This window comes from Marmota monax, unplaced genomic scaffold (genome assembly GCF_021218885.2).
Source record: "Marmota monax isolate L192 unplaced genomic scaffold, Marmota_monax_Labrador192_F-V1.1 WCK01_AAM20220418_F8-fsc00217, whole genome shotgun sequence".
In the NCBI taxonomy this organism is placed as follows: Eukaryota; Metazoa; Chordata; class Mammalia; order Rodentia; family Sciuridae; genus Marmota; species Marmota monax.
The window spans coordinates 2,144,583-2,273,031 of record NW_026692031.1 but is presented as its reverse complement, the minus strand read 5'-3'; the positions used below and the strand labels follow the sequence as shown (position 1 = coordinate 2,273,031).

Sequence of the window (128,449 nt, the reverse complement as noted above, 5' to 3'; positions counted from 1 at the left end):
GAGACCCTGGCGCCCTTGCTCATCTCCCCCGCCCACACCATCCCACCTTCCCTCTCCAGTTACCCACTTGTCAGTTTGGCACATTTTGAATTTTCTCTATTATGATCCATTTGGGTTGATTTGAGAAACAGAATGACCCAAAGGAAGAGCACACGATTAGAATTCCACCAATATTGTTCCCAAGTGAGGGGACGGAACAGTCCTAGGGAGGGAAATGGCCTTCCAAGTCACCGATCCAAGCCCACATGCTAACGGGTTGGTCCTCAGGGTTGTGGATGGGGAGGTAGCGGAACCTTTAGAAGGAGGAGCCCAACGGGAGGTCTTCAGGTCCTCCAGGGGGATTGTTGGGCCCTGGTTCCTTCCACTCTTCCTCTTTTCTTCCTGGGTAATCCATTTGATCATGGACTGAAATCTCCGAAACTGTGAGTCAAGATAGACCTTTTTTCTTTATAAGTGGATCATCTCAGGTATTTTGTTATAGTGATGTAAAGCTGATTGACACATCATTTATCAGTTTCTCAAAATCATGCCACTGCTAAGGTGAACAACAGCTTTGCTGATGTCGGATGCTGGTCATGACTTATACCCTGTCTCTTCTGGTAGAGCTGCTTGCCTTCCTGCTCCCCTGGCCATGGAGACTGGATGCTGGCCCTGCTGTCCTTTCCTTGTCCAGTCTGCCTGACCTGGGTTGGAGCCCTGCCCCATGGCCCCAGGTCGATTTCCTCAGTGGACACCCTCATTGTGATGGAGCGCCTCCTTCAGTGGCCCTGCCAAGAGATGCTCCAGTAGAATTCCAGCTTGGCTACTTCGAAGACCTTGCTTCTCTTGCAGGACCTAGTGTCACTGTTGAGAAGCTCAGGGCCATTCTGACTCTCGGAACTTTGCTGATGACCACTTTTTGCTCTTTGTCCTTGGTGTTCTGAGGCTCCGTGATATGTCTTGGTGTGAGTGCCTGTTCACCGTTATCCCCTCACTGTAGGAAACCCTGGCGGATCGCTTACCTAATGCCATCGGCCCTCTAAATTCAGTGGCTCCACGTCTGCTGATTCCACCAGCTGCAGATCATGTGCTCTGTGCGGAGGCCTTACAGTGGTTAAACCTGAAAGCGTGCAGACGGTTTCCCACATTATTCCTTAAAAATGCAGCTTGATGACCATTTGCCTAGCATTTACACCATATTAGCTATCAGAAGTCATCCAGAGATGATTGAAAGTCTAGGGAGGATTGCGTAGGTTATATGCAAATACCACACCATTTAATATAAGGATTTGGTATCTAAGGGGGTCTTGGAGTCAATTTCCACTAGGTATCAAGGTATTTTCTTTTCTCTTCTTTCTTTCTTTAACTCCTGGTACTCAGAATTTGATCTCTGTGACTTGACCCTTTGATTTTTTTTTTTTTTTTTAGTCCTCTAGGGCTGTCTACTTTCTCTGTTTCTTCTCCTGGGTGGGTTGGTCTGTCTCTTTCAGTCCCAAGGCTTCCTTCACTGTGATCCTGGGTTGCTTCACTAAAACTGTAGCAGGTGCGCACAGAATCCCTGGTTGATCCCTGGTAACTTCACTGTACAGAGCTTAGGCATGGAGCCGAGACCTCTCTGGGATCCTGACTTTGCTGGGTCAATCTTTTCTCTTCAGCTGTGCATGTCCCTGGGGAGGGGTCTTCTTCATTTACCTGGACGTTGCTGCCCTGTTCTCAGGCTGAGTCGGGAAGGGACTGGAAGTGGTCCGCCATATTGATTTTTACCTCCAGGACCCTCCATCTCCTGTCCCTGGCATCTCTGAGGACAGAACATTAGACCTCGCACGAGGCTCCAAAGAACAGAGAGTCTCTTGATTGCTTAGATTTCCCACCCAGTTTCCCCACTTTTAGTGTCTGTCTCACCTCCACTTCCAGAGACCTGCCGTTCCAGAGACTCCCCTGGGTGCTGTGGGAGACTGTCTGGATTTGACTCCCACCCTCCAGGTGCTCTGCCGCCTCTGATCTGCTAAGTTGGAACCCAGCATCCGACTGCTTTTTTAGCTTCCAAATTTTTGTTGACGTCTTTCAACGACTGTCGCCTCTTGCTCCCTTATTTACTTACTTTTGGGGGCACCAGGGAGTGAACTCAGGGGCACTCGACCACTGAGCCCCAGACCCAGCCCCATTTGGTATTTGATTTAGAGACAGGGTCTCACTGCGCTGCTTAGTGCCTCTCACTCCTCCAACATTTTACTATGGAGATTTCCAAACAGAAAAGTTGGGAGACTCGGATGGTGAAGCCATGGCTGCCCACCACCAGTTCCACGCCCAGCGTGCTGTCACCCCTCTGCCCGTCGGGAGATCCCTGCATCCGGATGTCCGTCTCATTCTAAAGAAATGCATTCTGAGTTGCAGACGACAGTCCACTTTCCTTAATTATTTAATTTAAAAAAATAGAAGTCGGTTCTTACCGTCTCTTTTGCAGTGTCTGAGGAAACGAGTTAAAACTTACATAAGGTTCTCTTCTGTTCCTGGAACTGTGGGGGTTTTTCCCATGGTCAGCTGTTCTTCCTGTTCACCTCATTCTTCTCTCTTATTGCAAGTTTTCCCAGGTGTCCAGTAAATCCTTTTATTGGATCTTATTTATTTACTTTTGGGGGCGCCAGGGATTGAACTCAGGGGCACCCGACCACTGAGCCACATCCCCAGCCCCATTTTGGTATTTTATTTAGAGACAGGGTCTCACTGAGTTGCTTAGCACCTCGCTTTTGCTGTGGTTGGCTTTGAACTCATGATCCTCCTGCCTCAGCCTCCCGAGCTGCTGGGATGGCAGGTGTGTGCCACTGTACCTCGTGCTGTCCAATAATTCTTGGTCGACTCTTTGTAAGATTGAAGACCTGAGTCGACTAAACAGGTAGCTGGCTTGATCGGGTCCATGGCCTGAAATGTCCCTCTAAATTTGTGTGTTGACAATGGAATAGTACTCAGCAATAAAAGAGAATAAAACCCTGGCATTTGCAGGTAAATGGTGGCGTTGGAGAAGATAATGCTAAGCGAAGTTAGCCAATCCCCAAAAAACAAGTGCTGAATGTTTTCTCTGATATAAGGAGGCTGACTCATAGTGGGGTGGGGAGGGAGAGTACGGGAGGATTAGATGAACTCTAGATAGGGCAGAGGGGTGGGAGGGGAAGAGAGGAGGCAGGGGATTAGCAAGGATGGTGGAATGGGATGGACATCATTATCCAAAGTGCATGTATGAAGACACGAATTGGGTGTCAACATACTTTATATACAACCAGAGATATGAAAAATTGTGGTATATATGTGTATTAAGAATTGTAATGCATTCTACTTGTTGTGTATTTTTTAAAAAATCAATTAAAAAAATTTTAAAAAATAGGGCTGGGGATGTGGCTCGAGGGGTAATGCCCTCGCCTGGCATGCACGGGGCGCATAAAAATAAAATCAGCACCACATAAAAATAAAATAAAGATGATGTGTCCACTGAAAACTAAAAAATAAATATCAGAAAATTCTCTCTCTCTCTCTCTCTCTTTAAAAAAATTTTTAAAAATAAATTTTGTGTTGACACTACCAATGTGACGGATGGTATTAAGAGGACCTTAGGAGGTGATTGTATCGTGAGGGTGCGATGAGGAGTTGAGGGAGTGGGGTTCACTGCCTTCCACCTCTTCTGCCATGAGAAGTCACCACCTGGGACACAGCCGACGACCTTCACCCGACGCTGGCCTGGATACCTGCTGCCAAAGCAGAGAGAGAACTGTGGCTTATCAGTCACCTCGTCCCGGGCATTTTGTGACTTCAGCACAGACCCGCGAGGGCGATCCACCTCTGCCTTTGAGCCGAGGGTCTGTCTTCCCGTAGGGAGTGACTCCTCAGCTCACGGGAGCACAGAGCAGTTAAGGGCTGCGGTTGGGGTGGGTTGGGGGTCGGGGAAGGAGGCCGGAGCTGGCCTTCAGAGTGGACAGAAGAAATCACGGAGCAGCAGGGTGTGGTGGCTGCTCTGCGGTCACCTGAGCTCAGCTTCCCCACGTTGGGCAGGGGTGGCAGGAGTGCTCTTTTGTGCTTGAGAGGCAGAGCGGGATCCCTGAATTCTGCTGCAGCTCACACACCTTGTCCAGTCTGCTCTTTAGCCTGGTGGACGCAGGACAGTGGCCAGGCCTAGAGACACTGCAGCCCTGGCCAGGTCCACCCTCGGCTTCTCTGCCCTTGGGAAAGGTGCCTGAGGATCTCGGAGAGGAGCTGCCTCCTCCCAGCGGTCACCCGGGTCGTCGAGATTGGCTGCCTGGAGGTGAGGGGTTCGCAGAGTGGGTCAGCCTGTCCCTGGGGCCCAAGCTGATCCACACTGCCACCCAGCCCCTGCCCCGGGCTTCAGGGACGGCAGCCTCCCACAGGCTACGCGTCCCGGTGGTTCTGTGTCTGATGGAGCCTAGGGCGCTCTTGAGAAGTGACGAAGCTCTTTTAACAGGGATCCTTCTGCTTGATTCTTGTTTTCTCTGTGTTCTTCCTGAGACATGATATGGATGGTCTTAGTCCTGCTGTGTTGATAATTAAATTAATCAAGTGCTACTTAATGACTCAAGGCGTTTTCCTGCCAGGTGAAACTGGAGCTCTGTTTGGTTTATTTGTGAGCCTCTGTCATGTTTCAGAAAGTCGAGTCTTGGCTCCAATTGCATATAAGTCAAGAGAGGCAGCCTCCCTGTGTCCACGTTCCTCTTGGGCCTCAGTCACGGCTCAGGCTGGGCCCAGCTCAGCTCCTTCCTCCTCCTGGCTCCGCTAGTCAGATTTCCGCCACTGTAATAAAATGCCGGAGATAATCCACTCCTAGAGAGGAAAGGTTTATTTTGGCCTATGGCTGTGAGGTTCTCTTGCTATGGGCCTGTGGGGGCAGAACACATCATGGCAGGAGTGTGAGGTGGAAGAGGGCTGTTCTGGTGGTAACTGGGAGGCAAAGAGAGAGGGAGGGACCACGGTCCTAATACCCCTTTCCAAGACCCACCCCAGTGACCTAACTTCCTTTCACTAGGCCCCACCCCCTGAAGGCTCCATCATGTCCCAGTAGCACCCAGGACTGGGAGAGACCCAGCCTCCAACATGGGGGCCTTTGGAACATTCCAGATACAAACCGGTGCAGAAGGCTCTGTGCCTCCATTCATTCCCCGGTCATGATGCCCACACCCATGATGGCCACAGACACTTTTGATTCCAGATAGGCCATGCCCTGGGTTAAACACTGTCTTTAAATATTTGAATTTCACTCTGCCACATTTAAAGGGTACCCCCAAAATATTGAAGGAAACACAGCAAGCACCGTCTGAAGGACCAGCCGATGGCCAGCACAGCTGCCCCCAGCCCCTCCTCTCCACTCCCCGTGACATGAGGACATCACACAGGCAGCATTTCTGGGACTCCCCCCCGTGGCTACGTCCTTGTAACCAGCCATGTACGTGCGCCCCCTTATTTCCCAGGTTTTAAACTTCACAGAATGGGCTAATACGCCCAGCTCAGGGTGGCTAGTCGCACCGTCTCCTGAGAAGACAGCACAGTCTTTAAAACAGGCGTCTGTTCTATTTCTGAATCCGTTTCCATGCCCTCCTGCGGGAAGGTGGCCGCCCGCCTCTGCCATTCAGATTTACATCCTTCTGACCTGCAGCCGCGCCGGCTCTGGGGATGCTGTCGTCTCGGGCTGTTTATGGCATCTTCTAATTATCGTTCATGGAATCTATTTCTCAGCGTTCTGTCAAAATCAGATGGTGATTCTTTCTCCCATCTGCTGCCCCAATCTGTGCCATCCATCACATTCAGCGAGCTCGCGGGAAATCGTCTCGCCCAGAGACAAGAATGAATGTGTTTCCTCCAGACTTCACGGGACAGGGTTTGGGTCTGCGATACCGGGTTTTTTGGAAATCTTAGATAATGTCGAGTTCAGAGCAATGGCTGTGTTTCTCCAGTGCCCCGTGGATAACAGGAAAGCCACAGATTCCGCAACCCTTCGCACGTCCTTTCCCCATGGCATCCTGATATTTAATAAGGGACCTCCCCGTCCCCAGCCCTGTCTTTATCGACCACAGATACTCTCAGCTCCGACGGAAATCCGAGGGCTGTATTCATATCACTTTGCAAAGGCTGTAATTGGCACACACCTGAGTGTGGAAGGCAAGGCCCTGTACTGGGAGACGCGTAGGTGGGCAGGGTGGGCTCAGGGCCCGCCGAGCCCCTCCCATTAGGCCCAGAACTGCAGCTCCACTTTCATTAAGTAAAGTGGTCTGCAAAGCCCCGTGGTCCCGGGTTCATGGCATCAGGGCTAAGGGGCCACCAGCCAGGCAGCTCTTTAGCACAAGGCCAGGACGTTAACGTGGACCCAGGAGAAGAAACGGGTATATATTGTTTTTAAATCCAATCCCTATCTTAATTTTGTTTTTGTTTATTTGATCGACACATACTGATTATTCCTATTTCTGGGGCACCATGTGATGTTTTGAGTCAGGCCCGCATTATGTAATGATTAAATGGGGGTAATTAGCACCTCCATCCCTTAAACATTTCATTTCTTTGTGTTGGGAGCATTCAAAAATCCTCTCCTCTAACTCAATAGAAATGTAGGACGTGAACTGTTGATAATATGCCCCACTGTCTAACAGGACGCTGGAACTTATCCCTCCTACCCAAGTGGTATTTTTTTATCGTGCATCTCTGTTCCCGATAGCAGGTCCAGGAAGGAGCTGCTTGGGATCAAAGCCAGGTCAGAGGACAGAAGCCCTGGCTCTCAATGTGTTTTCCAGGAGAGACGAAGGATGGTCTCCTTTGTGGGAGGAATGGCTCACGGGTCCCTCCTGGGATGCCTTTTCCACTTGTCCTCTGGCTTCAGACCTGGAGGCCAGGGATAGAGGCCAGCAGACCTCGATGCCACGACGTGGGGTATTGTTTCTCCCTTGTGAATGCCACTCGAGGAAGCTGTGCTTTCACTTTCACAGTGGGAAACAGATTCGTCCGTGGACATGTGACACCACCCTCCTCTCCACGGTGAATGACCCGCTCTGGCTTTTATTTAATTATGGGAAACTGCGTCCAGCCCATAGTAGGACCATGGCCCTCTTTCCTCTCTGCCCCTTCCTGCCACACGTCCCAGGGCTTGTGCTGCTCACATACAGCTGAAGGAATGAGGGCTCTGTTAGGGTTTGGATCTGGGGTGTCTCCGAGTCCTGTGAACGGTTATGAAGTCTCATGAGAGCTTGGCTGCCAGTCGGAGGCCCTTCTGGGAGGTGGAGCCTCATGAGAGAAAGTTAGATTCCTGGGGGTGTGCTCTTGAAGGGGATATTGGGATCTTCGTCCCTCCTCCTGGCTTTCCAGCCACCATGAGCTCCTGCCATGATGTACTTTTCCTGCCATAGGCCCAAATAAAACCTCTGAAACCGTGAGACCAAACAAACCTTTCCTCCTTTTATGTTCTTTCTCTCTAGTGTTTTGTCATAGCAACAGAAAGCTGACCAGCACAGGCCCAGGCTCAAGGGAGGTTTGTTGCTGCTGCTTATGACTTACACTTGCTTGTATGATGATACAAAAATCTCCTGTTTGGAAGAAGATTTTTCTCTTAATCCCCTCCTTCCCTCGGCACCGAGTTGGGCTGAGACACATTGGCAGGAGGCTGCCAGGGGCTGTTCCACCCAGACAGCCCAGCATCCCCTGGGCCCATGAAGTAGCCATTGGTTTCAGTGGTGGGGCAGCGAATCTTGGGGTTCCAGGAAGGTCCCCGCCCTGCCCTGATGCCTGATATTCCACTGTGAGAAGCTCAGTTCCCAAGTGCACTAAGTGTATACTTAGTCTCACTACAAGCTGAATATCCCTTATCTAAAATAAAGAGCTTCCGATTTCGGATTTTTTTTTTTTTAATTGCAAATATAAATGAGACATATTAGGACTGGATCCCAAGTCTAAACACAAAGTCCATTCATTCGTAATTCATACATACCTTAGATTCATAGCCTGAAGGCAATTTTAGATCCCATTTTAAATGATCTTGCACATGAAACAAAGATTCGTGGCATGGAATTTCCCATTTGTGATATCATGATGCACTCCAAAAGTTTTCGGTTCTGGAGTTTTGGATTAGGGATGATCGACCTGTGCTTTCTTTCTCTCTTTGAACAGGAGTGGTGGCAGAATATGAGAAGGAGGATGATGGAGGTTGTTTTATTCAGTTTTCCGTTGCTGTAACAACATACCTGAGAAAATCTATTTAAATAGAGGAGAGGTAGGTTTTGGTTCATAGGTCTGGAGGTTTTATCCCACAGCCAGTTGGCCCCACTATTTTGGGAACCCTGGCAAGGCAGCCCAGTAGGACCAGAGCTAGTTGTCTGGTTGTGTTTTCAAGCCTTTCCCAGCGCAGCCGTCCCCCGCCCTAAGCAAGAACACACGTGCATGCCAACCTCAGACCGAGCAAGGGCAGGCCATCTCCAGGAGCTGAGGGCCGGGGCCTGCAGCCTGCCTTTGTCCCTGCACCTCTCAGGACTGCTCTTGGTGGCCTCTGAGCACCTGTCACCCATAAGTGACTGTGGATGCATTGCCATAGTAACAGATAGTCCTCGAGATGCTGAAGGTTTGCGGAGGGCCACTAGGGGCCATCAGCCCTACGGCCTGTGGCAGGTCCCTGGGCCGGGAAGGGCCGGGCAGGACATGCAGAATATTGCCCCGCCACAGGCTTGGAGAATGGGAGGAGGGGTGTACCTTCTAAACCTGAGATGTCACCCTCTGGAGCTGAGATGAGGTTTGTCATCCGAGGATTCATGTGTTGGAGGTTTGGTTCCCAGTGGTCATGTGAGAAGTGGAGGGGCCAGCCGGTGGGCCTGGCGGGAAGTGATTAGGTCATTGGAGGGCTGCCCTTGGGAAGGATTAATGTTGACCTCTTGAGGTCCTTGCTAGTTCCCTTGAGAACAAGTATCTGACCCCCAAATGCCTCTGGTTTCCTGTTTCACCGTAGGACCTCTCCCTCCAAGACGTCATTCACCGTGATGTGATGTAGTGAGAAAGCCCTCACCAGAGCCCAAGCAGATGGAGCTGCCTGATCTTGGACTTTCAAAATCAGGTGGTAAGTAAACCTCATTTCTTTATACATTACCTAGCCTCAGGAATTTTGTTGCAGCATCAGAAAATAGGCTCATCCGTGCATTGACGCCTGACGATTGTCTAACCATAGGCTGGGCTTTTTGCCCTCAGTGGCAAGCAATGCTGCCTGTTTCTGACCAGAAGGGGATTGATCTTTGCATGCATGCTGTGATAAAATGCTAGACCCTCAGAAAGTGATGGTGAAGCTCAAATTAAAGAGGCTGAGAGAAGGGAAGTTGATCAGCCAGGGGTGGGTGACAGGAGAGGTCCTGGCCCAAGTGAAACCTTCCTGGGGTCCAGTTTAGGAAGTAATTGGCCTCCACGGGGACTGGGGCCTCAGGGAGCAGGGAAACGGGGCTGGGACGGGCACTTGGGTGGGAAATGGGCGTGTTCCCTTCACCAGTCCTGGGAAGGCAAGGCCAAGTGGCCCCGTGTGGCCGTGTTCAATGGGTGGAACCTTTAACAGGTGGGGCCTCCTGGGAGTGACTAGGTCGTTGGTGGTGCCGCTCTCGGAAGGCACGAAGGTACTTCTCCTGGGGCCCTGTTGGCTTTCTCTCTTGAGAGGTGCGTATAAAGAGCTAGCCCTGAATCCCTTCCTGTCTGGCTGTGTGATCTCCTCCTTTCACACATGTCCCCACCATGAAGCCATCCACCACTTCCTGTGACGGAGCCAGAGGCCACCCCCAGAACTGAGCAGGTGCCAGTGCCGTTTTCTTGGTCCTCCAGAACTGTGAGTTGAACAAACAGTTTTTTTTTTTTAATATAAAGTATTGAGCCTCAGGTATTTTGTTAAAGCAACAGAAAACAGGTCAAGGCACACAGAGACCACCCTCAGAATCCTATCTGTGGGCCAGGGGACCCTCAGAGAGGGCAAATAAGTCATCCAAGGACTGTTATTTAGGCTTGGCTTCAGAAAGACCTCCGTGAATCACCATGGGTACACAGGAAGTCACACCACAACACAGTTTCTGGAAACATAGGCATTTGGGCCTCCTGTATGCATTAATTGAGCACCACCTGTGTTCCTGACTGGGGGTATCAGGCGAAACCTTTGTGCTAGCCTCTGGAAAAAAATACTTAAAGGGAAGAGAATTCTAAGAAAACAAATGACACAAAGAAGGGAGTCCGGGTCCCCATTCTGGGATAAGCCAGGCTTGTGACTACTAGCAGTCCTGTCCAAAGTCAGGGCCAGGTCCCAGAAGCCAACAGCTCCCTCTGGGCTTGCTGCGGAAGCCCCAGCCTTGGCTTCCAAGTTGTCAAGCACGAAGCCTGCAATCTGAGGCCACTGTGCTGTGGAACGCCCCAGCTGCGTGGGGTGGGGACACTCCGCAGTCCACCCAGCTTCTGGATGGCAGCCAGCATGAATGGACAGCCGGGTGGGCTCACTTGGCTGGCCAGCTCAGCTGAGCCTTCCGATGACCCCAGCTGACATCTGTCACCGCCTGAGAGACTCATGCAGGGACTCCCCCAGTGGAGTCCTGTCCAAGGTCCCCGTCTGTAAAACTGCGAAGCGTAATGAGATACAACGGTGGCGTTTTAAGCCAGCAGCTCGGGGCAAGTTATCGTGCATCCATAAGACCGAGCACAGGCTCAGGGAAGAGTTAAGAAGGCCCTGGGCTGTCACCTCTGGCCAACCTTCCTGGGTCAGCAGGAAGTGAAGGCTAAGGCAGAGCTGACCCTGCCAGGCGGACCGCGTGAGAAGGCCCAAAGGTGCCCGCAGACAGGAAGGCCATTGGCCTCAGGCTGCATCAAGATTCTCCAGAAAACAGAATCAATAGCCAAATAGAAATACAGAGAGGGATCTGTCATTGAGGGAGGCTGCAAAGTGACGTGACGTGCCACCTATAAGCTGGGAAACCCACTTGTGCTATAATCCAGTCCAAATCCAAAGCCTGAGAACCAGGGGAACCAAGGGTGTGGTCCAAGCCCAAGTCCAAATCCCCAGGAATGGGGGGTGCTGGTGTTCAGGGCCGGAGAAGAGAGACTTCTCAGTTCAAGTGCTAAGTGGATCCACCCTCCTCCATTTTTTTGTCCGATTTGGGTCCTAAACAGATTGGAGGATGCCCACCTGAGCTGGCGTGGGCAGATCTTTCCTCAGTCGACCAATCCCAAAGCTCATCTCTTCTGGAAACACCCTCACAGACACACCCCAGATCATGTTTCCCCAGTCCTCTGGGCACCTCTTAGCCCAGGCAAGTGGACACATAAAAAAATTAGCCATCGCCCCCGTGTTCAAGGAAATCTCTGAGCGACTGGTAAGCGACTGAGTTCCTGACGGCTGTGTTCACAGAGCAGAGATTTCAGTGGCCACAGCCATCAAAGAGTAATTAATTAGTTGATCATTAATTCTGCAGGATGGGGACACTCCACCGTCCACTGAGCTTCTGGTTGGCAGCCAACATTAATGGCCAGCCAGGTGGGGTCACTTGGTCCTCCAAGGTCACCGAATTAATTCAGAAAAGTCTCCAAACAAATAACTACAACAAACCCTTGGGGAGAATCTGTTCTCTGGAGCTGTCGTGTGATGTTATTCACATGCCAGTTTTCAACAACAAAACAAAACAAAACATAAGAAATACACAAGATAACAAGAAAGGATGACCCATAACCAGGGGAAACTGTCCCCGAGGAAGGCTGACATACACAGGCTGTATGTCAGTTATTTAAAATGCTTCAAAACAAATAGAGAATATCTCACCAAACAGAGAATATCCATAAAAAGATAGAAATCATTTAAAAAAAAAATAGGAATTTCAGACATGATGCTAACATGTCAAAAAATTTTAGCAGGATGATGTCCCCAGATTGTGACTGCTGGGGGTGAGAAGAGCAAAGCAAGATCTGGGCCACCACATTTTCAGAGAGTGAGCTCTAAGCCCATGCTGCTGGGACCCGGGAGGGCAAGAGAGGTCGCAGGTGACAGGCAGACCTTTGTCATCTCCGTCTGCGTCCTGTGCTGTGCGGAATCAGTGTCTCATACACATGGAGCACTCGGTAGTCTGCTAAGGGACCATATCCTGGGGTCAAAGAGGTCAGAGAGAGGGGGGAGCAGCCAGAATCATGACATTTTTTTTCTTTAGTGACTTAAACAAGGAACAGTTATTATTTTTTAGTTTTAGTGTGTAGAGAACTTAAGTGGCTTAGTTGGGGGCTTCTGGCTCAAGATTAGGATCAGGACGTCCCCTGCAGCTTCAGAGTCTCCTGTGGTCCAAGGTGGTGCCTCCACACAGAAGTGTGACCCTAACAGGACAAGGGCGGGAGCGTTACCCAGACAGGACTGTGGTGCCCAGCGCACGGCGTGCTGTCACCAAAACGAGTTTTATAAAAGAACAAGAGTTTACTCACCAGGTGGGCAAGCACGGGGGTGGGAGACCCAAGGCTCAGGTCTGCCCCCGTGAGGACAGGGTTTGGGGATGTTTACGGGGGACAGCAGCAGGGTGACTTAAGATGCTGGTGAAGGGGACTGGAGTTGAAGCTATCAGTGGCCTAGGCACATGATAAACGCTATTTGGAAAATGATGGCTTTAGCATGACTCAGGCTGTAGTTTCTGGTCCTCTGTGTAGGCCTAGGGAAGCCAGTGGTTTCAGTGAAAGTGGCCTTTGAGTCCCCGAGAGGTAACCTAGGCAACAGCTATCATCATAACCACAGGTCGGAGGTGTCTCTGCAGCCGAGCCAGCGGGGGACCCACCAGTGGTGGCTCAGAGTGAGTGATTTTTAAAGTCAGCTACAAGCAAGCCAGGCTGGGCGTGGGCTCAGGTTTTCCGAAACAGACTCGCCTGCAGGTGACCTCACGCCCTGGTGGGTGGCAGGGCCTTGGGTGGCAGGAAGTGGTTTGACTTTGCTTCGGCAGAGTCACTTCCTCTTTGGAGCAGACAGACACCTGTGAGAACCCTGCGTCTTGCCCCTGGGGAAAAACTGTGGAGGCTTCAGGCGGGTGCCTGGCTCGGCTGCAGAGAGAGGCCACGTGCCCAGCTTGTGCTGGTGCGGCCAGGTGCTGCGCTGTGCAGGCCCTTCCTAGCCGATCCGTGTCCCGTGGGGCAGCCTCGAGGGACACCCTGCAGGGCTGCGCAAGAAGCTCACAAAATGCGAGCGGAGGCCAGCACGGCTTCAGGGTGGTCACCCAGGGACGAGGACAGATCTCGGAGTTCAGGTGTGCTGTGACGTTCTCCTCAAGGTGCAAAGAGAGTCAATGCTTCTGAAACTCATGAACTCAGCAAATGACCACGCTGATCAGCTCCAGAGCCCTTGAAGCAACAAAACTCAGTTGCAACTTTGCATTCAAGTTGCAAGCCCAGAACCCTTGATCTCAGAGAACGCAGGGTCCCCATAGTCCATTTGGTTTGCCGTGGCAATCCCCTTTCCTATGCCAATAATTGTTCTAGGGGATGGCATGGAACACTGCTCTGCCCAAAAAGAGGGGGAAAAAAAAGTCAGATCCTTAGGTTCCCTGCTGCTGCTTCCTTCCAGCTTGGGATGCTGGTGTGATGCCTGGAGCTCGGATAGTATTTTGTAACTAGGAGGTGACAAGCATGAAGATGAAAAGACATTGTGCTAAAAGTGTGATTGACGGGTGGGACAGGCCTAGCTTGATGGCATTGAGCTATGGCACAGCTCTGACACTCCGTGTCCAGATCACTTTTTCGATACCACTGATTTTTATTATTGTTAAACCCTTCTAGATGAGGTTTCTCATATTTGCCACCCAAGCCAGTCTTTTGGAAATATTTTTACAAAATTTCAGCCCGAGGAAATGTTACTTTATACAGATACATTTATTCCTTTTTGATCGACCTAAATCCATGTGGTTCTCATTTCTTTTCCTGAAGAGCTTGTCTGTTAACAGGCAGAGGAGGCTGGCTGGAGATTGCCTCTGCAGGAGGCCGGGTCCCCCAGCCAGCCAGACCCCCTACCTCCGCCGGGCTCTGCAGGGTGCAGGCGGGGTGTGGGGTAGGGAGGATGGGGTGCAGCAGCTTGCTCTCCTCTGTTGGGTTGCACTGTGTCCAGGCCTGAGGCTCCCACCTGGTGCCAGTCAAGACCAGGGGGATTCTGGGGACATTCAACTTTAGGGGTTCTTGAGAGGATGCCTCCTTTTGGAAACCCCATAACTCCCTGGGACAGCTAGGAGGGTGGGCAGCGGTGTGGTCTTGAAATACCCAGCACCCCCTTCAAAAATAAATAAATAGATAGAACAAAGTTAAGGGGCCGGGCTGTGGCTCAGGGTGGAGCGCTTGCCTAGCACCCTCGAGGCCCTGGGTTGCGTCCTCAGCACCACGTCAAAGTAAATAAACAAAAAACAAAGGTAATGTGTCCACCGACAACTCAAAAAATAAATGAATACAAATAAATAAAGTCGATGTATCTTCAAGTTCTTTGACCGTCCTCTGTGCCCTCTTCCCCTGAACCCGGGTGCCACACGGCGGGGCCTGCTCCTCTGTCACACTCGCCGGGGAGGTCCCCGCAGGAAGTGTGGCTGCTGAGAGGACCCGAGGGAGGGAGGGCAGGAGAGAGACAGAGAGCAGAGACGGAGGTGGGCAGAAAGAGAAAGAAAGGGAGAGAGGAAGCAGACACACAGGACTGGCCGGGTCACCAAGTGTCCCCGCCCTCTGGGCAGGTCCAGGCCTCCTCCTGGGCGGGGCCTGTGAGTGGAGCCCTCGTGGCCTGGCCCTGGCCCTCGCCCGGCCTTGAGGTCAGCCGCAGCCTCCTGAGCGCCCACCAGCCTCACCGGCAGGACTCGCGCAGGGCCGGGCTCTCCCAGGGGAAGGCGAGGGGGCCTCCTCTGGACTGCAGGCCATTGGGGTTCACTGAGGTCTGCGGGGCGCCAGGAGCGACTGGAAGGAGCAGAACGGGACATCGGGCAGGATCCAGCCTCTGGCCTCAGCCCGTGGGAACGTGCGCTGGGGATGCAGGGGCCTCACGGGTGGGCCTCCTCCAGGGCCCTCGATGGCTGATGGCTCCGCGGGGCTACTGTGGGCCTAACATAAGGACGAAATGACGAGTCGAGCTGTTTGTTTCCCATCAGCAAAAAGCCCGAAGCCCAGCCAGGAGCAGCGGCCCCGCCTGTCATCCCAGCGGCTCTGGAGGCTGAGGCAGGAGGATGGCGAGGTCAAAGCCAGCCTCAGCGACTGAGCCAGGCAGAGGACGGGAGAGCAGAGAGATGTGCAGAGACCGGAGCCGGGGTGTTGGGAACGAGCCGGGAAGCACAGGGTGGTCGCTTGGGGGGCTCAGGTGAAGCCACCTCTGAGGTCCCCGGCGGCTGGGTGTTGGAGAGCCTCAGATCTCGCAGCTCCCTGGTCTTGTGGGGTGGTGACCTCAGAGCCGAGGCGTGAGCATGGGCCCTGGAAGACTTAGCTGTGTGGGCTAGTTTGGGAGGCTCCAGCCCCGGCCTGAGACTCTGTGATTCTTCCCGTGACTCAGGCTCCCGCCTGTCTATGGACCCACAGACTCTCCTTAATGGTTCATTGTCTGTCATTTCCAAGGAGACGGCAGGACAAGAGTGGAAGTGGCCGCATGTCATCCAGCCTCAGCTGGATGTGACTTCCTATTGGTGGGAGAGAGGAGGGAGGGCGTGGGGGGGGGGTCTGTGGCAGCTCCTGAGCCGTGGAGCTGGCCGGCAGCGCAGGGCTGGCAGACACTGGACCTCTTCCCCAAGTCTGCCCTGGTGCGGGATCCCGCTTCCTGCTCTACTGGTTTGGCTTGTGTTTGGATGTCTCTGGGGACCGGCTGACTTCACTCTAGTAACATCTGGAAGGTTTAACCGAGAAGAGAAAGGGGAGTGGTCCTCTTCCAAAGCCCTCCCCACCATTCCTTGAATTTATCTGTATGGAGGTACTACTTCAATTTCCAATAAACTTTGACCTGATGATTTTGTTTTCTTCCACTCAGATCATCCCTCCAGAGAGAACATAAAAAGGAAACAAATCAGAAGGCAGTTGAGGGCTTTTATACTCCCTGCAAATTCTAGGGATATGGATTGGAGCCTCCTGGGAGCCTGGGGGAAAACCGCAACTCTCAACTTTGGAGAGAAATCTTGGAGGAAATCTTCCACCAATCCCTTATTTTCCAGAACCTCCACCTGTATTTAAGGGCTCTTGACTCAAGGTGCACCATGGTAGGAGGACATGTGCTTGTAGAGGCCATTAGGACCCCTGCCCCTCCCTGTCTTTCTTTGCTTCCTGGTGCCACGAGGGGAACAGACCTTCTCTGCCTCATGCTCCCGCCATGATGTACTGGGCTGCCCCAGGCCCAAAGCCACAGGGCCAAGCAACCCAGGATTGAAGCCTCTGAAACTGCGAACCAAAATCAACCTTTTGTCTTTTAAGCCGGTTCATCCCAGGCATTTATTACAGTCACGGAAAGCTGACTAATTCAAACTCACAATGGTTCAACTTACAGTTCTTTGACTTTACAATGGGGTGAAACCCATATGCATTCAGTAGGAATCATATACCGGTTTTGCATTCGGGTCTTTTTCCAGGCTGGTGAAAACACGACCCGTCTCGTGATGCTGGCAGCAGTGGCAAGCCGCAGCTCCCAGTCAGCCAAGGGACCACGGGGTGAACACCTCACGCTCTGCAGGCTGCTGGGCTGCCAAGCTGCCATGTTTGGTGCATCTGATGCCATTTTAACTAACAATGCTCCTAAGTCGAGGAGCACCTGTACCAGTCATCTGTTGCCACCAGCAGTGTTACTGCAGATCTAGCAGCTTGAAAGAGCCCACAGTGTCTGTGGGCCGGGGGTCTGAATGCAGTGTGTCAGGGCCCTTCACTGACGAGGTGTTGGTGGGCTGCAGGCTCATCCGAGGCTCGACAGGAGGAACCTGCCTCCTCCCTCAGGAGCTTGTTGGCCACGCCCAGATCCCCGTGAGCTGGCAGACTGAGGTCCTGGGTCTCATGCCCGCAGTGGCAGAGGGGACCCTCCAGTATGGACACCTGGACCTTCTCCACATGGCCTAAAAAGGCAAAGACAGGCGGCTGAGCACCAGGGCTTCTACAGGATGGAGTTACTGCAGGGAATTGGCTCCCGCCAGGACCGTCCTCCTCAGCACCCACATCCTTCCAGCTAAGAAGAGCCACGTGACTAGATCTCCTGCTGGGATGTGAGTGGATGGATGAGTGTCACTTCCGGTCCAGAGGGTTGAGATGTGGGTGTGATGTCCTCACGGCCTCTTCTGCCATCGCCCGTTGGGTTGGAGGGACTCAGCGTCCATGTGGGGCCTCCAGGTGGGAGGAGCATGGGGGGCGATGAACCAGCTCAGAGGAGGGTCCCCTTCAATGGTCCATATGGGTCTGTACAATCCAGTGACAACAACGTACGTGTGTGTGTAGGTCTGTGTGTGGTAGCCATCCTCTTGGTAGCCAGAATTCCTCAGCTGTTAGTGCAAAATAAACGACTCTAATAATTAGAATCATAAACAATAAGCTTTTCGGCCTCTCACCGTCGTTGTGGGCCAGGGATTTGGGAGCTTTTGGTTGGGTGGTTGGGGCTGTGGTCTTGTCTGAAGGCCCAGCTGGGGCTGGAGGGTCCATGTCTGAAGCTGTTCTTCACACGCCGGGTGGTTCAGTGCTGGGTGTCAGCAGGAGATGTCTTCCTCTCCCCGGGGACCTCCCCACAGGGCTGCCGGAGCCTCCTCGTGGCCAGACAGCTGGACTTCCCCAAAGGCAGAGGAAGAAATCCTAGAGAGAGCAGGTGGAAGACTCCATGTCCTTTATGGGCTAGTCCTGGAAGTCACACATGGTCACACATGGTCACGATGGTGGTGTCCTGTTGGAGACGCAGGTCAGCCCTACTCCGTGAGAGTGGGCCTCACGGAGCGTGAAGAACTGGCTGGGTCAGTCATCCTGTCGAGACTGTGACAAAATGCCTGAGAGAATCCACTACGGGAAGAAAGGTGGAGTTAGGCCCATGGCTTCAGAAGTCTCAGCCCCAGGCTGTGGGGTCCTGTTTTTTTTTTTTTGAGCCTGGCACATCTTGGTGAGGAGGGTGTGGTGGACGAGGCCTGTCCACCTCATAGGCAGGAGGCAAGGACAGAAGGGCCAGGGTCCCGATGGCTCCTTTGAGGGCACGCCCCATGTCCTAACTTCCTCCTGTGAGGCCGCACCTCCTAAAACTTCACCCCCTCCCTCACAGCCACAGGCTGGGGACCAGCCTCCAACGCACAGGCCTCTGGGGGACATTCCAGACCCCGCGTGCAGCACTGGATTCCCTGAGGAGGGCAGGGTGGCCCAGAAGCTGACGAGGACGAGTGAGCAGGCACAGGGAGAGGCTGAGCGGCTCCCTGGAGAGCGGTGACGCAGACTCCTGTCCACTGAGGGGAGTCTTGTGGGCCAGCGGTCACAGCAGGCTGCTCTGTAGAGGGACAGGCAGTGGAGGGGGTGACAGCTCTGTGACTGTTCAGTGAGGACCAGAGCTGGCTTTTCAGAGGTGACCCAGAAACCAGGCCCAGAGACCACGGAGCCATGGGGGACAATCGTCATGATGTGCTGCTCACCCAGGCTCCAAGGGGCCCATTGATCATGGACCGAACCTCTAAACATGTGAGTGAAGTAACCTTTTTCTCTGTAAGTTAACTAGCTCAGGTATTTTGTTACAGCACCGGGCAGCTGACTAGTCGTGACAGGGTGGAAAGATCCCATGATCCAGTCAGAAAACCGTGGCCTTGTGGGTGTGCCAGTCAAACCTGGAGTCCCTCCTGTGTGTGAAGTGGGGATGGCAGTGACACTGCCCATCTTCAGGCTGTGGCCATTAGAGGCTGAAGTGATCACTGTGTGTGGGAAGTCATCCATGAATGCGGTCTGAATTTTAATAAAAGATCTTCACAGCCTGGGGTGAGAGGAAACTGAGAAATGGCCTCAGAGTGCGGAGCGGGGCTTGGAAATGATTCAGTCCAGTGAGTCTCACCAGCCATCATGGGCTTGCCTGTGCTTTCCAGCCTTGGAGGCATTTACAGGAAACACTTTCTCCCAGCTAACTGAGTCCCTCCCTCCCTCCCTCCCTCCCTCTCTTTTGAGACAGGGTCTCACTACGTTGCCCAGGCTGGTCTTGAACTCTGAGCTCAAGCGATCCTCCTGCCTCAGCCTCCCGAGTAACTGGGGTTCTGAGCCTCCTTCGACTGAGGCGACGGCTGTATTTGCTTGACGTTCTGTTCTTCAGTGGTTTCTAACATTCACTTTCCCTTTCTTGCCTGACTTTCATCAGGCGAAATGGGCGTGGGGTTTAAAAGCCAAATTCACCCATTAGAAAAGAAGACACTTGTGAGTGAATGATCACAGTCACTCCCCATGTCCTTCTGGTTGCCAGATGTCAGAGTCTAGAGGTCACCTGCTCCACCCGTGGGTGGGTGACAAAAGTGTCTCTTCTGCTCATGTGGGGACGGGGTCCACAGTCCCTGAAGGTGTGGGGTGGGGGCAGGGGGTGCACTCTGGTGAGCATTGGACATTGGGTTTGACGGGGGGCTCTGTTAGACCCGGTGACGATCTGGGTTGATGGAGTGGCCTGGTGCAGAGTCTGAGGGGAGGGTTCCCGGAAGCGCAGGTGTGAATTGTGGCTCATACCTACGAGGAGCTGATGGATCTTCCTGGAAGTTCCTGTCGTGAATAATTAAGAGGCTCCTGGAATAAAGGATGCTAATGGTAACCAAAGCCCTGCTGAGATGCAAGGTAAGTGGTCGCCCTGGTGTGCGTGTGTGTGTGTGTGTGTGTGTGTGTGTGCGTGCGTGCGTGTAGTGCTGTGTCAGTAGCTGCGTTTGGATTGTGCGTCTGTGTGAGTTTAAGGCTGTGTGTGTATTTGTGTGCACCACCCTGTGGCTATCTGAGTTTATGGAGTTGTGGGTAAAAATAAGTGCAGCCTATTTAATTGAGATAGTGAAAAATTTTAAATTTTTTTGCATGAAAAATTACAAATGGGAATGTGATAAATGTCCTAATTTCTGTTGAATGTGTTGTGTGGTTGACAGTTGCTACCCCTCCCGGCTGACACGGGGTTGTTCCTGAAGAATTGCCTCCGCCACCTCCTGCTTTGCCCCAGGTGAGGCTTGAGGGCAGGAGAGCTGTCCCCTTGAGGTTCCCTGGCAGGAGGAGCCCATGCCTGGGCTGTAGCTGGGGTCCCCGGGGGTCCGCTGTTCTCACAGTCCTACAGGAACCCACACCCACCCACCCCTTGCCAAGCAGTCAGCAAATGACCAGCTCAGGAGACACACCAATTGTCCCTCAGCCCATGAGAGAGGAAATGGTCCTTAAAGGGGCTGCCATCCCCTGGGCTGAGGATATCATAAAGCTGTTCACGTCAAAGAGCTGGTGGACAAATGGGGGCTTCTAGACAAACGGAGGCCTCTGTCCTCAGGGTCCCCCAAGGTGGGCCTCGCATGAGCGTGAGATATGGAAGAGGGTCTCAGGCGACTGAGGAATCCCTACGCCATTCTGCAAAACACCATTATTTATCTAAATGTCATGTTCCAATCCCAGAAGAGTCAAAAACAGAGAAAAATCAAGAGCAAAACAAAAGCAGCCTTCCAGGGGTCTTGGTCAAGTTGTGGGGGTACCGGGAATATCATGATGGAGGCCCAGGGTGGGGGTGGGGGCAGCAGGCAGGGCACTGGATTCCAGAGCTGGGGCTTAACTAGTAAATCACCGAGCAGCCACATGGATCGGGAGTCACAAAGGCATTTAAAACCACATTGGAGAATGAGATGTGATGGCCTCGAAAGATACCCAGGCCGGGGATTATGTGACATTCTAGGAGGTGAAACCCCCCTCACCCACACAGGCAGGAAGTGGGTGAAATCGTTAGAAACCGTTAGATGTGGGAGGTGGCAGTGCAAGTAGTTTTCTTTCTCTTGTTCCTCCTTTTAAACGTTTTGCTTATCTGCATTTACCTTTTTTTTTTGCAATGAACATATATATATATGTAACACTCACATACCTATGTCCATGTGCACAGGCATGTGTTTTAAATAAGGAAAACATTTTAAGACAAGACGTTTGGGCCACGTCCACTGTGTGCTGCTGACTGGCTCCAGCAAAGTTGTGAGGTCCCAGGGTGGGGGAGGAAGGGAGGAGACTGCTCCCACCTCCGGCATAGTGGGAACTATGCTTATCAGGGGACAGCATGAGGCTCAGAGGGTCCTGCTCTCCCAAGGCGGCTGTCCTGATGTACCTGCCGGGGTCTCACTGTCCCCTCCCCGAGGAAGGCAGCCTCTGCTCACTTCATGGAGAGTTCACCTCGGTCTTCTAGTCATTTCCCAGTTCTGGTCTCCATGGTTACCTGCATAATCTGGAAACTCAAGTCCCTGCGGGCTGCACCTCCCCAGTGGCCCTCAGGAAGGCTCATGGGGGATCTGCAGAGAAAATCAGCAGGTCCACGCAGGCTGCCGAGGGGGAGGGTGCTGGAGGCACACGGTGCAGACCTGTGGCCTTCCACACCACAAGGGCTGCTGGGCCTTCCCTGGGCTCCGTGTGTTAGCTGGACCACGCTCCAGGGACTGTTATCAGGGTTGTCCCCAACCAGGAACAAGCTGCTTAGAGACACTGCATTGCCGAGGGCAACACCGGCTCTGCAGAGTGCTGGACTGTGATCCACACTCCTTTGGCTTCCCGTCTTCACAGCAAAAGAGAGGCGCAGCAGCTTCTGTTTGAACACACGACGTTTGTGATCAGGACGACAAAGACGTCGGCTGCCACGTGATCCAGGCTTTTCTTGATTACGGCGTTCATCATGTTGAAGGGGAAAATGATCCAATTCCTGCTCTTTCGAAAAGCACACAAGTAGGTTTCTAGGCCTGAGGTCAGTTATGAACTACAGGAGACGAGAGAATGTAGGCAGACGTTCCTACCTGGAACCCAGGACACCAGCAGGCCCTGCCCAAGATGACAATGGGCCGCCAACCCGCGTGCATAGAGCAGTCCCGTGGATGCCTATATTTGCCCTTGAACCATCAACTTCATGGTTAATGGCAATGACGGCCCTCTGGAGAGTGGTCACTAAAAGGATTGGGGCCATTTGGAATGGAGTGGGCCTCTCTTGGTCAGTGCAGCCTGTGCAAGCACCCAGACCCACAGGGCCCTGTGCCAACAGCTGTGGGGCCTGAGTAGGAGCAGCCTCTCCCCTGTGGCAGGTTGTGACCAGGGAGGGGAGACTCCTCAGGTGACCGTGGGCCATTGGTCACAGACGCCCACTGTGCTCTGATGCCTCAGGACCCTGCCCTCTTCTCCAGGACTTGAAGGTCTTCAGAAGCCGGGAGCTCAGGGTTTCCTGTCTCCCTTCCTGGGGAGAATGCAGTACCCCAACACCTGCTTTGTTCCAGGGAAGATTTAAAGCCGTTCACGGAATTTGTCATGAGGCAACATGGAAGACACTCTGGATTTGTTTTTGTGTCCTTCTTCCAAATTATGGCTGCATATGGCTGTCACTTCCCCAGCATCTGTCAAGGTAGATAGTGTGACTGTGAAGGCAGGTTGTGTGACTGCAGAAAGAAACAACAAAGCCACCCAAAGTCTCTCTCTGCGCATAAGACGAGGTTGAAGAATGGATTGGCCCCCTCTGGTGCATGCGCTCCAGTCTGACGGTGGAGAGAGAAGAGGGCACATGTCCATCCAGAAGGAAAAGATTAATTCTATTGCTGGTGTGAGACTGGAGGGCCCCCCACTGCAAAACAGAGCCTAACCAAGCTCCCCGATCTGTATGACAGCCACCAAGCCAGGTGGCAGGCTGGACACGCTGCCCAGACCGGAACCTTCCCCGGCCACCTGCCATAGCCATTACCTGTAGAAACGGCTTGACCGAGAACCTGAAGGACCCATGATCATTCTATGTGATTTGAAAATGTTTTCCATTAAGGGAAAGTAGCTTCTGACTCTGATGTGACTGACGGTGGGGGACGGTCCTACAGAGAAGAACTAGAAAAGCTGACAAAATATAAGATGTTGTCCTCACGGGTATCAGAGAGCTGGCAGGTTGGTGAAGAATAACCTGGTCAAGGTTACAGGAGGCTCAGGCAGCACTGGGACGGTTTGTCTTCTGTGGGTCTGGTGATTCTGAGTCAGCAGGTCACAGGTGGGTGGTGTATGGCAAAGGACCCCAATGGGTTCACCTTGAGAAATAAAGTGACCCACCCTCCCCCATGCCCACGGCCAGATCCTACTTCCCGCGGGAAACTGCAGAGAGACCGCGCCTGCCTAACCTCAGCTGGGTGCTTTGTATGGTGTAGACCAGACAGTGTCCGTGAATTAACAGAATACCATGTTCCATAAAATATAAGAAACTAACACAGTGCAATTTTATTTCCCATTCCCTTGCGGTCTCTCGGGTTACTGTAATGACATATTTTATTCCTACAGATTTCTATAGAGAATTGATTTTCTTTTTTTACATTTTCTTTCTTCTGTTTTGTTTTTACTTATTTTTTTGCTACCAGGGATTGAACTCAGGGGCACTCGACCACTGAGCCACATCCCCAGCCGTAAATTGTATTTTATTTAGAGACAGGGTCTCACTGAGATGCTTAGTGCCTCGCTGTTGCTGAGGCTGGCTTTGAACTCGCGATCCTCCTGCCTCAGCCTCCTGAGCCGCTGTGATTACAGGCATGTACCACTGCTCTGGGCTTCTTTTGTTTTATTTTAGTTTTAAACATCCCTTTCCTTCCTTCATCATCCTTTTCTTCCTCTCCCTTTCTCCTTCCTTTTCTTCATGGTGCTGGGGATGAATGCAGGGCCTTTTGCAGGCCCGGCAAGTGCTCTACCTCTGGGCTCCACCCACTTGCATGGATTACAGCTTTCAGAAGATTTATCCCCACAGGGATGGCGGCTTATCTGTCTCAACTCTTCTCTAGTTGATTGCCTATCTGATTTGTACATCTGATTTCAGGATTCCTGAATATGATTTTGCAATCTGTATTTACATGGCAACTTGTCCTCGAATATCCTTTCAGTTAGAGTCAATAGACACTTTCCTCCCTAGAACGTAGATTTTAAATAGCCACTCTACCCTTTAATTAGCTTCTCATAATTCATATTTCTTCTCTCGCTCGGATCTGACGAGCGCACTGTGAGATGGGTGTTATCTTCATTTTATGGATGAGAACATTCGGGTTGTACCTATAAGGAGATGATGCTCAGGGTCCCCTGCTGCTCCATGGTAGAGGGGAGTGGGGAGCGGGTCTTTGGCTCCTGTGTTTGTCTCTGGGTCTTTATGGTTGCAGAAGAAGAAAAGTTCAGGTTTCAGGGAATCAAACTGATTCTAAGCTTTAACTGTATTGGACCCACCTAGAACGAGGCCAGTGCCCAACCCGAGTAAGCATTTGTTTAAAAAAAAAAAGGCTTGACGTTTGTCTGTGCTTTGCAAAGACTCTCAGGACATGGGGTTTTTGAAGCAGATTTTTAAAAAATGAAGTAGATTTCTGTTTTGTTCTTTTGTGAATATTGGATCAGTGTTGTACGAGTAATTATTTAATCGTTGCCTAGGTCGGGGGGACTGATTTGTGGAGCATTTTTATTTCCGTGGTGAAAATTCTCCCACTGTGACTGATTTCAAGCTGTGTAATGTAACTCCAAGCTTTTTTGAAGTTGCCAGAAGATGTAAAATAGCTCACCATGAAAAAGTATTCTACAACAGAATAGGCATAGATATTGTCAAGGGTATAGATATTAGTAAAATAAACAAGAAGCAATGACTTTTGAGCATTTGTTATCTTTTAAACTGACTTATTTAAATGTGTTTATTTAATTTAATTTTTAATAATGGCTGTATTTAGTTATCAGTGTGTTGGATTCTGAAATATGCAACAGTTGGCTTTTTCTTTTCTTTTCTTTTTTTTTTTTTTGGTACCAGGGATTGAACTCTGGAGTACTGGAACAATGAGCCACATCCCCAGCCCTATTTTGTATTTTATTTAGACACAGGGTCTCACTGAGTTGCTTAGCGCCTTGCTTTTACTGAGGCTGGCTTTGAGCTCATGATCCTCCTGCCTCAGCCTCCTGAGCCAATGGGTTTACAGGCCTACACCACTGCATCCTGCAACAATTAGCTCTTATAATTCAGTATGTGTGGGCTCCAGAATACTGCAGAATGGGAGAGTCTCACAATAAAAATATGCAAGAGAAAAGACCAGGTCACAAAAGTCTACACCTATGTAACTGGTCAGGTTTACAGTTTGGATAGATTCAGCTGTAACACATTAAGTTCAGCTATAAAAAGCACGTCTCCAGGGGGGCATTGCCGGGAAAAGGCACAGCCCAGGGGTCTTTCCTGCGCTCCAGACTACAAGTGTAACTTCTGCTTGTTTCAGTCTCTGAAACCCTAACTCTCTAGTTAGGAGAGTGAAATTGTACTTCTGGACGGGAAGAGATTAGATTTGGAATGGGGATCCTGGAAAAACCAATGAAGATCCCCTGTATTGCAACTTCTGTAAATATTTACTTTACAAGTACGAATGCTTGTCATCATCATAATGCTGCAGGAAGAGTTTTACCTGCTGTTGAAAGTGTTTAAAACATTCAAAACCATCTGATATGTGAGTCTTGAAATTTTAATGAGATGCTTAAAAGAGATTTCGGTTTGCAATCAATGTTTCAAAGTTGAGGGCATCTGACTGGATGCAGAAGGTCTCTGACTGGCCAGCTTCTCTGTCCCAGCTACAGTGGCCCCACCTGGGGACTCGGAGAAATGCATTCTCTTAGGCTTTTGGACCAGAGTGAGAGTCACAGCGGTGGCAGGGCGTCAAGGAGTTCCAAGGAAGCTGAGGTTGGAGCATCACTGGTCCCTAGAGGAATGTCAGCCACTAAAAGCCAGTAAATTGGATTTTGGATAAAGTTCCTGATATGGGCATATTTTTAGTGCACAAAATCGTTTGGACCGCAAGGAACTGACCAACCAACACTTTTCCACCAAAAGCTTTGTCCTCGACCCTTGCAACCTTTTGCTTTAAAGTTCAGATTGTAGCGAGCAAGCCCTGCAGCTGCTCCCTCTCCAGGTCCCGAGGTGGCTCCGCGCTCCCCGGTGGGGGCGGAGCCAGGGGGCGGGGCGTGTGGCTGGAGAATTTTCCTGGGTTCCCTCTGAGTGTCCCAGGCCTGGCTCCCCGGGAGACTCCGGGTCCTCAAACTTCTTATCACCTTCTGCAAAGGAGGACAGGTACTGCCGAGCCCAAGGCTTACCTTGCATCTGTGTGCACACGGGGAAGGGGATTTTGTGTGTGCACGGTGTGTGCATGATGCACAGGTATGTGTGTGTGGTGTGTGCATAGCTGGTGTGAGGTGGCCTGGGGTCATATGCAGTATGTGACATGTGGTGTTATGATGTGTGTGATCGGTGTTTGGTATGTGGTGCATGCTGTGTGTGTGTGTGTGGTTTGGAGTGTGCAGCATTCTGGGTGGTGAGCATGTATGGCATGTGTACATAGTTTGGTGTTTGTGGTGTTGGTGTTTCAATGTGTGACACTGAAGTAGGACAGAAGAGGAATGTTCAGGAAGCCGGTTTATTGGCTGCAGGGTTCAGAGATGGCTCTCACCTAAGAATTCTTCCTCTGAACAAAGATTTTGGGGATTCTTTGAACTCTATATCCAGTGGGGGGCTAGGGGCTTGGAGGTTTTACATGGCAAGTGCTCTCCTTCCATCCCCTGGGCCAGACACAGGTTGTACAAGTTTTTACCAAGAAAGCCAAGATAATATCTTTATGCACAACAAGCTTGCAGACGAACTCTGTCGCACCTTTTGTGCAAACCTGGCAATTACAAGAAAGAGGGAACTACCAACCACACAACTTCTGGAGACATGCTGTGATGTGACCAGAGGAGAGCCTTAATTATGGCAAGGGTCTTCTGGGGCGGGGCTACCTGGTCTGCTTCAATATGTGTGGTGTATGTGTGATATGAACATAAGGTGTGTAGTGTGTGTGGTGTAAGTGTGTGGTGTGTATTTGTGGGAAGTATAGTGTGTGTGATACATACCTTGTGTGTGTGTGTGCAGTATTAGGTGGTGTGTGAGCTGTGTATGTGTGGTGCATGTAGTACATGTGGCATGTGGTGCGTATGGTGTATGTGCATGGTATGCATGTATGTGCTGTCTGTGATGTAGTTTGTGCAAGTGGTGTGTGTGTGCAGTGTGATCATGTGTGGTGTGTATGATGGGGGCATGTGAATAATACATGTGGTGTGTGTCTGGTAAGTTGTGTATGTAGCATGTTGTATGTGGTATGTAGGGTGCATTAGTGTATGGTAGGTACATTGTGTCTAGTGTGTGGTTGTGTGTGCTATGTGGGACTCCTGTGCACATACGTGGTTTGCGTGTGGTCTGAGGGGTATGTGTGTGGTGTATACTGTGTGGTGTACCTATGGTACGTGTTCTGTTGGGTGGTATATGTGTAGTGTGTGTCGTGAATATGGTGCATGTAGTATGTGTGTATTATGTGTGTTGTGGGTAGTATGCATTGTTAATGGTGCATGAACTGTGTGGGATGTATGTGTCATGTGTTATGTGCAATGTGTGTTGTGCATGTGAGTTGTAGTATATGTTGTGTGTGTTATTTATGGAGTGTGTTGCATTTTTGTGTCACATGTATTATGTGTGGTATGTGGTGTGTATTTAGTATTTGTGTTGTGTGAGTGGTGCATGTATGTGGCATGTGTATTGTGTATGGCATTGATGTGTGTATGTGGGATGTGTATCTTTGTGTGTGTGGCATGTGATGCACATGTTTGGTGTATGGTGCAGTATGTGGTGTGTCTTGTGTGTGGTGTGTGAGATGTGTGTTGCATTGTTTCATGTGTGTGTTTTGCATGCGTGTTGTATGTGAGGTGTTGTTGTATGGGTATGCATTTGTGGTATGAGTGCTACATAGGGTCATGTGTGTGAGTGTGATGGTTGTGTGTAGTTCATGTGGTGTTGCATGTTTTGTGGTATGTTTATTGTGCATGAGTGTGATACTATGGTATGTAGAATGTGTTGTGTCTAGTGTGTTTGTGAGGTGTGTGTTGTGTGTTGGATGCATATTGTGGTGTGTAGTGTACTTGGGTGTGATGTGTGTGGACAGTGAAGTGTGTGTGGGATGTTTATGTGGTGTGTGTTTGTGATGTGTGTGGCGTGTTTTGTGTGTGTGATGTTTATATGTGATGCATGGACATTGTATGTGCCGTGTGTGGTGCATGCCTATGGTGTGTGTAGTGTGCATGGTGTGTGGTTTGGTTTGTATAGTATGTGTGGAATGTGGTGTGTGTGGTGTTTATGGGGTGTGTGGTGCATGCGTTATGTATGGTGTGTATATGATGTGTGTGTGGTGTGCATACAGCATGTGTTGTATGTGATGGATGTTGTGTACTGTGTGTATGTGGTACATGCTGTGTGCGATTTGTGTTGTGTACACGGTGCCCTGTGTGGGGTATTTGTAAGTTGTGTGTGGTAGGCAAACCTGATATGTGGTGTTTGTGGTATGTGTGTGGTGTGTGTGTGGTGTGTGATGTGTGGAGTGTATGTGTTGTGTGTATGTGTTGTGTTGTTCATGGTAAGTGTATATGTGGTGTGGTAAGTGAAATGTGGGGTGCTTGTGTGTGACATGTTATTTTGTTGTGTGGTGTACTGAGTATCGTGTGTAGTGTATGATGTATGTGCTGTGATGTGTCTGCTGTGTTGTGTTCATGGTGCATGTGTGTGTTGTGAGTTGTGTGTACTGCATGGGTTATGTGTGTTTGAGTGGTGTGTGGTGTGAGTGTGGCATGGTGTGTTTAGACCATGTGAGGTGTCTGTGATGTGTGGAGTGTGTTGTTGTGTAGCATGTAATGCGTGTGAGATTCGTTTATATGTATATGGTCTCTATGTGGTGTGCACGGTAAGTGGAGTGTGTGGTGTATAGGTGTGTGTGTGGTGTGGGTGTTGTTTGTGTTGCTTGTAGTGTGTGTCCTAGGTGTTGTATGTGTCATTTGTAGTGGTGGTTGTGTGTCTTGTGTGTGGTATGTGGGGTAATGTGTGGTGGTGTATGTGTGGTGCATGTGTGGTGTGTATGGTGTTTGCAGTGTGTATTTTTGTTGTGTTGAGTGTGATGCATGTGGTGTGAGTGTAGTATGCGTGGTGTGTGGCGTATGTATGTTATGTGTGTGGTGTGTGGTGAGTGTCTCATGCATGTGTGTGGCATGCACATTGTGTGTGGGGTCAGGTGTGTAGTTGTGTGTGTGTGGTGTGGTTGTGGCATGTGTGGTTCCTGTGATGTGTGGTCTCCTTGTAGTGCCATGTGTGTCACATGCGGTGTGCGTGGATTGTGTGTCATCGTGTGTGCTGTGTGTGTGGTGTGCATTTGTGATGCGCTGTGGGTGCTGACAGCTGGGGTCCCAGGCGCGGAGGGGTGGCTGGGTGGTGGGTGGTGCGGAGTGTGACAGGTCTTGAGTGGCTGGTGGGGGGCTGCGAGGGGAACTGGCAGGGTTCTGGGGAAGGGGACCGTGCCAGGGGAGCGGCTGAGACCGTCACGCAGGCTGCACGGCAGGACAGGGACAGTGACTTCCTGATGGCAGTGGAATGACAGCCTGGACAGACTGCAGGGACCTGGAGGGACTGAGCTGCAGGGCTTAGCGGCTGGCCTGTGCGCATGTGCGCATGCGCAGGCTCCAGCCCTCGGCCCCCCCCCCCCCCCCTGCCCCAGCCACGTAGGTCACCCCGGGCCAGCGCCCGCCCTCCACGGCCCCTTCGTTCCCTCTCCTGCGTTTGGACAGAAAGACGATGTCAAGATCAAGCCCAAGAGAAGGCTGGCAATTGCCCCAAACCCTCCTGCAGGGAAGTGGCTCTGTCCCCGAGGTGGCCCTGCTCCCAGGGCGGAGGGGGCTTGGGACACCAGGGTGCAGCCCGCCCACGGGTCCCCACGGTCCGAGCCTTCACCGTTGTCACCTCGCACTCCGGGGGTGGGCGGAGCCTAAGGACCCCCAGCCCCGTGGTCTCACGAGGCTTTGAACAAATGTGTGGCAGGAGTGTTTGTGTCCAAACCCAGGGAGGCCCCGAAAGAGAGAGGGCTGTCCCCCCGGTGTGGTCGTATTGATTTCTGTATTTAAACATTAAAGGGAATGAGCCCCATCCTATTTGCTAACTGAATTTGATATATATTTGAAATATAAACAGATGTCATTTTTGTATAGATAAGGTTTTTCCACAAATGTCACCGTATCTGTTCCTTCATTGCTTTTGCATTTAACTGTTTTCCACATTGAAATCAGTCACCTATTACCCTCTTTTTCCCCCCCTCATTTAATAGTCCAATAGTCCAATTTTGGAGTGTGGACCATATAATTCCGGTTTTAAGTTGATTTCTCTCCCCTAAACTCTTAGACAATTTCCCCAGCACTATTTATTGAATAATTCATTCATACTTCTTTGTTATGCTTCACTTATTTTTCCTAAAAGACAGCTTTGCTGAGTTACCCTTGATATACCATACACTCATCCGTTTTAGTAGCATTTGGTAAATTTTGGTAAACATAGGCTTGTGCAACCATCACCATAACCCAGTTTTCGAACATTTTCATCTTCCCCACATCTATCCAGTGTCTATTTGCCATGAACTTTGTATGCCAGGCTGCCCCCCACATGGGCCCCAGGAGATCATTGATCCTTTATCTGTCTCTATGGATCAGCTCTTTCTGGACATTCATATCAATGCAATCATATCATATGTAATATTTTGCACCTGGTTTCTTTTATTTAGCATATTGTTTTTGAAGTTTATCCACCTCATGGCAATTTTCAGTAACTGCTGAATAATATTCCACAGCAGGGTATACCAGATTTATTTATCTATTCATCAGTTGATGGAGGTTTGAATTGTTTCCATTTTTTCCTTATTTATAAATAATGCATATAATGCTGCTATGAACATTCACATACAAATCTTTGTGTGGATGAATATGTTCCTCCAGAGTCGATTCCTAGGAGTGAGATTTTCGGGGGTCATAAGTAAATTTATACTTGGTGTTTGGAAAAAACCTGTCAAACTGTTTCCCATATCATTTCCATCCCCACTGACAATGGAGGAAAGTTCCAGATACTGTACATCTTTACCAACACTTGTTAGTGTATGTCTTTTTTTTTTTAAACCAGGTATTTAATCCAAGGGCCTCTAACCACTGAGCCACATTCTCTAGCCCTTGTTATTATTTATTTTGAGACAGAGTCTTGATAAGTTGCTTAGGGCCTTGCCAAATTTCAACAGCTGGCTTTGAACTTATGATCCTCCTGTCTCAGCCTCCCAAGCTGCTGGGATAACAGGTGTGCACCACCGTGCCTGGCATATTGTATATCTTTTTTAAAAATGGCACTTTAAAAAAAATATTTTGATAGTTATATGTACCAGTCCTTTTCAGAGTTATAATTTAAGAGTAACTGTGACTTAAATATTTTCTTTAGCAAGGGAAATTCAAACAGCTGTTTCCCTACTTCGTAGATTCTTATCTCAGGACCTACTTCACGAAAGCTGATTTTCACCTACCATATAAAGGAAAATGAAATGTTTATTTTCCATTCCTTGCCCAATACCTGAAAAACAATTTGAACTCAGAACCAAGTACATTTTGGCTTTGCCCTTTGACCCTCATGGTAATCATCTCTTCGGGCCTTGGAGGAGATGACGATGTTGAGGAGCAGTCTGTGAGGTTCTTGTGACCCCCGACTTGGAAGGCCCACAAAGTCCTCTTGGACACAGGCTGAGCAAGGGTTGTCTCCGTGTTAATCATCCCGGGGTTCTTCTTCTGATACTTTGCTCTATGGCCTTTACCCCAGATTTGGAGCTACTTCTGCTGTCCCTCGTGAACACTGGACCAGGAGCCAGAGGCTGGCCTCCATGCAGAGAAGCCGGAGTGTGAGCGCTACAGGGCCCTCTCGCGGCTCTTTTCCTTCTGCTCGCACCCCTGGGCTTGCTTGGTCCCAGTGTCCTTGAAAACACTGGGTTTTTCCACTGTGCGGAATGGAATTTTTCATTCTTTGTTATTCCTCCTCCACAGACTATTTGGCCACCTGACTGCAAGGATCAGACATGAGGGGAAGGACTCCCCAGGTCAGGTGACTGTGTCTGGCCACTGTTTCTGGCTCAGCCATCTCTCCAGGACATTCAGGCATCTCACTGAATTCTGCCGAGCGCAGGGGGAAGAGTTCCCAGAGGCCATTACTATCATAAAATACGGAGCTTCACAAGCTGATGTGCCTGTCTGCAAAGTCCCTGTGGAGACCAGGCGGACACACATAAATGGGCAAATGGTTTTTAACCATAGGTGCTGACACTGAGTTTCCTGAGAGCGGTAGACACTCAGCTCCTACTTGGGGATTTGTAGGAAGAATTTCACGGAGCGTGCACCACATTTTCTTTAAAAACAAAAACGAAAATAAGAATCAAAACAGTGACAACAACAGCAAACCCAAACTATTTCATTATTTCCAGATGTGTTCCTCAGTTTTCCATTGCTGTGATATACAGCTGAGAAAAATCAACTTTAAAAGAAGTAAGGTTTATGTTGGCTCCCAGATGTGGGGTTTCCATGCATGGTGTGTATGGACCATTACTCCTGGACCTGGAGTGGGGCAGCACCTCATGGCAGGAGTGCATGTTGGAGGAAGCAGCTCACCTCATGGTGACCACAAAGGAAGACAGGAAGAGGGTGGGCCAGAGGCCCAATAGCCCCTTTAAGGACACGCCCCCAGTGTCCTAACTTCCTCCCATGAGGCCCCACCCCCAAAAGCTTCCATCATTTCCCAACAGCACCACAGACTGGTGACTAAACCTTTAACACGTGGCCTTTATGATTCAAACTTTAGCCCTAAATGGCCTTTTTATTTATAGTGACATTACATATACATACCTATAGGAGGTGCGTGGAATGTGTTCCCTGGGGCTTTTGATAGAACCTTTATCTCTATAACTCTTTTTTTTTTTACAACTGAAAAGAGTTTCATAAAGGTAAATTGGAGGTTTTCCTTTTGATGATAATTTCCATTATCACTTGAAGTGAAGAAATTCTCAGAACATAGTTTAGAATCATGCCTAAGGTACACATTTCAGTACAATCTTATTCTACAATGAGGCTAAACTGTGCTTCTTATTTGTCTAGTATTGCCACCTGTATTGGCTAGTATTTTTCATGTCCGGTGTTTGCTGACCCCAAGGTCTTGAAGATATCCTATATTATCTAAGATCCCTCTTTTTTGCCTCTTGGCCAATAATAGGTCCTCCAGATACCTGGAATTGTGCATAACTATAATGAAATATGGGAGGTAGACTATTTTATAGAGGAAAAAAAGATTTATTTAGCTCACAGTTTTGGAGGCCAAAAGTCCAAATGGCATGGTGCAGGTTCTAGTGAGGGTCTTCTTTGGCTGAGTAATGTCATGGAGGGAGCATGTGTGTATCTCTGTCCCTCTGGTCTCTCTTCCTCTCCTTATAAAGCCACCAAAATCCAGTCTCATTACCTGTCTAACCTAATCATATTCCAAAGAAACACCACAGTCAGAATAAATTTCTACCCTTTTCCTATCTCCCAGTGGGGATTAAATGTCACTATTAGTTTTGGGAGGATAAAGCATGCTTAACCCATAGCACACTTCTTTAAAAACCAAACAAATCCACTCAGTCTGTCCTGGAGGAATTTTAAGTTAAGTATTTATTTATATTTAAACTTCCTCCTATTGTGAAATATGATATGCATTCAGAAAAGTTCAGAAAGCTTCTGAACTAGCTTTGATTAATGATTGTAAATCAAACCTGCATGTAAACACCTCCACCCCCTCCTTCAAGAAATGGCCTGGGGCCAGCCTCCGAGCCTGCTCCGGGGCTCTCTGCCAACCCCATTCTCCCTGTGCTCTCTCAGGGTAGTAAAGATGTCCCATATATTTTCTTTGACGGCTAGTATTTTTCATGTCCAGTGTTTGCTGACCCCAAGGTCTTGAAGATATCCTGAATTACCTTCTAAGATCCCTCTCATTTTGCCTTTTAGCCAATAGGTCCTCCGGATACCTGGAATTGTGCGAGGCCACGGCCAAGAGGTCTGATGGCCTGGTCACCAGAGATCTCTCTGGAAAGAGCTCTCTGCCTTCCTTGGAAGCCGAGGGTCAACAGACCAGAAATGTCATGTTGTGGGATGACATTTGAGCTTCCTGGTCTGTTCTGCTGATCGATTTTCCTTTTTCCTTGCGCTTTCACATTGGGCTCATTTCAGAACCTTCGTTATCAATCTCGGTGTCTTCCAGAACACTCCAGAGTGTCACAGCTTTTCCATTTGCATGAATTTTAATCAGCCTGTCAAGTTTCACGCACACCCATATGTCAGACATTTGACTGAAATCACACTGATTTATAGATCGACGTTTAGAGAATTGACATTGATACTGAGTTTCTCAATCCACAAACATGGTGTAGATCTCCATTTATTTGGGTCTTTAAATTTCCGGAAGTCACTTTATATTTTGCTCTGTAGAGTGTTGCATGTCATTGGTTAAATGCATCCCCAGGTATTTAGTATTCCTGGTGTCATTATAAATTATATACTTAAGGGTGATTTTCCATTTCTTGCTTGTATGCAGACATATGACTGGTCTTTTGAATTTTTATCTTCATCCAGCAAACCTGTTACAATGTTTCAATTTGAATAATTTTTCTGTAGCCCCCTTTTGGATTTTCATAATAAAATATCACATTATTCATAAGAGCGATGGTCTCTTTTTTTCCTTTTCCAATTCTTTTATCTTTATTTCTTTTCTTGTTCTTCTCTGTCTCTGACTTCCTGTACAATGTGGATCAGTCGTGTTGGAGTGGTGTCTCTGTCCCTGAGGGACACTTAGATCTTTGTACCACAAGATGGAATGTGTGGGTCACCCTGTTCCAGATAAAAACTCCTAGTTTTCTGGTTTCTAAAAACTCATGAATAAATAAGATTTTATCAAATACTCTTCTGCATTTAATGAGATGATTTTATATCAGCTAGGACCACCTCTTTATTTGTTAATGTGACAAGATATCCGGTTTTTTGATCGCTATTCAACTAACTTTGCATACTTGGAATAAGTTCAATGTGGTCGGAATGTGTTCTTGTTTTATTCGCTGCTGTGTTTGGGTAGCTAATAAGAGGTTGTTTTGAATTTTTGTTTTTGTTCGTAAGAGATCAACCTGTAATTCTCCTACTGTCCTCTTGGGTTTGGGGAATGGGATGATCCAGGTTTTATGAACTGAGCTGGGAACAGTTTGCTTTTTGGCCATGTTCTAGACAACTTCTGTCCTAAATTTGGAGAATTCTCCAGAGCAGCTACCGGGGCAGGGAGTTTTCTTTGGGGGGAAGGTTTTGGATTATAGATCCCCTGTTTTTGAGAGATTTAGTCCTGGGCTGGGGTTGTAGCTCAGTGTTAGAGCACTTGCCTAGCATGCGTGAGTGAGGCCCTGGGTGTGATCCCCAGAACTCGGCGGGGGGGGGGGGGGGGGGGATAAAAGAATGAAGCGATTGATAAGATCCTCCATTAACTCTTCTCTTCTCAGTGGTTGTCGGGCTGAACTCTGCCAGGTAGCCTCACCTGTAGACCATTTATAACCTGGCTGATTCTTCAGAGCCCCCCAGGACAACCTTCCGATTGCGTGTGAGTAAGAGAGTCGTACCTATTGTTCTCTAGTCCTGGAGGGACATCTGAGGACTTAAAAAATAAAACGAAAAGAGCCCAAATCCATCTCTAAGCCTTATGGATTTTTCTGATGGGAACAAGTTTTCACACAGGCATTGTTCTGGGAACTGACTCTGCCGGAGGGAACCATTTCCCAGAATCTAACAATACCCTGCACCACTTGAGAACTGCTAGCTTGGCCACTTTGCCTCGACCTGGACATTCCAGTGGATTTGGAGACAGGTCTACTCTCACTCGCACTGGTTTCCAGTTGCTGAACTTAACCTTGATTCTGCTTATCTCAGACTGGTGATACAGCTCCGTGGTGCAGCATTGGTTTGGCATGTGCGAGGCCCCAGGTTCAATCCTCAGAACTGCAAAAAAATAAATTATAAAAATGAAAAGAGGGAAGCCAGGAGCAATGGTGCATGCCTATAATCCCAGCGATTTGGGAGGCTGAGGCAGGAGGCTTGCAAGTTTGAAGCCAGCCTGTAAGCAACTTCGGGAGAACCTGTCTCAAAATAGGAAAAATAAAATACAATTTAAAAAAGGGCTGGGATGTAGCTCAGTGGTCAAGCACCTTAGGGTTCAATTCCTGGCACACACACACACACACACACAAATATTGATGCTTATTCCACCTTCACCCCCCAATTCTCCTTTTTGCGGCAGATGCTTCAGCAGAACATTCACTTGCCTAGTTTCTAATCTAGGCCTGTGTTTCCCTTGACCTAAGACTGTCCGTGCCTTTATTTAAGATTGCACGGCTGTCACCTTGCTATACTTTACCAGTTCCTGTCATGCTCAAAGGGAAAGGGGATGCCACAGTGTGGGGATCACTGGGGTCACAGGAATTTAGGGACAAACTTTCAAGGACCCTGCCCTCTGAGGACTTTAGTTTCCTGCAATGGGATGTTTGAATCCTGTGCAATCTCTTCTCGAAGGTACTGTGGCCATGTCCCCACGGGGACTCTTCAAGGTGCACTAGTGCCCTGACCAGCGCGCAGGTGTTGGGGGCTGGGGTGCTCTGTGGGGGTCTGGAGATGGGTGGAGAGCGAGGCAGGCCGGGAGTGGGCGGGGCCAGTCCCTGTTTTCTGACTGACGTCCCTCTTGCATTGCCACAGCGGGGCTGGCCGTGTCCCTTCTCCCTCCCCAGTTCCTGTGACTGTGTGCCCGTGGGAGCTGGGGTCCTGATGGCAGTTGACAGGGTGTGGGCCGGCTCTCCCAGGGCCTGCTCCTGGACGTGCAAGTGTTGGTGAAGTCAGCAGCCATGACCCTAAGCCCCATCGGCAGCAGCCTGCAGCGCAGTTTCCCTGATTCTATTCTGAGGGCTTTGGGACACACCCAAGACCGCACCTCATCCTGAGGACGTCCTCAGGGGCCAACAGAGCTTCCTCTGTTCATCTCTACAGATGTACAAAAGAGACACCTCTTCCACAGCCCTCTATCCCATCTTCTTCCCCTCTGGGGAGCCCCACATGGACACAGCCCCTTTCCTGCTTCTCTGATGAATGTCTTTTCTGGAGCCCCCACCCCTATTCCCTGGTACATCCTATGCCTGGGACCACCTTCTTCCTCCTCCTCCTCCTCCTCCTCTTCCTCTTCGGTACAGGGGATTGACCCCAGGGGCGCTTAACCACTGAGCCACACCCCCAGCCCTTTTTATGTTTTATTTAGAGACAGGGCCTGGCTGAGCTGCTGAGGGCCTGGCTAAGTTGCTGAGGCTGGCTTTGAACTCTCGACCCTCCAGCCTCAGCCTCCGGAGCTGCTGGGACTTCGGGCGTGCACCAGCTCGCCTGGCCGGGACCCACTTCTTCAGAAGGTCCTTGCACTGCAACCTTCACACACCTCTGTCCTCCAGCCCCTCCCTCTTCCTAGGAACCTTGGGCTCGGGAGATCCTACCAATGCAGGGAGCTCCGTTTCTGTTCTGGGAGGAGCAGGCAGTGATGGACGAGAGCCGGGGACCCTTACTTTTTGGGTCATCTGAGCATCTTGTCTTGAAGGCACCCGAGAACTGCAGCCACAGAAAGTGGGTCTATAATTGGCCCAGCATAGCTGCACCATGACCGTAGCCGGGGCACAGTGGCTGCCTGGAGCCCAGACGGCCCTGACACTGATTCCAGAACTTGCACTCTAGGTGTCCCCATCCCTAAGCAGGTCCCCAGACAGCCACAGGTCAGTAGGCACACTGCGGACCTTGGGGAACTCGAGGGGACTTCACCTTGGAAGGTCCTGATTGCCTTGCTGCCTCTCAGATTCCCCGTCCCTGCCTTTTCTCAGGGGAACCACAGCCATCAGCAGCAGCTGTACAGGTATTGAGCATTTATCAGGTGCCAGAAACCCTTCTGAACCTTCGACACCTGGTCCCCGTAACGTCTCTGTAGAGCAGACACGATGCTCCCTGGTGGAGAGACTCACGCCCAGGGAGGGTGAGTCATTCACCCACATCCGATGGCCCTGGAGCCAGGACCCCCAAACCTTGCCATCTCTGCACCCTGTTCCTTTTCTAGACTTTGTGTGAGTGCACATCTTCCCCCACTGACCTTGGTGACACTGTTGGATAAAATGTCCTGTTGCGACCCCACTTGGCCAGGTGGACCTCCGGGGAACTTCCTTAGGGATGTCCTGCACCGGGGAGGACATCCTCTGTGGGTTGCTGTGGGACCCCCCATGCCAGCCCCCCGCTGTCCCAGGCCCTGATCTTCACTCCTCCAGCTCTGGGAGACCCCATTATGTCTTCTGGATTTGGGTCAGGATCCCAGTCGGTCCATGCAGCCAGATGCTGACGGGGCAGCTTTCACAGAGGGGAGGAGGGGGCCAGGGAGCAGAAGACACATCTGGAAGGTAAAGGGAGCAGGGAGGACAGGAGGACCCCTCTGCCAATCTTCCTGCTCACCCTCATTCTCTGGTGAGTGGGGCCGACGCTCCTGGGCAGAGGGCACCAGGTGGCACAGAATTTCGACCCCAGGGTGAGGTCATACCTTCCCCCGCTGACCTTGGTGACACAGTGGATCAAAATGCCCTTGATTTCTCTCTCCCATCCATCAATTTGTCTGTTCCTCTAAATGGAAATAAGTTCTGAATCGATCTGCCCTTCCCCCCTCCTGCATCTCTCCCTGGACACTGTAGGAGACCCCCTGGCTCTCAAGTCCTCTCCCACATCACGTTCCCAACCCGCTCCAAAGAAGTCAAGAGATCTTCTAAGAAGCTGTGTCAAGTCACGCCATGCTCCTCTTGAGATCCCAAGAAGGCCTCCACGCTGTGGAAGCAAAGCCCCAGGTCATCCGTGTACCCAGCTGCCGCTGCTCTGGCCTCCCCTGGACAGTCCCAGGTCACCTCCAGGGAACCTTGTACCAGTTGTTGCTTCCTGCTCATCAGATTTTAAACTCCAGTCAGGGGGCCCCCTGGGGCTGCCTGTCCAAAGGCGCGAGTCTCCGGATAATACCACTCCATTTTAGTGATCTGCATTTCAACGATCACCTTCCTGGTATTTTATTTGTCTGGATTTGTCGGCCGGCCGTTCCTCTGTCCGTGGGTACGCTGCACAAATGGGACCTCATCTGTGTTTACCTCTGTTCCCCAGCACTAGAGCAGCCCCTGACTCACCGAGGGCCCCAGAAAACACTGTGACTTGTGCAAGACCCCACCGCAGACACACTCGCACGGCCTTGACACCTGTGCAAAGGTTTGTTCCTTGACCTTCAGGGCTGGAAATCACACTTTTCTTTTCTTTCTCCTTCTCCTTCTCCTTCTTCTTTTTTAAATAAAAATTCAGCAGCCTTCCACCCTCCGGGGGTGCACAGGTCCTATTTGGGGTTTTGCAAAATCACCGGGGGCTCATGGTTGGGGAAGGTCTCTGGTCCCTGCTCCTCCAGCTGCTGTGGCTGGGGCCCCCGTGAGCGCGTTGTTGATGTACCCGCAAAGCCCTCCCCGGTGACGAGCATCCGCGCTGGGCTGAGGCCCCTGTCCAGTTACGGGCAGCACCCCCCACCCCCTGCCCTCCTCTCTCTGTGACTTGGTTTTGGATCTTGGCTAAACAGCCTGGTGACGAGGGGCGAATGGTGCTTTCCTGTCTCAGTTGTCTCATCCATAAGATAAGGATCCTAATGTCACGTCCCAGGTCCTGGGAGGGGGACATAGAAGATACACTCAGGGTGTTCATGTTAGAGACTTAGAGAGAACCAAGGCTCAGGTCACGTTAGTTCAAGGAAACCTCAACGGAGGGGCGAACCCCGTGGGAGGGAGCAGACGTGCTGACCAAGGGGCAGGCAGAGGTGGCCTGGGGCCAGCAGGAGGGGTCCCGGAAATATAGTGGGACGTGCCTAATGGACGAAGGGGAGAGAGCTGCAGGGTCAGGGTTTCAGTGCAGCATCCTGTCCCCAGGGGAAGGCCATCAGGGAGGCAGGTGGAGATGGGGTGCTGTTGGAATGTGGAAAGGGCCGGGGCGCCTGGGCCTGGGCGTTCTGACTCTGCCACTCCTCCAGTGCAGAGAGGAATCCAGAGCTGGCCTGGCCGAGAGAGGCCACAGCCTCGTGGCCTGCTCCCCAGGTCACCTTGTCCTCTAGGCAGCATCTTCAACCACCCTTGTGACGATGGCTCCAGAACAGCAGTGGGTATTTCAACCACGGAACCGGGATGCACGTTTATAGAGTGGAGTTTGAAGGCTGCAGAGCTGGTGTTCGTTTTCCCGAGAGGCCCCAGCATGGCCTCTCTGGCCTCTCTGCCTCCCCAGGGACACAGGTGGGCTCTTCCTAGAGGCAAGTGGCACCCTGAGCTCTCACGACCCAGTGACCCCAAGGAACCGGCTCCTTTGCAGATACTGGTCCTAATGGGCTTCCATGCCTGTGCCAGCCCCCGACGACCCCTTTCCCTGGTTTCCCTCCAGGGCGAAATGGAATACTCTGGTCCTCTTGCATCTGGAAGGGTGCAGCTGGGTGTCCATGGCATTTGCCCTGTGGATATGGTTGAGAAGTCACCTCTCTGGGGTCAGTCCTTTAGTGCTGGGACAGCTGCATTAGGGATCACCTGGTGTAGCTTTGATTCAGAGATGAAAAGATCTCCACTGGCATGAAATGGCACAGACCCTGGTGCCCAAGTTGGTGACAAAACCTTCAGAAGGGACTCAAGTGGTGAGACAGGCGGCTTCCCCCAGAGGCGGCTGCACAAGGGACAGCGCAGAAGCACTAAATAATTTAGGGACAACCTTCCAAGGGTGACTGGGGGCCTGGGGCGATCATTCGGGTGACACATATTTACTGGGCACTTGGTACGCCAGACAAGCTCCCGAAGGCTGGCACGCTGCTGTGAGCCAGTGTGGCAGATGGCCGCCCCAGAGTCCTGCCTTTTTGCAGAGTTGGGGACAAAATAAAATGTAAACGAAGATGTTAAATAATGAGCTAGAAGACGGCTCAGCCAAGAAGAAAATAGCAAAGGAACGGAGAGCAGGAGGGGACGGGTTCCCACTTTAAGAGCCCTTGAGAAGGGACCAGATATGGGGAATACGCACACCTGAGAAAAACAGATTAAAAATATATTTTTCTTGAAGAAGCTTGGCTGGGAGCATCCCTGGTGGAAGACGTGTAGGTTTTCTGCACAACGGGGTCGTGTGCCAGGAAGCCGACTTTCCTGGTTGAAACCCAGTCTGTCAACCTGATGCCCACATCCTGGGGCTGAGGTGACAGGAGGCTGGAGAAGCAACTTCATTTTTTTTTTTTTTAAATAATGGGGACTGAACCCAGAGGCACTTAACCACCAAGCCACATCCCTGGGCCCTTTTAATTTTTTTGGTTTTGAGACAGGGTCTTGCTAAGTTGCTCGGGGCCTTGCTGAGTTGCTGAAGCTGGCTTCATACTGGAGATCCTCCTGCCTCAGCCTCCTGAGTCACTGCAGTTACAGGCATGGGCCACTGCAGAGGGCACAACTTCTTTTTGAAATGTCCCAGGTTCAGATTTGATCTTCAGAGTGACCTTAGAGTGTCAGACAGCTTCTTAGGTCCATGGGGTCTGGGCGGCACCGGACCCCAACAGGCTCAGGGCTCAGGGAACGGCCCTTCTCGCTAGTCCGTTCTCCATTCTCAGGACACCCCCCGGGTGGCTGTGGCAGATTGTCCTCGCCTGCCAGTGGGTTGCCTTAGGAGGTATGAGATGTTGAAAGTGGCCCAGGAGTGGAGGCCAGGCCCAGGGCGCACCAGGCCCTCCACCCTCCTTACCTGGAGGAACCCGAGGTTCTGTGTCCCCAGGGCAGTGACTGCTATCAGTAACTTCCAAGAAGGTCATTGTTAAAGATTTGAGAAGAGTCCTTTCTAGGGACAGGGACACAGAAGACTCCCCCAATTTTTTAAAAATATTTTTTTAGTTTTCAACGGACCTTTATTTTTTATTTATTGATTCGTGGAGCTGAGGATGGAACCCAGTGCCTTACCCACGCTAGGCAAGCACTCTGCCACTGAGCCACAACCCCAGCCCCCTCCCAAAATTTTAAGCCTCCAAATTTGTAAATATGTTACTATGGAGAATTTTAAACATATTCAAAGCTGTGTTTTAACTCTGATCAATACGTAATATTTAACTCTGATCAATACATGACCCTCTTCACCTCGCCTGTATGCGCACCACTTCTCCTGTCCCATAGATATAGGAGCAAATTATATAATATGATCTGTTCTATAAGTTATATAACACAAATTTATAATATATTATAGAAATTGTGGTTTTAATATTCTGTAGCACATGTAATATGTGCTATTCATTTATATGTGAATAAAAATCACATTCAAGGAGATTTACACATCTCAAGTGTGCCATCTGGGGAATTTGGCAGAGACACACCTGGTGTAACCCAAACTCCCATGTAGGTGGGGAGTGTCACCGTCACCCAGTGCCCTTCCCAGTAGAGCCCTGCTCCCAGCCCCTCAGAAGGCACATTGGTACCATTATTTTTTTCTGATTGCACATTAGTTTTGCCTGTTCTCCAGTTTTATGCAGGTTGAATCCCATGCCATCCTCTTTTGTGATGGGAATTCTTAGCACTCAGGATAAGGATTCTGCTGTTCCTTTGTGTTTCTTTTTTAGTTTTGCTGAGTAGCATTTCACTGGGGGGGTTCTACAGGGAGTTTACCCCCTCACCTGCTCATGAACACCAGTGATGTTTGCAATTTTGGACTGTTCTGAATAAAGCCGTGAACTTTGTTTTGTATAAATCTCTGTGTGTGTGTGTGTGTGTGTGTGTGTGTGTGTGAATGCTTCCATTTCTCTTGGGTGAATATGCAGAGGAAGGGTAATGTTTGGTTGGATAAGAACTTTCTGGAAGCTTATCTGAGAGGAATGACCTACTGACAGGGAGTGAGCATCCCACTTGGGTTCTCTGACATCCCGGGAGCTGAGTGCTGCCGGTCACTTACCCTCTGGCCACCCTCAGGGCCCGCCATGTGGGGATAGCTCAGTATGGTTTAAATTTGTGCTTTCCCGATCACTCATCACACCACGCGCTTTGTCACATGCTTCCTGGACATGTGTGCGTATTCTTTTTTAAAGTTCAAAACTTTCTTCCATTTAAAAAAAAAACATTTGGTTGTTTGTTGTTTTAGTACCAAGTGGTGGACGTTCCCTCTGTGTTCTTGACCCCAGTCCTTGGCTCTACGCAGCTGGTTGTACACTCATGGATTCTGTCCTTTCTGAATTGGTCTAACTCCACAAAATCCGATGGTGATCTCTACCTCTGTGCTCTTGGCACTGTGTGATCTCTTGAGGACACACGCAGAGTGGTGAAGAATTCAAGTCACCTGACGTGCACAGGTCCCCAGCCAGGGGCCATTCCAGCGGAGGTCCCCAAGGCCACACTCTGCTCCACTACTCCCGTGCTCCGCCTTCTTTCAGCTCACGTGGAAAGCAAGGGTCCTTTTCAAGGTCACATTTTTTTGCATTCTTGCGCTTTCTGTTGGGGATTTCACAGCTTGTAACAAACAGCCCAGGGAGGGCACCAAAGTGCCCTCTGGTTCAGAGGCTGCGCCGTACCTTCTGGAGGAAAAGCGTGTGCCGTGTGCCGGAGAAGCTTCGGTCAGACGTGAGTCACGCAGTGAGTTCAAAGAAGGAGCCCACGCCCACGTGCAGCCAGGTGGACTTAGATAGGCAGCCTGAGCAGACGTTGAGCTTTGATTAGTGTCAGGCCAGGGCTCGCAGGCACCTATTTTTCTGGAGAACGATGGTTCAGGGCTCACCCATGTGGGGCCTGCATCACCTTCCAACATAACTGCTGCAGATCCCGGGAAGCAACCCTGTGTGCTGCACATTTTTCTCTCAGAGATGGCCTGCCTGTTTTTTGAGGGGTGGTTCTGGGAACCACGGAGGTGGTGCTTAACCACGGAGCCACATCCCCAGCCCTTTTGTATATTTTATTTAGAGACGGGGGTTTCTTTGCTAAATTGCTTAGCTCCTCGCTAAGTGGCTGAGGCTAGCTTTGAACTCGCGATCCTCCTGCCTCAGCCTCCCTAGTCGCTGGGATTGCAGGTGTGTGTCACCGCGCCTGGACTGTTCATTTTCTTAATGGTGCATTTTGGTGGACAGTAGTTTAGATTTTGATGAAAGCTAACTTACCTTTATTTCATTTATTTATTTTTATGTGGTGCTGAGGATGGAACCCAGGGTCTTGCACATACAAGGCCAGCGCTCTGTCGCTGAGCCACAACCCCAGCCCCTTTAACTTTTATTTTGGGTCCACAATCCCTCCCCCATTCTTCTCCACATGGAGGTGAGGCGGGGGTCAAAGTTCTTTTTTTCCTACTGATAAACCCACATTGAAACGATTCTATCATTTCACCTGAGCGTAGCCCAGTGTGTATCTGCCTTGGTTTCAGCTGCCATAACAAAATGTCACAGACTGGGTGTTTTAAACAACAGAAATTTATTTATCACAGTTCTTGAGCCTAGAAGTCCAACATCAAGGTGTCTGGTGTGGACCGGTTTCCTGGTTTACAGATGGTGCCTCTTGCTGTGTCCTCACTTGGCAAAGGGTAGAGAACTAGTGAGATCACTCTCCCTCTCTCTCTCTCTCTCTCCCTCTCTCTCTCTTAATAAAGGGTGTTAATCTCACTAATAAGGGCTCCACCTGTGTGACCTGGTCACCTCACAATGTGTCCACCTCCTAATACCATAGGGTTTTGACACCTGATCGTCATTGCACTTCAGTGCACTAACATGCATAACATGACACTCTGCAGATGCAGCACCTATTCAAAGCCTTCTGTGACCACGGCCTCCCCTCAGCAGAGCCTCGCTCGGGCCTCTCCTATGAACCAACTTCATAGACCACCAAGGCTTAGGGGGAAAGAGTCAGGCTGGACACATCCTTCAAACCACAGGCAGCTGCCCGGCAGGTTTTCTCTGCGTTGGCTCTTCTGACCCTTCACTGGCTTTTGGAGTAAATTCCATGAGAAGTAAGTGTCAGTCAAAGCGTTATTTAACTCACAGCATCAGCTATTCAGAGTTTAGAGTCAGGAGGCAGCCCTTTTTCTAGATATTTACACTTTTCTAAGATTCATGTTGTTGGAATCATCTTGTGAACACATCCACCGATTGTTGTTTATCTCCTGCTGCGTGCCAGGGACCAATTCTGGTGCTTAAACGGGTGAGGCACCTGTCATCCTAGCTCCTATTCTTGTTGGGCTGAGACACACTAAGCAATTTATTATTTCATTATTCAAGTGACAGTGATGCTATCATCCAAAAAGAGCTTCGAAAGGGAGGTCCAGGGAGCCATCAGGTTGTTCTGCAAGGGGACTTGACCTTATTTGAAAGGCAGGGAAATTTCTGTGCCTTTAAATTCTGAATTCCAAAGGGAGAGAGGGATTATCTAGATGAGGTGTACATTGGGTTAAGAGGCACAGAGGGGACTCCAGGTGGAGCGAGTGGTATGTGCAAAGGCCCTGAGGTGGAAGGAACTCTGGAACACTGGGATTGGAGCTATGGAAGGATGAGGGATGGGGGAAGACCTCATGGGTAGGTGAGGCTGGAAGGCAGCTAGGCATGAAGGTTAGTCACAGTCTTGCTTTGCCTTTAAATGCAGCAGGATCTAACAGAACATTCTGCATTGGGACAAAATTCTCTGTCTTTAGTGTTTATCAAGGTGGCAGCAGCCCCACATAGTACGGAGCCCACCGTCTGTGGCTCCTGTGATGGAGGAACTGAAGTTTAAATTTCAGCAAAGTAAAATTTAAATAGCACCTAGAACTTGTGGCCACCAAATTGAACAGTCTAACTAGAGCAATGACCAACCATCGAGAGCTCAGAGCAGGGAGATGGTGCCGTCAGAACCGCACTGGGCTTCCCTATTTGCTGCCCACTCTGGCTCCAGTGTGGACCTTGCAGGGACCAGTGGACACATCTCCAGGGTTAGTTGAGGAATCCATGAGGGCTTACTGACCTCAGGTGCACGGTGCAGTGAGAAGTCATGGGCTGGTTTAGCAGGTGTTTGGCAGTTAGAGTAGCTGTGGTCTCTGATGGTGCACAGGAGGGGGGACAGGCTAGGAGAGTCCCTGTCCCCTTTCAGAGAGGACGCTCAGGTCCCCAGCAGAGTAGACTTCCCAAGTGCACAGCTTCTGGGCTCCAAGGAAAGGACTGAGCTGCTGGAATTTCTAAGAAAGTCAAGAGGAAGCTCAGTTACATGAGGTATCAATAGAAAAATGCACGCAGACATTTTTTTTTAAAAAGTTCCCAGTAAAACCCTGACTTTCTTTCTCTCCCCTGATTCCTGTTCAGCACTGGCAATCTGCTCACGTAGCTGGAATAACATGAATGGTCTTACTTGATACTCTTAAACATCAGCCCCAAACCCTCGGCTTGCTGATGGACGTGTTTCCGTATATTGAATGGTGCTCAGAAGTGTGACCTCAGGACTTTCCGGTTCCTGGGTGTGACGCTCTCCGTGTGTCTGCCCACCTCTCTGCTGTGACTCCAAGCTTCACATTCTCACGCCCAGCCAGGCCACAGTCCAGAGTCAGCTCGCAGACCTGGGACCTAGAACCATGGAAACCACAGCTTTCCACGGAGGGATGTGGGGCCTGGGGAGTTCAACCAAAGAAATAACTGAAAGAAGAAAAACAGGCGCAGGAAAATACTTATTGTGGCATTATCAGGAACAGGGGAAGCCAGGTCACATGGCTGGCGTGTCCCACAATGGGGGAGAGCAGGCAAAGGGGTCATGTTGAAGGCCACGCAGTCACATAGCAAAACGCCCTGATATTTCAAATGAATTTCACACTCAGATGAAATACACACATTTTTTTCATGCTTATAATCACCGCGTGCAATCTGCATGTGTCTGCATGTGTGTGTGTGTGTGGGTATGTGTGTGAGCGTGTACCAAAACATAAAGTGAATGCATACCACTAATGGGAATATAAGCAGGATATATTTTCTCTGAAAAACATCATTTGACTGATATCTGGTTGGCTCTCACCATACACAGAATTCAGGAAAAGGATAGTTAAGAGCATTATGCAAATTGCTTAATTTGGGGGACAGTTAATTCTCGGGGATACATTCACTTGACTCCAGCTTTCTAATAAAAGTTAGTTTGAGTTGTTTTCTGTTCAGTTTTGCGTGTGCGATTGCATTTGTCTTGCAAATGTGTTAAAATGCATTAAAATCGTAGCTTTTTTGAAAAGGATAGAGTTAAATGAGAAAAAATATTTAGCAAAAAAAAAAAAAAGTGGCTATGGCATTGTGTCATTTCCTACGAGATACGCAGCCGACACAGGCTTTGCTGACTTAAAACCAGGCAGAGTTCTATTCTGGCCACCTCACAGGCGGGAGCTCAGGTGCAGAGGGGGATTATCCGTCCTGATAATCAGGAAGTGGGGAGGGCAGCAGGCGGGCCTCACTGGGGACTGGCACTCAGGGCTGGCACCTGTCCCCCAACAATGTGACTGCTTCCTTGTCTCCTGGCTGCTCAGTTCCCTCCTTATTGCGTTGGGGAGGCTTCTCTGGGCTTCTGGAACACTGCCTGCAGCTGCTCTGGACTCCCGGTGACCCCCTTCCAGGGGACACCCTTCCCTTCCCAAATGGTGTCCCAGTGGAAAGGTCAGGATAGAAGAGCTGTCCTGCATGGGGTGCCATCTGGCCAGGTGGCAAGGGGGACAGGTGCTCACCAGAGGAAGGGGAGATGCTAGCTGCATAGCCTAGCAGCAACCCCTCGGTTGTGGAATAGGTCCTGTCTTTTATTTAGGAGTGGACCACAGAGGGCATGGGTGGACAAGTGAGTCCCCGGGGACCCTCTGAGAGACTGTGGACACTAGCTCCCAGCTGCTGTTGGGTAAGGATGCTCTGGGAGCTACTGTTGGCTGCCCCCGGGGGAAGGATCCCCAGGCCAGAGACAGCCCCTGGGAGCCAGGAGCTGCAGGCCAGGCCTGGGCTGTGCACCTGACACCCAGAGCCTGGACCAGGACAGTCTTTAGAAAGGCGACCTGGCTACTCGGAGTGCGCCGCTTTGCTTGGTTGTTCATTCATTCACTTTAATAACCAGGCACTGTTTACTTTTATTATATTAATAAATTGATAATTAATTATGGTATAATATTAATACAGTAAGTGGCACATCCAGGTTAAATATCCCTTAACTGAAATGCTTAAGACCTGCAGTGTTTTGAAGCTCTGATTTTTTTTTTTTTGATTTTGGAATATTTGCATGCACATGACAGGGGATCTTGGTGGGGGTGGATCCAAGTCTAAGCATGGACTCATTCATGTTTCATGCACACCTTATACGTATAGTCTGAAGGTAATCCAATACAGCATTTTTAATAGTTTTGTGCACAAAGCCAAGTTTCATGGTTTGGACTTTCCCACTCATAGAGTCAGATCAGTGCTCACAAAAGTTGTGGATTTTGGAGCTGTTATGGTTAGGATCTGGAATATTTCCCCAGAAGCTCATGTGTTGAAAGCATGACTCCCAATGCAGGTTCACAGGTGAGCTGTTAGGCAGTAATTAAGGCTCTGACCTCATCAGTGGATTAATCCATCTAGTGGATTAATCCATTGATAGCTGGACTACTAGGTGGTAACTGTATGCAGGTAGGGCATGGTCAGAGGAAACAGGTGACTGGGGATGTGGTCTTGTGCTATATCTGTGTCTGGCTGCTTACCCTCCCCTCCTCTCCTCCTTTTCTTCTTTCTCTCCCTCTCTGTCTCCTTCTCGGCTGCCATAAGCCGAGCAGGTTTCCTCTGCCACACTCTTCTGCCCTGATGCTTTTGCCTCGAAGCCAGCCAACCAGGGTCTGAACCTCTGAACCCATGAGCCCAAATACACCTTTTCTTCTTCAAGTTGTTCTTTTCAGGTATTTTGGTGACAGCAACGATGAGTTGACTAACACAGGTGCATTTTGAATTTCAGATTAAGGATGCTCAATCTGTATTTAATGTATTCAGTTTGATGGTTTCTGAAAGATGAATAACCACCCGCACGGTTCAGATACAGAATAATCCCCTGAACTCACAGTTTCCTTGTATCCCCCTAGAGTTCCCCCACCGTCCCTGACAACCGCTGATCTGTGAACACCATTGACTTTCCCTATTTTTCATGCATGGAATAAGACAGCGCATACTCCTCGGTACCTGGCTCTTTTGCTTGGTGTAATATTTCTGAAATCCGCATCCTGTGTGCGGGTGTTGGTCACCTGTTCATTTTTATTGCTGAGTGGCCTTTTCTTGTAGGGATGTACCACAATCTCTTATTCACTTATGGTGCATGGCCATATTGTAAACTGAGCTGCTATAAACATCGATGTGGCTGCATCTTTGTAGTATGCTGATTTTAAGTTCTTTGGGTACAAACCAAGGAGTGGAATGGCTGGGTCAAATGGTGGTTCTATTCCAAGTTTCCTGAGGAATCTCCATACTGCTTTGCTTTCCAGAATGGTTACACCAATTTGCAATCCTACAAGCAATGTATGTGTGTACCTGTCCTCCCACATCCTCCCTAACATTTATTGCTACTTGTATTCTTTATAATTGCCATTCCACTGGAGTGAGATGGAATCTCAGTATAGTTTTAATTTGCATTTCTCTAATTGCTAGAGAAGTTAAAGATTTTTTCATATATTTGTTGACTGATCATCCTATTTCTTCTGTGAAGTGCCTGTTCAGTTCCTTTGCCCATTCATCGATTGGGTTATTTATTTATTTTTTTCTGGTATTAACACGTCATCTGAGGGGCAAGTGGCAAAGATTTTTCTCCCATTCTGTAGGCTCCCTGTTTATGTTCTTGATTGTTTTCTTTGCTGTGAAGAAGCTTTTTAGTTTGATTCTTGATTTTACTTCTTTTACTTTAGGAGTCTTGTTCAGGAATTCAGTTCCTAAATTGACATGATGGAGAGTTGGGCCTACATTTTCCTCTAGGGTCTCTGGTCTAATGCCAAGGTCCTTGATCCACTTTGAGTGGAGTTTTGTGCAGGATGAGAGATAGAGGTTTAATTTTATTTTGTTGCTTATGGATTTCCAGTTTTCCCAGCTCCATTTGTTAAAGACTCTCTCTTATCTCCAATGAATGCTTTTGGCACCTTTGTCTAGTATGAGATAACTGTACTTAGTGGGTTTGTCTCTGTGTCTTCTATTCTGTTCCATTGGTCCTCATGTCTGTTTTGGTGCCAATACCATGCTGTTTTTGTAACTATAGCTCTGCAGTGTAGTTTAAGGTCTGGTATTGTGATGCCTCCTGTTTTGCTTTCCTCACTAAGGATTGCTTTGTCTATTTTGGGCTTCTTATTTAACCAAATGAATTTCATGACTGCCTTTTCTATTTCAATGAAGAGCATCATTAGAATTTCAATAGGAATTGCATTAAATCTGTATAGCACTTTTGGTAGCATGGCCATTTTGACAATATTAATTCTGCCTATCCAGGAACATGAGAGATCTTTCCCTGGAAATGTTTTGAGTGATCACTTTTTTTAACCAATATTTCTCAGTGCTGTTGTTCGTGGTGGCCCACGATGCCAGGAATAGGCAGGGTTCTGAAAGCCTCATCCTGGAATGTTCTAGTCTTGAGCCATAAAAGTGTGCTCATCTTTCACCGCAGAATCAAGCTGCATTATTCTCTGAGGGTTTATTGGGTCCTGCACTGTCTGACCAGGGGACACACAGCTGGATTCAGGGAGCCCATCTCCAATGTGGGGACCTGGTTGGCCTGGTTCAGAGTAGTGCCTTCTCCTCCCAGGGTGCCCGCCACGCCCTGGGCATAAGGAAGTCCACTCCATTAACCCGCTCCCTGGAGCCCTCTCTGCCTCAGCTCTCTGGCCGTCTCCCTTCCTGATGAGATTGTGTGTTTCCAAGGTCCCTAGGTTGGTCATCTCAAATGCTGACACCCAGTAATACCTCCTGTCCCTTACAACCTTATGGGGCTCTGGGGAACTAACGGGGCGTTTGTGGAGGGCCTAGATTTAGGTTTGGAAAAAGACGGGGATGACTTGGGATTCGGAATTACTGAATTCCTTAAGGCCACAATGAGCAGTTCATAAATTGTCTTCGCCACTTCACTAAATTCTGGTTTGTCCCCTGGAAAGGAGGCCAGGCTAAGGACAACCCCACTGTGGTCTGTCTACAATATTTAAATTCCAGATGTTCTTACTCACATTTTCAGGGCCTCTTCTGGGACAATTCTTTTCCTCTGTAGCTGCTTGCTTAGAAGTCGTACACTGAACTTTTAAGAAAACGTTAAAATATTGATCACAACACTAAATGGAACAGTCAGGGAACCTGCCACTTTTTCAAGAAATCACATCCTCTATTACTTACTGTTTTACGTTATTCTTTGACCTTATTGCCTTTCTTCTAATATTTGTAATTAGGTTATTTCTCTAAATAGTGAATATTGCTGTTAAATTATCAGAAATGTTATATATTGCTATCTAACTTTTTTTCTGACATTGTACAGTAGTGATTTAATGTCAGTCACATCTTTTTAACTCAGAAAATCCAGAGTCAATTTTTTCTCTCCTATACGAAAACGAGGGAGGAAAAAGGAAAATAAATATGGGGGGATCTCTTGAATATCAGAGGGAGCACGGAAAGGAAAGGAGAAATATTGGGGAATGATATTGGCCAAATTATTATTATATCATGTGCATATACAAATATGTAGCATCAAACCTCAACATTGTATGTAATTATAATGCACCAATCACAAATATGAGAAAAAAGAAAGAAAGAAATCATAGTTTATCAATGTAATAAAATACTACACATCTGAAAAAAAAAAGAGATCTGTCCAAGTCCTATTCCCTGGTACCTGTGAAAGTGATCTTCTTTGTAAATCGGGTCTTTGCAGATGTAATTCAGGTAAGGCTCTAAGATGAGGTCATACGGATTTGGGTGGGCTGGTAGTCCAATTATTAGAGAAAGGCAATAAAAATGTGTTATAAATTTGGATGAATATTTTAAACCCAGATGTAAAGTTTTGTTGGAAATTAATTTCTTTTGAGGTGGATGAGGTTTGCTTGGTTCCATGAATCCAGATGTCTACAGTCGAATAGGACTTACTGCTGGAGGGTGGCACGGTTCTCCATGTTCCCCGCCTCGTTTCTCTCTCTCTCTCTCTCTCTCTCTCTCTCTCTCTCTCTCTCTCTCTCTCTCTCTCTCTCTTTCTCCATCTCTAACCCTTTCTAGGTCTCTATCTCTATATTTCTTGGAGAAACTTGTTCACATCCATAAGTGCATGTGGATAAGATAGGGCCATTAGAACTCAAGCTTCCCCATGGTGGTGAGATCAGCATCCCTTTACCTTTCCTTGGACAAGAGAAGGAGTCTGTCTCCAGTCCAGGGTCAGAGTACACCCTGATGATGAGAGAGTATGGGCTCCCAGGTAGCCAGTCAGATTCTGCCTCAAACTTTTCAATTTTCAGCCAAGATATGCAAAACTGGAGAGGGTCAGAGCTGAGCTATGCAAAAGAAAGTTCCAAAGTGCTGGTTTAGGTCACCCTTCTTCTGAGGATCCCTAAGGTTTTTTTTTTTTTTTTTTTGTACCAGGGATTGAACCCAAGGGTACTTAACCTCTGAGCCTCATCCCAGCCCTTTTAAATACTTTATTTAGAAGCAGGGTCTTTCTGAGTTGCTTTAGGGCCTTGCTAAGTTGCTGAGGCCGGCTTTGAACTTGTGATCCTCCTGCCTCAGCCTCCCAAGCCGCTGGGATTACAGGCATGTGCCACTGTGCCCAGAGGATCCCAAGCTTCTTAATGCCCAGCTGGCCGGCTTTTCCATCACTATGATCTACCAGATAGTCTTTCCATATTTTTTGTCTGTTGGAAGTACACCAGATTCAGGGTCTCTAGCTTGCAACCAAAGACCCTTGCTGATGTGCTCTTCCTAGACGACAGCACTTTCTCCTGGAGGAGTAAGAAGGAGGCGGTGATGCTCGAGGTGGGTTTTGGAGGATGCCGTAATTGGATATTATTATGCTTTGGATCTTTAATGCCTCCCCAATTGCTCATGTGTTAGGCAATGCAGAATTTTTCAGGGATGAAGATGATTAGATTATGAGAGCGGTGACCTCATTAGTCGGTTAATCCATTTGCTGGACTAGTCACTTCAATGACTACTAGGTGGTAACTGTAGGCAAGTGGGCATGGCGGGAGGAGGTGGGTCACTGGGACCGTGCTGGACTGCATCTGTCCAAGCTTCCTTTCTCTCTCTTTTCTTCCTGACCACCATAAACTGAGTGGATTTCCTCTGTCTGGGTCAAGAGCAATGGAGTCGGCCAACCATGGAGTGAACCTCACAAACCAGGAACCCACATTAACTTCCCCTCCTTTAGATGGCTCTTGTTGGGTGCTTTGGTGAAGGCAATGAAAAGCTGACTCCAGCAGACCAGGGTTGTCTGAGTCAGCTTCCTGTGCTGAAGCTTGGTCCCCCTTACCAGTGTTGGAAGGTGTGGAAACTTTAGCAGTGGGGCTGGGGCGGGGTCATGGGGCTCCAGCCTCGTGAATGGGTGAACGTTGTCACGTGGGAGTGGGTGAAGTGTTGGGTGAGTGCGTTGGTTCTCACCAGAGCAGGTAGTTGGCACCTTCTGTGCAGGGTCAGCTCCCTTTCACTTCTCTGCCCCTCTCTAGGGCTCTAGCACTGTGCTGGTATAATGTATAAAACAGACATCTATTGGACTTCCTGTTCTGGTGGTTGGCCAGACTTATAAGTAAATCTCTATTTTATATTTTACCCAGTCTCAGGTATTTTGTTATAGCAACATAAAATGGAATAAGACAGGAAACAGTTAGGTACATGGGAGTGGAGTTGGGAATTCTTGTTTTTTTTTTTTTTTATTGTAAAGATCTTTAATATTTTTCTTAACGCTTTATTATTAAAAGTTTTCTCGGAACCTTAACGTTCAGAGTTAAAGTTGTCATATGTAAATTAAAAAATAGTTTCCTGAGTGAGGTGACATGGAGTAGAGATAATCTAGTGGCTCGTTTGAATAAATATTGGTTTTGGTTGGTGGCATGTGCCACTGTGGCTGTATGACCTAAAAAGTGAGAGGTTTAGTTTATAATGTATTAAAAGAACTGAGTTGTACAGAAGTTTTGGGAGACAATGCCATATTTAATCTATCCTATAATCTAAGAAGTATAATTGTGCTTATAAAGTAGAATAAAAGAGGTCTCTAAAGTCAAAGTATAGCTAATAAAATAAACTGTGGGAAGGGTAAATGTCATTTTAAACATGTTTCGGGCTTTACTTTTTCATGGGATGTTCAAGACTATGCAGGTAGCCTCGTATGGGGCTATTTTTCTAAAATTTTGGAGGTCAATCAAGTTTCTTCAGGGGTTACTCTTAGGGAGTTCGTGGGAAATGCTTGGCTTCCTCCCTCTTTTTTCGTTACCAGACTTGCCAAGAGCCAGGACAGGTGAGTGTCCTGTTGACCTTCCCTGAAAGCACTGAGAATCTTTCTCTTTTCAATGACTCCTTTCAAGAGAATATGCCTGTAGACTTCTAGTCTCTTGAGTTTTTATAACATCCCTGATTTGGAGACTTTATGTCTTTCCAGAGTTGCACAGGCTTTAATTCTATAAGTTAAAATGTTAAAATTTAACAATTTTAATAATTCAAGGGCTGGGGATGTGGCTCAAGTGGTAGTGCACTTGCCTGGCATGCGCAGGGCACTGGGTTCCATCCTCAGCACCACATAAAAATAAAATAAAGATGTTGTGTCCACCAAAAACTAAAAAATAAATATTAAAAAATTCTCTCTCTCCCTCTCTCATTAAAAAAAATTATAATTCAAGATGTGAAAATCTGGGGCTTATTTTCCTACCTCTATGTCCTTCTTATAACTCTTTTAATTTCACCATAAATACAAACAGAACAAAAAATTATAATGATCTGATTTATGCAAATTATATTCCACATTAAGTTTGATTAAAATGTGTAAAAGTATTCAGAGATGCTAGAGTATTATTTACTCAGTAGTATGTTTTACTGTTACATAGAACATTTAGTTGAGTGGAATACTGTAATGTCTGTCATTTAATGACAGGATTCAATACATGAGTGTTAACATATAAGCAAATATTCAATTATAAGGACATATTGCATACATAAGGTAATATAGGTAAAAAAAATGCACTGTAAACTGGGCATGATGGTCCATGCTTGTAATCCAAGCAAATTGGGAAGCTGAGAAGTTTCAGAAGTTTAGATTCAGCCTCAGCAAAGTAATGTGGTTTCAAGCAACTTAGCAAGACCAGTCTCAAAATTTGAAAAAGGGGGAAGAGGTCTTAGGAATGTGGCTCAGTGTTTAAAAATCCCTAAATTTAACTGCAGTACCAAAAAAAAAAAAGTTTAAAACATTAAAATTCAGTGTAAAACATGAAAAAATAGATTTCTTATAATTTCACTTTTGAAAGTGAAAATAGTAATCTTTGATTTAAAAAAATTACATGCTTTCAAAGATGATGTTTCTGCACCATGCACATATGATATTTATGATTGATATTTCTACCAAATAACTGGATAATGTTTAATGAATTTAAGCAAAAGTTAAAGACAACTACTCATTTTCTATATGTAAATGAGTTCTGTCTTTTACTGATCCTCATATACATGGAGGTGTAATGTATAGGCAGTGACTTTACTATACACTCACATTTGTCAAGGTGTTTATTGTAAATGTTTTGTTGTTATATAAGGCATACATTCTGGACAAAATCTGTTCAATATTCACTATTTGTATGAGTTTTCAGATGTTCAATGAATTTAAAATTTGAATAAGTTTGGGAAATATTATCTAACTTTTTAGGGTTTCTGAGCACAATGAATTCTCCAGGAATCAGTAGCGTTTAAGAAACATGTGGCTTTGAAACATTTCTTTTTCCCTTTGTCTTCTCTCTAACCAGTATGTACCCTCAGGTGCTGAGTATTGGTGAATAAATTTTGGAGGCATTGTCACATTGTCAGCTTTCACATTTCAAGAATCTCTCTGGGCTGTGATGATTGTGGTAAGGATTAGATGTTGACCCATCCTTAAAGGAATGGTACCAAGGTCTCATTTTGTTTTCTCGGAGTCTAGTAATGTATGATATATAATTAAAAATGTTTCTACATTCTCTACATTCGTAGGTCTTCTTTCCAGAATAAAGAGCCTAGGGGTGAAAAAGGTCTGATTTCTTATTAAAAGCATTGCTACATTTTTTTTCCATTTGTAGGGGTTCTTTTCTGAATAAAATTTGGTTGCTAATAAGCTTTGATTTTTCTTTAAAAGTATTATTATCACTTTCTTCACCTTTTGAGGGTTTCTCACCAGGGTGACTTCTGCTGTGTTGAGTAAAGTTTTATTTTTGATTAAAAGCTTCGCCACATTCTTCACATTTGTAGGGCTTCTCTCCAGTGTGAGTTCTGCTTTGCTTAATAAAGATTGATTTTCCTTTAAAAACTTCATCACATTCTGCCCATCGGTAGGGCATCTCTCCAGTGTGGGTTCTTCTGTGGTAAATAAGACCTTTTTTTTTTTTTTTGACTAAAATCTTTGCCACATTGTTTATATTTGTAGGGCTTCTCTCCAGTATAAATTCTCTGGTGGTGAACAGGGACTGATTTTTGATATGATTTCTGGTGTTCACTCTCACTTGTAGTTTTCCGTATTTTCTTTTGTTGTAAATAGTCAAGATCACAATTTCTATATTTCCCACTTATCACTTTGTGAAATATATGTTTTATGCCCTTTTCTGGTGAATATTCTTGGGTATGATGAGGAGTCCTGGCCTGGAAGGCCAAGTTCCTATAGTTCTCTAACATCACATCTCTATATAAGTTTTTTTCTGAGCAGGCTGAAGGCATTCCCAGTCCTCTTCAGTGAGATCAAGGCCACACCCTGAATGTTAACAGGTCCATTGCCTGGTGCTCAGGAGTCCGGCCTGCTTGGGATCTTCAGCTCCTGCCCAGCAGAGCAACCTGCGACTCTGAAGCATGAGACCAAATGTCCAGCCAAATGGAGTTGGGAATTCTGGACAGCAAGAAAAGCAGCTGTATCAGCCAGAACTGGTGTTGCACGCCTGTCATGTCAGCGGCTTGGGAGGCTGAGGCAGGAGGATGGCAAGTTCAAAACCGGCCTCAACAATTCAGCAAGGCGCTCAGCAACTCAGTGAGACCCTGTCTCTAAATAAAACACAAAATAGGATTGGGGATCTGGCTCAGTGGCTGAGTGCTCCCCCTGCCTCCCCAAAGAGCACGGGTATCTTCAGGGGATCTCAAATATTCTACAAAGCTCTCATGTAACTAGGAGAGTGGTTTGTTTAGGCCGGGGTTCAGCCAGGGGTGTAAAACCCTAGGATGGTTGCAGAGGGGACCCTACAAATCTGCTGCCTCTGTTTGGCTCCTGCTGGGCAAGTTTGCCCCCAAGTATCTGATGTCAGCAGAGGACAGAGAAGGGCAGCTGGAAGCTTCTGGAATCTCTTCAACTGTGTGTCATGTTATCTGATCACAAAGACCTTCAGGGGGTCCTGGCCTCACGGGTCTCACCCTTCTGCTGGAGAAAGCCAACCTTGCCCCCTCGGGGAAGGGAGCGGTGGCACTCTGGTCTGGAAGTGTCCCTGAACTTAATCTCTAAGGCTCCGGGGCAGGAAGGTGGGAGCCTGGAGGTGATGAGGCCTGGGGGCTCCGCCCTGGGAGTGGATGGAAGTCACTATGGTGGGAGTGGGGTCCAGGCAGGAGGGCGAGTGTGGGCCCTCCCCCCGTCCCCTCTTGTGTGTCTCCCTGGGGGATGCCTTCTGACGGGTTAGGAGGCAGAAGGAGCCCGTGCTGGCCGTGGCTCCTTGATCTTGGACTTCCCAGCCTCCAGAACTGTGAGCCACATACCTGTCTGTTCATTGTAAGTCACCCCGGGGTCTGTGACCCTCTTACAGCAGCACAAACACTGAGACAGCTGGGGAATGCCACTTCCAGACCCACCTCGTTGACAGGGGACAATCGGGCACTCACCTTGTCCAGACAGATGTGCAGGTTTTGAGGGTGACTTAGGCCACAGAATGGATACTGCGGTGAGCAGTTGGGCACAGAGCACCAGGGGACTCTGCCTCGTCTGAGTGACAGGAAGGACAGCTGAGAGCAGGAGTCAGAAATCTGTACAGGGCTTGGAAACCCACCAAGTCGGGTAGGTGAGGAAGACAGAGCCCGTAGAAGGATTCCCAACTCTCAGGTGTGGAACGGAGGCTTTGGAGAAGGCAGCCTCCCTGTGCTCTGAGGACAAGAGCAGGCTTGGAGGGGCCTTGGTACCACCTCCGTATTCCCAATGGGATGAAGCTTGCTCAGGCTGTGGTGGAGGGGAAGGGAAGAGGCCCTTGAACGGGCACCTGGAGGTCAGTGGGAATTGGCAGCGCCGTGAGGAGTGGCTAAGGAGCGCTGGGGAGGGCAGGTGGCACACCAGGGCTGTATAGTGCGTTAGCTGGCCAGACCCCAGCGCAAGAGGGCTGTTCACAGGTCTGCCAACCCCCATGGCAAGGCAAGTGGATGGGTGGATCACCCTGCACGCTCAAGATTAAAAACTGACTTTCTTTTATTTTCGCAATAGACTCAACTCTCTATTAAAAATCGCATTTGGGCCGGGGAGGTAGCTCAGTGGTAGAACGCTTGCCTAGCATGTGTGAGATCCTGGATTCTACCCCCAGCACCCCAAAATAAAACAAAATAAAGTTGTATGTCAAAGGGTGAAATCAGTCGCACAGACACGGAGCCAAACATTCTAAGAACATTCGAGTCATCTGCTGAAGATTTGATTTTACGGATACAATCCTTGGTTTGGTCCAGGTCCTCAATGGGGCCCATTTCTGAGTCTTGACTGGACGTAGGAGGCTGCACGAAACACCTCTTGACCTCCATCTTAGCTGATGGACCTCCACCTTAACTGAGTGGGCCTCTCACAGAGACCTAGCCTCCATTGCTTTCCTCCTGGAAGGAACCTGGCTCAGCCTGTGCTGAACCAACCTGGTGAATTCACCCAGCTGTGGCTCCCTATGACACCGTTCCCAGATGGCCAAGATCACTGAACATGGTTTATTGAATGAGTGAAAGTTTTGCTTGGTGGTCTTCATCTGATGCCTTCTTGCTCACCTTCTATCCACAGATGGCTATGTGGTCAACTTTTATGATTCAGTAGTTGGAAAGAAAACTTTGAGTTCTCTGTGTTTCCCAGTCTTGTTACCACACAGCACATGCGTGGTTTGCAAAGCACATTCAGAGAACCGAACGGGTTTTCTCCTGGACTAGATATTTGATTTTGCTTGCTTCATTTGCAGTCTCACGTCTTTCAGGACTTGATAGATTCTGCTGTATTTCCATGCATATATTTATTCTGATTTATATGTTTAATTGCGTTTACTGTTCCTCAGCTTAATCTGTTAGCTCTAACAATGGAGACTTTTTTTTAAGTCAAGCTAAGTCCTTAAAATAGTTTTCAAATTTTCCAATGTTTATTTTCTCCCACGTCACAATCTTTCCTAGGGTGAATCTGCATGGTCCTATAATGCCTTGCAGCATTACCCTGTGAGTCAAATAGTTTTCCAGTTTTCATTATTTTAATTCCCTTTCTCTACATGAATTATTTAATCTTCTCTGAGGCTTACTTGATAGGTGGTTGAAAAAATAAAGCTTATTGTGAAGAGGTATAAAGGAAGTTAGCTGACTTATAGTTTTTACTGTACTTTTCAGAGATAAATAAATCCAGCTTTGTGGCTAGTAATAAATTAAACCAACTTAATTTTTTCCCTACCATCCAGCTGGACTGAAATGTTACATTGTGCCATCAAGACAACACCAAATAAGACATCTTGTGAATCAGCTTTCTGTTGCTGTAACAAATTCCTGAGATAAATCAACTTATAAGGAAGGGAGGTATATTTTGGCTCATGGTGTCAGAGATTTCAGCCCATAGCTGCTGGGCCCTGTTGCTTTGGACCTCTGGTGAAACAGAGCATCATGGCAGTGGCACGTGGCATGGTACCTGGGAAAGTGAGAGGAGAGGAAGGGCCAGAGCCCTAACTTCCCCTTTAAGAGCACCCTCTTTATGACCTAACTTCCTCCCACTAGGCCCCGCCCCCTAAAGCTTCCACCACCTCCCAGTAGCATCACAAGCTGGCCCCAAAGCCTTCAGCCAGGGGCCTTAGGGGACTCTCTGGGGCCAAACTACAGCAGGTGTGTGTTTAACTATTTCTCACTGGAACCATGTTTTATGAACACTGACAGTAAAGTGAGATATATAGTTTTTTAAAAAATTTATTTGAGATATAGAGTTTTAACATCTCAAACCCAGGAAGTTAGCTTTAAAATATTAGATTTTACAATTTAAGTAAATTATAAAATTTTTTTTAGCCAAAGATTGGAAACTTCCCAAGTTAGGATTGAAAATTTACTGTCTTTTTTTTTTTTTTAAAAGTGATTTTTTTTTTTTTTTTAGAGAGAGGAGAGAGAGAGAGAGAGAATTTTTTAATATTTATTTCTTTTAGTTCTCGGCGGACACAACATCTTTGTTGGTATGTGGTGCTGAGGATCGAACCCGGGCCGCACGCATGCCAGGCGAGCGTGCTACCGCTTGAGCCATATCCCCAGCCCGAAAATTTACTGTCTTAATGTAATAGCTTCCCCATTGTTTCCTTATTTCAGTCAAATATATATTTTGTAACAAACTTTGCAAAAATTGAGACTGCAGTGATACTGCCCACAATTCAAAATTATTGTTTTTAAAATTTGAATAAATGTGTTATGCCCAAAATGACCAAGTTATTTTTTAACTACACCATAAACTTTTAAGTTGTGATGATACCTTCCAAATGTTAATTTGATACTATTATTTGATAAGTTTATTTCCAAAGGATTTCTCATATGTTACTGATTCATGTTGCTACAGATCTTCTCATTGATGATTACAGGTTTTCTATATTTGGACCATCAACTTTGCCACTGCCTATTCTGACAGAATAAGTGTTTATCATTTTCAATCCTTAATGATCCAACTTTTAATTTATTTTGTGCTGGGGATTGAACTCAGGGTTGCTTTACCACTCAGCTACATTCCCTATCTTTTTATTTTTATTTTGAGATAGGATATCTCTAAGTTGCTTAGGGCTTTGTTAAATTGCCGAGGCTGGCCTCAAACTTGTGATCCTCCTGCCTCAGCCTCCTCAACTGCTGGGAGTACAGGCCTATGTCACTATACCTAGGATGGCTCAATTTTCAAGTAACAATTGTCTCCAATATTCAACTAAGAACACAAGTAAGCCCACCACTTTTTTTGAAATTAATAATATATATATCTGTTCATTTTAGGAAAGTCAAATGATCTCAATGCAAGGTATTATGAGCTATCCAAATTATGAAAACAAAGGACTGGACTAACTTTGACTTTGATCTTCTTCCCAAAGTTACTGAAGATGGAGAAAGCCTGAAAAGAAGGCACAGATCCACAAGGGCAGAGAGAAGGGCAGAGGTCACTGCATCTTGGGTGCTGGAGATGAGACAGACAAGGGTAAAGGATTCAGTGTCACAGAGAGAGCAGGACCTTTCTCCTGCACTGGGCAGGCTCTGGGATAGCCTGGTGCAGCGGAAGATGCCAGGAAGGCCCAGGACCTCCAGCACCTGTATCCTGGAAGTCAGGGATGCTGCACTCGGGACTGTTAGGGAGCTCCTATGGGAAGCCTGCAAACCCGAGTCCCAGGGCCTTGCAGCACACCGTGCTGCCCTTGACCTGCACAAGCCTGCCTGTCCACTCCCTGCTGAGGGCAGCTGAGTCGATGGAGCAGCAGGGCCCTGGGGTCTGCCTAGGAGCTGACCTGTGCTGCTCATCTTCCCCAGGAACATCGGCATCCATGCACACACCTCCAGGTCAGGGACCCAACGGTCTCCAGAGAAATTCCAGCCCAAGACAAAAGAAAATCCTGGGTGAAATGGCCCAGGTGACTCGTAGCTACCTTCTGGAACCCCCAGGCACCTGCCTGTCCCCCGCCCACCCCCGGTGTTCCTATCAGCTCTTCAGTACATTCTTTTAAGAACATGCAGCCAACAATCAGAGACTTGAAGAAAGAGAGCTCCTGACAAGAGGAGAAGAGATCAAGTTCAAGTGCAAAACAGAGGGGGGAAAAAAAAGGGAGAAAAGAGGAAAACTATGTAAAGATGAAAATTAAAATTCCCCAAACCTGCTTTTATCCTCAAAAAATAAAGGGAAATATTATCCCTAAGAAATTAAAAAAAAAAAGGAAAAACAAAAAGAGATATTCTTGGAATGAAAACAGGTCTTAAATCCTAAAAAATATGAACATAGAAATAAAAATCTTAGTGGAGGTGATGGAAGAAGAATAGAACCATCTCCCAGGTAACAAATAGAAAATGAAGGGAAGTGGGACAGAAAAGCAGAGAGCATGAGAGGATTACCCCAGGGTGTCAGGCACCTGAACAGAGGAATCCATCCCGTGGGGATCAGGGAAACCAAGAAGTACATTGCCAAACCTGAGTTTCCAGTCGGAGGGAACTTGCTGAGTTCCCTGCAGAGTGAAAAAAGACCCTCCCCAAAGCACAGATCCTAAAATGTCAAAATGCACAGATGGAGGAAGATCCCAAAATCTTACAGTGAGGAAAAAGGATCTCAAGCTAAGAGCCAAGAACCTTAGACACTCCACATGAAATAAGAGGTGTTTTGAGTCCCAAGACTGGGAATCCGTGTCTCACTTAGACCCTGGCTAGTCCCAGGAGGCTGAGCACTCAAGGGAAGGGTGAACAGATTGTGTTTTCAGTCATGCAAGTTCCTGAGGAGCTCACTTTACAAATACCTTTTCTCAGAAAGTTACTGTGGAATGTACTCCAGCAAAACAAAGGAATATATCAAGAGGATACTGGATCAAGGTCAAAAGGATGTCCCTAAACACATGGTATCTTGAGACTACAGGGGACAGTAGCCTTGGGAACAGAAAAGGGAATAACTGGCAAAGGGTTCCAGAAGGCTATATTTCAAGGGGGAAAAATGAAACTGAAAGAATATTTGGTGCTTTTTAAAAGTATTAACGAAAGGTTTATATTTCTGGTGAAGGGTTTTGGAATGAATTTGTAAAATGTACCAAAAAAAAAAAATCTGAAAACTGCAATAACTTACAATGAAGCAGATAATGTCTATTTCTAGAATGAAATAACTTTGTCTTCAGAAAAAAATTAGTGTATTTTTGTTGTTAATTATGTAAACGTTGAATGCAAATCTTACTTCAAAGTCATTAAAAGGTGAAAGTACTGAACATTTTTTATCAGAATGGGCAACTATATCCTGGTAAATTCATAATTCAAATATAAAAAAATTATAATCATCAATGGGAAATCATAAGACAGAATTATGAATCAGTTACATATGATAAAAAATTTGTCATTTACTCTTGGGGAAAAACTTATTAAAAAAGGATTTTTTTTGAAGATGAAAGTGTATGTCTTTATTTATTTCTACAATCTATAAGAAAACAACTACAGTAAATCTCAGAAAGTTATTGACACTCTGGAAGATAGCTTAACTAGAAGAAGGAATTAGTTTTTGTTTTTTTTTTTCCCCCAAAGAAGGGAAAACATTCTCTATGAAGTTGTGGTGACTTTTGTTAAAACTAGATGATACTATATTAATTACTTTTAAATATAAAACTTGTAATCTTATATAGCCAATGATAGCACCCACAGTAAAGTCATAATAAAGATTATCCAAGTAATATAAGAGATTTAAATTAGAATTTTACAATGTTTTGTAATTATTATTATTTTTTAATGCACAAGTAGAGGATATTGGTAATACCAACGGACAAAAGTAGAAAGTACTGCAACATTTCTTACTGTAAAACTATAAAAAGTTGAATGTATCAAGGCCTGGAATATTAACATAATTTTAAAAATAATATTAATGCAGGAATGTCACTCCAATTCAGATTGATGAACTCAACTTTCTGTGAAATAAATGACAATTGAAATAAAAAAACTATTTGGGGAAAAATTTATGAACTAAGGCAACAAATTTTTTGCCATTACCATCAAAATATATAGTTTCCTAGTTGAGGTGTATTGTATTAGTCTGCTCACACTGCCATAACAAAATATCATCCAGATGTGGCGGTGCACGTCCGTAATCCCAGCAGCTTGGGAGGCTGAGGCAGGAGGATCATGAGTTCAAAGCCAGCCTCAGTAAAACAGAGGCGCTAAGAGACTTAGTGAGACCCTGTCTCTAAATCAAATACAAAATTGGGCTGCAGATGTGCCTCAGTGGTCTAGTGCCTCTGGGTTCAATCCCTGCTAGCCCCCTCAATGAAAACCAAAAGATTATAGTTTGGGTGGCTCAAATAACTGAAATTAATATTCTCAGTTCTGGAGGCTAGAAGTCTGAGATCAAGATGGCAGCAGGGTTGGTTTCTGGCCAGGGCTCTCTTCTTGGATTTCAGATGGCCATTGTCTCACCATGAATGTGGGGGGGGGGAGGGGGAGGGGAACTGTTCTGGTATTTTTACATCTTCATCTCCTTATAAGGCCACTAATATCATTATTGGGGCCCCACCTTTGTGACCTCATCTAACCCTATAACATCTCAAAGGCCTTACCTGTAAAGATCATCCCATTGGAGATTAGAGCTTCAACATATTGATTTGGTGGCAGTAGGTCACAATTCAGTCCGTAGCATTAATCAGCTTTCAACAGGAGGTAATTTCATGGCTATTGGTTGAGTGGGTGGGGTGTCACTGCCTAGCTGCTCCTGGTGTGTGAGGCAGAATGTGCACATGCCCCTGACCTAGCAAACCTGCTCCCAGTTGTATGCACCTATGCACTAGGACAGAAGAGAGGAGTGTTTTAAGGAATCATAAAACAGAAAACATCTCAATGCACAGGAGTACAAGTAAACCAGGTATGTGCCTGCAACGGAGTACTGCCTTCTATCACAGGAACACATTTCCAAAGGGGGATTCTGTCGGCAAGCAGGCAATTTGCAAAAATATGCATTCAACAGAATGCCCCAAAATACAGAGTGCAAAAGAAAATAAAAAACACTTCCACACCATGAGTGCTATTATGGGTGCCCACACATACACACAGTATTCAGATCAACTTCAATTACATTAGCAAGCCCTAAGAGCAATGCTGTAATGATTTTGCCTTGAGTTCCACAAAACATGTAAGATACATTGAAGAGGAGACCCCTGAACTTCCCCCCGTTTTTCCATTAAGAAATAATGTATGTCTCACTGCATAAACTTTTTTGGTTTCCCACTCAGTATACTTGATGTTTTCTTTGCCTTTAGGATCACAGATAGGCATTGAATACATTTTTGTTGTTAGTATTGAAGGAATTTTCTCCATTTGAAACTTCTGTGATTCATTTCACCTTTTAAAGTAAACTTTATTGAGGTGTAATTTATATACAATGAAATGCACTGATTTCATTACAAGAGTTTTACATGAATGTTAATTTGGCGTTTTTATCCTTTAATCTTATATCTGATTACTTTATGCATTACAAGTATTTTAAGAAGATTCTCTTGTGTGTTTTTTTTATTCCACTGTCCTCCATTGGAGATAATTTAATTTACTCCTTTTACGTAATTATTCATCTCATCTCTATTTTATTTACTTTTAATCTTTTTCTTTGGATGAAACTTCTAGAAAATGTTCAATAGCAATATTGATAACAGCGGGGGTGTGTGTGTTTGTTTCTAATTAAGATGAATATGACTTTAAAGTAGACTTTGTTACTCAAAGATAGGTAATGCTCTCTATTTATTAGCTCAATTTTTTTATTATTAGTAGGTAGTAAATGTTACAAAGTTAATTTGGGGCATTAAGTGGACCACGTTGTGTCTAAATAGATTACAGCCTTCTCCCAACAGCGCCTGTTTGGCAGCCATGAGCCGGAATGATGCTGTAAATGCGCGACTCGACCACTAGGTGGTGCTGTGTCCCCAGTTTTTCATTTTGCCTCTTAAACCTTTAAATTTCTGCTTTATGGCGTTTATTGTTTGTAGTACAAACCTTTATAATTTAATGTGATCCTCCAAACTTTATCCTACTTTCAACTGCCTAGTTAGTTGCTCTAAATTGGGAATTTGCCTTAATAATATTTCTTTTCTCCAGTTGATTTTGAGATTTATTCAGGTATAATTTATACAAAATAATATTCAATAACGTTTGAGCATATAATTCCGAGAGTGCTAACAAGTTCTCATAGTTTTGTAACAGTCACCACACCTGTTATACAGCCACATCCATTGTCCCTATCGTTCACTCCTAATATTTTGTTTCGGTCCCCTTTCCTGACTACAACCCACTCCCCACTCCCAAACCACGGATGGCTCTTGTCACTAACTTTTTCTCTTCTAGAATCACATGACAATGGCATCACACTGTGTGTGATATGTTGCCTGGCTTTCACCCCCAAGGAGCAGAATGCTTTTGGGTTCTATCTATGTTGTTAGATGATTCAGTAATTTGTTCTTTTTCATTGTTGAATAGCATTCCACAGTGTGGGTATGCAGTGGTTTGTTCACTCGCTGGCCATTAATGGGTATAGGGGTTGCTTTTAGCTTTTAATCACTATGAATAAGACTGCTATAAATATGCATGTCTGAGTTTTCCTGTTATCTGGGAGTGGTGGGGCAGAACTGTAACTCCAGCTACTCCAGAAGCTGAGGCAGGAGGATCACAAGTTCAAAGCCACCCTGGGCAGCTTAGTGAGGCCCTAAGCAAGATGCAGTCTCAAAATACAAAATAAAAAAGGGCTGGGGATATGGATCAGTGGTTAAGTGCCTCTGGGCTCAAGCCCCAGTCCAAAAAAAAAAACTTTGCTTAAACATTTGACCAAGATTTTCACCTGTGTTTTCTTCCAGACGTTTCATCATTTTAACTTTTACATTTAGAGTTATGACCCCTTTCAAATTGGGCTCCTTCTATGGTGTGAAGTAAGAATTGAGTTTGTTTTGTTATATCTTTACATGAAATGTCCAATGACTTCAGCAAAATTTCTTTGGGATTTTTGTCAAAAAAAAATTGATGCTATGTGAGTGAGTCTATTTATGAACCCTCTCATGTGTTCCATTGACCTCTAGGTCTGTTTCCCCAGGCTTTGATACCACAATGTCTTGATGATGTCAATTTATAGCTGATCTTGAAATCAATACTGAAAGTCCTCAAACCTCATTTTCCTTCACCAAAAGTATGTCAACCACAGATGAAAGTGTTCTAGGTCATTTGCATTTCATGCAAATTTCATAATTAGCTTTTAATTTCTAGAACACACACACAAAAACCCTCCTGAGAAATTGAGATTGTACCAAATCTCTAAATTAATTATAAATTCTAGGAAACTGTAGAGCATTAAAATATTGTTCATGAACATGGTATGTCCATTTATTTTGGTCTTCTTTAATTTTCTCCAGGATTGTTTTACAGTTTGTGTATCTTTTGTTTAATTAATTTCTCAATATTTTTATATCATCATAAATGGAACTTTAAGAACTAACTTTGCAATCTTTCACTGAATTTTTATATATATTTTTTAGTTGTAGATGGACAAATACCTTTATTTTTATGTGACACTGAGGATAGAATACAGTGCCTCACTAATGCTAGGCAAGCACTCTAGAACTCAGCCCTCACTGTATTTTTAATAATAGGAAAATACCCGACTTTTACTGTACTTCTAATATATAGTGACACAAAGGAAGTTTTCAATCTTTTTCTTTTGCAGTGCTGGAATCTGAACAGGGATCAAGCACGCTAGGGAAACACTCTACCACTGAGGCACCCCCAGCAAGCAATGGATTTTTGTAAATTGGGATTGTATCCTACAACCTTCCTGAACTCACTTGTTCATTCTAGTAGCTTTCTGAACATCCCTTGGATTTTCCCATGTAGACATTGTGAATAAAGTAAGCTTTATTTCTTCCTTCTCAGTCTGTACACCTTTTATTCATTTTTCTCACAAGGATCCCTGTGGTTCACAGAATAATGGACCTTCCCCGGTGATGTCCACACTTGAGTCCCCAGAACCTGTGAACACATTGTCTGCCCATGGCAAAGGGGAATTAAGACTGTAGATGAAATGAAGGTTGTTAATTAACTGACTTTATGAGATTATCCTGGCTTACCTGGGCAGAATCCACTATGACTTCAAGGGTCCTTACAAATGAAAGAAGTTGGCAGAAGAGGAGATCAAGAGGGATGAATGTGATTTGGCTTACTGCTGCTGGCTTTGAAGAAGGAGGAAGGAACCCGGAGCCAAGACGTTCAGGTGGCCTTACAACCTGGAGAAGAAAAGAAATGGATTCTCCCCTGGAGCCTCAGGAGGCACCATTCCTTGCTGAGACCTGATTTGAGCCTGTGGGACCTCTGTAGGACGTCTTCCTGCAGGACTCTGAGAGAGTGATAAGTATGTGTGGTTTTAAGACAATAAGTTTCTGGTAACTTGTTACAGCAGCTTTAGGAAACTAATACAGTCTTCAAAATGGAGAAAATAATGAGAATGAATGAAAGATGCTTTTCAATGGAGTACATTAATTTTTTTTTAAAAAATGAAGCTCTTTACAACAATTGAAATCTTGACCAAAAGACAGGATCATCATCAGTATTGTTAATTATTATTCTTTTCAGGGCTAGGGATCAAATCCAGGGCCTCAGATATGCTAGGCAAGTGCTCTACCACTGAGCTACACCCATATCCCAACAGGATTATTTTTTATCTAGATTTTGGAGAAATTAATCTCACCTAACAAGAGCATAGGTCAGCTGGGACTTATGTTGCCAGAATCTACCCCAACCTCTGGAAATTTTTACCTAGCCAGGCCTGTTGGTAAAAACTGCTCTAAGCCGTTTGCCTATCATGAAACAAGGAGTTGTGCAAAAAACCCAGTTTATTCATGATGTGGCCAGGTGTGGAGACAGGAGTGCAGGTCTCAGATCCACCCCGATCCTTAGGGTTTGGGGAGAGTTGTGGGCAGCAGCTTGCTGAAAGGTGATTGGATTGAACTTCATCAACTGTGATTGTCACCATCCCCAATCAGGTGTTATCTATAGCAAGCACCTGAGAGCAGGTGACGTCTAGAGGATTATCCCAGAACGAAGAGCGGGTGGTTTGTTCAGGTTTTCCTTTGGTCTCAGATCCACCTTTCAATCTGGCAGGCATGGATTTTCGAGGTCTTAGAGTAAGGCCTTGGCCAATGTCTAGTGTTTGTTTTCTTGGAGCTCCTGTCTGTCTGTCTGTCTCACTCTGTCTCCCTGGAGAGATCATTTAAGAGCACAGGGAAAGTGCCCGGGTCTTTCCCTAGCTCCCTCCAGTGTGGCTCTCCCTGTCTTTGGCATCGGCTGCCACCACCCACCGCCTACCAAGCTCTCTTCATTGAGCAGCACAGAACCACCATGGAGTCTTTTGGGAGCAGGGCAAATTAATAAGTGCATTAATCTTAACCACTTAATCTCTGTGCCGCCCCCATCCTGGCCTTCTGCTTAAAAAAGGAAAGACAGGCTTTGTGTCTGAAAAAACAGTTGCAGGTGAGTTGCAGCCCGGGTCACAGCCCAGCGTGGTCTCTGATGGCTGCTGCTCTTCCCTCAGGCTGGGTCTGTCTCAGACTTCTGCATCCCTGGGGAGGGGACTGTATTTGCATTTATTGTGAGGCTGGTAGAGCCTGGCCTAGAGGGCCTAGTTGCTCCACAGGATGCCTGCCGTGGCCACTCTGCTGCAGGCCTGGCCTTGGGGGAGCTGGTCACTGGGGGTGGCCAGGGCTGCAAATTGCACAGCAAGATCTGCCACAATTTGTGCTCAGGAGGCCTTGGGCCTGCCACGCATGGAAACCCGGCTCCGACCCTCCCTGGTAACTGCACCCTGACTGCTCTGGGCTCCTGCGCGCCAGGCACAAGGATACCAAACCAGGGTTGGAGAGAGAGCATTTCCGGAGTCGGGATGTACTGAGAGTATTGACACCGCCGGTTATCAGTGACGCGTCCTGCTGTTGAAGTTTGAACACTAGAGAAGCACGCCGAGGGAAGCATACAAAGCAGGGTTTATTTAAAAGGGGGGTCACATAGACTTCCCCAGGGAGGGAGAAGGGGGCCATAGCTGGTATCCTGGTATCCCAGGAAGTCAGGGGTTGGCCTTTTCACATCTTGGGCTTCCTTTGTTCTCCTGACCTCTTCCCCTTATCGCTCTCCTTCCTGCAGGTGACTAGGCCCAGGAATGCTGGTGGGATGGCCAAAGGGGGCAACCAGGTGGGCTGAAGGGGGAAGGCAGGATGGAGCAGCCCGGGTCACATTAATTAACAACCTTATAACTCCCTGAAGGGAGGTTGCGATCCCTGGGACAGGTGACCTTGGCAACAGGTAGGAGCAGGGGCAGGTTATCTTGATAGGTGAGGGAAGGGCTCTGAAGGCATTTCAGTCCCTCAGGGGACAGTCTCCAACTTCCCAGGCTCACTCAAAATTGGCCTCCTTGATCCGACCCGACTCCACCCGACTCGATTCACCTATCTACACTGACTGCCTGTCTAATTCTGGCTTCAGTACCACCTTCATAACATGACAGTTAAACGTCTCACTCTTCAAGGTCACTCTTCCCGGGGTGGCAACGGCGGTGGCATGTGTGCATATGTGTGAATAGACAGACACTCATGGGCAGGTGTGTGGACACATACATGAACCTGTGTATGCCGGGTCGTGTGTGTGAATGGGCACTGATGTGTGTGACTGCGTGTGCCTGTGCGTGAGTGGATATGAATGTCAATGAGGACCCAAAGGAGCCCCGTCTCTAAAGTACAGGGCAGAAAACCAAGCCGTCAACCTAGAATTCCATGCTCGGAGGAAACAAAGGTGAGATAAACACTTTATTGGACATGCAAAGGCTGGAAGGGCTCCTCCCCAGTGGACCAGACTGCACAAAAATGTGGAGGGAAGTCTTTGAGGACAGTCGGTAACCATCAGACCTTTCACTTATCACTTAAATTTCTTTAAGATATAAAGTTGCGTGAACAGAAATAATAATGATGCCGCTTGGGACTCATCATGCAAGTGTGAGTGAGATGGAGGTGAATACAGCAGGCAGGGGGTGGGGGGAGAAATGGAGGTGTCTTTCCAGGCTCTAATAGAATGTGTGCCCTGATGTCTTTGAAAGATATTTTCCCTCCCTTGGATATCACTTCAAGGAAGTTAAAGATGCATACGGTGAGCCCTAGGGAGTCACCTGTCTGGACCCCTTGCTGGGACCTTGGGCAAATTTCTCCGCTCCATCCTCGGTTTCTCCATTAGTTGATGGGGCTCCTCATACCCAGAGGAGCACCCTCCACAGGGCTATTGTGAAAATTCCAAGTTGGCATGCAAGAAAAATCTGCCCATGATGTCTAACACAGAAATGCTCCATTAAGCCGGGCCTGGTGGTGTACATGCCTGAATACAGGCTGGGGAGGCTGTAGCAGGAGGATCGTGAGTTCAAAGCCAGCCTCAGCAACTTAGTGAGGCCCTGAGCAACTCAGTGAGACCCTGTCTCTCAAGAAAACATAAAAAGGGCTGGAGATGTGGCTCTGTGGTTTAGCCACCCTGGGTTCAACCCCTGGTACCAAAAAAAAAAAAATGTTCGATGTTATTATTTTTACTATTAAATATTTCAGGGCTGTGAATGGCCCTTAAAAAGAGAATAGTGACACAAAGGGACCGTCTCGACTTGGGAGAATCTTAGCCCTGGTCTGAATTCAGGTGAGCAACGTCAAACCTTAGCGGCTCACGGAAGAAGGACATGACATGAACAGGTAGCGCTGTCACTTTCCAGTAAGGGCTCCAGGCCTGCACATCCTGTGGTGTGACTTTCAGTTCTTGTTTGAGGGCACAAGCTGGGTGCTGTTGTGGGCCAGTTGACAAAATGAGAGGTCTGGAAGGAGTGGCCTAAAGCCACCTGATCTGGCCACAAACCACAAACGGATCAGGAAGCAGCGCCCTGGCTGGTGGCTGTTCCCCTGGCCCCAAAGCGGTGGGAAGGGTGCGGGGTTAAGTCCGGGATGAGGCCGGACTCGAGTCAGGCCTGTGTAGTTCACCAAAGCGGAAGCTGTCCTGTGGTTTCCGGAGCATTGCCCAGTTTTTACAAAAATGGACCGAGAAAGTGGCATTTTAAGTTGGTCTTTAGTCTTTTCTGCAGTTCCAACAAAAATACGGCGTTTCATCCAGACATCCTAAATCCCTCTGGGTGGCTGGTTCTACCATCACCGGAAGGGCTCCCAGTCTGCTAACTTGAACTTGCCCTTGGACCGGACCCTCAGCCCAGGGAAGCTGGTGGCTGCGCTCAAGGTCTCTGAGCAGGCTGGGCTCTTCCCTGCCCTGGTGGACAGGTGGGCGTGGCCATTCTACCCACCTCTGTGGGCTTGGGGCGGGGGGTAAATTGGTGCTTCCTGAAGCACTTCTGAAGATGTGAGTTACTGTTTGAAACTCTGTCTGCGCATATTCAAGTGGAAAATTATGAGGAACTCTCCCAAATAACTGTACCCCTTGAGTTCAGGGGGAGATTTCCAAAGTGAGTCTTACAATTCCAGGGTAGAGAGAGGCCCCTTTCCTTCAGCTAAAACTTTCCAGAATTTAAGAAACCACCGAGAAGGTGCTAGACGGAACTTTGTCTTCAACATCCACCAAGCCTGCAGAGCGTACCACCCCCTCCCCACGGCCAATTAGTTGATCATCAGGAGCCAGCGCCCCCCCCCCCCCAGGGGTGGAGCCCAGGGGCAGCCGAGAGGCTGCCAGCTGGCCTCAGCCTCAGATTGTCGCCTCAGCGTGACCCTAGCAGCTGCCACAAGAGCAGGCCGCCGGGGGTCACCGCATTACTTCTGCTTAGTTCGACCCAATTTTCAGCAATAAAAGTTCCATCAGAGCCTGCGTCCTGGCGGGTGGCAGTGACATCTGTGTCCCCGGCGGGCTCTGTTTTCCCCTCTGGCCTGTGCCTCGGACTCTCCCTGGCCCCTGGGTTCTGGCTGCACACCGGGCTGGCTGGGCCCATCTGCTCCCACTGATTTTGTGATCTTGACCCTCGCCCCTGTCCCTGCGTGCCTCATGCCATGTATGGGGCCCTCCTGGGGGGGATGGATGGGCTCCAGGGAAGGAAGCAGCTCTGGGGACCCAACACAGGGTGCTCCCGGGTTATCTGCCCTGGACATGGCTTTGTGCCCCTGGGCACGCCCTCCAGCCTTGCTACCGTCTGGGAACCCCCTCTGACATTTCGTCAGCTCCTGTTATTTTTGGAGAGCTCTTTCTCCTTCCCTGTCTAAGTGCTGAGGTCCCTTTCTCTGGCAGCCACACAGGAGGATCCTTGTTTCCTTGCTTTCGTGGCACCCGTGGGTCCTCTGCTGGCCCTGTCTGTGTTTGCAAGGTGGCACTTTCTGTTTACACTCTTCTTCAGCCTTCAAGCCCTGTGCATGCACCTTCTCCCCAAACCCTCCTCCTGGATCCTGGAATGAGCATCTCCCGGGCTGCTTCCCGTACTCCCTCTTGGTGGAGCTCTGCTCTCTGCTCTCTGGGGCCATGTCCTGTGTCCACCCCCCTTCCTGGGCCCGCAGACAGGGTGGGTGTGAAAGGATGAAGGGGTGCGGTCGGAGCAACCCCTCTGCACAGCTTAGTTTAGGGACCTGGAGGGCTCAATGCTGTTCTGCAGAATTCCGCCTCCGGGAACTCACCCCATCCCCCTCCAATGAGAGATGGCCGAGAGAGGGACCATAACACATACTGCAACAGGGCAATCTCGGGCATGTGCAGAGAGCCCTGGGAACCAGGGGGAGGGTTTTTTCCTGAGAGGGTAAAGGAGTGTGATGGCCACGAGGGATCTCAGCTGGGCCGGGAGCAAGGAGAATCTCAGCAGCACTGAAGGGGGAGGAGGGCAGATGGCACCAGCTGTCGTCACACCCCCTTTCTGCTGCAGGGCTCAAGTCAGGATCCCCCTGAAGATCTGCTGTGAGGGCTCCCTGGGCCCAGCCCTGGAGCTCCTAATTCAGCAGCTCTGGGTGGGGCCAAGAATCTGCCCTTCTGGTCTGAAATACCAAGCTCCTGCATCATTAGGGCTGGGAGACCGTTGGGGGCTCCGGCCCCACCGCGTGTTCTGTGGGGTGCTATGGGGTTTTGCAGGCCAAAAAATTCGCTATCGGTGGCTTGACTCTGACTCTCCGGAAGAGTCAAGCGGAATTTATAACTTGAAATATTAAAAGCTTTGGTAAATCCTGCGCGAATGAATCAGGGAGTTCCCAAACCTATTTGGAAATGAAGCCCTTGTAGTTGTTGCCTTCATTCCTTCCACTCTTGAGTGGTTCCATCGGGTCTTAGTTCCGGAAGCTTCTCCAGAACTCTGTTCCCCCGTGACATGGTTATTGCAGTCGGTCACCCTTCTATTTTCCCTCCAAATCAGATGCAGCTACATCTCAGACTTGTGTGTGTGGGTTCATACGAGCTGTGTCCCTGTTCCTCATCTATTGCTTTGTGCATCTTCCAGACCCTTCCGTGGCTTTCTGGATTTCAGGGTGCTCCTATCAGGGGTGCACAAGAAGAGGTAGAGCGAGGGCGTCTGGTGGTTAGTGGATGCCCCCAGTGGACCGTGAGCTCCCTGAGGCTGGCACCTGGGCTCCTACCAGGTCTTCAGCCACAGCTCATGGCCTTGCATCCTGTGGTTAACATGATTGTCCAGGGCTGAACTGGAATCAATAGAGCTGGCCCTTGAAGAAGGTCATCGAGGACTCTGCAAGGCACATGGATGTTCTGTTGAAAGAACCTGTAGATATGCGTAAGGTTCCGTCTGTGGTAAATACTGTCAGGGGTCAGAAATTAGGTCTTCCAGGAACCTTGGGCTCTCACCTCCTGAAGGTAGGGGTGGGCCTCTGAATTTGGGAGGTGACATGAATGCAGGGTCCATTCCTTAGTGGACATTCGAGCTTTCTTAGGCTGGTTCTCAGGAGGCTCCTGGATTACCCATCTCCAAAGGCCTCCTGGGCTTCCAGGTTATGGGGGTCCCAGAAGAGGCACACCCTGGACGGCCACAGCTGTCCCTGCTGTCTGGTCAGTGGGACATAAAGTGGCACAGTGATCAGCTCCCTGATGTCAGGCACAGAGAGGTAGAGAGGTCCTGATCCCCTGTGGACTGGTGCTCTTTGTATTGCAGTAACAACACACTCACAACCACAACCACACAGCATCAGCAACCGTAGGGATGAGGTTGGGGGACCCGTATCGTGCCCCAGAGGGCATGGGAGTCACTGGCAAAAGGGTGATTCAATTAAGGAAGTGGTATATCCACTCTACCTGTCTGCCATCTTTGCTGGTGGAATGATGGGGTTCCAGGTCACCATGAGGTCACAGGCTACTGTTGGGAAATAGCCTGGTATGAAGTGCTGATAAAAATCCAGTTTAGCAGCCAATTTGGAAAGCAGTATGGAGATTTCTTGGAAAGCTGGGAATGGAGTCACCATTTGACCCAGCTATTCCCCTTCTCGGTCTATTCCCTAAAGACCTAAAAAGAGCATGCTACAGGGACACTGCTACATCGATGTTCATAGCAGCACAATTCACAATAGCAAGACTGTGGAACCAACCTAGATGCCCTTCAATAGACGAATGGATAAAAAAAATGTGGCATTTATACACAATGGAGTATTACTCTGCATTAAAAAATGACAAAATCATAGAATTTGCAGGGAAATGGATGGCATTAGAGCAGATTATGCTAAGTGAAGCTAGCCAATCCCTAAAAAACAAATGCCAAATGTCTTCTTTGATATAAGGAGAGTAACTAAGAACAGAGTAGGGTCGAAGAGCATGAGAAGAAGATTAACATTAAACAGGGATGAGAGGTGGGAGGGAAAGGGAGAGAGAAGGGAAATTGCATGGAAATGGAAGGAGACCCTCAGAGTTATACAAAAGTACATACAAGAGGAAGTGAGGGGAAGGGGAAAAATAATACAAGGGGGACAAATGAATGTCAGTAGAGGGGGCAGAGAGAGAAGAGGGGAGGGGAGGGGAGGGGAGGGGGGATAGTAGAGGATAGGAAAGGCAACAGAACACAACAGACACTAGTATGGCAATATGTAAATCAATGGATGTGTAACTGATGTAATTCTGCAATCTGTATATGGGGTAAAAATGGGAGCTCATAACCCACTTGAATCAAAGTGTGAAATATGATATATCAAGAACTATGTAATATTTTGAACAGCCAACAATAAAAAATTAAAAAAAAATCCAGTTTACATTTCAAGTTGTGACCTATAACTATAGAATTTGAAAAGAAGCTTCCCTGGGGCTAGTCACAATAGAAATATACCATCCAGGCTCCCTCCTGGGCTATTAAATTTTTTTTTTTTTGAGACAGGGTTCAGAGGTACTAGTAACAAATTTCCTATCTATCCAAAATACAAGGGGAGAGGGGAATATAAATTCCTAACAGCTCTCATGAAGTTAAAGAGCTTGTTTGTTTCTGAGGTTTCTCTAGCAGAAGCTCAGCCTTTGTATAAGTTGTGGTTCAGTAATATTGCTTCAGCAACATCTGACCTTTCCTTGCAAAATACTCATCAATTACAAAGAGTAGAATGGTCCCTTTATATTAGAGAATGCTGGTGGACATCTCCTTTGTCCAGTGGTCACCAGCATGCTGATCGATAGGAAGAAGATTAATCAAAGCATATATGCTCCTGGTACAGTGCACCCAGAAGGACAAGGCCGTGCCACCATGGTGGTCCCAACAAGGTGTAGCACCTGTATCTAATCAGGGAAACTCCAGAGAGACCCAATGGAGGGACAATATGCAGTAGTCAGCTTGCTGTGGTACAATAGCTGAGAAAATCAACTTAAAAGAGGAAGGATTTATTCTGGCTCCTAGTTTCAGTCCTTGGTTGCTTGGGCCCATGCACGGGCAGGGAGTGCATGGTGGAACAAAAGTGCACACCTCACGGTGGCCAGGAAGCAAAGAGAGAGAGAGCTGAGTCCAGGTCCAATTTCCCCTCCGAGGGCATGCCCCAATCACCTAATTTTTTCCCACTAGGCCTCTCCTTCTAAAGATTCTATTACCTCCCAGAAGTGTCACAAGATTTTAACGTATGGTCCTAGAGGGACATTTAAGATCCCAACCCTACCAGAAAGTCTACAATATAATGGGTCTGAACATTTACAAAGATATCAATGTCCAAAAATGTCAACGTCACAAAATAAACACTCAGGAATTATTTCTGATTCGGGAAGAGTAAAGAGATGTTGCTACTCAGTGCATCCCACAGCCCTGGACTTTCTTGTGCTACAGAGGGATCCTTGGGACACTTGACAACATCTCAATATGTTGAAATTAAATAAAAGCACATCAATGGAAATTTCCTGAACTTGTTTATTTTACTCTAGTTTTGTAGATTTAGGAAAAAATGTCTTTGTTTTTAGGAAATACGCATTGAAGCATCCAGTGGTTAAAAAAAGCATCATGTCTGTATTCCTCAAATGATTCAGAAAACATACACATGAGACAGAGAGAAAAATAAAATGAACACAATAAAATGGGGGAATCTGGGCAAAGGGTCTTAGGAATACTTCACCATACTGTTCTTGTGATCTTTTCATGATGAAATTTTGTCAAAACTAAAATTTAAAAAAAAAAAAAGTCTTCCAAAATACAGTGGCTCACTCTCCAGTACGTTTATAGGCCAGCCACGTGGAAGTTCGGCTCCATGCAGGCAGGCAGAGATCCAGGTTCTTTCTAAAGTGGCTGGGTGGTGGGGTCAGTGGTACCAAAGCAGGAATGTGGAGGGAAGTAACTGGCCAGCATTTGACGTCCATTTGAGCAGGTCCTGTGGAAATGCATATTCCACTGGCTGGAAGTGAGTTCTGAGACCATCCCTACCCACAAAGGAGACTGGGGACATTATCACCCGGGGGAGAATCTGTGCAATGTCAGAATGCTATCATGGGCTGGGAGTGGGGCTCGGGGTAGGACACATGCGTAGCATGAGCAAGGCCCTGAGTTTAACCCCAGCACAAAACACACACACACACACACACACACACACACACCCGCACCTCAAAAGCAAACCAAAGCCAAACAAAACAAATCCCCAAACCTCCGCACATCACTATGGCCCAGAGGCGGACTGAGCCACCTCCCCTTCTCCTGAATTCAGAGGTGACCTGACAAATGGTCATGGCCTCAAAGGGCTTTAAGGTCCAATGTCCCATCATGATTTTCCACATCTGCCGCTCAGGGCATCCTAAACCTGTTAAATTCCAAAACAGTAGCTTCCCACGCCCAAGTTTGTCATTTCTTTCCTCAGCCACCCACCCCCCCAAGTCCCTGGGGACCCCCTTCTCCACATTCATCTCCTCTTACGGTGGTCCTGTCGGTGGGGGGGGCAAGGTAAGTTCCCCACCCCGACCTTGTACCTCCTGCACCTCAGCCTGACCGAATGCCACACACTGCTTTCCTTGAACCCCCTCACCTGGGAGAGTTCAGCAGGGTTTCATGGGGCTGTTTGGCTGTGATCGAGTGTCCTGCAGGGGGCGTGGCAGGAGGAATGTGAGGTAAGGATCTGGGGGGCGACAGCTGGAACCCCAGCTCCGTCATTAGCTGGGTGGCCACGAGCACGTAGTTCATCTCCCAGAATCTCAGTCTCCTCACCTGTAAGGTGGGCCTGGGTTTTACAGACGACCTGTAAATGTTCCCTCCGGTGGGTTCTTGACCCTGTCTAATCCTCCACACCACCCTGTCCCCAAACCCTGCACAAGTTTTCTTCAGGGGCTGCTTATCAATGACAGAGAGGGCTGGATCCCATTGTCACCAGGGTCTGCTGCTGCCGAATACTGTGTCAGCGTGTGGCAAGAGCCCACATGCTCCCTGGAAACACAGCCAGAGGCCCCACTCAGAGGCTTTGAAGGTTCCCACCCAGGCGGACCTAAAAGCATGCTTTTAGAGCTGGCAGTGATATTCTCTTTGACCACAAGATGTCGCCCTGGGACAGGCTCTACAGGTGGAGTGGCTATGCCACTTCCTTAATTGCATCACCCTTTTGCCTCCCACGGAGAACCAAAGATGTTTCTGAAATATCCCTGCGGATGGTGATCGTGTCCTCAGTGGACCAAATGGTTTGTTCTTAAAAGCTCTAGAAAAAGTTTTACAGAGACGTTTATCTCTTGATTCTGGAGCCAGCCGGACAAGGGGGTTCAGCACACCCAGCTTCCTCACTTCTTGGATACGTGACCTTGGGTAAGTTGCTTAACTTCTCTGCGCCCATTTCCTCATCTGTAAGATGTTGGTACTAGCCCTTACCTAACAGGATGGTTATGAGGTTTAAATTATGCTTGAAAGCTACTTAGAATAGCTAGGCAGGTGGTCCATGCCTATAATCCCGGTTACTTGTGAGGCTGAGTCAGGAGGACATAAATTCAAGGCCAGCCTCAGCAACTTAGGGAGGCCCGCATCAATTTAGTAAGACCCTGTTTCAAAACAGTCTGGTAAATAGTGTCGTTAATAATAACAATAATTATATCATCAAAACTTGTCCCCTTCATCTCAAATGAAGGAAATCCCAACACTAAAGACTCAAGCCACACCTACAAGTCTCTAAAATGGGTCGAATACATTCAAACACGTACAAGTTTTAGAATTTCCTGAACTATTTTGTAGACGATGGAAACCATTTCCACAATGTATTGTGATTCATTTCTGGAGAGTTGACATTTTCACCAAGAAAGGAATGAAAGATAATTCGAATCCATTGCTTCCTGCTACAATGTCTAGGGCATATTTTCCACAGGTCTTAGAAAGGTGCATTCCAGGGCCCTGACCCTTGACTTCTGGCCCTGCTCTAGTGTGTCCAGCACATTGCATGAGAATCTTTCCTAGCCAAGCCGGAGTTAACTCCCAGCGCAGTTCCAACGATTTTTCATTCAGCCACAGGAACAGACCAGTGTCAAGGGATGAGACAGTACAGGAATCAAAGGGCACGCTCCACCAGCTCCCTCCCCATAAGCACAGCCCCAGACACGTCTGGCTTCTTGATCTGTTGCCATATGGTCCCAAATCACGAGGCACAATGTTCTAACTAGGAATCCTGTTGACGATGTCTGGGGCTGAGGTTATTACCCATGAGAAGTTCTAATTTGTATTACAGAAAATTGAATTGCAGACTGTCTAATTACAGACAGGCAGAAGTGAAGAAAATAAGTAATCGTCTTCATCTCACCACCGAGAGATCCAACCACTCTTTCTGTTTGGATATTTTATATAATGATATTCATATGCACTTAAAATATTTTGCAAAATTAGAATTGCACAATTTTGTAGCTTGCTTTCTATATGTTGTACCATCACGTGTGTCATGCCATGGAAAAACCATTACAACATTTTTTTTTTTTCCTGGTGGCATAACATTTCTGTTATGGCTGCACCATGATTTAAAACTCATTCCTGTGATGGGCTTTAATTTTTCACTGAGATGAAATGCAGGAAATATTTCCTTGTCATGAATAGTTTCTAGTGCCATTCTTTTTTTTTTTTTTTTTTTTTTTGCGGGGGAGGGGGTGGTGGATACCAGGGATTGAGCTCAGGAGCACTCAACCACTGAGCCACATCCCCAGCCTTTTTTGTATTTTACTTAGACAGGGCCTCACTGAGTTGCTTAGCGCCTCGCTGTTGCTGAGGCTGGCTTTGGGCTAGAGATCCTCCTGTTTCAGCCTCCCGAGGCACTGGGATTACAGGCATGTGCCACTGCGCCTGGCTGCTAGTGCCACTCTCCAGGAGAGTTTAACAAAACAGAATTCAATGGGTTGACAAACAGGGATTCCTTTCACCAAATCATGCATGACCCTGAGAGTGAGGCTCAGTGGTAGAGATCTTGCCCAGCAGGTGCTAGGCCCTGGTTTCATCCCCAGCAAAAACACAAAATCAAAACCGAAAACAACAAAAACATCCAGTTTTTGCTCAAGGTCAAAGTGAGTGAGCGGCTGAAGCTAGCTTTGAGAACTTCTTTGCTAAGTTCAACCTCTTGCCTTTGGAGTGGTACGGACACACTTCTTAAAATTTATCTTTCAAAACAAAAGGCTTTCCGTTCACAACTTGTGGTCAGGTTGCTCTATTACATGCTATATGTTCACATTTTCAGAGTAGCAGCCATTCTATCTCAGTATACTTTATGCTGTTCGAAAAGAAAATTTATCCCAAACTCAAATGCCAATAGGAGTCAGGCAGAGCCCCCTGTGCCCGCAGGCCTGATGTGACATTTGGGATGTGCTTACCATGACACAAAAAAAAATGCATACCATCCACTTTCCTCTATACAAACTGGCAAGTCAGATCAAATCTGTGAGTTCTTTAGGACACTGCCCTCCAAACCAAACCTCTGTGAGCTGCATGGGGTGACCAGGACTAACTTTTAGAAAACCCCTATGAAGTGCATGCAGTGCAAAAGGTGGCATCTGCATTTCATAGGTGGGGACACAGGCTTGGAAGACTTGGGCTCACGGTCAAGCCAGGAAGACAGCAGGTGTGTGTCATCTCAGGGTTTTTTTAGTTACAGTGAGTGCTTTTGCAGGTCCCTACATAGGGCTGTGACAGGTGCTGAGAGTCATTTCTTACTGTCAATGCAGATGCAGGAGGGGACCAAATGGACGAGGAATTTGCAGCACCCCCCTTATTTCTGAGCTAATGTTAACCTCATGCTATGTAAATGCACACCCAAGAATAACTGTTCTTCCAGAAAGCTCTTGCCACGGATGTCCGGCTTTGCTCTGCAAGGGTTTCCCTTTCTCAGTTTCCTGTTTCCGGTCTCAGCTGTCATTTGAAACGTCCCCCACCTACAGATCCACATGTCCTCCTGGGGGTTGGGGAGGGAGGGAGGGAGGGAGACATAGCATGGAGGGTGCGATGCGGGGGAGGGCAGATGTGCCCTTTAGATCTCAGGATGCATTTGAGAGGCTGCTGCTGGGTTTTGAGTGGCAGTTGTGTGTCCTGCATAGAGATCGAGTTTCTTTTTTCAGGCATTGTAGTCTTATTGCTAACTCATTGCTGCCTACCTTCATCATTTATGAGTATTTTGAAAAAATAAATAAATAAAACAAATCCCAACACTCTTCTGGAAACACAAGAACCCAGGGGAATTTGTAATGTCTCAAGAAGGGACTGGACAAGGCTGGGGATGGGGTCTACGCAAGGTAAGAGGAACTCAGAACCATCTTGAAAGGAGCCAATCCAGGCAGCCCCAAGAGCCCTGTGCTACCCTTGGAGACATGGTCCTGCAGAATCTGGGACCCAAATGATGCCAAACCTCGTGGACTCCTTCTTTAAGAATCTGGCCCCTTTATTTTGTCTCTCAAACATCAGTTTCTTTTTTAAAGATTGAAAACACAAATGCTTAGAGAAGACAGGCAGGCAATGTCAGTCAGTAGAGCAGGTGGGTATCCTCAATTAGGCTCTGGTGGAGATTTTTTGGTGAACTGGTGCCTAGTCGAGGAGTCCCAAGTCACCCACCAGCCCCTGCTGGTGGTTACTTTTGGGAGAGGGCGAATTAGGCACATGGTGGGCAAAGCATCTCATTTGCCAAGAGCAGATAAACATTCATAATTTTTTTTTTCTGTGAACACTGCTGATTTTGAAAAGGTGGCAATGAATTTGACTTTCCTTATGACACTCCACAGACCAAAGAAACCCTGCCTGCAATTGGCTTGGGGCTCCTGCATCCTAAAGCCTCTGGTTGGGCCGTACAAATCCTGGTGCGTTGCTTGGGTGTCCCGAGGGCATTCACCTGCTATTTAATGACAGTATTTGTGCACGCTCCAAAGGTCAATCATTTGAGAAATTGCAAAGGGGAACATCTCATAAAGCCTGTTGCTTAGAACCTACTTCCTCACCCAAACGGAGCCTGTCTCCCCATCCCCCACCACCACCTAGTCAAGCCATGGAAGTTGGAGAAGCATACTTCAGAGAACGTGTTAACCAAACAGGCCACGGGAAGCCTCTACAACGGGTCCTTCTTTTCTTCTTCTTCTTCTCTTTCTTTCTGAGACAGGTTCTTGCAGTATTGCTCAGGCTGTCCTCGAACCCTTGGGTTCAAGGATCCTCCTGCCTCAGTCCCCCAAGTAGCTGGGATGACAAACGTGCACCAAGCTGGATTTTTAAAACAGAGCATCCTTCTTAGAAAGTCGCTGGCTCTGAATTATTAAGATTCAAGGGAAGGCTTAGGGGCATGGTCACAGGAAGTTTGGGGTGACATAATCCTGCCTGTGACTGGAGGCCCAAAGCAAATGCAGTTTGGGAGAGTTGCGGCCGCACAGCCGGGCAGTAGGACACTGGCCCAGTGTCTTTGGTAGGATGTCCTGGTCTTGTAGCCTGCATCCCCACTCGCTTCCTCTAGTGTCATCAGCAATGGGACACCCAGGCCCCTCCAGACCAGTGGCCCCAGCATCGGTTTGAACTGCAGGTGGTGGTGGATCTAGCGGAAGACCAACTTGCCTCCAAGTAAAACCTTTCTTTCCTAATTGAGATGGGCTCTTTAGGACCATTGGGGATGAACCAAGGGAACATGTGAGGCCATATCCTATGTCCTGTAACGGAATACCTTGGAAATGTGAGCAGGGTAGAGTAGCCTCAGGGGTTGTCAATCATCCCTCTTGGTGGAGACTGGAAATGTTCCTCCCACCCAAACCTGACCTATGGTGAGCCCTGACCTTCCTGGGGGTACCGCATGGGATACGGGAGGCTTTTAAGCTTGGCCCATTTCCTCTGGCCTGGCGTGGGGACAGATTTCTAGTGTTATAAATTGAAGGGCGGGAAGGGGATGCTAAGATATATGCCTTATTTTCTTTCTTTTTTTTTGGGGGGGGGCGGGGGAGTGTTACTGGGAATTGAACCCAGCAGCGCTACATCCACAGCCTTTTAAAAATATTTTATTTAGAGACAGGGTCTCTCTGAGTTGCTAAATTTCCGAGGCTGGTTTTGAACTCGCTATCCTCCTGCCTCAGCCTCCCAAGCCACTGGGATTAATTACAGGTGTGTGCCACAATGCCCGGCTATAAGTCTTATTTTTAACACTTTCTGGGGTTCTTGAACTAATATATTTTAAGAAATGCTTAATAACTTTTAAAAAGAGAGACACCTCAGTTTCAGTCACTTAAAAACTTATTTTATTCAGACAAGGTATGCAATCATTTTACATCCCACCAAGAAGGAAAGAAGACGGCAGCAAAGACATAGAGCACAATGTTCCCCGCCCTTGTGATTATAAGATACCTATGGGTTTCCGAGATGTTGGGGAGCAAATGTGCATTTCTTGGAATCCAGGAAACGCTAGCGTTGCAGTTCTCCTCCGCCCGCAAGCCGCCAGGGGGCGCAAGACGCCGGTTCCTCACTTGGCCCTTGGCGTTGGGGAACGCATCAGCCTCCCAGTACAGAAGGAAAACTTTAAAAAGAGTTGAGAAGTACCTTGTAGATGCCTCATCCACCAGGAGAAAGCCGAATGAAAAGAAAAAAAGCCTTTCGTTTGTTTTCTTTCTCATTTTCGCCCCAACCTCGCAGGTTTCCTGAGACTCAACGAGGCGGCCAATTGCTCTGGCCATTTTCCCAGGCCTCACCAAGAAAAGGGGAGCCCGAAAATGACCCCCATCCCCAGCACGCGTTCCCAGGCAGCATAGAAAGACGCCGACGCCCCAGTGCTGTGTTCTGCAAGCACAGTTTTTGTAGGTCCAACGTGCCAAATGGCAGTAACGCCTCATCTATGAGGCTTCCAAGGTCTCTTCCAGTTTTATTATTTTATTACTGGGAACAATCTTTTTTTTTTTTTTTTACAATGCAAATTCAAGTCATCAAAATATTTCAACATCGCATAAGACACGAGCTCTTACTCCTTCAGTACAAGGTGGGAGTCTCCTTTCCCCTCCTCCCATTTTTCAGGGTAAATCCGACACAGCCTCCCCCGCGGGAGCGCTGTGCAGGAGTTAGTCAGATTCCCGTTAATACGCATCTTGGACAGGGTTCTGCTGCGCCACTCAGTGCCCGGGCTGCCCCTGGCCAAGGCCGCCAGAAGAGGCGTAAGCAAGGGTAAGTGGGAGCGAGTGGGTGGAGGGAGGTCAGGGTCTTTCCGCTCAGCCTGTAGGTGGCGCCCTGGGAAAGGGATTCTCCAGCTGCGTTCCACAAGCTCCAGAAGCCGGAGGCACGGGGTTCAGGCTCCGCAGCCCGGTGTCCTTCACAACTCGCTCGGCTGCTCCGTACGCGTGCGACGAACGGGGGGAGTCCCGGTTGCAAACAGCAGAGCCGGTGCAGGGGCGGGGGAGTGGCACGCGGCCCCGACCCCCACGCGCCAGGCTCCCCCGCCACCCCCACGCGCGGCGGGGCCCTGCCCACCCCACCCGGCGGCAGGTGGACAGTGTTGCTATGAAGAGAAAGCCCCGATTGTTCCTACCACAAACTGCCACACGCCAGACCTCCGCTATTGTGCGCCCCCCATAGAAATGCAAACGAGCCGCGTGCGCCGGCCACAATCTGCTTGTCCTCCCCCGCCCGCGCCCTGCAGCGCTCTGCCAAGGGCGGTGTGGTGGGCTCCAAGCTCCCAGGGCTGACCCTGAAGGGCACTGAGTATGCGTGGCAGGCCTTGCCAGCGCGCTCTGGCGACTGGTGTCAGCTGCAGGATCTGAGCCTATTGCCTTTTGCAAGTCCCCAAACTACTGTAGCCTGCTTTGGCTTTAATTTTTGGTTTCAATGCAACAGCCTCATAAAGTTTAAATTAAATGGAAAGAAAAAAAAATGGAAAGGTAGCAATAAAAAGACGTGCAAAACAAAATTCTTTTTCTTCCTCTGTGCATTTCACAAATTGTAGCATCGTACTAGCAAAAAGGTTTTCCTCTTTAAAAAAAAAAAAACAAACTTTTCCCTTTTAAGGACTTAAAAAAAAAAAAAGGCGAGATGAAATCTGCAGGCTCCAGTCTGCCTGGTAACACCCCAACAAAAGCGGCAGATTTGAGGCATTGTCATCCCCCCGCACCCCTCCCCACGTGGCCTTCTGGCACGAGCCGACTGCTTGCCGCCTCATTTGCATCAGAAAGCGGGCGCCGGCCAATGGGCGTGCAGCCTAGCGCCAGCTGGCGGCGCCTCGCCTGCCGGCCTATAAAAGAGCACGTCTGGGCGCTGGGCTCACTCGCTGGTGGTGGGCGCGCTGAGTCTGGATCTGGGTGTGCGTTAGCGTGTCCTCTGCGCTCGCGGCTTTTGGAAACTTGCTGCTTAGACCGCAACATGACATTGGAAGAAATCCGCGGGCAGGATACAGTTCCGGAAAGCACAGCCAGGTGGGTCTGGGAGTGCGAAACTAGGATGGTACGGGGGCAATGTTCAGGGTCTCTTGAGATGGAAGCCCGTGGGGTAGGTGTCTAGCACCCGATACCGGCGGGGTGCGGGTGCTGAGAAGCCGAGGAAGGTTCAGGGCCAGAGAATCAGGGTTGCTGGCGCCAGGTTGGAGCTGGGGAGTCCGGGGGTGAGTCCCTGAGGCTAGAGAGTCTGGGTGCAGGCGTCCGGTCGGGCTTGGAAACCAGGAGTGCGGGCGCCAGACTGTGGCTGGAGAAGAGGTTGGAGTTGGAAATTCGGGACTGGAGGCTGCGCCGCATCCCGGGTGGGTCTCACTCAACTCACCGCCCTGGTTTTTTAACAGGATGCAGGGCGCCGGGAAAGCGTTGCACGAGCTGCTGGTGTCGGCGCAGCGCCAAGGCTGCCTCACCGCCGGCGTCTACGAGTCGGCGAAAGTCCTGAACGTGTGAGTATTCACGCGGCCCGGGCGGGGCGATTGGGTGTGGAGCGGAGGGGACATCTGGGAGCTGCATCCCGGAGACCCTGGCTCCCCAACCCTGACCTTATTCTCCCCGTCTGCCTGCTCAGTGACCCTGACAACGTCACTTTCTGCGTGCTGGCCGCCGACGAAGAGGACGAAGGTGACATTGCGCTGCAGATCCACTTTACGCTGATCCAGGCGTTCTGCTGCGAGAACGACATAGATATTGTGCGCGTGGGCGACGTGCAGCGGCTGGCGGCGATCGTGGGTACTGGCGACGAGGCAGGCACGCCAGGCGACCTGCACTGCATCCTCATTTCGGTAAGTGCAGCCTCTGCGCCCTTCCCAGGGTCTCGCCCGCCCTGTTGTGTTCCGCGGCCAGCCTAGCTGACCCCTGCCCTCTCCTGGCAGAACCCCAATGAGGACGCGTGGAAGGACCCTGCGTTGGAGAAGCTCAGCCTGTTTTGCGAGGAAAGCCGCAGCGTCAACGACTGGGTGCCCAATATCACCCTTCCCGAGTGACAGCCCAGCGGGGATCTTGGTCTGATCGACGTGGTGACGCCCCGGGGCGCCTAGAGCACTGCTGGCTCTGTGGAGTGGCCGGCCCTAGGAGGGCGCCCTAGTGCGGCGTGGAGAACTGGCAGGCGAGGGTGCCTGGAGAGCGAGGAGCGCGGTCTCCGGAAGAGGTGGCTGGCGGCGGCAGGGGCAGGCTGGCCCGAGCCGAGGACTCTGCAAGTGTCTGTAGCGGCTGCTCGCCCGCCCAGGAAGGCCGGCCGAGGCGGGGACGCTGGCTCCAGGGCCGGGAAGGACGGACTGGCCCGGCATGCGTGACTCAGCAGCCTGTGCTCGGCACCAAAGAGGGCAAGGCGAGAAGAGGTGGCCTGGACTTGGTACAGCTGTGGGAGCGTGATGGACCTAGCAGGCTGCACTGCTTTTTTCAAAATGGATTCGGGCAATGATGCATTTTCTTAGAAAAAAAGGACGCTGCCGTTGAAGCTTTGAATTTTAGCAATAAACTTCTTGAAACAAACTTACGCTTTTTATTGCGGGTAGGGAATCCTTGGGGGCGGGGTGGGGGTAGTGGGGTGAGCTGCGTTTCCGGATGGTTGCAGGAACTCGGTGGAGCGGATGGCACCTGTTCCCACCTTCCTGTCGGGCAAGAATTACAGGCTCGTCGGGCTGGCAGTGGGGGGAGGGGACGCCCGTGCGCGGTAGGGTAGGACTTGAGCCAGGCTCCTGTTTCTCTCCTTTTAGGAAGATTTAAAACTTGCAAGACGGGAGCATACTTGAGATAAGGCAGCCGGGTGGGTGCAGCAGCTCAAGGCTTGCAATCCTGTCGGTAACAGTGACCTCTGCCTCCCTTACGTCCCCTCCCCCCTCCACTCCTCCGACAGCTGCTTATCTGAACAGCTTGCAGAAGGCCCGCAGCGCCTTCCTACACAATGAGCTTTGCCTTCTGCAACCCTACCCTTTGTGGTCCCTGGGGATGGGGGGCAGGCTGCTGTTTTCAGGAACTTTCTCTTAATTGCTCTGACAAAGCAAGGTTGCAAAGGTATTAATATCAAATATGTCACCAATGACTGCGTTAAAGCATGAGTCATCATTTTGTCACGGCTGTGATAGAACTTAGAAGATCTGAGCAAAAACTGAAAGGCAGCATGTATATAAATAGGCGTGAGCAATTTTGAGTGGGGTTGGCATCTGGTATCTCCTATTTCGAGTGTCCTCTGCCCACATCAGCCTTAAGAAGACTATACTGCTATTCACAATTCCTTTTAAAGACTTAGAGGAGAAAACAATATATTAATCTTTTAAGCTAAGATTGCCTTTAAAGAAAGATCTGGGAGGAAAATGCCCTGATGGATGGATTTTTTTCCTTTTTTTCTTTTTATTAGACTTGTATGTCTTGATTTTCACTCCCTTGCCTGACTAGTTGCTTTCTGCAGAGGAAGTGCACGTGGGACTTTCAGCTAGGTTGCAGAGCAGCCAACAGCCTTCGGGGAAAGGAGGGGTGGTGTGCTGTTTTTCTAAGAAGGACATTCTGTTGATTTATCTGCAGTCCTTGGGGTGGCTGATTTGCCTGTTGAGTGCCACTTCTAAAATTCTCTCCAAATTGTGAAAGCGTTTGCAAGACAACAGGAAAACTGTAGGAGCTTAATTACTCTTCCTGTATAGAAAGCATCCTGTTTCCCATTTATCTGCTCTTAAAAACCTTTGCTAATTGATGGGGCAGAAACCCAATGCAGCGTTTGTGACCAATTTTCATTAATGTTTTTACCTCTTTGATGCCCCAAATCCAGTTTTCCTTATCTAGGTGGTCTTGCAGGAGTGGGTCTATCTAAACCAGAATTTGCTCAATCAAAATGTGCTCATTTGCCACAATGTGCTGGAGAAACCGTAAAGGGGACATAATTACTTCTAAATGTACCCTTAAATGAGTAAATTCAGCAGAACTTTGCACCACAGCAGGCCAACAGACCCCCCCCTCTCCTGCTGGCTAAGTGACCCTTAGAGAACATTGATTTGGCAGCTGGTATAAAACTTGGCTTTCTCTATTTAGAGCTTGCTGTGAGGCCACCTGTTAGAGCTACAGAAGCTAGGAGAATTTGCAGGGGGAAAAATAAATGCAGGTTTGGACACAAGGCTGGGTTCAAAGTTTGTGTTAGGTGTTTTCTTTAGCTTTTCTTTTGGAGAATGCATGTTTAATGTTATTAAAATGAACCGAACTAGAGAGCAGGTCATTACATGCAGAACACAACGTGGCATTGGATACTTGGAATCCAACTCTGGGTGATAATGCATAGGAGCTAATCACCACATGCATGTTGAAATGATGCAGGTATACTGTTGAGCCCCCCAGCCTCCAAGGCTTTGAGTGAATGCTAATGACTCTTATACTAAAATCTAAAGAAAGCATTTGCCCAAGATTCCAACTAGGTGAATGGATTGGGGGCCAGGAAGGCTGGTTCCAGGGCCAACAGTTACCCTCACACTACTAGGGGCTGGAGTGCTTGCAGGCCAGGATGATTTTTGGAAAGGCTACTTTTCTAGGAAAATCTCTTACATTTGCAAAAAATTATAGATATGAGTGGTAGAAAAATTGTAAAATGCAAAAACCTTAGAGAACAAGGTAAAAGAACCTATACCCCAACATGGGGACATTTGAGCATGTTTCCTTCTGTTTTTTTTTTTTGTTTTCTCTCTGGGGTGTGTGTAACAGGACAGGCCTGCTGTCTGCAGGATTTTCAGTGTCACCTGTCCAAAGGAAAGCTGACAAAACTTGTGGTGCCCTCAAGGAATGAAAGTCAAGCATGCTTTGCTTTTATTTAAAAAAAATGTTTGGCCATTCGGTCATTGCTGTAAGGATTTGCCGGGGTAAAGCACGTGTCCTAAAGAAGAAATGGATGCAGAAAGCACAACTGAAGGGCTGCGGGGATCAGGCCACCATTGCTAGACCAGGGTTTGTTTCCGCAGGAAGCTGGGGCCTTGTTCCTTCCCTGGAATAATGATAGGACAAAATGATCTCTGAGATTTATTTTCTTTTTAAAGGCTCTAATTCTCTGTGTTCTGCATTTTATTAAATCAGTCACCTCAATAGCACAGTGCGTATTGCTCTTGAGGCTTACAAAGCACCACTTGAGAAGAAATGACAAATGTATTTCTCAGAGGAAAAGCAAGGTTGTTGACAAACAAAGCCAGGCTTGAGAGGTCCGCTCAGTGAGCAGACACTCAGTTTTGGTTTTTCCTTCACAGTTATTGCATTTTTCAGTTTTCCAAGATATCGGCCCCTGGACTCCCTCAATGGCCCGAGCTGGTGTGCAGGGTCATCATGGAATGGGGGACATGAGGCAGTGCCAGAAAGATGACAGGTGTTCCATGCTTTATAAGGTGTTGGGGTTTTTTTTTTTTTGGTACTAGGGATTGACCCCAAGGGCGCATTACCACTGAGCTCCATCCCTAGGCCATTTTTATTTTTTATTTTGAAACAGGGTCTCTCCAAGTTGCTTAGGGACTTGATAAATTGCTGAGGCTGGTGTTCAACTTGTGATCCTTCAGCCTCAGCCTCCCTCCGAGCCACTGGGATTACAGGCTTGCTGTAAATTGTTGTTTTTAGGTCTAGCTCAGACTTTTCTTGTTTATCTTCTAGAATAGCCTTGCCAAGGGATTTCACTTCTCTTAGCAAATGCAAATGTGGGAGGAAGATCCCCTGTCGGGGTGAAGGCTGCCTGGAAGGGTCTTCATTCCAGGAGGAGGTGGTGCAGTCTCAGTCTTGTGGCCACGTGCCTTCCAGCTCACCAGCGCAGCAGAAGCTCCCCCACCCCGCAGCCATACTGGGGAGCCTCTTAAATTCCCAGTAGTGGATGAGGAAGTCACCGCCTTGCCAACCCCCCTCATGGTCTAAGATGCCTTCATTTACTCCCTGATGAATATAGCTGGTATTGCTTGACAGCATGGCTGTGCTGTGCCAGCCACAGTCCTAGGCACAGTCTCTCCCCATCAGTCCCTGCCTGTCTGGGAAGTCCAGGCACTGCTCGGTCCTCAGGCCCATGCCATCCAATCATCCCACCTCCAAACACCTGAGGGTTGTGGCTCAGTGGTAGAGCGCTTGCCTGGCTTGTGTGGGGGACTGGGTTCGATTCTCAGCACTGCAGATAAATAAATGAACAAAATAAACGTCCATCAAGGTCTTAAAAAAAAAAGGACTTAAAGAAGAAAGTGAGGTATGGGTTTGCCAGGCCCTCATTTCCCCATACCCATTGTTAATTGGGTGAGATCCCCTGCAGGCCACCTAAAAAAGATGTCACTGTTTACATTCCACTCATTTTGGCACCATAAACACCATCTCCCGTTTATTTGCATTCTTCCAATTTCTCTCCAGTCCAACCCTTCCCAGAATGTGACCACGTGCTTTCCCAAGAGGACTTCGAGTGACTTCTCTCTGTGCTGCGTCGCCCCCCTCCGACTTTCCCCACTTGCCCCTCTTCCCCAAGTCCTGCAGTCCTGCTCTGGAAAGGCTCTGGAGACTCAGAGGAGACCCTCCCTCTGCACCTGCAGGCTTCCCCATTACTTGGCCTGGTATCTGGCATCTCCTCCTCCCTCCTCCTCCTCCTCCTCCCAAGGCCCTGCCTGCCCCTGTGCGGCTGTCCAGTAATGCCCCATCTGACCCTGGCTGAGCCCCAGCTCTGCCTTTGCCCTGGCCTGGAGGTGCTGCAGCCCAGGCAGTGGTGATAAGAGGGGATTTCCCAGCAGAGGGGCAGGTGTGTCCCAGCCAGGGGGGGGGGTGCGGGGGGGGGGCAGATCTGGCTCAGTGCACGTGAAAGTGCTCAGGGCTGGGCACTCTCTCTATTAGGATTCTTGGTGCTTTTTCTGCCTCCCTGACTCTTGGTCCTGCCCCTAAAATCCCTCCCCTCAGTGTCTGGCCCTTCACCTCACCTGCTGGGCCACCAGGGACTTCAGCAGGCCCCCTCCACATTTTCAGGGATTCTGGTTTAGAGTGCCAGGTAGCAGGGGCTCCTGTCCAGAGCAGGAGGATGTTCCGGGATGGGTTCTGTGGCTGTCTCCTGGGCCTTGGCCTGGGGTGGGGACCTGTGGTGGGACACATCTCCGCTGCCTTTTCTCTCTTCCTGCCTTTCTTTGTGTCCCTCAGCACCTGTGACAGAGGCTGGCAGGAAAGAGTCCCCTGGGGCAGGTGGAAGGCTGGGTGGGGTGCAGGGTTGGGGGGCCTCCCACTAACCGTGTCTGAATCAGTCCCTCCCTAGGCTAGAGGTACAGGGTGACAAACAGAGGGATGATTGTGCTTGTCTGAAACCAGCACCAAGTAACAATCAATGTGGCAGTTCCTTGTGAGTCTCCTCTGAGCTTCGGAAAGGAACATGGTGTTTCTGGGAGAACAGAGTGGGCCGCGCCATCCCTCCGCCCTTTTGCACAAAAGGGAAGGTGCATTAGAACAAACACTGCAGGGGACGTTGTCCTGGAAACTACAGCTTGACCAGAAATGGTGGCAGGATGTGTGGAAAACACAGTGTGCATGGAAAGACATGGCTCCCCCGGGGCTGGCTGCTGGCTGCTGGGCTGACATCTCTGCAGAAAGGAGGGGCATCTGAACGCCTGCAACCGAACCAACAAATCAGCCTGCAAATCAGCAAGGCTCAGCCAAGGGGCTCTTTCCACTGGGGAGCATGGACATCAGGTCCAGAGACAGCAGCTTTCTATTGATAAGGATCCTGCAGCTGCCCAGGCAACAACGCCCTGAAGCCCAGCCCCCTTCCCCAGGCTGATCCAGCACAGGCTGTGCTCACCGAGTGGGGTCTGTGGGCAGCTGGACGCACCTGCACCTGTTGCTGTTTGTATGGAATCTCACTTGGAAGACCAGCTGATGTCTTCAGCTTAGTAGTGTCCCAGGTGACATCTCATTAAAAGGCAGAACTCTACTAGGGCTGAAAATCTACCTCCTGGTGTTACTCCTGTGATTGTGAGATTAAGGACTTTTGCAGATATAATCAGGGTTCCTAAGTAGTAGACCTGAAAACAGGGAGATGCTTAGGGTTAGGCCAAACCTAATCCGGTGCATCCTTCAAAAGCAGAGATTGGCTGGTTGTGGAAGAGGGAGCAAGAGTTTCCAGATGTGGGAGGGATTTGACACATGACTGCTGGCTTTAAAGATGGAGGTTGTCACGAAGCAAGGAATGGGTGGTCTTTAGGAACAGATGGATGGGCCCTGACAGAAGGCAGCAGGGACCTACTTCCTGCAGAGGCAAAAATGGAATCCCACCGTCAAGATGAGCTCAGAAGCAGATTCTCTTTCAGAGCCTCAGATAGGAGCTCTGGTGGGTCCCACAGTTTGAGTCCGGCCTTGTGGGACCCTGAACAGAGAAGCGCTCTGAGTCTGCCTGCACCGCCACACATAGAACTGACAGCTTGTGCATAGGTCTTGTTTGAAACTGTTGAGTTAATGGCAAATTGTTATGCAGCACAGGGACACCAGCATCCTTTCCTACCCCGGGGTCCTTGGTCCTGCTGGTCCTGCTGTGTGGGCAGTGTGTTTTCTTGGACTGTTTGCAGATGAGCAGTTCAACATCAGAACTGAGTCAAGTTCAAGGAACAGCTGGGGCACTCTACTGTAGCATTGATGTGGAGGCCCATCATGAAGGCAGCCAAGAGAGCAGCCTGTGGGCCCTAGGCCAGCAGGTGGGCTGGTCTTATCTTAGGATTCAGGGAGATGTCCCTGAAAAGAGGAGGTCTCAGTGTCTAGGAAGAATCCTCGTATACTACCATGGCGGTCAGTGATGCCTCTGTTTAAGTCCCTTGTTCTGCCCCGCCTGTCAGGAGGCCGCTCATTCTGTAGGATTGGCAGGGGGCACATTCTAAAACCCCCACTGGATGCCTGAAACTTCAGATAGTACCAGACCCTATAGACATCAGGTATTTTCCTCTACATTCCTACCAATAAAAAGGAAAAAATCTTATTTGTAAATTAGGCACAGGAAAAGATTAATGATAACTAATAATAATATAGAACAATTATAATAATACAATACAGTCATTGAAACAGATGAATTGTTTGTTTCTGGAATTTTCCATGTACTCTTTTTGAACAGTGGTTGATGAGGGGCAACTGATAATGAATAAGGGGGCTGCTCTTTTGGAAATCGTCTATCCCTCACCCCTTCCTGGGGGAATAAAAACCCAGGGTTCACTGATTTTCACCCCCAAAGCCTTCCCTTTATATGAAGATTTCCAAGTGCCATTAAATTCCAGATTCTTCCTGCAGGAAGAACACATTATTGCATTTTGCTAGTGAGAAAAATGGACTCAGAGGTGAAGTCACTTGCAGCAGTGACCATTTATTGGAGGGCCAGGGCTTCTCACCCAGCTTTATCCCCACATCCAGAGGATCCTCCTCCTCAAAGCTGGAGGAGGACCGTCTGGCCCCTTGAGGCCTCCTGGAGGGTGGCTGGATCTTGCTGAAGGCCGGTAGGTGGGCCACAGAGCTCAGGATTCTCCAGAGGAAGGAAGTGGTTGGGAGGACGGATTGGAAACTTGGGGTCTCCTGTTGCCTGAGACATTTGCTCCTTGGCCTAAATTTTCTTGTAATACAATCTTTTGATAAAAGCAAAGTTCTTTTTTGCTGTTGTTGCTCATGGCTTCCTGTGACGGGGAATAGACGCATTCGTCCTTCTCTCTAGCCCCTGGATGTGGGGAAAGTGGATCACTGAGATCCAGGAAGAGCCCCTGCCTTGCTGTCTGGAGGCTGAAGTGGACAGAACACGGTCAATTATGGGAACACTTGCTAAAAGGATGGAGAGATGCTTTTCTTCCCCCACTCAAAGTGGGTCTCTAATCCCATAACCACTGAGCGTCTTTATCTCATACCAAGCAATTGATGTGGTTTTTACTTTGTCACTTCCAGGGGCCGAAGGGACCAGCTGCCAGTTTTTATGATTCATCTTTCTGCATTCAGAGCTGGCTGTGGGTCGAGGTTTATGAGGCCCGCCAGTTACGCAACCTGAGAGCTTGACTTGATCCCGATTTCTGATGCTGTCCCCCCCCCCCCCCAGGTAATGGTGGCCTGGAGGACACTCATTTACATCCTGTCTTCCTGGAGTGGGAGAATTCAGGAGGATCATTTAAAACCTGTTAGATTTCATTATGACCAAGTGCAGGCAAAGAGGATTATAAGGAGTATCAGGAATACAAATGCAAGAAGCGAAATAGAGAGAGAGAGAGAGAGAGAGAGAGAGAGAGAGAGAGAGGAAGCAGATGCACTTTGAAGAGCGGATCCTCTTTCATAGCAAGATTAGAGTGACCTTGGGGGGTTCCCAGCAGCTGAGCAATTCATGGAACTCCTCGCATTGAGCAGGAACATGATGCGGAGGTTCCAGGAAGGAGGATGCCGGTTGTGTGCCCAGCTATCAGAAAACCCATTTAAACCAGGGTGGACTCATTTTCTGCCCTTGCATTTCTGAAAAGTCACTTAAGTTCTACCTCTGCAAGCCCAAAACAATGACCAAGAAAAAGTCCAGGGGACTGCTTGGCTCTCTGTCATCAGAAGGTCACCTTGGGCTGACTGAGGGCTTGGGGTTGCTGTAGTAGTAGTTCAGATCTGGAATGTTCCCCCAGAAGGCCTGGGTTAAAGGCTGGGTCTCCAGGGTGGCACTGCTGGGAGACTGCTGGGTGTAAACTTTAAGAGGTGCGGCCTAATGGGAGGTATCTAGGTCACTGGGGATGGGAGGGAGACTGTGGGACTCTTGCCCATTCCTCTTTCCATTCCTGGCTATGAAATGAGTGGTCTGGTTCTGGCAGGCACTTCCTGCCGTTATGTGCTACCTCACCGCAGGCTCAAAGCAATCGGACCAATAAATACCTCATGGACTGGAACTTCCAAACCTGGAAGTGAGCCAAAATACATTTTTTTTCTGTTATAAGTTGATTGTCTCAGGTATTTTCTTACAGTATTGGAAAGTGAACTAACGCAGGGTTCTACTGGGCACTGCAGATGTCCACGGTTCTTACACGGGGAAAGCAGGCGTTTGCTTTCATAGTAACACCTGGCTGCCAGGAGCTGCTCTCCTTTCCAGCAGCCTCCTGCTCTGTGGGCAGGCTCTGCCTCTTCAAGGGCACAGAGAAGACTTGGAAGAAACCACCACAACCCAGGTGGAGCTACAGAAGCTGGAAGGGTGGGTGAAGAGTGAGAAAAGCAGGGCCCTCTGCTACAGCCAGGAGCCTTAGCCATCTGGAGCTGGTTATCTACACCGAGGTCCCTGCTCTGAATCCTAATGGAGAATCAGACCCTCCCTCACCAGAGAGCCCCACTGAGAGCCTGGCAGCTGGCTGAGGCCTGGGACAGACAATGCTCAGTCTCCCTCTGGTTACCAGCCACCTGTGGCACCCTTATGCTGTCAGCAGCAGCCTGCAGCCCAAATGAAATAAGGCAGGGCCTTCCTGGTGTTAAGCTAGGACCAGGGGGCGTGCCCCCAGCCTCAGCCTCTGAGGCTCTCTTATTGTAGGTACTGGTTAGTGGTCAGCACAGTCTCGAAGGTCAGCTCTTGGAAGCCTGCTGGACGATGCAGTGTGCTGTTGTCTCAATGTGCCATTGTCCCAAAGTTCTTATTGTGGGAAACTTAATCCCTAGTGCAACAGTTTTGGAAGGCGGGTCCTTTGGGGAGGTGTTTGAGTTCTAAGGGCTCTGCCTCCCCTAGTGAAACCACGGATACTGATTATAAAGGAATTTGAGGAGGGAGGAGTTTGGTCCGTTTTGTGCCCTTGCATTCCTTCTGCCACGAGAGGACACAGTGTCTTCCTCTCTGGAGAACACAGCAGCAAGGTGTCATCTTGGAAGCAGAGGGCAGCCCTGGCCAGACAGACACTCAACCTGCCAGTGTCTGGATCCTGGACTTCCTGGCCTCCAGAACTGTATGAACGTCTGCTGTTCATATGTTACTTGCTGTCTAGAATTTTGCTGGGGCAGCACAATTGTTAGGACAGAATCCAACAGCTCCTGACGCAATAAGGCTCAAGGATGTGTCCTGTGGTTTATACCTCTGGTCCTACGGGAAAGTTTGATGGAATCTAGGAAACCCTCGTGAATGGCAGTGACCACACCTGCCGCTGCAGGTGGGGGAGCAGGGACCACTCTCCCCAGAGATGGGAGGCAGTATGTATATGCTGCTGGGGACTTTCCTAGGAGCCACGTCAAATTGGAATTCCCTGACTCACGGTAACTCCAACTGGAAGGCAGAAGCCAGGGGACAAATGCTCACAAGTGACCAATGCTATGTCTGCCCAGGGTGGGTTGAAGCAGCACTGCTGGCTGGGGTTGCCGTGGTTTCTGTTGGAGGCTTCTAAGGGGATGAACTTCTCCCCTTTGTCCAAAGGATCAGAACTGGAGTGTTGGGGAGCCCCTCCTCTGCACTCCCTCTAACACAAGAAGTTTGGGGCTAAATGACAAACCTCAGGCCAGCTGCAGGGCATGGCCCCAGTCTCCGGGAGCCATCCAGACCTGAAGGGTCTTTCCTTCTCTACAGGACCATGGCATGATTAGACAGGGCAGGGTCCAGTCCACTGGTCAAGGACACTGGTGTGGGCCTTTGGCGGTCCTTTAGCTGTGGGGCTGGAGCTTGTGTTAGAAGCCTGGTGGGGGTGGGGCTGTGTTTTGAATTCCTGATCTTCCACCACTTCCTGGGTGTGATCCCAGGCTCCTAGGTACTTCTCTGAACTTAACACTGTGTTTTTAAGAATTCTGACCTCACCCAGTCCCTGTGGGCTCAGAGGTACCCAAGGTGCTGACTGACTCAGGATCTGACCTTGGGTTTAGTCATGGCCTTCCCTTCCTCAGCACCCAGCAGCTCCAAGATGCAGCCAGAAGAACTAAGGACCCGGCCAGTGGGATCTTCTCCTATGGTCTTACCGTTACCTGTTCTATTACCTGCTTCCTCTGACCCAGGTGCATGCACACGACCTCACTCCTACCTGTCTAACTTGAAGCCTCATCTTTTGTACTTGCTTGATTCTCTAGTTACTTACTTAGGTCAACAGAACATGAATCTATATGTAGAAAAACCTAAAGACCTCACCAAATGACCATTAGAACTGACAAACAAAGTCAGTAAGATTGAGGGGTACAAACATAGCAAACAAAAATTAGTATTCTTTTTCTACAACTACAGTAATGAACTTGCCAAGAAAGCAATCTCATTCATAATAGCTACAAAACAAACAAAGCCCCAGGAATCAATTTACTCAAGAAAGTGAATGATCTCCACAATAAAAATTGCAAAACACTGATCAAAAAAATTGAAGAACACCACATACTCAATGGAAAAACTTCCTATGTTCATGGATTAGAAGACTTTTTTTTTAAAATGTTTATTTTTAGTTTTCGGTGGACACAACATCTTCATTTTATTTGTATGTGGTGCTGAGGATCGAACCCAGTGCCACTCGCATGCCAGGCGAGCGCGCTACCGCTTGAGCCACATCCCCAGCCCTGGATCAGAAGACTTAATGTTAAGATGTCTGTACTACCCAAAGTGACCAACAGATTCAATGTAATCTCCATTAAAATGCCAATGACATTTTTCACAGAAATAGAAAAAAAATCCTAAAATTAATGTAGACAAATAAATAAATCTTGATCAAAGAGACAAATAAATCTTGATCAAAAAGAACAGGCTGGTGGGCAGGGGTTGTGGCTCAGTGGTAGAGCGCTCACCTAGCACGTGCAAGGCCCTGGGTTCGATCCTCAGCACCACATAAAAATAAATAAATAAAATAACAAAGATATTTAAAAAATAACAATTTCCATTAAAAAAAAGGACAGACTGGAGGCCTCACGCTACCTGATCTGAAGACGTACGGCAACGTTACAGTAACCGAGACGGCTTGGGAATGGGAAGGGCAGACACAGAGAACAACGGAACAGAATATAGAACCCAGAAATTAATCCACGCATCTATAGATTGTTTCTCAACAAAGGCACCAAAACCTGCCTTGGAGAAAGGACAGCCTCTTCAATAAATGGTGCTGGAAAAACTGGATATCGAAATGCAGAAGAATGAAACAAGACCTCTATCTCTTACCACATATAAAAATCAACTCATGGGGCTGGGGTTGTGGCCAACGGTGGAGCCATTGTTTAGCACGGGCGAGGAGCTGGGTTCAATCCTCAGCACCACATAAAAATAGATAAAATAAGGACCTTGTGTCCAACTGCAACTAAGTAAATATTAAAAAGAATTTTTAAAAATCAACTCATAATAGATCAAAGACCTACATGTAAGACAGGAAACTGTGAACTACTAGAATTAAACTCAGGGAAACACTTCAAAAATATCAATGTAGGCAATGATTTGGGGGATAAGATTCTCAAAGCACAAGCAACAAAGTAGAAAAATAGACAAGTGGGTTTTAGATCAAACCAAAAAGCTTCTGCACGGCCAAGAATACAAAAGAGTGAATAGAGAGTCCACAAAACAGGGAGAAAATATTTTAAAACTATCCATCTGACAGGGCATAAAGATCCAGAATATACAAGGGACTCAAACAACTCAACAGTCTCATACGCAAATGATCTGATTTTAAAAGGGCAAATGGTCTAAATAGACACTTTGCAAAAGATGGTATAAAATAAACAAGTATCTGAAAGGATGGTCAACATCAGCCATCATCAGGGAAATGCAAATCAAAACCACAATGAGATGATCATCTCACCCCAGCGAGAATGACTCTTATCCACAAGGCAAAAAATAACAAGGATTTGGACAATAACCAAGAAGTGGAAACCCCTTACACTCACTGTTGATGGGAATGTAAATTAGTGTAGTCATTATGGAGAAAAGTACTGAGGTGCCTCAAGAACCTAAAAATAGCATCGTCATGTGATCCGGCCATCTCATTTCTGGGTATGTATTCAATGGAAATGAAATCAAAGAGATATCTGTATGTCCATGTTTACTGCCACGCTATCCACAATAGCCAAGATATGGAATCAACAATGGCGGCCATTGAGGAATGAATGGATAAAGAAAGTGTGGTAAGTATGCACAACGGAATATTGTTCAGTCATAAAAAGAATCAAATACTGTCATCTGCAGCAGTATGGATGGAATTGGAGGACATGATGTTATGTGGCATAAGATAGGCCCAGAAATACAATATTGCCTGTCCTCAAGTGTGTGTGTGTGGAAGCTAAAAATGTTGCTTATAGAAGAGGGTAGAATAGTGGTTCCTAGAGGATGGAGGAGGAGATGGGGAGAGGGGCAGGTTGCATAATGGGTACCAAAATACCGTCAGATAAGAGGGATAAGTTCTGGTATTCTCCAGTATGGTTGGGGACTCCTGTTTACAACAACCTCATCTATATTTTATGAAGAGCTAGAGGAGAGGCTGTTCCAAGGCTCCAAATACAAAGAAATGATGAATGTTTAAGGAGATGGAAGTGCTAACCATCCCGGTAGGATCATCATCACGCCACGTATACGTGCATTGAACTATCACGTTACATCCCACAAAAAGGTACAACGATTATGGGTCAAGTAAAAAGAAAAATAAAATAAAAATTAAAGGAAGGAAAATGAACAGAGGGTTAGGTCAGCAGGTCTGCCTTTACCAACTCAGAGGATTAAGGATGAGAGGGGCAGGGGGGCTAGGGGAGCTGTTGGAATTACCCTTCCAGAGAGTAGCCAAGGTGCCCGTGAGGAGGAGCAGGGCGCCCTCTTGGTAGCCTGGCGACCTTCTGTGGAAGCCTTCCAGATAGATGCACCTGGCAACCAATTTGATGTGAATCTCTCCATTTTGTTTCATTCTCTCAGTCTCTACTTTAGAGGCCCCTGGAGCGGGGGTTGTGGTCTACAAGCTAATAATCCAGGTGTGAACCTGTGCTGACCCCTGCTCTTTTTACCTTTCTTGTGTTTTAACTGTACACCGAACGAAGAAAATCCAAGATGGCTGCAACTTTTTGGTCTGGCTTCTACTCCTTCCCATGGAGGCTCACACCCACCACATAAAAATGCAAGGAGAGAACCCCATTTTCAAATGACAGGCTTCAAAAGGCCTTTCTCCATAGGATATATGTTAAGCAAAATCATTTCTCATACCAGCATTTGCTGTCCCTAACACTTGCCTTATTATTTTTCCTTTTTCTTTTTCTCTGTTTTTCTTCGGGGCTGTAAATTACTTCAAATAAACACGGTAGTAAGCAAAAGGAAGGGCCAGAACACTTGGTTTCTATTAAACGATTGTATTACGGGAACATTGCACCTTGTGGGATCCCTGGGTAAGGTGATGCATGTGCAGTGGGTACACAGCATGTTCTGTTCTGGGCTGAAAGTCGGTGGCTTCATTCTTTATTTGGTCTTACACATGTTAACGATTAGTGAAGGAGAACTTCAGCTCTAAAGTTTCTCCGGGAGCCTGTCTTGTTTGTCACAGGACCTGGATCTGGCAACAGAGAGTAAATGGGGCCACTAGCTGACCTCCAGAGGCCGGCACGAATAGCCCTCTGTGACCGGAGGCTGTCCTTCATGCTACCCCTGGTATCTCTCCTCCCTGCCCTGCCTGTTTCTGGGTCCCAGACTCTCCCACTCTTCTCTTCTGTCCAGTGAGCTCACAAAGGCCGCTCTCTCGTGGTGGCTGCAAAAAAAAAAAAGAAAAAGGAAAAGACAGAGGTGAAGTGTTAGCATCCAGCACATGGACCTCCCCAGACCCAGTGCTTAGCAGAAGTGAGTTTCCTCTCCTACTGTGGCTCGAATACCATTTTTCCTCCCTGAAACTCACACTAGACTTGAATCCCCATTGTGAGGTGTTAATAAGAAGATGCAAACTTGATCCGACTTGGGGGTGATTAGGATTAAATAAGGTCATCAGGATGGAGCCCCCAGGTTGGAAGATGGGGGAGTTTGTAAGGGGACAGAGACGAGCAAAGACACACGAGCCCGCCAGCTCCCTGGCTCTTATGGTGTGATGTTCTGCCCCACCTCGGAACTCTGCCAGCAGGAAGGACCTCCCCAGATGTGGCCCTGCACCTCAGAAATAGGAGCCCAAACAAATCTCTTTTCTTTGAAACTTACCCAACCCGTGGTCTTCAGTCATTGGCAACAGAAAACAGACCCTCCTCACTTGGGACGGGATTGATGTTCATTTCTCTACCATGTGGTTGAAGCCAGAGCTGCAGCTGCCCCCATGACCCCTCCTCCCCATCCCCCGTGGGATTCATGTGGGTGTTCCCTGCAGTCCCCGGAGGTTGGCAGTTCCCACGGTGCAGCCATTCTGCCCCTTTGTGCCCATGGGACCACACCAGCGTCCCCAGGGCGGGCCTGTGAGGATCCAGGAAGCCCTTCTGACCCTGGGTCTGCACCTTGTCACTTGCTCTCAGGGAGTATGCATTTTTGAATACCAAACAGCATCACAGGAAGAAGGGCAGAGGGGGCTGCTGGGGACACCGGCAAATGAACTTAGGAGGTAGCGAAGCAACCACAGGAGAAGCGTGGTCCCGAGGCCATGGCGACAGAGCCACCGTCACCTTACGCCAGCTGAAAGCAGAGCCACGCGTTTTTGCAGGATTAATGTCATCTTGATATGTGCTGAGGTGCTACTTTGTAACATGCAAAAGCAAAAGGATCCTCTAGTCACCTTTCGGGCTAAGAGTGAATGCCACACAGACACACACACGCGCACGCGCACACACACACATACACACACGCGCACACACACTTGTTGTTGAAACATAAAACATCTGCTCCGTCCTCCAGTACGATGAATGCTGGCTCTGGGAGGAGCAGCCCAGAGCATCTGGGATCAGCATCACCTCACAGTGGGTGACCTGGGCTTTGCCACTGCACCCGCCTCGGCTGGCAGCCCTGTCACCCCACCCTGTGGTCTGGCCGGTGTGCGGATGTTCCGACCAGCGCAGAAGGAGATTAACGCAGGTCTCGCCCAAGTCCCTTTGCAGACAAATGCTTCTTCCCTAGCAGAGCTAAGCGTTTCATGTCCCGATACTGGGACTCCACGCCATGACCCCATCCTGGGAAGAAGAGACCGTTGAGGCTCCCGGAGCATGGCGACTGGCTCAAGGTCAAGACTCCAGTCTTGGAAAATTCCCAGGGCCTTGCTGGGTGGTCATCCAGAGCTGGTGCAGGGACTGCTCACAAAGCTGGTGGCACACTTGGCTGGGAGTCCTGTATCCCGATTGCACCCCTCAGATGTCTGTAGGAACCAAGGAGCCAGATAGAGGGAGAGAGATAACTGGAGGTGGAAGGAGAAGGGAGCCAGCTCCCCACAGCTGTCCAGGTGAGCAATCTGTGTCCTTGCTGACCTGGCCCTGGCCCCAGGGCCCAGTGGTGCCTCGACGCTGTGAGCAAGCCTTCTGTTGGCAGGACCTCCTGTACCACTGTTATTTTTATCTCTGTGCCCGGTTGTAGTTCACCCCCGTCCTCCTGGTTCCCCATGGACACAGCTGTGGCTCTCTCTGGCTGCCTTCTTGCTTGGCATATAGGACAGACACCTGTCTCCACTTTGCATCTTTCTGGCAGGATCAGGGATACAGCAAGGTTCTTTCCAGTGGAGGGCCAGGAGGAGAAAGTGCGGGAAAACCAAGCCAGGGCCCTGGGCTCTGAGGCTCTCCATTTGTCTCCAGTGTGACCCTGCTCTGCTCAGCCAGGCATGCATGGGCTCAAGGCACAAGAACCCAGATGGGGAATGGGCTGGACTGTCCTCCACCACAGAGGAAGGTAGCTCACTGCCGCTCACCTGTCAGGTGAGAAGGCCCTTGTTTCCTTATGGCCAACTGACTGGTGGCCTGGAGCATGAAGGGCCCTTTGGTCCTTGGAGGGGATGATTCCCCCCGGGTCAACTATGCCGTGAATACTTGTTATTGCTTTAGAATGAAGTCTGCTGCTCGTGCCCAGGGCCGTTGTAAGGGCCCACCAGTTTACCCAGCCTCCAAAAAAAATAAAACAAGGCTGACCTCCCAGCAAGTTGGACGTGAGCCTGCTGCTTGGCCCGAGTTTCCTGGTGCAGTGCTGCTGGGGACGTTATTTACAGGAGCTTGTTTGACTTATTTGGGAGCCCTGCACCAGGCCAGCTCAGAGAGTGCTCAAAGAGCCATCCTTTGGGCCACTTTGGTGAAAAGGCACTGAATGCCGTGAGGCCTAGCTCCGGGTTTGCTGTAGCCTGCACGGTCAGGGCAGAGGTCAGTGCTGCATGTGGCTTCTGAGAACCATGCATCTGGAATTTGGAGAGGACCTCAGAGCCCACCTGGCCCTAACCTACCTCAAACTCTCCAGCAGCTCATCTGCAATTTGCCTTGACTTTCAGATGGTCCATTGGAGAGATCCCGATCCACCTGGTGTGTTCTGCTTCCTGGTGGCCTATGGGCATTTCTTTTTTTGGTGGTGGTGGTGGGGGGGAGTTAGAGGTAACCAGGGATTGAACTCAAGGGCACTTGACCACTGAGCCACATCCCCAGCCCTATTTGGTATTTTATTTAGAGACAGGGTCTCACTGAGTTGCTTAGCGCTTCACTTTTGCTGAGGCTGGCTTTGAACTCTCTATCCTCCTGCCTCAGCCTCCTGAGCTGCTGGGATTACAGGCACGCACCCCTGTGCCCAGCTGGCATTTTGTCATCTGGGACTGTGAGCCTTGGTGGGCAGAGGCTGTACCCCTTTCAACCTGACATACTCTTTGGAGGCAAGTCCAGGGCTCAACCGATGAGGTACTTCCCCAATGGTTGTAAGAGACAAATGAAAACACTCAAATGGACGAAGCAGAAATCTTGTTCTTTATTTTTTCTCCAGATATCATGGAATATTTTCAGGTGGAAAAGGGTGAATCTGAGTATCACCTCCCCTAGAGCATCTGGTGGAGGAGTCAGTGGCCAAGGAAGGAAGAGGGATGGGGTGGAGGCTGGGACTTGGTCCCTTCATGGTCTTCAGAAGGCTTGCTTTTTGAAGCGCCCAGGAGCATGGGTGGCCTCCAGGGGACGTTCTGGAATGAACAGAATACCCTCCTTCCTTGGTTCCTGCTTGGCTCCCATTTACACGTTTCGGGTGCCCACTGTCACCCTGCAGGTATGTGGGAGCTCTTGCTATAGCTGGGGGACTGGGCTGGGCAGTGTGGGGCCCTCAGGGAACCGAGCACAGCTGTGGTCCAGGGATGGAGGGGAGGCTTGGGAATGTTCCAAGACAGGGCGGAGGCTGTTGGTCTCCCAGGGTTGGACGTGAAGGCCCCTCAAAAGGAGCCACCACACGGTCGTCTCCTGCAGGCCATGTTCTGCTAGATTTGGGGTGCAGAGGTGAACTTCAGGTGGACAACCGAGCGGCCACCGTGGCCATTCAGGTATACGAGGGTCCCTGGGTACTGTTTGAATCAGCTTTCTCACTGCTGGGACCAAATGACCCAACCAGAACAACTGTAGAGGAGGAAGAGTTTATCTGAGGGCTCATGGTTTCAGGGTCTCAATCACAGACAGCAGGCTCCATTCCTTGGGCCTCAAAGTGTGGCCGGACGTCATGGTGGACGAGTGTGGCCGACGGAAGCAGCTCACATGGTGACCAAGGAGCAGAGAGAGACTCCACTCTCCAGATACAAAATATACCCCACGGCCACAGCCCAATTCCCACCCCTCCAGCCCCACCCACCCCTTCAGTTACCACTCAGTTAATTGCTAGCGGGGGACTAATTCACCGACTGGGTCAAGATCCTTACGACCGTTTCTCCTCTAAGCCCTCCTGCATTGTCTCACCCGTGAGCTTTTGGGGGACACCTCACATCTAAGCCATAACAGGCACCCGAGGCGGAGGAAGTCAAGTTGGCAAGGTGGAGACCACCACTCTGGGTTCCCCGGGGCCTCATGTGGCACTCGGAGCCCTGAGCGCCGTGGATTCCATGTGGCTCTCTCCCTTCCCCAGGCATTTCCCACTGGTGTTGAAATCAGGGCCCAGAGCACCACGGGAGGAAGCCGACCTTTACCCGAGTGGTCAAGATCGGGTGCTGCTTTAGTTAAAAGCAAACTGTGAACTCTTGTGTCTGACCCTCTCCAGTGGGTCACTGGGTTGCCACTGACCCCGAGGAGTCCCAGGCTCTCTGCTGGCCTGCACCCTTCCACATACATTTGGCTCCAACCCTCGCTAGCTTTGATGAGCCTGCAGCCCAGCGACGTCGTGATGGAGAACTGCCCGGCGCCCTGGGGACAGGGACGCCAGCCCCCTGCCCGCTGACATCCTATAAGCCTAGTGTCTGTTGTGGAGTTGCACGTGAGGGTGACAAACGATTTTCTAGAGTGAAGAATCCAAGGGGTGGGGACACCGAAGTCAAAGACGGGTGGATCCTCCGGGGTGGGGGGGCTGGAGGAGAAGGAGGGGGTGGGGGAGGCGGAAGGTAGGTGTGGCCCCTGGGAAGATGGGCTCCGGCCTTCCACTGAGCGCCTCCTACTCCTCTCATGCACCCTTGGGTGTTCCCGATGGATCCTTCCTAGTCCATGAAAGACTCAGGAAGGCCCACGTGAGCCGGGGCATGGTGGGACCGGTCTGCTGCTTCCAGGGTCCTGGAAAGGGGGGGCTGGGCCCCCGCTGCATCAGCCTGATGAGCAAGGCCACAGGCGCCCCCATGGAGTTTCTCCGGGAGCGGACAGCACTGTGTGTGTCCTGGGTGGCTTCCTGCATGCAGTTGGTCACCCAGGCCCTGACCTGGCCGGCTGCTTACCTGTCACCATCTTGCAGTTCTTAATATTTGAACAGATATTCACGTCCTGCACTGGGCCCTGTGGGTGACCAAAGGTGGTCAGTGGCCACAAGGAGACCTCCGTGCTCAGGTCTGTGCAGTGAATGCTGGTGCCATCTCTCTGTCACTGGGACCCAGCTCTGGGGCAGTCTCCGGGGCCATGTCCAGGCCTGGCCTCATGCAGGGCTCTTGGTTCTGGCCAGACACTGGACCAGCCCTGGAAATCCCTGCTGCTCTGGTGACCCTGCTCTGGCGTGTCCCCCTATGGTTCCACATGGCTCCTTCCGGGGCAGGACCAAGCTCCAGTCCCCACTGTTCCCAGATGGGTGCCCTCTGCCCCAGTTGGCCCTCAGCACATGTTGGCTGAACGTCCTGCTCTGCCCATTGCCTTCAGAAGAAGGGACACGGCCTCAGGTGTTTCCCAGTGAGGCCCTGAGTCAGAGTGCCACCGCCCAGGAGCCATGTCATGTGGAGGTCCTGGGAGGCAGGCCCTGGCTACCCCTTCCCCTGTGGAACACCCTGGCTTGGGTGCCACCTGCCTGGCCATCTCTGCTCTTGTGTGCAGAGGTGATTCCTTGGGCCTCGCTGGGCTGGGCTGTCCCCAGTGAGGATAAGCCAGGCTTGGCCAAGGCCATTTCTCAGTTCCCATTTCTCTTGAAAATCAGAAAATAGTCTGCTTCAGAGAGGGTGTGGACGCCCACCACTGCAGAGTGTGACCTCAGCCACCCAAACCTCTGCGAGGGGTGGGAGCTGCAGGACTTCTGTCACAGTTCCTGTGTGGGCCCATGCCGTGTCGATGGAGGAGTCAAGGCAGCCTTGATGTGCCCGAGAGGAAGGACACAGCTCAGGCTCCCCAGGTCGACTCTGAACCTCGGGATCCCCACAGGGGAGTTGTCCTGCTTTCCCTTGACACTTGGAGCAGAATGGTCAGGAAATCCAGCCCCCTGTGGGTCATTAGTACCAGGAAAAGGGAAATGCCAGTCCTCAGCCAGGGCACCCTGGTGGCCTTCACCTTGCCTAGGGGCAGCGGCTGGCAGAGGGTCAGCGGGCACTGGGATCTGCCTTTGAAGACAGGGTTCTGGGGCTGGGCAGGTGGCTCAGAGGTAGAACTCTGCCCCCGTGCAGGAGGCCCAAGGTTGCAACCCTGAAACCACAAACAAACAAAACTACACTGCTGACAAGGGGCAGGCACGATTTTAGCTCATGTTTGTGTGATTTGGGGTAAGAGATGCCTTTTGACCAGCATCAAAAAGAAGAAAGGAATATCTTGAAGGCTCCCAGATCTGACCACTGCAAATGACAGATTTGCTGCTTAAAAATTAAATATTTTGTTCTGGTAAGAAATGAGCAATTAAGGAAAAACTGGGGGAAAGTTTTGCAATCCCTGTGAAAGATAAAAGCTTAGGGTCCACCATATACAAAGAGCTTGGCAAATAAAACAAATACAAAAACAAATGTGGGCAAAGATGATGAAAATGGAAGAGGCCGAGATTACATAAAAAGCAGTTCAATTTTACCAGTAAAAATGGTCATGTTAAGATGAGGCATTATTCTGCCTCTCAGATGAGCAAAATGTCTACAAACTGATAGTCTCAAGGGCAGCAGGTTATAGGAAAGGGCTCCTTCCTACATGGATGCTGGGGTTGGGGACCATAGCAAATTGGCTACCCTGACTCAGCTGTCCCATTTTAAAGGGATTTATCCTTCAGAAATGAATGAAGCTGTGGTCAAGAAAGTACGCACAGGCTGTTCCCTGAAGCTCGATGGTAAAAACAAAGCAGTAGAATTCCCCTGGGCAGGAGAGGAGGTGGACATCCAGGCCAAGAGATTGAGTAATGTTTGTCATGGGCCTGAATACTGACTGACCTGAGGCATATGCCCAGGAAACCCTGAGTTCTGTCAGAGCAATAAGAGTCTAACTGTCCACGGTGCCTTGCTCCTGGGTGGACCAGGCCCGTGTGCAGGTGGACGAAGGCAGGGTGTGAGGCAGAACAGGGAGGACCCCGGGCCACGCAGGGGACTCTGGGTGCTCCCTCAGGCACAGGGAGCAGGTCAGTCCTAACGGCAGCAGGCACTGCTTCTGAAATGCAAAGGGTCAACAATTTTAAAAAACCGGACGGTGGAAGGCCCAGCCCCTGTGGCTACGGCCTGGGGCCACTCTTTCTCCAATGGCTGAGTGTCCAGGCTCCATGTCCATCCTATACCCTCTTTGCTCCCAGTTCTAGAACAACCACCCACCACCTACTAGAGAAAGATGGTTTACTTCTACAGAGACACGGATGGACGTCTCGAGTCTTCCAAAACAACCCGCGGCCCATTTGGAAGAGCCCCGTGCTCAGGGGAGGAGGGCGAAGGTGCAGCTTCAACCTTTTGAGTCTCGATGTGTTTTTAAAACAACACCACCCTCAGAACCAGGACACGAGAAAAAGGTGTTCCCTCTTGTTTGGCAAAGCAGGACAGGCGGCGTGTGACGGCTCCTCCCCGCTTTCCGACTGAGCCACGTGGAGCCATGGAGTGTCCACCCTCTTGGAGACCAGCTCTGGTGGAGAGCCGGGGACTCCCTGAGTGCTGTAGTCAGCTTTTTCACTGGGGCGACTAAAAGACGGTCCAGAACAATTTTAGGGGAGGGAGAGTTTATTTAAGGGGTTCACGTTTCCGAGATGCTAGTCCAGAGAGGGCTGGCTCCATTCCTTGGGGCTCAAGGGGAGGCAGGACCTCGCGATGGAGAGGAGCAGCTCTCACGATGGTCAGGAAGCAGAGAAAGACAGCGCGCCCAGCTGCAGACCACATACCCCAAAGCCACTACCGCGCTTCAGTTACCACCCAGCTAATCCCATCCGCCCGGGGATCAATCCACCCTTGGGTGACGGTCCTCACACTCCACACTCTGGATGGTTGGACAGTGCGGCTCCTGAGTGTCCTGGGGCAGGGTCCTCACCCAGCACACCAGATCACAGCAATGTCGCTGTCCACCAGGACCCCGCCACTCTCCTCAGTGAACCCGAAGGGTCGACCGTCCAGCTACCTGCCAGGAGGGAAGGAGGTTCAGTCGGCGGCCCAGGCCACCTTCAGAGACCAGCCTTCTGCACGATTCCTGGTGTTTGCTCTGGGAAATGAGCCACGGTGCTGAGCCAGGGGGCAGGGATGGACTTCCGGTCTCTTTGGGGGCTTTTATGAGCTGCTGGGCCACGGAGGGGTGACGCCAAGTTAGGCGTGGGGAGGATCCATGCCCTGCAGGGGCCATGTGGATCGCTCCTCTGCCGGTGTCTCTCCTCTGAAATCTGTAAATTTCCGCATCTTTGTAAACTTCGGGAACATTCACCCCAAACTGGACGAATACGAATCGCGTCACTGCAGCGGTGGGTGCGGGTAGGGAGCTTTTCTGGCACGGCTGGCCTCCTTCTGCCAGATCCTTCTTGTTCCCTTTAAAAACAGGGGGAATACCAGACCTGCGAACTCACAGCCAAGGTTTTTAGGGGTCCGGTGCAGTTGAGCTTGAACCGAGGAAGGAGCGCGGGCTCTTTCCTGGGGGCTGCTGCAGGCCCTGATCTGGCTGTCCTCTGTGCCCTAAGGGTATAGAGCTGGCCCTGGCGCTGGGCGGCTGCCCTCCTGAGGGGGCTGGGGCGAGGTGCATGCACCGGAATCCCCCAGCTATGGAGGCTTCAGGCTGAGCAGCCTGCGACTGGGGCCCTCTTAAGATGTCTCCCTCATTTGGTGGGAAGAAGGGCGGCACCTTATATGTAGGGGATTCCCCCACAGGTCTGCTGTCCAGGGGGTCTCGCATGGGGCCCCACGGGCCATCAAGCCCTTGGACACTGGGGGCTCCTGTTGTCTGGAATGTGATCTCGGGGGCGGGGGGGGGGACAGCAGATAGCGCTGACATTCTGCTTACAGGGTCTTTACGGGCCTGGGCTTGGAGGCCACGCAGACACAGGGTCTCAAGGCTGTCTCGGGGGCTCTCTGGGTACACTCCTCTCCCCTCCTGGCTTCAGTGGTTGACAGCCAGAGCTGTCTGTGCTTTTTAGCAGCTCGTAGAAAGAAATCTTTTTGTTTGACAAGAAAGTGGAATGTCGTCTGCTAGAAGCCTTTAAGGACTAGCCAACGGGACGTCACAGACACTGAGGGGACCATAGACAGTGGATCCCAGGAGACATTTGTTTAACGTTTTGTGTAAATGTCCATCTCAGGGAAGACGGGTGGGTGCAGGGGGCTCCGGCTCCCTCTTATCAGAGGCCGTGAGAAGTAAGAGGCCCACGAAGGTCTCTGGCTTGGGGGCAAGACATGGCAGGGTTTTTTGGAGGGGCTGATTCCCAGGGAAACCCACCTGGAAGTGGAGACTCTGGGGGTGCTCTTGGGATGAACACATGGGGAAGGGCGGGCCAGGGGTCAGGGGGCCACAGGGAGGTGGGAGACGTGGCTGATGGCCCTGCAGATGTATCCTGAGAGAGGCCAGCCTGAACGGGCGGGGACAGGCCAGCATGCTTCAGTTGAGGCTGTCACTGGAGAGGTTCTTAGTGGACAGCCCTGCAGGGAGGGATCCCAGGAGTGGGGTTTCAGTCCTTCATTCCATAAGGGGGCTCTGTTAGGGGCATGGCTGAGCCTGTGGCTTGGTAGAAGATCACCAAGCTGCATTGGGGTTTGGGTGCAGAAGGGTCCAGGCAGGCCCAGGCTCTGGTGGGCTTGGGGGCACCATTGGTCAAGGTGAGCGGTACCAACCACGGGCATTTGAGTCCTCACCTCTGCGTCCGCTTCTGGAGGAACCCAAAGAAGGCAGTCGCTGTCTGAAGAAGTGGGACCCTGAGGATCGCTCCTGAATGAGACCTCGGTCAGTGCCACCGTGGAGGGCCTCTTCCTGACGTCACAGGAAGGCAGGCTTGGCCAGGCCTCGTCTCTCTGACCACTGAGATAGCACCTGACTTAGAAGTCGAGGTACCATGAGAGGGTCCGCCTGACTCTCGGGGTTCATCTGACCTGCCAGACCCCCTGGGGGGCCTTGAACCGGTGTCCAGGGGCCCTCCGCCTGACATCAGGGTGAGGACGCTTTGGAAGGGCCTCTCTTGAGCGTGGAGGTGCAATCACTGGGCCGAGTTGAGAGCCCTTTGATGTGGCGCTCATTTCTTCTTCCCCTGACATCATCGGGCGGGCGGTCTGTCTTGGACTGAGTGCCAGTCGAGAGCCCTGGAAGCCAGACAGCTCCTCGGCCGGTCCACACCGGTGCGCTCCTGGCCGTGATGGGCCGAGTTGGGCAATCTTCAAAAGACATGCTGATGTCCTCATCCATCCCCCAGTACCTGTGAGTGCGACCTTATTTCGAAACAGGGGCCCAGCAGATGCCATCAAGTTCAGAGGAGGTCATTAGGGTGCACATGGATCCAGGGACCTTTGTCCTTAGGAGAAAAGAGAAAGACACGCGGGGGAGGGGCCATGAGCAGACAGAGACGGGAGGGATGCCTCTCGGACACAGGGATGCCAAGGGTCAGCATCACCGTCAGGGGCCAGGAAGAGGCAGCAAGTGTCCTGCTTAGTGTCCCAGAGGGCTTGGACTCCTGCTGACGTCTTTCCTTCTGACCTCAGGCCTCCAGAACCGGGAGGCAACCCATGCTGTTGTTTGGCTGCCCGGGTGAGGTGCTTTGCTATGGCCGTCCTAGCAAACTGGACCTGGGATATGACTCGTCCTCCTGTCCTCCTGGATCCTGGTGTTTGTCACTGCCACGGCCGCCTTCTCAGATCTTCTCTTCCTCTGCTCAGAGGTCACTGGATGGAGGCCAACCTAACTGCCCGGTGCCCTCTCTCCAAGTGTCTGGATCTCCTGCATCACTGGGGCCAACCCTCGAGATGCCTGGGCTGCGTGCGTCATTGTCCTCACCTTGCAGAAGAAGCGGAGACTCCGAGGCACCTTGGTTCCAGATGCACAGAAGCAGACTCGATGGCACAGGGGTGGAGGCCATCCTCTACTCTCTGCCTCTCTGCATGACCATTTGCCCCATGAGTCCTTTTCTTTTTCTCCACCCGTCGCTGAGTCCACACCCACTCTGGTGACTTCATTGGAGCTGGATTACATCCATTTCCCAGACTGCACAAGAAGAGATGGGACTCCAAAGTGTGTGCTTACATCTCTGGCCCCCTGAGCCCATATGCCCTGGGCCTCTAGACTGTGAACTGAGAAGAGCCAGCCCTGGTATTGGAGGCATCCCCTGGGGGTGGGAAGAGTAGGACTTTCAGAGTCACTGTGGTGTCATCTGGATACTGAGTGTCCCCTAAAGTCCACCTGGAAAGTCTTAGCTTCTGGGGTTGTGATGTTGGGAGGTGCTGCAGACTTTAAGAGTTGGGGGGTCTTCTGGTTTCTCTCTCTCTCTCTGCTCCGGTTTTAAATGTGACCATCAGCTCCTGCCATGATGTCCCACCACTGGCCACACTTACCTGTGGCCAGCCCAAAGGGGGCCACCTGATCTTGGACTTGGAATCTCCTAAACTGTGAGCTCAACGGACATTCCTTTATTAGTAGCCTGTGTCAGGTGGCGACACATTGTAGTGACACACAGCTGAGAAGTGCGTACATCCCTCTGGAGGTGAGTACCTTAGTTCCTGGCGTCAGCTGGGACCTGGGCATGCTGCTGCCTACATCCCGAGATTTGATTCTCCCACATGCAAAACCGGGGGAGTGACCACTAGTTCCTGGCTCCCAGGGCGTGGAGATCCTGGGTGAGGGTCGGCTGTCCCACCCATTGTTGCTGATCTCCTTCATGGTGCTGAGCCCGGAGGCTGTCCTGGGAGGACTACTGAGCCTGGTTTTGTTTAGGGGGTGGGGGATGAATGCTCCACGGGCCAACATCAGCAGGCGTGCATTCCCGGCCTTTTCCTGAAGTCCCTGGGCATTTGACTCATGCTGTCTGCAGTGCTGCCTGCCCTGTTTTCTCAATCACCTCTTTTTTTCTGTTTAAGGTTCCTAGGCCCCCAACACGCTGAATTCATCAAGATGACAGCCAGTGGTGTCACGGATGACCGAGATCCTGATATGAAACCGCGCGAGTGACAATCCCTGACCTTTTCTCAGCCCCGGGAATGGATGCTCAATGTTTGTGCGATGTGTGCCACCAAATGGCCTCCTTGGAGCACCCCTTGACAGATGAGGGACGAGGTATGGGACTGTTGGTGGCTTGTGCAGGACGTCACAACTTTAGGAGAGCTAGAAATCATTTCTGGGCTCCTGGGGCCTTCAGCCCTTCTTCCTAGGTTAACTCACAGTTGATGACATGTGGTTGCAAAGGCTGGTGGTGGCTGGGAGGGAGGCCAAGCGAAAGAGGCCTCGGGGTGAACCAGGTCCCAGAGTTTGCAGGTGCCTGGCTCCTTGCAAGGTTCTGGACACCGTGGAAGGGGTGGCTGGAATCTAGGAGAAGGCATTTGTCTGAGCTTGGGAAGGAAACTTGCTAAATGCTACTTGTGAGAAAGAGAAGAACAAAGTGGTTTTGGAAGTGGAAACAGGACCCCTGGCCTCTCTTCCTTCCTACCCGTGCTTGGTCAATGCTCATGGCCAAGGTCACTGCAGAAAGTCACCCCTTCACTCAGCACAGACCCAGATAAGTTCCAAATCTTCTTTAGCAGTCTGATCAGTCTATTTCTCTTGTTTTTCTGCCACTTTTCTTTCAGCTGTGACTACCTAAGGATTTTTTTTTTTTTAATCTCTAAGACACAATTAAATGCCATTGTATGCAACCTCTTGGATCCTACGTTGTGCTGGTCAAAACGAGTGGACATTGCCAAATGCTTCTGAGTTCATCTTTTCCAACACTTCCAGTGGGGGAAGTATAGTGGGACGGTAACTGAAGATGCACCAAGGTCAAAACAATAAAATAAACTTATCTGTATCTACGGGGAAATTTTTTTTGCAGAGACAGAACCCAAATCTGAGCAAGAACTATTAACAATGGGTTTGCAAACTCCGGGGGCGGGGGGGGGACATCCTGTGATCAAATCCTTTAAAAATGGGAAGACAAAGACCAGAATGTTCTTGGGCAAATCTTGGGCATTATAATCCTGACGAGTTTGAAGAGTGCTCCACAATCAAGTCCAAAAACATGAAACTACTTACCCAAAATAGCAACAACTTTCCAGCCACTTTGTGTTCTTTCAAAGCTGAAAAACCCAAATCCCACAATTATCCATTGAGAAACCCTCCTGCCCCACCTTAGCTTCCCATTAGAGCTGTGCCGTTTACATTAGTCACTTGGCATGCTCTAAATAGAACAAAGTAGGTGAATTCAAATGAGCTTCGAGGCAAGATCTCCCCTTTTCCATTCTCAGACTGAAATTTTTTCCCCCTTTGTTCTTTCCATGGGAGGGAGGAGTCTGGGAGAGATTGCTGAGATCAATTACCAGATGGTACCTGTTGACCACAAATCATCTTCTCAGAAAACAACCCACCACTGCAGCTCTGCAGGGAGAAGCACAACAGGAGCCACTTAGAGACCTAGGCAGGAGAAGGAGAAATGGAGCTGGCCCTAGATGTCTGGGGAGGGACATCCCAATTCACCTTGGACAGGCCAGCTTGCACATGACCCCACTGTAGGACAGGGCTTGCCTGGCCATCTGGTCTACCTGCCGTCTGGGGTGAGATAAAGTTCGGCTGATGAGTGTCACCCTGAGAGAGTGTCTGTGGGTGGCCAGAGAGTCTCAGTTTTGCTTTTTCCTCTGCAAACTCCCGGAGGAGCCTCAACAGTAGCAGTCAGGCCAACAGACGTATCTGAATTAGAGGGGCCCTGACCTAGTCTTTGTGGGCAGTTTTGGGCAGGATCCTCATCTGCCACCCACTGGAGGTGCTGACCACACGTGCTCAGAGGAATCCTAGGGCTCCATTGTGCTTGGTTGCCCAGGTGGCTTTGATGAGGACACCAGCTACTCCACGTATGAACTGGGCCAAGTCTCCAACTGGGTCAGTCGCCATTCCTTTGTCGACTTTGGTCTGCATGACAAGTGCTCGCAGATGGCCTTTCACCCAGTGGCTCCGTGGCTACGGTCAGCTCTCCCTACCTGCAAGTGCTGCATCCACAGGTTCCCCCAGGTGTGGACTGAACCCAGCGGAAAGAAGAAATGTCTGTACGGAACGTGTACAGAGTCATTCCTCATCAGAATGCACCCTAACAACTGCTTCCATCCCATTTAGCGCCATTCGGCATTATGAGTGATTTAGAGATGATTTGAAGGATCTGGAAAGATGTATGGAGGGTCTGAGCAGAGACTACATCGTTTCACATAAAGACTGTGTCTATGGACACCTCATAGATCTGGTTACCCCTGAATACCGAGGAATGACTGTACTTGAAACGTGGACGGTGGTCCCCTGGGTGCATAGCGGAGGTCCGGTCACTGGCTTTACTCTGACCCCCCACACCAAGGAAACTTGACATGCTTCCCCACTCCCATGGGCCTCCTTTACGGTCAACAACAAACTACTCTCCAGCGGCTGCAGATAGCAAGAGGTACGTACTTTGGACCAAGAATTAAAGAACTACCAGCAGTGGGGTGCTGATAGATTTCTTTCAATTCTCTCTCAGCCCTTGGCAATCTCTCGTGCGTTTTGGAGTCCTAGCACCATATTGGAGCTTGAAACCCTGCGTCGGCCCTTCTGGGCATTGTTCCACGTCTGCCATTGGCTTTGCCAAGGGTCGAAATCCCCAGAGCCTTTCCCTCATCCCACAGGTCCTCGTCAGGTTCTCCCTGAACAAAGGCCAGCCCTGCCCTCGGAGAACCGAGCTTCTGCCAGCCTGGGGGGGCTCCCAACCCCATCAGGGGACACCTGCTACCCACACTTGCCTGAGGGCTCATGGGTCGATGATGTCCTCGGTGAATTATAGAATGTCTCCTCCTTCTCATGATGTGTATCGGTCAGGCTGTTAGTTTTGTGCTGATGAGCTTAAAACTGCATCTAGGGCTGGGGTTGTGGCTCAGAGGCACAGCGCTCGCCTAGCCTGCGGCCATCTCTGGGTTGTGCCAAAGGCTCTCCATCAACAGGCTGCTGTAGCCTGGACGGGGAAGGTCACCCAAAGGCCTATGTGTTAAAGACTTGGTTCTCAGTGTGGCGCTATTGGGAGTCTAGAGGCAGGTCTTTAGTAGAGGTCACGCCCTTGACGAGGATGGTGGGAACCTAGTGATAAACCTTCCCCTTTAATCACTTACGGGTCATGAGGTGAGCCATTTTGCTCTTCCGTAGGCTCCCCCCCACTATGTGCTGCCTTGCCACAGGCCCAAACCAATGGGGCCAGCAGCCCTAGCTGGGAACCTCTAAAACAGTGAGCCTGAATAAACCTTTTCTCTTTATAAGGTGATCATCTCAGGGTTTGTTACAGTAACAGAAAGCTGACTACCACATAGACTTTGCGCTCCATCCATGTCTAGATTTCGCAAGAAACATGTGGTTCCGAACTGTGTATCTGGGAACTGGGCCTCTGGGGTGCTGTTCCCAGGGGAGCCATGTGTTTATGTGTCTTCCTTGGTACTATAAGATTGGTCTCTATGTACCTGGATTCCCTCCTTTTAAAGATAGGACTCTGATCCATTTTCAGGCCAAATACACAATGGTCCCATTCTCAAAGTGTCGTCGGTGTGTTATCTGAACATTTTGCTTGTGAGTCTCTCTCCAAGAGCACCCAGGGGATTGTTGGTGGCAGAGTGGGGGACAGAAAGCTTTCCTCGTGCTTTTGGAAGAGGCCACAGCTGTGAGCGTGTTCTGACCCAGAGCCCTGAGTCTGCTCCATTCTCTCCCAAATTTGGGCAAGATCCTTAGGATGCGGCCCCTTTGCAGGTCCCCCGACCTGCCCGTGACGCTGGCCTTCATACGCACTCAACCCTGGGCTGTCACTGCCTCCTGCCTTTCTTCCAGTCACCTCCATAGTTGGTATGAGCTAGATCAAGACTGTTCTTCCAGGAGGCCAGAAGCCTCCTCCCAGGGGGGCTGAGGGACATGAATCAGCTTCCGGGCAAGTTTCTACATCAATGCTATTTTAAGCACGTTTCCTGTCATGCCTCCAGAGAGGCAGCAGCCTGGTTATCCATACTCCCCACCCCTCCCTATTGCACTCCCGGGATTCATGCATTTATGCCTAAGCACGGGAAGCATTGGAAGGATGGCTTCTAAATCTAAGCTGGATGGACATCCCGCGTCCAAGTTCATCCAGACCCATGGCCCACAGATAGGCAGATAGGATGGAGGCTTCTGGGAGTGGACAACAGGTTTTGTCCACATAGGTATGGGCCCCAGGTCCTTTGCACCTCTTCATTCCACGGCTGTGCGTCACCGACTGGACTCCGTGTCCCAGAATCCAGCCTCCCGGGCTGCCTAACTTTCAGACAGCATCTGTGGCGGAAGCTCACCTCGGGCAACGGGTGAACCCCAAGCCTCTCTGCGAGCCCCTCTTTCTCCCTGCTTCTCCTTGTTGCTGGTCAGCTCTTGGGGGGCACTGGAAGGAGGCTCGGGGTCTCACTTTCTTGGTGGACTCTGCTTCCCTGAGACCCGCCACCACCTCCTGCAAGATCTGGTCCCCTCCTGCAGCCTTGTGACCAGCCACCTTTCCTTGGGACTCACCTCTGTCCACAGTTCCTTGATCATCGGGACTTCCTCTTGCTAGAACGTGGGCTGCCTGAGGGCGGACTTGTTTTGTTCACAAAGAATCCCTGAGCTTAGTTCATGGACACACCTGTGATGAACCTCTGTAGGGGCGAATCCACTGCAAGTTAAAGCTCACCTTGCCCAACGGCCCATCTTTAAAAGTGAGGAGCCCCAGACCCCTAGAGCTCACCCGCTGGCCTGGGATCACGTTGGTGGCCCTGGCAGGGGAGACTCTGGTGGTCTGGGACCCACCCAGGGACCTTGGAATGGTTCCCGCATCCCAGCAAGACCTCCTCTCCTCTTCCTTGCAACGTCCCCTGCAGACCTGGTGGAGACCTGGGGACAGTGTCCACTAAATGAAGAGGTGGGCACAGGAGGGGGGAAGTCTGACCAGCTGCCAGCTTCCTGGGTGGGACTCCAGGTCTCTAGCCGGGTTCCTGTCACCAGCTGTCTGGTCTTGGGACAAACTATGTTCTTTCTCCATGGCTCGGTTTTCTCATCTGCCCAACGGGGGCTATAAAGACAAGTGCTTCCCTCCTACGGTGACCCTGTGGTCTAGAGAAGAAAATGCAAAGTGCTTGGGACAGTGCTAGTGTACGTTTTTAGCACTCAATAAAGGACAGCTGTCCGGAGGGCGCAATGAATGTTCATTGTGGCATCGAGGACAATAAGGGCTCTTGTCACATGATTCAGGAAAGAGTGTGGGGTGGAGGGGTGTGCACAGAGGCTGCGACCCTGGAAGCTCCTGGGACATCTTGTGGATGTGTTCTCAGTAAGTACATAGATGTTGAGAATCGGAGTCTCGGGTTTTCTTGCTTTTTTTTTCTTTTTTTGGAGTATTTGCAGTTTTTTGTTTGTTTGTTTTTTCATGTCACCTAATAGCTCTGCGCTCACTGGGTGAACTTGCCTCAGAAGCTCCGTCTCCTGGGCAGCTGCCCCTGTTCCTTGTCTCTCTCCCACCCAGAATCCCTCTGCAGCCCCTTGTGAATTCGCTCACCTGCTAAGGCACTTAGTAGGGCTGCTGGGGCCTCCATCCCAGGCCTTCCAGATCCAGGGTTCACGCTTTAAGAAGGGGAAAACTTCCCCAATGCTAATGTGTCTACGAGGCCCAAGGAATGCTGGGGTGACCAGATCCGGGTCAAAGTGCAGCCAAAGGAGGGCTTGGATTTCAGAAGAAGCCATCTGGGAGTGGCCACAGCCAAGAGGACTTTATGCATGCTTTGCTGCAGCTCTTGGCCCTGCGTGCTCCTGGGCATGCCTCGAGCAGCTTTCAGGCTGCAGTTGTGCTGGACATTGCCTCGAAACTCCGGCCACACAGGAGCAGATCTTGCTCCCGCTTTGCTTCTCTGCAGGGTAGGACTCCTTTCTCGTCCCAGGCCCTGCTTTCTAAGCAGCCCTGTTGCCAACAGCTGGAGTCTTTTTTTAGGGACAAGCCGACAGCCCAGCATTTGTACCAAATGTTCTCTCCTGGTTTGGCCTGAGCCTGGCATTCACCAGCAGCTGTCATCCCAGCCTTTCCGTCTTCCCTTCCTCTGTCCCTGATGTCTTCATCCCTATTTTCCTGGCTTTTAACATCCTCACCCTGGCCCCCGGGGAGTGCAGCTAGGCCTGAGGCTCAGCCTCCAGCAGAGGTGCAAAGACCCCGTTCCCACCTGGGAGCCACAGTGGGAGGCCCAAGAGCAAGCTGGGGTGGGGGAGGTGGGCGCTCCTCTTTGGTCCCTGGGGAGGGGCGTGGGTTTCCAGGACATACTGATGGAGTGACCTCCAGGGGATGCTCCCCCATCCACGTCCACCGCTGGGGCTTTGGGTTCCCCAGGGCCTCTCCTTCTGGCCTCCTCTGTCTGCTGGGGATGAGGAGCATCAGAACTTTTCCCACGCCATGGCAAGAAAAGGGATGTGGACAGCAGACCAGAGGAAGTCCCATCGGCCCTGGAGGCGCGGAGTCCAGCCTGAGCGGCTTGGCCCACATTCTTCTTCTCTCTGGCCCCCAGGACGCCTTCAGAGCAGAGGGTCGGGGCTGGGGAGAGGAAGACGGGGTCTGGAGGGCTGGAGACCTCGCTTGGTCATGCAGGAGGGTGTGGGCGAAGGTAGGACCTTGTCTCTGGAGGCCAGCCAGCTGGACACAGCCCTGGGCTCCTGGGAGAAACCCAAGGCCCACTGCAGGCCCCATGAAAGGCATCTCTTCCCGGAAGCCCGGATCTGCCGTGCTGGGGGCTCTTCACTCTGTTCCTCTGCTTCCGGCCCCTTCCCCAGCCCCATGAGCTCCCTGAGGCCGGTGCAGGCTGTGCTCTGGGCAGCTGGACTTCCTGTCTTCTGGCAGGTTGGGGCCTCGCCTGTGATCAGGAGCTGTAGGATTTGGAGACAGGGGGGCTCTGCCAACTCGGGTCAAGGAGCGAGTTTTTGCAGGGCAACAAGGAAATATGAGTGGTCACCGGGCATCTGGACTGACCCCCAGGTGCCCGCTCCCTGGACGTGCTCAGCGCAGGCTGGTGACCACATCTGGGCGTGAGCGTCGGTGCCTTCAACCTGGTGTAGCAGGAACCTGAGCCCCAGCTCGGGGTGGGTGCAAAAGTCGGATCTGTGTCCCCAACGTCTCAGCGAGTGGGGGTACTCAGCGGGTAGAGCCCCTGACCCTGTCCTCCCCAGTGCCAGAGGCTGCTCAGGGAGTAGCTCAGATGTTAGGGGTCTCTGGGGAAGGAGCAGAGATCAGGTTGGTCAGGGGCAAAGAGCAGGGAGATGAAGCAGGGTGGACGGACCTGCTTGTCCTGCCTCCCCAGTCCCCGGCAAAGGCACAGCGGGGACTCAAGGCCCCAGAGCCCTCAGTCAGCTGTTCCTGGACCAAGTGGTGGTCAGGAGGCCTGTCAGCCCGGAGCCCTGAGCCCCGTCTGCTGAAGAGGAAGGCGAAGTCCAACCTTGGGGCCACAGGGGGACCGTCCAGAAGAGATTGCGAACTAGCCTTTACCCAGTGTCTCCAGGATGCAGCTCTGTCCCTTCCCTCCGAAACCCCGACTGGCCTTGACAATCCCCTTGTCTTGATCTTTAAGGTCTGAATGTCACTGATGGCTGCTGGCAGGAGGTTTCTTAGCCCTTTCTTGGTCCTGTACCCAGTGACCCCACCCAGAATGTTTTCCCAAAGTCCAGTTGCGTAGTGGAGAAGAAGAAAGGGGCTGGGGGACCAGCTACGGCCCAGGTGGACTTCTTATGGCTCAGAGTCGCAAGCTCTTCCTGGGATAGGGGAGGAGGGTCCTGGCCACTGTATTCTTGACTCCTGAATCTTATTGTTCGGTAGTTTGCTGGAGGGCTGAACCCAGAGATCTCTTTCTGAACGTAGTTCCTCTACCATTCCCTCTCCGCAGTCTCAGAGAATGTCCCTGGGACCTGAGACAGAGGAATTTTTTTTCTCTTCAAAATCAAGCATTAGGCAGACCTTTTTTTTTTTTTGGTATTGGGGATTGACCCCAGGGGCGCTCAACCAATGAACCTCATCCCCAACCCTTTTTTGTGTTTTTATTTAGAGACAGGGTCTCCCTGAGTTGCTGAGGGCCTCGCTAAGTTGCTGAGGCTGGCTTTGAACTCACCATCCTCCTGCCTCAGCCTCCTGATCCCCTGGGATTACTCCTGATCCCTGGGATTACAGGCGTGCGCCACTGTGCCAGGCTTCGGCAGACCTTTGACCAAGGCTGGAGGTTCGATGGAGGGTGGGAGGCCCTGGGATTATCGTTATTGATCATTGTATTATTGTTCCTGATGGTGTGGGCACTAGCTGTGCCGGGAGTCATCTCCTTTCTCGGTACTTGGACAGATGGGGCTTTGTCTGCCTCCAACTCAGGGGTCACATTGAGTGCGCAGCCCAGAGAGCGGCATTAAAAATAGCCCCCCGTTGGGGAAGAACTTTCTAGTACAGTGCTGGGGATGTGCTCTAGGCTCAGACTCACTCCCCTCTCCTCCTCTGGCCGGAGGGTAGCCGCGTGAGGTCACCTTTCTAAGCCACTATTCTCCAGGGCTTAGATAAGCAGAGGCATCTCCACGCTGGGCCCTGGGGATGATTGTGTCTTCAAAGGTCACTTCACCCCTCCGTGTCCCCTCTTGCCAGCTTTTCCTGCAGTGTGGCTGTGACCCTCCCCCACTGAGAGGCAGGGGTTCTGTCCCCCCCCCCCCCGATCCTGCCTCCTCCCGTAGATCAGGATGGAGGCCACTCTGAGCTGTGTCCTAGAAGGAGACGCAGATTTCAGGCGCCACCTGCCCTGTTCTCTCTTCTTTGCTTGCTCTGGAGGAAGCCAGTGACATCTGGGAGGACACACAAGCAGCTCCCAGGGGTGGCCAATGGCCAGAGGAGGCTGCCAGCCCAATTGCTGTTGCCCCGCCCTCCGGGGACCTGAGCCAGAGAGGCCCTGGCAAGCCACCATTGAATGCCTGACCGCTAGAGACCCAACGAGAGGACACAGGCTTGCTGATCCAGCCACTGGGCTTTGGGGTGCTCTGTGGGTTCACCCCCATCCCCTGAGCAGGTCTGTGGTCATAAAGAGGAGACAGTCATGACATCGGCAACTCTTCGATGGCAGGCAGACGGAAACTTCCTAGCTCAGTGATGTTCCTTTCCCAAACCCAGACCTGATGCTTCACCTCATGGACACGACATCCGCTGTGCCCATTGACTGTCTGGGTATCAACTTCTGTGGTCTCTGGATGTGGCCCTCATCTCTGAGAAAAAAATCACACCTGAGGCAGGTACTGTGGACACCTACCTGCCCCTTGGTACACACATGGGCACCGGGACCCCCTGCTCATCTTCCTTCCCTTCCAGCCCCAAAGCACTGGAAATAAGGAGGCCGAGGTTGAGGGCCCACAGGTTTGCCTGGACATCTGGAGAATGACTTCAGATATTTACTTTTGATCTGCAGACCATACTTTTGCCTTGGAAAGCGTTAATAGTAAATGATTAGATCCACTAGAGTAACACACACACACACACACACACACCATTATTCTTCGTGGAGGAGGTACTTTCTGTGCCTGCTGTGAGATTTGCACTGTTTTGGTTAAATGTGTGGGAAAAAAAACGTACTTGCTAAAGAAAATTGTCAGAAGGAGACTAAGTGGTGGAAAATGTGAAGGTGTCCTTGGCTGTGGACCTTTAATGATAAAACGTATGCGTGCGTGCAAGCTGCCAGCTGGGCTCAGGTTCCTGGTACAGAGGAGGTTCCTGATACAGAGGAGGATTTTGCTTTGAAGAGCCTGGGAGCTTCATGGAGCAGTATATGGTGGAAAAGTGATTTCTGACTCCCGATCAGGGTGATGGCTGTGAGTGTGTGCATTTAAACATAGTAGGACAGCCTGTCCACCCGGTCCTTTCTTTTATGGGCTCCAGCTAAACTGCAGTGTTCCTCGGCCTTCCTTGCAAGGGGGTGTGGCCCCAGGGGCCGAGTTTGACAAACGTAATGTGGATGGAAGCGGCTGGTCCCTAAATCTGTGGTATCTTCCTTCAGGTTCTCTCCCTCCTTCATCTGGGGCCTGATGAAGACAGTCTGACAGCCTTTGAGGCCCTCGTGGTGACAGGGCCACTGGAGAAAAAAAATCCCTGGGTCCCTGAATGTCTGTGTGGAACAGAAATCTTCTCCTCCCACCTGCTGTGCTGCTGGGAGGAGGGACGCAGTTTAATTCTGTGAGTCACTGAGACGTGGGTGTTGTTTCCACAGGCATTAAAATCATCTCCGTTCACACACCTATGAACACTTTGGGGACAGGCAACCTTGTGAGTTTTCCTTGTCTTTGCAGGGTCTAGTTAAAGATGGACATATCAATGTTTGTAGAGTGCCCATACCTAAGTGATGCTATTAGGAGGAGGAGATCAATGCTCTTAAAAAAGAGGCCCAGGAGGGATGGGGACGTAGCTCAGTTGGTAGAGTACTTGCTTTGCATGCACAAGGCCCTGGGTTCAATCCCCACCACCACACACACACACACACACACACACACACACACACACAAGGCCCAGGAGATCTGCCTTTTGCCCTCCCTGATGACAAATCGTTGCCCTCCATGAGGAAGCGAACCCGTACCGGATGCACCAGCGCCTTGAGCTTGGACATTCAGCCACCAGAATAGTGAGAGATGAAATTCTGTCATCCACAGGACGCCCAGTCGGTGATTTTGTTGCAGCCGCTCAAGTGCACTAGTACAGACATCTGGAATGCAGAAGTGGGGATTCCGATCTCTCAGCATCTTCTTACCTATTCATAGAAAAATGAAATGCTCTTAAGAGCTAGGGTTCAATCCCCGGTGCCCCCCACCCCCCAGTCCTGTCCCAAAACAGTTACTGATGAGGACTCGGCCCTCTGCAAGAGAGGACACAGAAACAGGGACTCATTTTCTGTTCGTCCACCTTTTGAAAAACTTCTCTGGGAGCTCCCTGCCTACCAGTGCTGCATCGCCTTAACGGTTCTGTGTACCTGTTCTCATCAATGAAACGTATCTCCTGGGAAAAGAATAAAGGAGCCAGGAAGTTTTATGGAATTGTGTCTTTAGTTAGCTTTGTTCTTGCAAAATCAGCTTATTTGGAATTGCGGAGAAAATCAAGTCACCTGTGGAAAGGGCCCGGGTCAAAATGAATATCCACATTAGTCTAAGTTGGTAAAGCTTGGAGAAATGACATATTATTAACGGTTTTGTGGGTATACTTTGGTAGAGGGACTCAATCTTCCCTCCCTCTGGGGGCAGGAATGTAATTCCAAGTATGTTTACCTGCAGGCCACACCTGTTCGGAATCACACAGCCAAGGAGAACTCAGCGTGGTCATGTCCCAGCACTTTCTGAGGTTAACGGTGACAGCCAGCCACCGTGTTTTAAACTGAAAACAAGGGGAAGAGAAAGCTGCAAGATGTCACGGGGCACCCAATGACCACAATGCATTTTTAGAAGCTGACATATTTGTCACAACAACATTACCAATTAGATTTCCAACACCTTAAATGACTTTATCATGTATCTTCATGTCAAAGGGAGATTTTAAAAATTGAGGACAGCCTCAATTATTTTCACATGTTGTTTACCTTTTGCTTAATTGTAGCTTTGTGCTTTGGTCAGCGTATCGGTACCAACACCAGATGGATTTCACTAGATTCGTGGTTACAGATGCCCAATTTTCATAAGTCGATTAGAAAGCTCTTTGAAAAATTAGGCAACTATCCTCTACAAATGGAACCCAAAAGCATGTGCGTGTGCATTTATTTTGAGCTACAAGAGTGATCTCAGGCTGGGCATGGTGCACACCATGGTAATCTCAGAGACTCTGGAGTCTGAGGCAGGAGGATCATAAGTTCAAGACCAGCCTCAACCACTTAGCAAGGCCCTAAGCAATTGAGCAAGACCCTGTCTCAAAATAAAAAAAGATAAAAAAAGGGCTGAGGAGGTTGCTCACTGAGTAAGCATCCCTGGGTTCAATCTCTGGAACCAGGAAAAAAGAAAACAAGTGATCTTGGGCACGTCTTTATATCTGTTTAGTGTCCTGGGTTTGATTGAAAGTTTTTATTGTTCACATGCCATGCCATGGATGTTTGCATCTGCAAATAACAGGATGGGAGGCCAGCCCTAGAAGGCCACATTTTAATTTGACTGTTTGGGCGATTAGATTTTAACGTGGCTCCTGGGAGTTCAGGTTCTCTTCTGAGTCTTTTGACATGTTGCGGGGTTGCAGATTCCAAGTTTATGATGGTGTTTGTTGACTCCTTCTGCTGAGGCCACATTCCTTTCTGTGGCTGGGTTCAGGGGGACCATGTGGCTGTGGAGCAATGCCTGGATGGTTTTGGTGGAGACACTTGTTTGTGTCAAGCTCTGGACAGGGCAGCGGTGACAGGGAGGTTGCCTGGCTCCAAATTCTCCTCTCCATTCCCTTCCCAGAGGTGGGAGCCAGCAAACTGAGTTAAATGGAGGGAAAATGCAGATGCTCTCAGCCTGGGTAAGATGACTTGGAGCTCACCGGGTCCCATGGGCCAGGGCTTCAGGGGCACATGTGGTGGGTGGCACCTTTAAAACATGGCCCCATACACTGTGACACTCCTCCCATGGCCTGGTGTGGTCTTTATAGCTTTTACCCCACCACTACCTGCTCTCAGAAGCACAGGCCTAGAGGGTGACCAAGGACCCAACTTGCTGCCCAGCCCTCTGTGGCTCTAACTGGTGACTGCCTCCTCAGTTGCAACCCTGTCCCATGGGGAAGGCTGAGCTGTCTGCCTGTCTGCAGGGGTACCAATGTCAAGCAGGCAGATTTTACATGAGGAAAGGAAAGGACATGGGCGGTGGCCAAGGAAGAGGGAATATGGAAGAAGGAGGCTTAGCATCCCAAGCCCAGCAGAAACTCCTTATCCTGTGTGTCTTAGTCTGTTACGTGCTGCTATAACAGAATACCTGAGGCCAGCTCCTTTAAAAAGAAAAGAGATTCCTTTCTTACAGTTCTGGAGACTGGGAATTCTGAGGCCAAGGGACAGGCATCTGGCAAGGGCTGTCTTGCAGGGGTCATCCTGTGACAGAAAGCCCAAGGGAAAGAGACTGAGCCCAGGAGAGAGTAAGAAATAGATCTCGCGGCGGGTGGAGTCCTTATGGCCTGAATGCCTCCCTGGGGCTCCACCTCCCCCCAGTGCTGCATGGGGGACGAAGTTTCAATGCCCCCTGGAACCACAGCACCCTGTGCTGTCCCTGCCTAAGCCTCCCTGCAGGAGGTCCTGGGGGACACATGGCCGGGCAGGCTTTGTCCCCACAGGGTTTTCCTGTTGCCCCTGAAGCCTCCGTCTGGAAGCTCAGCTGTGACTTGCGTCAGGACGCGGCTCTGCCAGGCCTTTTGCTCAGGACCCGTGTCCCCTGTTCCTGATGCCTGCACAGAGCCACATCTGCCATCGCGGCTGTGAGTCGGAGGAGGGGCAGCCCGTGGGGAGGGATTTTGATTTTCTTCTCAGGAAAAGGAAGGCGCCCAGGCCCGGGCTCTGTGGGCCCTGCGTTTCTCCAGCTGCTGGGTGACAATGTCACGGGGGACCGGGGTGTTTGCATTCCCAGGAGGCCCAGGGGGCGTGCCCTAGCAGGAGGCTAGGGGACAGAGCTGGGGACACACCCAAGGCCAGGAAAGAGAAGGAGACGGAAGGACAGAGACCATCTCAGCTCTGGCACCTGGGGAGGTGCCTTGGGGGGAGTTGGCAGCTGCTGGGTCCACCCTCTAGCCCTAACCATCGCCGGCTCCCTGAGGCCTCGGCTCCTGCAAGCGGATGGGCCTGCCGGGGCTGTGACGTGGCCGGACACCCGCAGCAGCCAGATGACCAGGGGGGACCCAGAATGACCAGAGGGGACCCAGATGACCAGGGGGGACCCAGATGACCAGAGGGGACTCAGAATGACCAGAGGGGACTCAGAATGACCAGAGGGGACCCAGAATGACCAGAGGGGACTCAGAATGACCAGGGGGGACCCAGAATGACCAGAGGGGACTCAGAATGACCAGAGGGGACTCAGAATGACCAGAGGGGACCCAGATGACCAGGGGGGACCCAGATGACCAGAGGGGACTCAGAATGACCAGAGGGGACTCAGAATGACCAGAGGGGACTCAGAATGACCAGGGGGGACCCAGAATGACCAGAGGGGACTCAGAATGACCAGGGGGGACCCAGATGACCAGAGGGGACTCAGAATGACCAGAGGGGACTCAGAATGACCAGAGGGGACCCAGAATGACCA

General features: G+C 49.5%; 1 protein-coding gene and 2 long non-coding RNA genes across 5 annotated transcripts; all 3 read left to right on the top strand.

Annotated features, from left to right (window-relative positions):
• Positions 1 to 25,789: 25,789 nt before the first annotated feature.
• LOC131424563 (uncharacterized) lies at positions 25,790 to 34,729 on the top strand. The gene is made up of 2 exons (XR_009227840.1): positions 25,790 to 26,200; positions 32,038 to 34,729. It is a non-coding gene; the product is annotated as an uncharacterized LOC131424563 (long non-coding RNA).
• Positions 34,730 to 43,482: 8,753 nt separating this feature from the next.
• On the top strand, positions 43,483 to 68,082 carry LOC124099058 (uncharacterized). Of its 3 annotated transcripts, none has more exons than XR_009227839.1 (3): positions 43,483 to 43,733; positions 44,887 to 45,102; positions 67,881 to 68,082. It is a non-coding gene; the product is annotated as an uncharacterized LOC124099058 (long non-coding RNA). The 3 variants fall into 3 exon arrangements; XR_006853807.2 differs by lacking the exon at positions 67,881 to 68,082 and adding an exon at positions 61,555 to 63,580 and having other exon boundaries at positions 43,486 to 43,733; XR_006853802.2 differs by lacking the exon at positions 67,881 to 68,082 and adding an exon at positions 46,424 to 48,041 and having other exon boundaries at positions 43,487 to 43,733.
• Positions 68,083 to 86,267: 18,185 nt separating this feature from the next.
• On the top strand, positions 86,268 to 87,943 carry Gadd45g (growth arrest and DNA damage inducible gamma). Its single transcript, XM_046454014.2, has 4 exons — positions 86,268 to 86,437; positions 86,797 to 86,898; positions 87,021 to 87,234; positions 87,325 to 87,943. The coding sequence occupies exons 1-4, from the start codon at positions 86,385 to 86,387 to the stop codon at positions 87,433 to 87,435; spliced, it is 480 nt and encodes a 159-aa protein (XP_046309970.1). The 5' UTR covers positions 86,268 to 86,384; the 3' UTR covers positions 87,436 to 87,943.
• Positions 87,944 to 128,449: the final 40,506 nt, after the last annotated feature.

Coding starts and splice junctions, on each gene's coding strand:
- Gadd45g (XM_046454014.2), top strand. CDS start 86,385: ATGACATTGGAAGAAATCCGCGGGCAGGATACAGTTCCGGAAAGCACA. Junction 86,438..86,796: donor GTTCCGGAAAGCACAGCCAG/GTGGGTCTGGGA, acceptor GTTTTTTAACAG/GATGCAGGGCGCCGGGAAAG. Junction 86,899..87,020: donor TCGGCGAAAGTCCTGAACGT/GTGAGTATTCAC, acceptor CTGCCTGCTCAG/TGACCCTGACAACGTCACTT.